Raw genomic sequence first — 121,896 nt, 5'->3', positions numbered from 1 at the left:
TGAAAGAACAATTAGTTAAGGGTTTGTGGTTGGTTGTGTGTCCACCAAAGTGACTGGGGCATCAGCCCACTATTTCTCACTGCTTCTCATTGGCTCATCAATAGAACACATTCTTGCCAGGCCTCCCTGTCTTCAAAGCCCAGCCCAATTCTCACTTCTTCCATGAAACCTCCTTGTCCTACTCAACTTCCTGTGGCTGGTTAGGACAACTGAATAATTGATTACTTAATTGATTGATTCATTCATTCAACAAATATTTACTGAGCGCCTACTAAGTGCCAAGCATTACTCTAAGTGCTGGGAATATAACACTAAACAAAGCAATGTCTGTTCTCATCAGCTTACATATGAGAGGGGAAGGCAGGCAATGAATGGATGAACAAATGAATAAATGTTACAGTGTCAGTGAGCAACTGCTGGCAATTCTTCCCTCTAACAGCCCCAAGTCTCACGCTGGAGAGGCGCTTGGAGGTGACTCTTCACTATAAGGCCCTGTCTGACCCACCCTCTTTAATTTACAGAAGAGGAAACCAGGAGCAAGAGGGGAAGTGCCTTGCCCACAGTTCCATGGTTATCTTTCCCTACAGCGTAACCCAGTGCAGACACCTCTTCAATCACAGGCTCACTGAGGCTGTGTCTAGGGAAGGGCCACTCCACCTCCTCTATCTTCCCTGAACTCACTTGTCTGGCCAGCTGCCCTAGGTCCTGCCTCCCTGCAGCTACCTCCACAGCAGCAATGCACTGGGGCAGAGGCAGGAAGACCCCTCAGGAAGGATGTGGGACTTGTGATCGGTCACCAGATATGGGAGGCCAGCTGGGTGACCTCTTGGGACCACCTGACCCTGTGATGCCATCAGCTTGGCATCGGACCTCGGGGTGGGGTGGGCTCACAGGAAACCAGGCCTGTTCTATTCCTCGTCTGTGTTAGGTAGTTTCCAAAGATGGTCCTCAGAAATTCCTTCCTTCCTGCATGTGCGTGCTTCTCTTTAAGAATCTGGGCTGGCCTTGTGACCTCATTGACTAATAGAATTCAGTGGAAGTGATGTTCCAGGACTTCCAAGATCAATGCTTAGGAAGATGAAAGCTTTTACTTCCTTTTTCTTGGAACACTTGGTAGTGAAATAGTCTTACTTGGAACCTGGCTACCATGCCAAGAGGAAGCCTAGCCCCTTCATGTTTGGAAGAGGGGATTGAATGGAATTGCTGCAGTATGGAAGATATTCTATATAAACATATACATATATATATATACACACACACACATATATACACCTATATTCATTGCTTTTCCAAAACTCCCTGCATGTCTAATCCTGTACAAGGAACTAGGCTATGCACCAAGCGCTTAGAACAGTAGGTGTTCAGCAAATACTGATTGACTGACTCTACATGAATGATCTCATTTAGCCGCAACAAAAAATTCCATGAAGTAGGCGTTATGCCCATTTTACAGATTAAGAAACTGAGGCTTAGAGAGATTAACTTGACTGCAGTCCCCACCACTAGGAAGGGACTGAGCCAGGACTGTCACAGCAGGTGTGCAATATTGAAGACTTCCCTGCAGAACTAGAGGGGCAGAGGCATGCCTTGGCTCCCCTTGAACACAGGGTCAGGTGGTCCCAAGAGGTCACCCGGCTGGCCTCCCATATCTGGTGACCGATCACCTGTCCCACTCCCAAACTCATACCAGGCTACTTTAGGGACTGCCCAGGATCAATAATTGGGACTTCTTGACTTAAAGAGCTCCAGGACAAGGTAGTACAAATGGCCTTTCCATATTCCAGGATTGCGGGACACACACAGTGGGGAGGGTTCTCCTTCTACTTGACCGTGGGCTCTTGGTTCTCTGAAATAATAGGAGAGACCATTTGCACACTTTGTTACAAAACTCTTGCATACCAGACTGGGCAGCACAGCAAGGCCCTATCTCTGTAAACCATAAAATAACTACCTGGGCATGGTGGTGGGTGCCTGTAGTCCCAGCTACTTGGGAGGCTGAGGTGGGAGGATCACTTGAGCCATGATCAGGCCACTGCACTCCAGCCTGGGCGATAGAGCGAGACCATGTCTTTAAAAGAAAAAAAAGAAAAACAACTGCATGTAGTGAAAGGCACGGTTGGCCAGGTAATTCCTCCCTCTAACAGCCCCAAGTCTCAGGCTGGAGAGGTGCTTGGAAACGACTCTTCACTATAAGATCCTGTCTGACCCACGCTCTTTAATTTACAGAAGAGGAAGCCAAGAGCAAGAGGGGAAATGCCTTGCCCACAGTTCCATGGTTATCTTTCCCTACAGCGTAACCCAGTGCAGACACCTCTTCAATCACAGGCTCACTGAAGCCGTGTCTAGGGAAGGGCCACTCCACCTCCTCTATCTTCCCTGAACTCACTTGTCTGGCCAGCTGCCCTGGGTCCTGCCTCCCTGCAGCTGCCTCCACAGCAGCAATGCACTGGGGCAGAGGGAGGAAGACCCCTCAAGAAGGTTGTGGGACAGGTGATCGGTCACCAGATATGGGAGGCCAGCCAGGTGACCTCTTGGGACTACCTGACCCTGTAATGCCATCAGCTTGGCATCAGACCTCAGGGGTGGGGCGGGCTCACAGGAAACTGGGCCTCTACCCTTCCTCTCCAGCTTAGCAGTCAAAAATAACTTGCAGTTTCCGGAAGAATGTGCATCCTGCAAGAAGCCCTGGAATCCGCTGCCCGGCACAGAATGTCGTTCAGGGTTGACCCCCTCTCTCTCAGGCTTTGCTTGGCTTTCCTTTCACCACCTGTTACCTCATTTCATTCAGAATTCCTGTTGGTTTCTGCGCTGGAATCCCTGATTTTCCTCAAGTGTGGAAAACACAGCACTGATGAGATACCGGTTGCTTTTCAGCGGTAAACTGCCAGACTTGTAAGAAATCGTGACTGTTGTGTATTTATTTTTATAGTTCTCTTCTGTTTTGGTGAGAAATACTGGGCTTCTAGTTAGTATAGCAATAAACTGTTTCCCTTATATTTAGCTCTACTTAGTTACTTTTTTTTTTTTTAATACATATAACTCTTGTTTGTTTATTTTAGAGACAGAGTCTTGCTCTGTCGCCCAGGCTGGAGTACAATGGTGTGATCCCGGCTCACTGCAGCCTTGAACTAACTCCTAGGCTCAAGCGATTCTCCTACGTCAGCCTCCTGAGTAGCTGGGACTACAGGTGTGCACCACTACACCTGGCTAATTAAAAAAAATGGGCACTTGATGTTGGTGCCTGCTTGGGTCTCTTCCAAGCGTACTTTCCTTTCCTTTCTTTCCTGCTCTAAAGCCTTTTAAATAAACTTCCACTCCTGCTCTGAATTTTTTTTTTTTTTTGAGAGATGAGGTCTTGCTATGTTGCCCAGGTTGCTCTCAAATTTCTGACCTCAAGAGATCCTCCAGCCTGGGCTTCCCAAACTGTTGGGATTACAGGCATGAGCCACTGTACCTGGCCTACATTTAACTTTAAAAAGTTGAGTTGAAGAAAAAAATAACTGAGTCATATTTCAGGTGACATGTAGGTACGTCCAAAATCATGAAGGGGATGTAAATGACTCAGAGTGGGAAATTCTCAGTTGATGCGCCAGGACCGAGGACTCTGTCCCTGGGGTGGGGGTTGCTAGCAGCCGCAGGTCTTTGGGGAAGCCCGTGTAGGGTCTAAGACCACCGAGCTGGCGACAGAGTGCTGGCCCCTCCGCTCCTGGTGCTGCGCGGCCTTCCCTGCTCCTGGGGCAGGCTTCCCTATTTCTGCAAGGCAGAGGGTCCGCCCGCCCTTCCTGCGGAGACACTCACTTTTTAATTTTAATTTTAATTTTTATTTTTATTTGACTTTGAGTTCTGGGATACATGTACAGAACGTGCAGGCTCGTTACATAGGTATACATGTGCCATGGTGGTTTGCTGCACCTATCAACCCGTCATCTAGGTTTTAAACCCCGCATGCATTAGGTATTTGTCCTAATGCTCCCCCACCCCTTGCCCCCCACCCACCCATAGGACCCGGTGTGTGATGTTCCCCTCCCTGTGTCCATGTGTTTTCATTGTTCAACTCCCACCTCTGGACACTCGCTTTTTCACCCTCCTGACAGCTTTGCTGCTTAGATCTGGACACAGAGTGCAGCGGGAAACTGTTTCAGCTCTCACACATACCTATCAAGCATTTATTGAGCTGCTGTGAACACAGACACTCCTGCTCTCTCCAGGAACCGCTCCCGTCTCAGGGCGCCTTGGGTCCGTGGCGCCACCTGCTGTTCCCGCGGCGCCAGCGCAGCCTGCGAGGGCGTCCCAGCTCTTTCCACCGGAGCGCGAGGGAGACTCCGGGGCCACCCGCGGCACGCAGAGCTTCTGGCAGCCAGCGGCAAGGCCGAACTGGGATGCAAACCAAATGCACGTGGGTGATTGTCAGAAAAAGCCTCCCACAAATGGGAGGGATTTCGGAGGGAACCGAAAGAAAGTTGGTAAGCACCCACAGCCCCGAGCTTGGCTTTTTTTTTTTTCTAACAAAAAAGCTTGGAAGGGCACTTTCAGGCAACCAGGGGCGACTGGGTCTGCTGCTACCCGCGCTGCTTCCTCGAATGTGGAGAGAGCAGCTGGGGAGGTGGGGGAGTGCATCAGAAGCTCAGTAAAATGCAACGGGGACTTTGCACCCTCTTTTTGCTGCTTCAAGTGGACAGAAGGTGATCAGATGTCAGAGTGGGGAGGGCGACTTCCTCCATCTCTACCCCCGCCCTCAGATCACATGAGGGAAATTGCTCCCTAAAGCTCTCTTTCTTAACACTGTCTGGCGATGACTTCAGAACTTCTCAGCATCTAGAACGACAACCTTAGCACATCAGTCTGCCTGGGCCTGCCACCTCCCGAGGCCCAGAAGTGACACCCAAGGACGCAGGGCATCTCCACCTAGCTGTTCTCAGCTTTGATGTGCCCGAATTAAAGGGGTAGGGTGGGCCGAGAGCGGTGGCTCACGCCTGTAATCCCAGCACTTTGGGAGGCCTAGGAGGGCGGATCATGAAGTCAGGAGTTCGAGACCAGCCTGGCCAACATGGTGAAACCCTGTCTCTACTAAAAATACAAAAGTTAGCTGGGCATGGTGGTGTGCGCCTGTAGTCCCAGCTACCTGGGAGGCTGAGGCAGGAGAATTGCTTGAACCCAGGAGGCGGATGTTGTGGTGAGCGGAGTTCCGCCACTGCACTCCAGCCTGGGTGATAGAAGGAGAATCGACCTCAAAAAAAAAAAAAGGGGGGGGGGGCAGGTGTTAAAATACGGTGGCTCAGGTTCCATCCACCTCTATTAGATTCTGGCTCAGTGGGTTTGGGGTGGGACTCTTGGCATGGATATTTTTAACAGGAACCCCAGGTGTTCCTGGTGCTCCACAGGTTGAGAACTCCTGCCCTGGCTTCCAAGGCACGCGCTTTGTCCAACATTCTTCCAAGTGCAGTACAAAATAAAGAGTCACTGTGAACTCGCAGCGCTCTTGGGCTAGATTATGTGCTCCTTGCTTTACAAGAATTCTCATTTAATGCTCCCGGGAATGCATTTGATGGACATCATTTTCATGTGCATTTTGAAGAACGGGGAAGCCTGGGTAACATGGCGAAACCCTGTCTCTACCAAAAATACAAAAACTAGCCAGACATGAGGCATGCATGTAGTCCCAGTTACTCAGGAGGCCGAGGTGGGAAGATCGCTGGAGTGGGGGAGGTCAAGGCTGCAGTGACCCGAGATTGAGCCACTGCACTCTCCAGCCTGGGCGACAGAGCAAGACCCTGTCTTGAAAAAAAAAAAAAAAAAAAAGGAAAGGGGAGACAAAGGCTTAGAGAACTTACTTGACTTTTCCAATGCCAGTAAATGGCAGGGACAGGATTTGAATTCAGTTCAGTCTGATTTCAAGGCACATATTCCCCTTTTTTTCTCTTTCCCAGTATAACAAGTCTCTTTACTCAACTGAAATAGACATCAATGACGTATTTGGGCATAATGATATTTTTTCTTCTTTTTTTTCTAATTTGACTTTAAGTTCTGGGATACATGTGCAGAACGTGAAGGTTTGTTACACAGGTATACATGTGCCATGGTGGTTTACTGCACCTATCAACCTGTCATCTAGGTTTTAAGCCCCACGTGCATTAAGTATTTGTCCCAATACTCTCCCTTCTCTTACCCCCCACCCCCTGACAGGCCCCAGTGTGTGATGTTCCCCTCCCTGTGTCCATGTGTTCTCATTGTTCATCTCCCACTTATGAGTGAGAACATGCAGTGTTTGGTTTTCTGTTCCTGTGTTAGTTTGCTGAGAGTGATGGTTTCCAACTATATCCATGTCCCTACAAAGGACATGATCTCACTCTTTTTTATGGCTGCATAGTATTACATGGTGTATATATACCACGTTTTCTTTATCCAGTCTATCATTGATGGGTATTTGGGTTGGTTCCAAGTTTTTGCTATTGTAAATAATGCTGCAATAAACATACGTGTGCATGTGTCTCTTTGACAGAATGATTTATAATCCTTTGGGTATATACCCGGTAATGGGATTGCTGGGTCAAATGGTATTTCTGGTTCTAGATCCTTGAGGAATCGCCACACTGTCTTCCACAATGGTTGAGCTAATTTACACTCTCACCAACAGTGTAAAAGCGTTCCTATTTCTCCACATCCTCTCCGGCATCTGTTGTTTCCTGACTTTTTAATGATCCACCATTCTAACTGGCGTGAGATGGTATCTCATTGTGGTTTTGATTTGCATTTCTGTAAATGACCAGTGATGATGAGCTTTTTTTCATAGATCTGTTGGCCACATAAATGTCTTCTTTTGAGAAGTGTCTGTTCATATCCTTCGTCCAATTTTTAATGGGGTTGTTTTTTTCTTGTAAATTTAAGTTCCTTGTAGATTATGGATATTAGACCTTTGTCAGGTGGATAGATTGAAAAAATTTTCTCCCATGCTATAGGTTGCCTGTTCATTCTGATGATAGTTTCTTTTGCTGTGCAGAAGCTCTTTAGTTTAATTAGCTCCCATTTGTCAATTTTGGCTTTTGTTGCAATTCCTTTTAGTGTTTTAGTCATGAAGTCTTTGTCCATGCCTATGTCCTGAATGGTATTGCCTAGGTTTTCTTCTAGGGTTTTTATGGTTTTAGGTTTTACATTTAAGTCTTTAATCCGTCTTGAGTTAATTTTTGTATAAGGTGTAAGGAAGGGGTCCAGTTTCAGTTTTCTGCATATGGCTAGCCAGCTTTCCCAGCACCATTTATTAAATAGGGAATCCTTTCCCCATTGCTTGTTTTTGTTAGGTTTGTCAAAGATTAGATGGTTGTAGATGCGTGGTGTTATTTCTGAGGCCTGTGTTCTGTTCCATTGGTCTATGTATCTGTTTTGGTATCAGTAGCCTTGTAGTATAGTTTGAAGTCAGGTAGGATGAGGGCATAATGATTTTTAAATTGATTTCTTAAATAGGCAACACAGGGCTGGGCATGGTGGCTCATGCCTGTAATCCTAGCACTTTGGGAGGTGGAGGCGGGTGGATCACAAGGTCAGGAGATCGAGACCATCCTGGCCAATGTGGTGAAACCCTGTCTCGACTAAAAATACAAAAAAAATTAGCTTGGTGTGGTGGCCGGGTGCCTATAATCCCAGCTACTCAGTAGGCTGAGGCACAAGAATTGCTTGAACACGGGAGGTGGAGGTTGCAGTGAGCTGAAATTGCGCCACTGCACTCCGGCCTGGTGACAGAGTGAGACACCATCTCAAAAAAAAAATTACATAAGTATTAAAATACTTTCATAACAATGTGAATACACTTAACGTTACCAAACTGTACAGTCGAAAGTTGTAAAGATTATATATTTTATGTTTTTTTTTTATACCACAGTTTTTAAAAAGGCATTCAGTGGAAGGGCGCCCACAGATGGGAGGGATTTTGGAGGGAACCGAAAGAAAGTTGGTAAGCACCCACAGCCCCAAGCCTGACCTTTTTTTTCTCTCTAACATGAAAGTTTGCAAGGGCACTCGCCATGTGCCCTGCTTATTCAATTAATCACTTAATTGGTCATGCTGTCATCTTTTTCTGCATAATAACTCCCTGAAGTAGGTGCCATTATTATTCCCTATTTTGAGATGAAGAAAATAAGGCACAGAGAGGCTGAGCAACTCGTCAGGGTCACACAGCTCCTGACTGGCAGATTGTGAGTCTGGGAGGTTTGGTTCCAGGCGTTGCCCTCCTTTCCACTCTCTGCTGCCTCTGTGGCCTTTTCTCTTTGTCTTGGAGTCAGGGAGGGAAAGCTGGGCCATGTTTACTTTAATTCAACATAAAACAATAACAAGGCCACCAGGGGCAACTAGGTCTGCTCCTACCTGCACTGCTCTCTCTGTCTCTGTCCCCCATCTTCCTAGTGGACTCCCCTAGGGGTAACCACTGCTGTTTGTTTTTTATGGATCTTTCCACTTTTTTTTTGTATGTGTGTTGGGGTTTCAATCTGTTGCCCAGGCTGGCGTGCAGTGGAACGATCAAGGGTCACTTCAGCCTCAAACTCCTGGGCTGAAGTGATTCTCCTGCCTCAGACTCCTTAGTTGCTAGGACTATCTTTCCACATTTTATTTTATTTATTTTTGTTTTTATTTTTGAGATGGAGTCTCAGTCTGTCACCCAGGCTGGAGTGAAGTAGCGTGATCTCCGCTCACTACAACCTCCACCTCCTGGGTTCACACAATTCTCCTGCCTCAGCCTCCCTAGTAGCTAGGATTACAGATGTACGCCACCATGCCCAGCTAATTTTTATATTTTTAGTACAGATGGGCTTTTGACATGTTGGCCAAACTGATCTTGAACTCCTGACCTCAGGTGATGATCTGCCTGCCTCAGCTTCCCAAAGTGCTGGGATTACAGGTGTGAGCCACCATGCCCAGCTGTAGCTTGTTATTTTCATAGGACGAAATCTTTCTATATGAGAACATTGAGAGCCCCCACATTCTATTGTTTTTATCTGCTCAAGCAGCTTATTTTACAATTTCTTTCACTAGTTCCCTAATGATGGGCATTTATTTTATTAATTTTTAGAGATGAGGTCTCCCTATGTTGCCCAGGCTGGAGTGCAGTGGCTATTCACAGGTGCAATCATAGTGCACTATAGCCTTGAACTCCTTGGCTCAAGGGATCCTGCTACCCCAGCATCCAGAGTAGCTGAGACTACCCGGCTTCCTGATGGGCAGTTTGTTTCCAGTCTCTTGAAGACACATTGTTAACTATGACCCAGATGAGCAGGCTCAAATTATCCAGGGTTTAAACTGCAACTACAGAGTAAAGAGTGTCTAGACTCACCCTTGAAAACAGCCAGGCCCCACATTTGAGACCAGCCACCTTCTCTCAGTAAATGCGAGGCTGTTTCTCCTCCGACCTTGGAATGGATCACTGTTGAGGCACCATGTGAAGTCGCAGGTGTGCATTTAGAGGCCTGATGGTACAAATCATGTCTTTACACACTGCAGTCATTCGCATTGTAGTCAGCTCCTGCTGCAAGAGGCTTTTGGAACAAAGGGCCTAGTGGATTCACAGCCTCCATCTCATGTCCTCTGTGGTCTCGTTGTGTCCATAATGAGTGGACTCACTCAAGGTGTTAAACTTTTTTGGGGGAGTGTAGGAGCAGATGAACATACAGATGAGCTTTGACAGTTCCTGTGGGGTGCTGGTGGCTGCCTTATGCTGAGCTGCGTGGTGGTGATCGCTCCCCATGGGTGCTCCGATGGGCCTTCTGCGATCACTTTCTCCACCCTCCCTCATCAGACTGTGAGCTCCCTAAAGCCCAACGTGGAGATCATGGGTCCTTGCAGTTCTCACAGCGTTGGACATGAGCCCTCGGTGCAGACAATGACTGGGCACTCGCCATGTGCCCTGCTTATTCAGTTAATCACTTAATTGATCATGCTGCCATCTTTTTCTGCATAATACCTCCTCGAAGTAGGTGCCATTATTATTCCCTATTTTGAGATGAAGAAAATAAGGCACAGAGAGGCTGAGCAACTCATCAAGGTCACACAGCTCCTGACTGGACAGACTGTGAGTCCAGTAGGTTTGGCTCCAGGCGCTGCCCTCCTTTCCACTCTCTGCTGCCTCTGTGACCTTTTCTCTTTGTCTTGGGAAGTCAGGGAGGGAAAGCTGGGCCATGTTTACTTTAATTCAACATAAAACAATGACATTTGATTTAGCAGAAGTGTATTGTGTTTGAGTTCCGGCTCTGCTAATAATTAGCTGTTACAACCTTGGGACAGTTACTTAATGTTTTTGTTTATCATCCATAAAACGAGAACGATGACACTGATTTCACAGGGCTGTTGTGCAGCTGGGTGAACCGGCATGCATAAGGAACTCGGCTCACTGCAGCCTTGACTTCCAAGAGGTCGCCAGTTCCATTTGCCACAAATGGGCCAGGTCCTCAGAGTATGGGGCCCCGAACCGCAGCACAGACCTCACCCAAGAGCTTGTTAGAAATGCACAGTGCTGGCTGGGCGCGGTGGCTCACCCCTGTAATGGGAGGCCGAGGCGGGCGGACCTCCTGAGCTCAGGAGTTCGGGACCACCCTGGGCAACATGGTGAAACCCCGTTTCTACTGACATACAAAAAATTAGCTGGGCGTGGTGATACGCGCCTGTAGTCCCAGCTACTCGGGAGGCTGAAGCACGAGAATCGCTTGAGCCCCTGGAGGTGGAGGTTGCGGTAAGCTGAGATTGCACCACTGCACTCCAGCTTGGGCTACAGTGAAGACTTCGTCTCAAAGAACAAAAACAAACAAACAAAAAAGAAATGCACAGTGCCAGGCCCCATCCCACAGCCCCAAGCCTGACCTTTTTTTCTCTCTAACATAAAAGTTTGCAAGGGCACTCGCCATGTGCCCTGCTTATTCAATTGATCACTTAATGGATCATGCTGTCATCTTTTTCTGCATAATAACTCCCTGAAGTAGGTGCCATTATTATTATTATTATTATTTTTGAGACGGAGTCTCGCTCTGTCGCCCAGGCTGGAGTGCAGCGCAGTCTCGGCTCAGTGCAAGCTCCGCCTCCCGGGTTCACGCCATTCTCCTGCCTCAGCCTCTCCGAGTAGCTGGGACTACAGGCGCCCGCCACCACGCCCGGCTAATTTTTTGTATTTTTTAGTAGAGACGGGGTTTCACCGTGATCTCGATCTCCTGACCTCGTGATCCGCCCGCCTCTGCCCCCCAAAGTGCTGGGATTACAAGCGTGAGCCACCGCGCCCGGCCATTAGGTGCCATTATTATTCCCTATTTTGAGATGAAGAAAATAAGGCACAGAGAGGCTGAGAATCAGAATCTGCATTTTCATAAGGTGCCCAGGTGAGGCGTAAGCGTGCTACAGCCCTAGAAGCCCTTCTCTACAGCAGTGGATTCAATCACCTTCCACTAGGACCTCCTGCCCAGTTGTGCCCGTGGTGTGGGGTTGGGGCTGGGCAGCCCAATTTTACCAGCTGCTTCAGCCTATTCTGAGGTGTGGGAATCCAGCTACAAGAAAGAGCAGAGATAAAAGAAGGAAGCAGCTTCATCATTTTTGATGTGACAAGGAGGTCACGTTTTTGGCTGGAGTTCTCGGACTGTGTCATCTTTTTCTGGGTTCTCCTTCCGTCCTGACTCAACTTGGCATTTTGAGAAATGAAGCTTTAGCGACTCAGGAAGGGTGGCCAGAGACAACAGTGCCACCTTGTGGCAGCAGTCTGGCATTACAATCCTGGAAGATGGCTGTTTAAATGGAAAGAACTGTGATAATAGGGCAGTCATAGAGAAATCTCAGCGAGCCTTTATTATATGCCAGACGCCATGCCAAGTCTTCTTCACGCATTTGTTTATTTAAAATTCACAAAAGTAAGAAGTAGGTACTATTATTATCCCAGTGTTACAGGCCTGGAGGAATGGAGCTTGAGAGAGAGGGAGCTATGCTCTCTGGGTAGTGAGGGCTGGAGCTGGGGCCAGCTTGGGCAGTCGGGCTTTAAAGTCCATGATTCCAACCCTTTTTTTCTTTTTTTTTGAGACTAGGTCTCACTCTGTCGCCCAGGCTGGAGTGCAGTGGTGCAATCTCGGCTCACTGCAACCTCTGCCTCCCAGGTTCAAGCGATTCTCTTGCCTCAGCCTACCAAGTACCTGGGATTACAGGCACGTGCCACCATTCCCCGCTAATTTTTGTATTTTTAGTAGAGATGGGGGATTCACCATGTTGGCCAGGCTGGTCTCGAACTCCTGACCTCAAGTGATCAACCTGCCTCGGCCTCCCAAATTGTTGAGATTACAGGTGTGAGCCACCACGCCTGGCCTGATTCTAACCTTTGGATATATTTCCTTTGTAACAAAAGAAGGACCCCTTTCTGGTGGGGATCTCCAGATTTTAGACTCTTTAGACCTGTGCTATTTTATTGACTGGAGCCAAGCAGTGAAGCCCTGGGTGGGGAGCCGGGGACCTGGGCTCTGGTGTTAGCTCCCCTCTCTCCTACCCAGGGAGTCCTGGGCAGTCATTCAGGTTCTTTTTCTTAGTTTGTAGGTGGAGGATAATAATATTTCACCTGTTTGCCTTATAGCATCTTTGCAAGAATCTATGGAAAACACACAATTGGAATTAAAATTGTGTAGCAGTGGGAAAGACAAGGTAGTGTCTGATATTCTTAGCAAATAAAAGGGTAAAAAGATGTGATTTTCCCTGATACCTCAAACCAACTGCACTTGAATTAACATAGAAACAGAAAACCAAATACCCCGTGTTCTCACTTATAAGTGGGAGCAAAATATTGGGTACATAGGACACAAAGATGGAAACAATAGACACTGGGGACTCCTAGAGGGTAGAGGGAGGGAGCTGTAGGGGTTGGAAAACTACTTATTGGGTCCTATGCTTGTGACAGAATCAATCGTACCTTAAACTTTGGCATCATGCGATATACCCGTGTAACAAACCTGCATGTATATCCTCTGCATCTAAAACAAAAGCTGAAATTAAAAAAGAAAAGAAGAGACATGGCTGGGCAAGGTGGGTCATGCCCATAATCCCAGTACTTTGGGAGGCCAGGGCTGGTGGATCACCTGAGGTCAGGAGTTTGGGACCAGCCTGGCCAACATGGTGAAACCCCATCTCTACTAAAGATGCAAAAAATTAGCTGGGCATGGTGGTGGGCGCCTGTAATCTCAGCTACTCAGGAGGCTGAGGCAGGAGAATCACTGGAACCTGGGAGGTGGAGGTTGTAATGATCTGAGATCGTGCCACTGCACTCCAGCTTGAGGAACAAGAGTGAGACTCCGTCTCAAAAAAAAAAAAAAAAGAGACATGATTGTGCTAGGTTAACAATAAACCCTAAACTCTCAGCAGTTCAAAAGAACAGAGTGTCTTTCTCCCCCCATGCTGTGTGTCCACTGCAGGTCCACCAGGGGCTCTGCTTGTCTTAGTCACTCGGGGCCTCGGGTGACAGAGACTCCATCTCAACACGTGCTTCTGTGACCTGGTAGGCAGTAAAAAGAGGATGGAGACCACAGACTGACCTGTCTGCTTCTGCCTAAAAGTGACACATGTGATTTTCACTCATACTTCATGGGCCAAAGCAGATCGCATGGCCGTGCACGAGCTCAAGTGGGTGGAGAGGTGCAGCCCCACCATGTGCCCAGAAAGAGAGCTGAGCATTTGAGACCTTTCTTCTTTTCTGCTTTCCCCCTTCCCTTCTTCCTGCTTTCCTTCCCTTCTTATTTACTAAGTGCTTACTATTTAGATGATGTATCCTCACTGGGATTATCATTTGTTATTTAAAAAATTTAAATAATAAATTTAATTTGTTTGTTATTTATTATTTACTTTTTTTTTTTTGAGATGAGGTCTTGCTCTGTCACCCAAGCTGGAGTGCAGTGGCACGATCTCAGCTCACTGCAACCTCCGCCTCCCAGGTCCAAGCGATTCTCCAGCCTCAGCCTCCTGAGTAGCTGGGGTTACAGGCATGTGCCACTGTGCCAAGGTAATTTTTGTATTTTCAGTAGAGATGGGTTTTTTTTTTTTTTTTTTGAGACAGAGTCTCGCTCTGTCGCCCAGGCTGGAGTGCAGTGGCGCGATCCCACTCACTGCAAGCTCCACCTCCCGGGCTCACGCCATCCTCCTGCCTCAGCCTCCCGAGTAGCTGGGACTACAGGCGCCCGCCACCACGCCCGGCTAATTTTTTTTTGTATTTTTTGGTAGAGACGGGGTTTCACCGTGTTAGCCAGGATGGCCTCGATCTCCTGACCTCGTGATCCACCCGCCTCGGCCTCCCAAAGTGCTGGGATTACAGGCGTGAGCCACCGCGCCCGGCCGAGATGGAGTTTTGCCATGCTGGCCAAGCTGGTCTCAAACTCCTGAGCTCAGGTGATCCACCCACACTGGCCTCCCAAAGTCCTGGGATTACGGATGTGAGCCGCCGTGCCTGGCCTGTTTTTATTTTCTAAAGATGGGGTCTTGCTCTGTTGCCCAATCTAGAGTGTAGTGGCTATTCACAGATATTAGCATAGCTCACTGCATAGTTCACTGCAGAACTTGGGTTTACTGATGCACACCACTGCGCCCAGCCTCACTGGGATTATAAAATAAGACAAAACTCCAGTCCTCAAGGCTCACATAATCTCACGGCCAAGTCAGAAAAGCCGACCGAGATCAGCACAAGCTGATATGTGAACACAGATATGAGGCAGCTCCCCCAGCCTGGTGTGAAGCTAAGGAAGGCTTCCTGGAGGATGTCCCCAAGGAAGGCGGGAACAAGCCTGGTGAGAGGCAGGGGAACCTGAATAGCAGGGCTCATGCCTGTAATCTTAGCCACCAAGAAGGCGGAGGCAGGAGGATATCTGGAATCCAGGTGTTGAAGACCAGCCCAGGCAACATAGCAAGACCCTTAAAAAAAAAAAAGACGCAGGGAGATCATTTTCAGCAGAAAGAGCAGAAGATGAAAATGTCTGCAGGAGAGCTCTGTGGCCAGCAGTAAGATGTTCTGCAGGCCTGAGGAATGTTGGGGGTGGTGGTGTGAGGATGAGCAGGCATAGCAGGAAGTGGGGCCAGACCACTTAAGGCTTGAGGACCATTGGAGAGTGGATTTCCTGAGAAGGCCATGGGGGCCACAGAGAGGCTGGTTAAATTTATTTTATTTTTTCCAATTTAGCCTTGACTTGACACTCATAAATTTGTTTTTTCTGAGACAGGGTCTCACTATGTTGCCCAGGCTGAACTCCTGGGCTCAAGCCATCCTCCTGCCTCAGTCTCCTGGGGTACTACAGGTGTGAGTCACCATGCCCGCCTGCCATAGAAAGGTTTTAAGCAGGACATTAACACAGTGAGGTCCTCTCTCTGTAGGGTGGGTTGGAGGGGAAAGGATTGAGAACAGAGAGACAGCACTTTGAGAGGCTGAGGCAGGTGGATCACTTGAGGTCAGGAGTTCAAGAACAGCCTGGTCAACATGGTGAGATCCCGTCTCTACTAAAAATACAAAAATTAGCTGGGCTTGGTGGTGTGTGCCTATAATCCCAGCTATTCAGGAGGCTGAGGCAGGAGAATCACTTGAACCTGGGAGGCGGAGGTTGCAGTGAGCCTAGATGGCACCACTGCATTCCAGCCTGGGCAACAAGAGTGAAACTCCATCTCAAGAAAAAAAAAAAAGAAAAAAAGAAAGGAAAGATAGGATGCTGATATGCTGATGCCATAGCTAGAGGGAGATGACAGAGCCTCAAACGCAGGCAATGTTTCGGGACACAGAGAGAATAAAATTGATCAGAGAGGTGATATGCAGAGGCAGCCTATAGGACTTGGTTTTTATGGAAAGTGGGAGTAACACTGAACCTTAAAAATGTCTGGGTTTCCACTTTGGGAGGCCAAGGCGGGCGGATCACAAGGTCAGGAGATCGAGACCACGGTGAAACCCTGTCTCTACTAAAAATACAAAAAATTAGCCGGGCGTGGTGGCGGGCGCCTGTAGTCCCAGCTACTCGGAGAGGCTGAGGCAGGAGAATGGCGTGAACCCGGGAGGCGGAGGTTGCAGTGAGCCGAGATCGCGCCACTGCACTCCAGCCTGGGTGACAGAGCGAGACTCCGTCTCAAAAAAAGAAAAAAAAAAAAAAAGGTCTGGGTTTCAAATGGCATGGAACGGCTGAGGTGTATTATTCATTCAGGATACTTATTAATGTCTATCATGGGTTCTTTCTGGGTGCTTGGAATACACAAGTGTTAAAAAAGACCAAAAAAAAAAAAAAGAAGATATTTCCCTGCCCTCATGAGGTTGATATTCCAGTGGGGGACAGGCAATAAATACCAAATCTAAATACGTACATTATACAGTATATTAAAAAGTAGACCACATTAGGGGAAACGCAGGGAAAGGATGGTCGGGAGAGTTGGGAAGGGAGGGGTGTCAATATTTTAAGTAGGGCAGTTAGAAAAGATCTCATTAAGGATGGGCTGAGTGGCTCACACCTGTAATTCCAGCACTTTGGGAGGTCAAGGAAGGAGGATTGCTTGAGCCCAGGAGTTCAAAACCAGCCTAGGCAACATAGTGAGATATCATCTCTACAAATAAAAAAATTAGCCGGGTGTGGTGGTGCACATCTGTGGTCCTAGATTTTCGGGAGGCTGAGGAGGGAGGATCATTTGAGCCCAGGAGTTTGAGGCTGCAGTGAGCTATGATTGCGCCACTGCACTCCAGCCTGGGCAACAGAGTTCAGAAAAAAAGAACAAAAAGAAAGGACCTCATTGAGAGGTGACATTTGACAAGAGTCTTGAAGGAGGCAGGAGTAATGGAGAGGGTGCGTTCTCTGCTCCAGAGGCTAGACTGAGGGAGGAGGCTGGCGGTGTGCACACCAGTTCCCAGGAGAGATGTTTCCCTTAGGTGGCCTTCCATGACATCCACCACACACTTACACTTCCATCTCATTTTCCAGGACTCACATACACGACCATCTCTGTCTCCAGGGAAGACTGGGCCATGCAGGGAGGGGAGATGGATGCCAAGCCAGGCGTCTGCTGCCTCAGAAGGTGACAGTTGAGCTGGGTGTTGGTGAATGAATGCACAGGCTTATTTCAGTGAGTAGAGATGATGAGGGGCATTCCAGGCAGAGGAAATGGAACGTAAAGGCAGAAAGCAGTGGAAAAGAATGTTTGGGAAAACACACGCTGGATGGAGTGACTGGAAGAGTGTGTGTGTGTGTGTCTATGTGTGTGTATGTGTGCCTGTGTGTGTATGTGTGTGTGTGGGTAAGGGTGAAGCAGACACAGAGGTCACAGACTCAGATTCTCTCAGAGTTGAGGCAGGAAGTGAATGAAGCCAACAGAGGTTAAGCAACAGGGAACAGTGGAGTCTGTGGCATCTTGGTGTGCTCAGCTCCCATCTGAAGTGGGTAGCTGTGATTTTGCTTCAAGTCGTATAAGAATATAGGACCAAGGGGGCTGGAAGTCTCTAATTTCTTTTGAGCAGCCAGGAATCTAGATTTTTATATAAAATCCTCCAGTTTTAACTAATTAAACATTTTAAGCATGCTAAGTGAACATGTCGGTAGCTTGGACATGGCCCACAGACAGCTGGTTTGTGTGGGGTAATATAGAACATAAGGGGGTGGACCCACAGTTCATTGCTGGAATCAAGCTAAATAAAAGGGCAAATATCTCAAAGGGCAACAGGGGCAAGTTGAAAAGAAGGAGGCTAGTTAGCCAGTTAAGACTGATCACTTTGTCTCAGGGTTTCGTTCTAAGCTTTGTTGTTTTAGAAGTTATGCCAGGTGCAGTGGCTCAGGCCGGGGGTAGTGGCTCACACCTGTAATCCCAGCACTTTGGAAGGCTGAGGCAAGCCTATCACTTGAGGTCAGCAGTTCAAGACCAGCCTGGCCAACATGGTGAAACCCTGTCTCTACTATAAATACAAAAATTAGCCAAGTTTAGTGGCACGTGCCTGTAGTCCCAGCTACTCGGGAAGCAGAGGTTAGAGAATCGCCTGAACCCAGGAGGCAGAGGTTGCAGTGAGCTGAGATCGCACCATTGAATGCCAGCCTGGGTGACAGAATGAGACTCTGTCTCAAAACAAACAAACAAACAAACAAAACAGAAATTCTGCCTTTCTTTTCTCAATACTGACATGAGCAGACTCAATAGGACAGGCTCACACTAACTATCAGTCAGGATGGGCTAGGCTCTGCTCCAGTAACAAATAATCTCCAAACCTCAGCGGCTTCACACAACAAAGCTGTATTTCTTGCTTATTCTATATGTCTAGCACAGGTCAGCAGAGGGACTCATTTCATCGTTGTGCCCTGGGATCCAGGCTGATAGAGTCTCCATTTCAACCATTACAGAGGAAGGAAAAGAACTATAGCAAATCCCTCACTGTCTCTTCAAGCTTCTCCCTGGAAGAGACCCATGTTATTCCACTCCCTTTTCATTGACAAAAGCAGGTCACATGGAAAGCAAGTCACATGGACTCAACTAATTTCAAAGGAATGGAAATGCAATCCTAGCAGTTTCTTGGGAGGAGAGAAGAACTGGAATATTTGGGGTTAGCCCTAATTACGACGTTGCCAGTCATGCTTTCAGGAGGTGGGTGGAGAAACCATGAGACACATAACAGATCCAGCTCAGACTCCTGTGCTCCTTGATGGGCACATTTCCTCCTGGTCAGCAGACCTTTCTGGGAGGCGCAGCCAGGTGGACCATCCTCATGGCCGGTGGCATCGCTTGAGCCTCCAGCTGTACTCTAAGGTAAATGCCTAGGTAAGTTCCCTACACCCTCTGCTCCCTGACCCTGGACAGTGTCCAAGATCACACAGACTCCTGTGTTTCTGCCCCATCTTCCTGAGTTGCCCTACACACATTCCCTTTGGGCAAAGACTGTTCTGTCAGTTGTCTATGTCTTTCTTTAAAAAAAAATTGAGGGCCGGGCGCGGTGGCTCACGCTTGTAATCCCAGCACTTTGGGAGGCCGAGGCGGGCGGATCACGAGGTCAGGAGATCGAGACCACGGTGAAACCCCGTCTCTACTAAAAATACAAAAAATTAGCGGGGCCTGGTGGCGGCGCCTGTAGTCCCAGTTACTCGGAGAGGCTGAGGGAGGAGAATGGCGTGAACCCGGGAGGCGGAGCTTGTAGTGAGCCGAGATGACGCCACTGCACTCCAGCCTGGGCTACAGAGCGAGACTCTGTCTCAAAAGAAAAAAAAAAAATAAAAAAAAATAAAAAATAAAAAATAAAAAAAAAATTGAGAAAGGGTCTTGCTCTGTCACCCAGGCTTGAGTGCAGTGGCGCAAACATGGCTCACTGCAGCCTGGACCCTCCTGGGATTAAATGGGCCTCCTGCCTCAACCTCCCAAGAAGCTGGGACTACACAGGTGCACAGCACCATGCCCAGCTAATTTTTTGATTTTTTTTTTTTTTTTGTAAAGACAGGGTCTCACCTTGTTGCCCAGGCTAGTCTGGAACTCCTGGGCTCAAGCAATCCTCCCAAAGTGCTGGGATTATAGGCATAAGCCACCGTGCCCAGCCTGTTTATATCTTTCTAGAACCATTCATAACCAGACAACACTATGGTTGTTTTGATTGGATTTGGGATGTTCTAGAGACTCGTCAATTTTTTATATATAAGCACTTTTTTTTTGTTTGTTTGTTTGTTTTTTTGAGACAGAGTCTCTCTCTGTCGCCCAGGCTGGAGTGCAGTGGCGCCATCTCGGCCCACTGCAAGCTCCGCCTCCCGGGTTCATGCCATTCTCCTGCCTCAGCCTCTCGAGTAGCTGGGACTACAGGCACCCGCCACCATGCACAGCTAATGTTTTGTATTTTTAGTCGAGACAGGGTTTCACCATGTTAGCCAGGATGGTCTCGATCTCCTGACCTCGTAATCCACCTGCCTCGGCCTCCCAAAGTGCTGGGATTACAGCCGTGAGCCACCGTGCCCAGGCCATAAGCACTTCTTGGTTATGAGTAATATCCTCTTTTTTCTTTTTCTTTACTTTACTTTTTTTTTTTTTTTTAATCCAGTGACTTGTAAATCAGAATGAGTAATGTCTTCAGGTGTTTAAACCTGATTCTTGCTTTTTGCCTTTTTTCCCCCTCATTTTACTTTCAAACTTTGACTTTTCCTTTGTAATCCCCTGCAGCCTGATTCTTCCAACCATGGCCCTCATATTGAATTCACCATCCTCTCTCATCCTGCATTTAAGCCCTGTGACGGGCTAGCTTGCATCTTCCCAAAATCTGTATGTGGAAGTCCTAACCCCAGTACCTCAAAATGGGACTGTGTTTGGACACGGGGCCTTTAAGGAGGTGATTAAGGCAAACGAGGTCATAGGGGTGAGCCCTAATGCGATGTGACTGCTGTTCCCATAAGAAGAGATTAGGACGCCGACAAGCACAGAGGAAAGGCCACATGAGGACGCGGGGAGAAGGCGGCATCTATAAGCCAAGGAGAGAGGCCTCAGAAGAAACCGGTCCTGCTGATTTTGGCCTTCCAGCCCCCAGAACTGGAGGAAAATAAATTTCTGTTGCTTAAGTCACCCAGTCTGTAGTAATTTGTTGTGGCTGTCCCAGCAAACCAATATAAGCCTTCCTCCCTTCCAAAAAACGACCTTAATCCAGATTAAGTATATACAGCGAAGGCTCCTATTGAAAAAATGGGATCTAGGTGGACAAGTGTTACTGCAATGCTGAGGCATGGGAGGAGCATACGCCTTCCCAGTGATCGCCTTGGAGTGCAGTGATGAGTTCTAATGGTGTTTTGCAAAGTGTGGTATGTACGCTGGTGGTATAGAAAATGAGGTTAACAGTTACACGGATGAGCATGATGTATACAGTAGGCCCTCTCTATATTTGTGAGTTCCACATCTGTGCCTTCAACCAACCAGGAATTGCATTGTACAGATCTTATTTAAATTAATTAATTAATTAATTTTTGAGACAGGATCTTGCTCTGTCACCCAGGCTGGAGTGCAGTAGCATGATTTTGGCTCACTGCAACCTCCACCTCTTGGACTCAGGTAGATCCTCTCACCTCAGCTTCCTGAGTAGCTGGGACTACAGGTGGGAGTCAACACACCTGGCTAATTTTTTGTAACTTCTTCTGGTAGAGATGGGTTTTCACCATGTTGCCCAGGCTGGTCCGTCTCGAACTCTTGGACTCAAGCAATCTGCCCTCCTTGGCCTCCCAAAGTGCTAGGATTACAGGTGTGAGCCACCATGCCCAGCCTGTACAGATTTTATATCTTGTCATTACTGTAAAAAATACAGTATAATAGTTATTTATATAGCATTTACATTATATTAGGTATTATGAGTAATCTAGAGATGATTTAAAATATATAGAAGGATGTGCATAGGTCATGTGCAAATACTACACCATTTTATACAGGGACTTGTGCATCTGCAGATTTTAGTGTCTGCAGGGGGTCAGGAGTGCCCTGGAGCCAATACCCTCTGAGGAATGACTATGTATATTTTAAATTAGAAAAAATATATTATTAACATATCAAACCCATTCTTTTCATGGTTATTTTTTTTTAATGAAGAGCTAAGTTAAAAAACAGGTAACTGATTTAAAGTTGATTGAAAAATTAGTTGGGTGGGCCAGGCGTGGTGGCTCATGCCTGTAATCCTAGCACTTTGGGAGGCCGAGGCAGGCAGATCACCTGGGGTCAGGAGTTCGAGACCAGCCTGGCCAACATGGTGAAACCCCGTCTTTGCTAAAAATACAAAAAAATTAGCCAAGCATGGTGGCATGTACCTGTAATCCCAGCTACCTGAGAGGCTGAGGCAGGATAATCACTGGAACCTGGGAGACAGAGGCTGCAGTGGGCTGAGATTGTACCACTGCGCTCCAGCCTGGGTGACAGAGCGAGACTCCATCTCAAAAAAAAAAAAAATTAGTTGGGTGATAAGTGAATATAGCAAAATATTCTTACAAATGATGAAGGTATATTCAAATGACTGACATCTGGGAAATGCTGAGCTAGGGCCTGATTGTGTTTCTGGGAGGATGAGTGTGTGCTGGCAGGGGCCCTTCCACGTGTGCCCTCTTAACCTGCCACATGCCTGGTTATGGGTCTGAATGAACATTAATTTCTTTTTTTTCTTTCTTTTTTTTTATTAATTTTTTTTGCACACAAAAACAATAAACATTTTCTAAAAATACATACAAACAAAAAGATGCGTATCAAACATATTAGGAAGGTTGCACATGGGAAGACGGGGAATAGAAATGGGGAGTGGGAATTAAAATAAATGAGAGAGGGACTTTATATGGATCAGTGATAATAACTCAATCCTCTATTTGACGAAGAAGGAGAAGGAAGAGGAAGAAAAAGAAAGTGGGATAAAGGATCAGAAAGGGAGGAAAATAGAAAAAATTAGAGTATGACTCCAGGGTAGACCTGTTTTGTTGTCACTGAGTTGGTTGGTTGGTTTGTCTGTTGTATTTTTCATATGTTTCGCCATGTTGGCCAGACTGGTCTCGAACTCCTAGCCCGAAGTGATCAACCCGCCTCGGCCCCCCAGAGTGCCGGGACCACAGGCGTAAGCCACCACGTCCAGCCCCCACATTGCTTCTGGCCTCCGTGGTAGACCTCCCAGCTGGGGCAGTCGGGCAGAGGCGCTCCCCACATCCCAGACGGGGCAGCCGGGCAGAGGCGCTCCTCACTTCCCAGACGGGGCGGCCGGGCAGAGACGCTCCTCACTTCCGAGACTGGGCGGCCAGGCAGAGGCGCTCCTCACTTCTTCCCAGATGGGGCGGCCGGGCAGAGGTGCTCCTCATTTCTTCCCAGACAGGGCGGCCGGGCAGAGGCGCTCCTCACTTCCCAGACAGGGCGACCGGGTAGACGCGTTGCTCATTTCTTCCGGGACGGGGCGGCCGGGCAGAGACGCTCCTCACTTCTTCCCAGACGGGGCGGCCGGGCAGAGGCACTCCTCACTTCCCAGACGATGGGTGGCCGGGCAGAGGCGCTCCTCACTTCCCAGACGATGGGTGGCCGGGCAGAGGCGCTCCTCACTTCCCAGACGATGGGTGGCCGGGCAGAGGCGCTCCTCACTTCCCAGACGATGGGTGGCCGGGCAGAGGCGCTCCTCACTTCCCAGACGATGGGTGGCCGGGCAGAGGTGCTCCTCACTTCTTCCCAGACGGGGTGACCGGGCAGAGGCGCTCCTCACTTCTTCCCAGACGGGGCGGCTGGGCAGAGTCGCTCCTCACCTCCGAGACGGGGCGGCCGGGCAGAGGCGCTCCTCACTTCTACCCAGACAGGGCGGCCAGGCAGAGGCGCTCCTCACCTCCCAGACGATAGGTGGCCGGGCAGAGGCGCTCCTCACTTCCCAGACGGGGCGGCGGCCGGGCAGGGGCTGCAATCCCAGCACCCTGGTAGGCCAAGGCAGGCGGCTGAGAGGCGGAGGCTGCCGCGAGCCAAGACCACGCCACCGCACTCCAGCCCGGGCCACACCGAGCACCGAATGAGCGAGACTCCGTCTGCAGTCCCAGCGCCTCGGGAGGCCGAGGCGGGCAGAGCACTCGGGGTCAGGAGCTGGCGAGCAGCGTGGCCAACATGGCGAAACTGCGCCTGCTGCCAATGGAGAAAAAGCAGGCTGGCGAGCGCCGGCAGTCCCAGGCCTTCCGCGGTGCGGGGCAGCAGCGAGCCGAGTAGATTACATGCAGCCTGGGCCACAGAGGGAGAAAGAAAAGGGAAGGAAGGAAGGAAGGAAGGAAGGAAGGAAGGAAGGAGAACATTAATTTCAAAATGATTTGATACAGTGTGATTGTACCTGCTCCAAACTTCTAATTCCAATATAGATTGAACTGCACAGTCATTCATATTACAGAGGGAAAGAGGAAACAGGGCCAGGGGAAAAGGACATGGACTGTAAGAATGAGAATTACTATTTAATAAGGCAGCTCTTTGTGCAGGCACACACATGCAGAGAGAGAAAGCTGTCCTGGTAAGATCATTGGGAAATTAGAGGAGAGAAAATGCAGGAGAATGGGGCCAGATGCCAAGCCCTTAGGATCCCTTGGCCCTTAACAATCAGCAAAGGGCTTAGATACTTGTCCTCTTGATAACTCTGAACTACATCTTGTAATTACCAACTTCAGTCAAGAAACACTAAACAGTTTATCCTTCAGAAGCTCCCTTCAAAATCCTCTTTGGCCTGGCTCCTGCCCTCATCATGCCATTAAACTGCCCTCTCAAAAGCCACCAGGGCTCTCGGTGATTGTCTCAAGTTTGCAGAAAAGGAGACCAGGGATAGCCAAAGAGAAGCTATATCCTTAACTACGGCTGCTCAGCTGGTTGGGGGTAAAGCTGAGGGGCTCTTGTTTCCTTAGTCTAGGGATTGTTGCTACATAGAATTTATTATTATTACTATTATTATTTTAATCAAAAAATGACACATTGTGTAGATTTTTGGTATACATTATGAAACTTTGATATATGTATACTTTGTGGAATAATTAAATCAAACTAATTAATGCATCCATCACCCCACACACTTATTTTTATGAGAACATTTAAAATTTACTCTTTTAGCAATTTTCAAGTATAGAATACATTATTATTTACTATAGTCACCATGCTGCACAATAGATCTCCAGAATTTATTCCTCCTGTCTAAATGAAATTTTAGGTCCTTTAACCAACATCTCTTCATTGTTTCCTCCTCATCTCCAGCCCCTTATAACCACCAATCTAGTCTCTGCTTCTAAGAGTTCAATTTTTTTTTTATTCCACATCCTAAGTGAGATAATGCAGTATTTGCCTTTCTGTGCCTGGCTTATTTCACCTAGCATAATGTTCTCTAGGTTCATCTACATTGTCACAAATGACAAGATAGCCTTCTTTTATAAGGATGTATAGTATTCCATTGCATATATATGCCACATTTTCTTTATCCATTCATTCACTGATGGATGCTTACATAGATTTTATATTTTGGCTATTGTAATAATGCTGCAATGAACAAAGAAGTGCAGATATCTCTTTGATATACTGATTTCATTTTCTTTGGATTTATAACTAATAGCGGGATTGCTGGATCATATAGTTGTTCTATTTTTAATTTTTCTAGGAGCCTCCATACTGTTTTCCACTGTACTAGTTTACATTTCCACCAACAGTGTGCAGGGGTTCTCATATCTCCACATCCTCACCTATACTTGTTACCTTTTATCTTTTTGATAACAGCCACTCTGACAGGAGATGAAACATGGCTTTACCAGTACAATCCTGAAGACAAATCACAATCAAAGCAATGGCTACTAAGAGGTGGAAGTGGCCCAGTCAAAACAAAAGCAGCCTGGTCAAGAACAAAGGTCATGGCAACAGTTTTTTGGATGCTTGACACATTTTCCTTCTTGTCTTTCTAGGGGCAAAGAATGATAACATATGCTTATTATGAGAGTGCTTTGAGGAAGTTAGCTAGCAGAAAGATGCTTGACAAAGCCTCACCAGAGAGTCCTTCACCATGACGATGCCCCTGCTCATTCCTCTCATCCAACAAGGGCAGTTTTGTGACAGTTTCAGTTGGAAATCATCAGGCATCCACCTTACAGTCCTGATTTGGCTCCTTTTGATTTTTTTGTTTCCCAATCTTAAAAATATATCTTTAAAGAGCACACATTGTTTTCAGTTAATAATGTAAAAAAGACTGCATTGACATGGTTCAATTCCTAGGACTCTTAGTTCTTTAGGGATGGACTAAAATTTAGCTGGTATCATTGCATACAAAAGTGTCTTGAACTTGATAGAGCTGATGTTGAGAAATTACAGTTTAATTTTTAAGATTTACATTATTTTACATTTTAATTGACAAATAATAATAGTACATATTCATGGAGTATGTAGTGATGTTTCCATACATGTAATATATAGTGATCAGATCAGGGTAGTTAGCATACCCATCACTCAAATATATATCATTCCTTTGTGTTGGGAATGTTCAATATCTTCCTTCTAGCTATTTGGGAAAAAAAATCTCTCTCTCTCTCTAACTATAGTCATTCTACAGTGGTATAGAACACTGGAATCTATTCCTGCTGTCCAGCTGGAATTTTGTGTCCTCTAACAGATCTCTCCCTATCCTCCCTTTCTTCTACGCTTCTCAGACTCTAGTATCCTCTGTTCTACTTTTTACTTTTATGAGATCAACATTTTTGTTTTTTAGCTTCCACATATGAGTGAGAACATGTGGTGTTTAATTAACTTTCTGTTCCTGGCTTATTTCACTTAACGTAAAATCCTCCAGTTCCATCTATTTGCTGCAAATGACAGTATTTCATTCATTTTTATAGCTGAATAGCATTTCACTGTGTATATTATATGTACTGCATTACCTTTATCCATTCATCTGTTGTTGGACACCTATGTTGATTCCATATCTTGGCTGTTATGAATGGTGTTGTAATAAACATGAGGGTGTAAATGTCTGTACGATATAATGATTTCCTTTTCTTTGGATAAATTCCCAGTAGTGGGATTGCTGGATTATATAATAGCTCTAATTGCAGTTTTTTTGAGGAGCCTCCATACTGTTTTCCATAATGACTGTAGTAGTTTACATTCCCACCAGCAGTGTATGAATTCTCTTTTCTCTACATTCATACCAGCATTTGTTATTTTTTGTCTTTATGATAATAGCCATCCTAACTGGGGTGAGATGATACCTCATTGTGGCTTAGATTGGGATTTCCCTGATGGTTAGTGATGTTGAGCATTTCTAAGTATATTTGTTGGCCATTTGTACATTTTTCTTTGAGAGACATCTATGCAGATCATTTGTCCATTTTTTTTGTTATTTTGCTTTTGAGATGTTTGAGTTCCTTGTATATTCTGGATATTAATATGCTGTCAGATGAGTAGTTTGCTAACATTTTCTCCTATTCTGTTGTCTTTTCACTCTGTTGATTGTTTCCTTTGCTATGCAGAAACTTTTTTTGTTTAATGTAATCTCATTTGTATATTTTGCTTTTGTTGCCTGTGCTTTGAGTCTTATCTGTAAAATATTTTCTTAGACCAATGTCCTAAAGCATTTCCCCTATGTCTTTTTTTTTCTAGTAGTTTTATCATTTTGGGTCTTACATTTAGGTCTTTGAACCATTTTAAGTTTTTTTTTTATATGGTGAGAAGTGGGGATCTAGTTTCATTTTTCTGCATATGGATATCCAGTTTTCCCAGCAGCATTTATTGAAGAGACTGTCCTTTTCCCAATGGGTATTTTAGACAGCTTTGTCAAAAATCAGCTGGCTGTAGATACATGGATTAATTTCTGAGTTCTCTATTCTGTTGCAATGGTCTATGTGTCTGTTTTTATGCCAGTACCGTGCTGTTTTGGTTGCTACAGCCTTGTACTATATTTTGAGGTCTGATAATATATCTCCAGCCTTGTTCTTTTTGTTCAGGATTGTTTTGGCTATTTTGTGTCTTTTGTGGTTCTATGCATTTTCAGATTAAAAAAAATTTCTGTGAAGAATGTTATTGGTATTTTGATAGGGATTGCATTAAATCTGTAGATTGCTTTGGATAGTGTTGTCATTTTAACAATAATAATTTTTCAATCCATGAACATGGGATATTTTTTCATTTGTTTGTATCCTCTTCAATTTCATCAGTGTTTTGTGATTTTCCTTGTAAAGGTCTTTTACCTGTTGGTTAAATTGATTCCTAGGTATTCTAAATTTTTTGTAGCTGTTATAAATGAGATTGCCTTCTTTATTTCTTTTTCAGCTATTCTGTTGTTTATGTATATAAATGCTGCTGATTTTTAAATATTAATTTTATATCTGCAACTTTACTGAATTTGTTTATCAGTTCTGGACTTTAGTGGTAGGGTCTAGGTTTTTCATATATAAGATCATGTTATATGCAAACAGGGACAATTTGATATCCTTTTTTCCAGTTTGGATGTCCTTTTTTTCTTTCTCTTGCCTAATTGTTCTGGGTGGGACTTTCAGTGCCAAGTTGAATAAGAATAGTGGGAGCGAGCATCCTTGTCTTTTTCCAGTTCTTAGAAGGAAAGCTTTCAGCCTTTTACCATTCAGTACTGGAATTGTCATAATGAACTTTATTATTTGTGGTACTTTCCTTCTATAACTAATTTATTATGAATTTATTATTATAAAGAGATATTGGCTGGGTGTGGCGGCTCACGCCTGTAATCCCAGCACTTTGGGAGGCTGAGGTGGGTGGATCACGAGGTCAGGAATTCGAGACCAGCCTGGCCAACATGATGAAATCCCGTCTCTACTAAAAATACAAAAATTAGCCAGGCATGGTGGCATGCACCTGTAACCCCAGCTACTCAGGAGGCCGAGGCAGGAGAATTTTTTGAACCCAGGAGGAGGAGGTTGCAGTGAGCCAAGATTGCATCATTGCACTCCAGCCTGGGTGACAGAGCAAGACTCCATCTGCAAAAATAAATAAATAAATAAATAAATAAATAAAAACAAACAAACAAAAAACAAATTAAAGAGATACTGAATTTTGTCATGAGCTTTTTCTGCATATATTGAGATGATTATATGGCTTTGCCTTTCATTCTATTGGTGTGCTGTACGATGTTTATTGATTTGCATATGTTGAACCATGCTTGCTTTCCTAGGATAAATCCAAGTTGGTCATGGTGTATTATCTTTTGGATGTATTGTTGGATTTGGTTTGATAGTATTTTGTTGAGGATTTTTGTGTTTATATTTATCAGGGATGTTGGTCTGTAGTTTTGTTGTTGTTGTTGTTGTTATGTCCTTTTCTAGTTTTGGTATCAGAGTTATATTGTCCTTGTAGAATGAGTTAAGAAAAATTCTTCTACAATTTTTTGGACTAGTTTAAAAATATTTGCTATTAATTCTTTTTTAAAGACTTGGCAGAACTCAGTAGTGAAATCACTACTTTTTATTCCTGATTCAATATCAATACTTGCTATTGGTCTGTTCAGGCTTTCTGTTTCTTCTTGGTTCAATCTTGGTAGGTCATATGTGTCCAGGAATTCATCCAATTCCTCTTGGTTTTTGAATTTATTAGTGTACCATTCATAGTAGTCTCTTGATACTTTGTATTTCTGTGGTATATGTTGTGATGTCTCCCTTTTCATTTCTAATTTTATTTATTTGAGTGTTCTCTCTTTTTTTCTTAGTCTCCTAATGGTTTGTTGCTTTTATCTTTTCAAAAAAACAGTTTTTTGTTTAATTGATCTTTTATATTTTTTTAGTCTCAATTTTGTTTATTTCCTCTCTTATCTTTATTATTTTCTTTCTTCTAATTTTGGTTTGGTTTGTTCTTGCTTTTTTAGCTCCTTGACGTACATGATTAGACTGTTTTTGTTCTTGTTTCTTTGTTTGTTTTCGAGACAAGGTCTTGCTCTGTTGCCCTATGTTGCCCAGGATAGTCTCAAGCTCCTGGGCTCAAGCAATCCTTTCACTCAGCCTCCCAAAGAGCTTGGGTTATAGGCATGAGCCACTGCAGCTGGGCATTAAGTTATTTGAAATTTTTTCAGTTTTTTGATGTAGGCATTTATTGCTATAAACTTGCCTTATAATACTGCTTTTGATGTATTACGAAATTATGGCCGGGAGCGGTGGCTCACGCTTGTAATCCCAGCACTTTGGGAGGCCAAGGCGGGCGGATCACGAGGTCAGGAGATCGAGACCACGGTGAAACCCCATCTCTACTAAAAATACAAAAAATTAGCCAGGCGTGGTGGTGGGCGCCTGTAGTCCCAGCTACTCGGAGAGGCTGAGGCAGGAGAATGGTGTGAACCCAGGAGGCGGAGCTTGCAGTGAGCCAAGATTGTGCCACTGCACTCCAGCCTGGGCGACAGAGCGAGACTCTGTCTCAAAAAAAAAAAAAGAAAAAAAAAAGAAATTATGAATCCCACAGATTTTTTTGTTGTGTTTCTATTTTTGCTTCAGGGAATTTTAAAATTTCATTCTTAATTTATTTTTTCACCCATTGGTCATTCAGAACCATGTTATTTAATATTCATGTATATCTATAGTTTCAAATGTTCCTTTTATTATTGATGTCTAGTTTTATTCCATTGTGGTCAGGTAAAATACTTGATATAATTTTGATTTTTTTTTTTTTGAGACAGAGTCTTGCTTTGTCACCCAGGCTAGAGTGCAGTGGCATGATCTTGGCTCAGCGCAACCTCTCCCTCCTGGGTTCAAGCGATTATCCTACCTCAGCCTCCTGAGCGGCTGGGACTGCCAGCACATGCCAAAACGCCTGGGCTAATTTTTTGTATTTTTAGCAGAGACGGGGTTTCACCATGTTAGCCAGGATGGTCTTGATCTCCTGATCTCATGATCTGCCTGCCTTTGCCTCTGAGAGTGCTGGGATTACAGGCATGAGCCACTGTGCCTGGTCTTGATATTTAAAAAAAAAAAAAAATTGAGACTGCTTTGTGTCCTAATATATGGTTAATCCCAGAGAATGTTCCATATGCTGATAAAAAGAATGTTTATCTATAGCTGTTGGGAGAAATGTTCTTTAAATGTCTGTTATGTCCATTTGGTCTATTGTACAGTTTAAATGTTATGTTTCCTTGTTGTTTTTCTGTGTAGATGATCTGTCTAGTGCTGAGAAAGGGGTGCTAAAGTCTCCAACTATTATTGTATTGGAATTTATCTCCCCCTTTAGATCTAATAATATTTGCTTTGTATGTGTAGGTGCTCTGCTGTTGGGTGCAGATATATCTACAATTTTTATATTCTGTAGCTGAATTGATCCCTTTATTATTATAGAATGTCTTTCCTTGTCTTTTTAAATAGCTTTTAATTTGAAGTCTGTTTTGTCTGATGTAAGCACAGCTACTTCTGCTCACTTTGGTTTCCATTTGCACAGAATATCTTTTTCCATCCCTTCATTTTTGGTCTCTGTGTGTGTCTTTATGAGTTGAGTTTCTTGTAGGCAGCATATATTTAGGTCTCATTTTAAAATCTACTCAACCAGTCTGTATCTTATAAATGGAGAATTTTATTTGTTTATATTTAGGGTTACTATTGATAGGTGAAGAGTTACTCCTATAATTTTATTGATTGTTTTTTGATAATCTTGTATATCCTTTGTTCCTTACTTCCTCTCTTATTGTTTATATTTTTGGTTGGGTAATTTTCTGTAATGATAAAGTTTGATTCTTTTTTCTTTTTCTTTTCTGTATTAGGTTTGCCAGTGAGTTTTGTATGTTCTCATGTTTTCGTGTTGGTGGTTATCATCTTTTCACTTACAGATTTAATATTCCCTTGAACTTTTATTTCTAAGGCCAGTCTAGTGGTGATGAATTCCCTTAGTTTTCGCTTGTCTCTGATATATTTTATTTCTCATTTTTTAAAGGAGAGCTTTTCTGGGTATAATATTCTTGAATTGCAGGTATTTTTGTTTTAGTACTTTGAATATATCATCCCATTCTCGCCTGGCTTGTAAGGTTTCAGCTGAGAAATTCACACTGTTAGTCTAATTAGGATTCCCTTATATATGACTTGACTTTTCTCTTGCTGCTTTTAGAATTCTTTCTTCATCTTTGATTTTTGACATTTTGACTATAATGTGCCTCAGAAAGGTCTTGCTTCAGTTGAAAGTATTTAGGATTCTTTTAGCTTCTGGACCTGGATATCCATCTCTCTCCCAAGACCTGGGAAGATTTCTGCTATTATTTCTTATCTTTCCTTCCTTCCTTCCTTCCTTCCTTCCTTCCTTCCTTCCTTCCTTCCTTCCTTCTTCCTTCCTTCTTTCTTTCCTTCCTCCCCTCCCTCCTTCCCTCCTTCTTTCTTTTTCTTTCTTTCTTTCTTTCTTTCTTTCTTTCTTTCTTTTCTTCTTTCTTTCTTTCTTCTTTCTTTCCTGCCTTCCTGCCTTCCTTCCTTCTTTTCCTCCTTCCCTCTTTCCCTCTTTATCACTTCTTTCTTTCTCTCTCTTCTTTCTTTCTTTTTTCTTTCTCTTTCCTTCCTTCATTCCCTCCTTCTTTCTTTCTTTCTCTCTTTCTTTCTTTCATTCTTTCTTTCTTTCCTTCTTTCTTCCCTCCCTCCCTTCTTTCTTTCTTTCCTTCTTACCTTCTTTCCTTCTCTCTCTTTCTTTCTTTCTTTCCTTTCTTTTCTTTCTTTTTTCTTTCCTCCTTTCTGATTCTTGCTCTGCCACCCACACTGGAGTGCAGGGGGATGATCTTGGCTTACTGCAAGCTTTGCCTCCTGGACTCAAATGATCCTCTCACTTCAGCCCCCAAATAGATGGGACTACAGGCATGTGCTGCCACTTCTGGCTAGTTTTTGCAATTTTGAAGAGACAGAATTTTGCCATGTTGCCCAGGCTGGTTTCAAACTCCAGGCCTCAATCAATCCACTTGCCTTGACCTCCCAAAGTGCTGGGATTACAGGTGTGAGCCACCACACCTGGCCCTACTATTTCATTAAACATGTTTTCCTCACTTTTTCCTTCTTCTCCTGGAATGCCAGTAATATTAATACTAATATTTATTCACTTAATGATGTCTCTTAAATATTGTAGGCTTTCTTCATTCTTTAAAAATTTTTTTTGATCTGCTTATGTTATGTCAAAAGACCTATCTTCAAGTTTGTAAATTCCTTCTTCTGCTTGGTCCAGTGTGTTGTTTAAGCTTTCAATTGTATTTTTTATTTCATTCATTGAATTCTTCAGCTCAAGGTTTTGTTTGGTTATTTTTTATGATATCTATCTCTGTTGAATTTCTCATTAAAATCACGAATTGTTTTTCTTATTTCATTGAATTGTCTGTCTGTATCTGTTTGTATCTCACTGAATTTTCTTAAGATTATTATTTTGAATTCTTTTTCTGGAATTTTATATATTTTCTTATGATTGTATTCTGTTACTGAGTTATTGTTTCCCTTTGGAGGTGCCATGTTTCCTTGCTTTTTCATGTTTGATGTGTCCCTATGTTGATTTCTACGCATCTGTTAGAAAAGCCACCTGTTCCAATTTTATGGAGTAGGTTTTGTAGGGAAATACTTATTTGTATGAATGGGTCTTGAGGTGTCAGTTTGGTGGGGTGCATTGGTCTTTATTCTAGTTGGATGCAGTAGTGTAGTCTTTGTGTAGTTTCCTCAGCTGTAAGTCATACTAGTGGCATTTGGAGTTTCTCAGTGGCCTATACTGAGAGTTTGTGGTGACAGTGGTGTGACTTTGCCAAGGTGGGCTCACAGGGGTTTCTCAGGTTGGGGTTGTGTGCACATGGTGGGCTGGCCAGCTTGGAGCCTGGCTTCCTGGGATTAGGCCCATGGGGCTGTTATTCTGGCCAGGAATATGGGCATACAGTTGTTCAGTCGACCTGGGGGTATGCCTGCCAGAAGGGGCCTGCAGGGCTGTTTCTTAGGTCTGGAATGCAGTTGGATGGCTGCTTAGCTGGCCTGGGTGTGTGTCTGCTGAGGGAGGCCCATAGGACTATTTCTCAGGTCCAGGACATAGGCACACAGCTGCTCAGCTGGCCTGGGAGCATTTCTGTGGAGAGTGGCTCATGGGGCTGTTTTGTAGGCCTGGGATATGGGTATGGGGCTCCTTATTTGGGCTGAGGGCATGTCTGCCTGGTCATGGTCCATGGGGCTATTTCTCAGGTCTGGGTTGTGGGCTCTTGGAGGTTTGGTAGGCCTGGGGGTGTGCCCACCAGAGGTGGCCTGTGGGACTGTTTCTTAGGCCCTTATTGGGGGCCCAGGGCATATCTGTGGGGTTTAATGGTGCTGTAGAGCTGTTTCTCAGGTCCTGGACATGGATGTATAACCATTCCACTGGCCTGGGGGCATGTAAGCTGCTCAGAGACCCAAGGGCCTCTTCTGCTTGGGGGAGGGTCTGCAGCAGTTTGGCTGGCTCAGAGGCAGGTTTGCCCTGGGCAGGACTGGCAGTCTATTCCTCTGGCTGGAAGTGTGGTGTTGGGAGTTGCTTTCCTTGCTGTGCAAAACCAGAGTCACAGCCGGTTTTGGGCCAAAGTTCCATGCAACTGAGGTTGTGGTGTTCAGCCATGTGAGCGGGCTTGGCATAACGAAGATGGAGCCCTAGTGCTGGAGACGTGCAGTCTACTGGCCCCCACAGCAGGGTGCATTTCAGAGGAGGCTCTGGTCTAGGTGCTGTGCTGCAGAAGCTTGGCTCACAGGGGATCAGTGAAGGGTGGGGAGTGTACACTTTGTGCTCCTAATCTGGGGCAATGTGCTATGTGAACTCCTGGAAGCTCTCCAAACTGGGCTCATTGCTTTCAAGGACTGTGGGATTCTCCTGTGGTAAGAGCTGTAGATATTTGTGGTGGCAATGGAAGCTGCTGGGCATATTCTGTTTACTTTTTCCCTGGAACAGGAAGGTTTTCTGACTCTAGGCAGATCTGATCCATGTTGGGGACATGGGGCTTCAGAGGCCAGGTGCCTCCACACTGCCCTTCTGGACTTCCAGCCACCACAGGTGTATCTCCACTCCCCTCAGCACGTATTCTTAAATAATTTTGTGTCTGGCTTCTTTCTTTCAGCATAATGTTTCTGAGATTCATCTAAATCATGTGTACAATAGTTTCCCATTTTATGCACTTTGCTTTTCACTGTTTCAATTACCTGTAGTCAACCATGGTTTAAAAATACTAAATAAAAAATTTCAGAACTAAACTATCCATAAGTTATTATTATTATATTATTTATCTGTAGAGACAGGCTCTCACCATGTCACCCAGGCTGGTCTTGAACTCCTGGGCTCAGGTGATTCTCATGCCCTACCCTCCCAATGTGCTGGAATTACAGGCATGAACCACCAGCCAACAATTCATAAGTTGTAAATTGCTCTCCATTCTGAGTAGCATGATGAAATATTGGACTATCTTGGTCCATTCTGCCCAGGATGTATCAGGCTGATGCAAAAATAATTGTGTTTTTTACCACTAAAAGTAATGGCAAAAACCACAATTAACTTTTGCACCAACTTAATAGATCACCCTTTTGTCTAGTGCAGCAGTCCCCAACCTTTTTGGCACCAGGGACTGGTTTCATGGCAGACAATTTTTCCATGGACAGTGTAGGGGGTTGCTTTGGTGATGAAACTGTTCCACCTTAGATCATCAGGCATTAGATTTTCATAAGGTGCACACAACCTGGATCCCTCGCATGCTCAGTTTACAACAGGGCTTGCGCTCCTATGAGAATCTAATGCTGCCGCTGATCTGACAGGAGGCAAAGCTCACATGGTAATATTCGCTAGCCCTCTGCTCATCTTCTGCTGTAAGGCCTTGTTTCTAACAGGCCCCAGACAGGTGCTGGTCTGTGGCTCTGGGGCTGGGGACTCCTGGTCCAGTGTACAGTACAATAAGATATTTTGTGATATATATATGTATATCACATTCACATAACTTTTATTACAGTGTATTGTTAAAGTTGTTCAATTTTATTATTAATTACTGTTGTTAATCTCTTACTGAGGCTAATTTATGAATTAAACTTTATCATAGGTATGCATGTATAGAAAAAACCATACGCTACATAAGGCGGCACTATTTGTGCTTTCAGCCATCCACTGGAGGTATTGGAACTTATCTTTAAGGATAAGAGGGGACTACTGTATATAATTTGTTTTTGCTGATGAGTTTCCATTGTCTAGATATACCACAATTTGTTTATTAATTTATCTGTTGGTGAACATTTGAGTTGTTTTCAGTTTTGGGCTAATATAGGTAAAGATGCCATGAATGTTTCCTGTTCACAATCTTATGTGGACATATACTTTGATTTCTCTTAAGTATACATCTAAGAGTGGAATTGCTAGTTCATAGTAGAATAAAGAAAACGCCAAACTCTTTTACAAAGTGATTTTAAATTTCACAGTCCATTAGCAATGTATGAGGCTCTACTTGCTCCATATCCTTACCAATGCTTGATATTGTCAGTCTTTTTAGTATTAATCATTCTGCTGGTTGTGTTATGGTATCTTCTCATTTGATTTTAACTTGTATTTTCCTGATGACTAATGATGTTGAGTATTTTTCATGTACTTAATGGCAATTTATACAAATCTTTTTTGGTAAAGGGTTTACATTTTTTGATCATTTTTAAATTTTTTGTCTCTTATTATTGAGTTGTAAGAGTTTTTACTACAGCTGGACACAACCCCCTTTTCAAGTATAGGTATTGTGAATGTTTTCCATCACTCTGTGGCTTTCTTTTTCATTTTCTTACTGATATCATTAGAAAAGTGAGAGTTGGCTGGGCATGGTGGCTCACATGGTGGCATGTGCCTATAGTCTCAGCTACTCAAAAGGCTGAGGTGGGAGGATTGCTTGAGCCCAGGAGTTTGAGGCTGCAGTGAGCTATGATTGTGTCACTGCACTGCACTCTACCCTGGGTGAGAGAGTGAAACTGTGTCCTCTTCAACCACCCCATGCCCCCCAAAAAGCAGGAGTGTTTTTTGATGAAGTCTTGACACCTAATTTATCAAAAATTTTTAAATGGTTTGTGTCCTATCTAAAAGATTTTTTCTACTTCAAGATCTTCAATATTTTCTTTGATAAACGTTATAGTGCTAACTTTTACATGTAGGTCTATAATCAATTTCAAGTTAATTTTTTTGTGAATCGCGTGAGGTAAGGATCAACACCCATTTTTGACCCCTATATGATATGCGGTTGTTCCAGCACCATTTATTGTAAAGAAATTACCTTGGCACCTTTGTTAAAAGTCAGTTGACATGTATGAGAGTGTACATCTGAACTTTCTATTTCATCTTTTTAACTTTTATGATTCTCCTGATGCCATTGTGGTACCACATTGATTACTGTAGCTCCACAGTAAATTGGAGTCCTGAAACCTTTCAATTGTATCCTTTAAAACATTTGTTTTGGTTATTTTATGTCTTTCCCATTGACATGTAAATTCTGGAATATTACACATAGTTATAGTTCATATTTTTAATTTTCTTAAAAAGTTACTTGTTATAATATGGCCCAGCAATTCCACTCTTAGGTGATATTTCTCTATAAAAAGTTGTCTGGACCCTTTTCTTACAAAAATTATACAAAAATTAACTCAAAATGAATCAAAGACCTAAGTGTAAGAACCAAAACTCTAAAAACGCTTGAAAAAAACATAAGAGAAAAGCTTCATGATGTTAAATTTAGTAATAATTTCTCAGATATGACCCTAAATGCAGAGGTACCACCACCAGCTAATATATAGACAAGTGACACCACATCAAAACTTCTGTGCATTGAAGGATGCAATCAACAAAGTGAAAAGGCAACCTACAAATAGGAGAAAATATTTGCAAATCGTATATCTGATATCCAGAATGTAAAAAAAAACTTCTACAGCTCAACAGAAAACCAAATGAACCAATTAAAAAATGGGCAAAGTACCTGAATGATATCTCTCCAAAGATGATATACAAATGGCTAATAAGCATATGAAAATATATTCAATATCACTAAACATCAGAGAAATATAAATCTAAATCACGATGTGATATTACCTCACACCCATTAGGATAGCTGTTATTTTAAAAAACAGAAATAACAAGCATTGGAAGGGATAGGGAGAAATGGGGACTTTTGTGCACCATTGGTGGTAGTGTAAAATGGTACAACTGCTATTGAAAACAGTATGAGGGTTTCTCAAAAATTTAAAAATAGGACCACCATGACCCACTAAATCCCACTTCTGGGGAGATTTTCAAAAGAATTGAAAGCATGTCTTGAATAAATATTTGCATATCCATGGTCATAGCAGTAGTATTCACAATAGCACAGAGGTGGAAGCAAAGCAAACGTCCATTAATGGATGAATGAATAAAGAAAATGTGGTATATACATACAATGCAATATTATTCAGCCTTAAAAAGGAATAAAGTTCTGACATATGCTGCAACATGGATAACCCTTGAGAATATTATGCCAAGTGAAATAAGCCAGTCATAAAAAGACAAATAATGTATTGTTCCACTTAAACAAGTAATCTAAAATAGTTTTTTTTTGAGAAATTGCCATACTATTTTTACAGAGTAGCTGTACCATTTTATATTCCCACCAGTAATACAAAAGCATTTCGATTTTTTCACATCCTCACCAACACTATTATTTTTGATAACTGTCATCCCAATAGATGTGAAGCAGTATGTCATTATGATTTTGATTTGCATTTTCCTAATGATTAGTGATGTTGAACATCTTTTCATGTGCTCATTGGTCATTTGTGTATTTCCTTTGGAGAAATATCTGTTGATGTTCTTTGCACTACCCCCCTTTTTTTTTTGCAGGAGACTGGAATTTTATTAATACTCAAATCAGTCTCCCTGAGCATTTGGGGAGCAGAGTTTTTAAGGATAACTTGGTAGGTGGGGGGAGGCCAGTGAGCCAGGAGTGCTGATTGGTTGGGGATGAAATCATAGGGAGTTGAAGCTGTCTTTTTGTGTTGAGTCAGTTCCTGGGTAGGGGCCACAAGATCAGATGAATGAGTTTATTGATTTGGGTGGTGTCAACTGATCCATTAAGTGCAGGGTCTGCAAAATATCTCAAGCACCGATGTTAGGAGCAGTTTAGGGAGGGTCAGAATCTTATAGCCCCCAGCTGCATGACTCCTAGACCATAATTTCTAATTTTATGGCTAATGTTAGTCCTACAAAGGCAATGAAGTCTCCAGGCAAGAAGGAGGTCTGCTTTGGGAAAGGGCTGTTACCATCTTGTTTAAACTATAATCTATAAACTAAGTTTCTCCCAAAGTTAGTTCAGCCCACGCCTAAGAATGAATCAGGACAGCTTGGAGGTTAGAAGTAAGATGGAGTCAGTTAAGTTAGATCTCTTTCACTGTCTCAGTCAAAACTTTGCAAAGCCTGTTTCAATCCCTCCTTTTGGAGGGATTTAATCTTAAGGTGTAGGCTATGAATATGGGAAAAGGCTGTTGATCTCTCTGGCTTCTTCCTGCTGACAGGGGACATAGTGGGAGTGGGAGTGAATCCCAAGGTGAGAAGAGTGGAACCGCTTTGCAACTGTCTGAGTGTACTCATGCAGGCCTGGTTGATCTTCCAAGGCTTGCATCTTTGCCTGCTTTTTAATCGAGTTCTTTTTTGGGGGGTTGTGGAGTTATAGGAGTTTGTTTTGTGTTCTTTTATGATATAGTCAGTATGGTGGGGCCACAAGAGGAGACGGGAGAGGCTCAGGATAAATCAAAGGTTATTATATTTACAACACCTAGATACAGGAGGATTGGCATAGTACACCGTGCAGGGCCACATGGGAAAGACACCAGGGTGATCAGGAGGCAGAAGACAGGCCAAGGGAAAACCATTAGGCCAGAGCCTTTGTTGGGGTTCTCATGGGAAAGACAAAGGTGGGAAGTGTGAACAGTTTAGGATTGGCTAATTTAAACACTTTCAGTGGGCTTTGGGCTCTAGGAGTGGTCCTGGTTGTCTGACACCTGGCCCTGGGATGATTAAGTCAGAGGAATATTGCCTCTTGGGATATACAAGCCTGACAGGGAGGCGTGGCTCTAGAATGGTTAGTTTGTGTGTCAAAGGCATCCTGGAACCATTGCTATCTTGAAGAATTGACTAGCTAGAAAATCTCTCTCCAGCTAGAAGGGTGTTTTTTAAAGATGTCAAAACATCATAATATATAGAAAATTAAAAAATACATACATATATACATATACAATACAGAGTTATTTATATGTTCTAGACATTAACACCAGATAGATATACGATTTGCAAATGTTTTCTCTCATTTTGTGGGTTGCTTTTTCACACTGTTGATAGTGTCTTTTATGCACAAAAGTTTTTACTTTTGATGAGGTCTAATTTATCTATTTTTTTCTTTTGTGGCCTGTGCTTTGGTCTCATATCCAAGAAATTATTGGCAAATCCAGTCAAAAAGCTTTCTCCTTGTGTTTTCTTCTGGTTTTCTAATTTTAAGGTTTATATTTAGGTCTTTGATCCATTTTAAGTTAATTTTTGCATATGGTTTTAGATAAGGGTCCAACCTAATTCCTTTGCATGTGGATGTCCAGTTTTTCCAGTACCATTTGTTGAAAAGACTGTCCTTTCTCCATTGTGTGGTAATATGGCTTGGCTGTGTCCCCCGACCCAAATCTCATCTTGTAGTTCCCATAATCCCCACCTGGTGGGAGGTAATTGAATCATGAGGATGGTTACCCCCATGTTGTTCTGCTGATAGTGAGTCAGTTCTCAGGAGATCTGAGTAGTGCAAACATAGTTCACTGTGATTCGACCTCCTGGGCTTAAGTAATTTTCCCACCTCAGCCTCCTGAGTAGCTGGGATGACAGGCACACTGATGTGTGCCTGGCTAATTTTTTTTATTTATTTTTTTATAGCGATGAGGTCTCACCATGTTGCTTAGTCTGGCCTCAACCTCTTAGGTTTAAGCAATCCTCCCCCGCTTGGCCTCCCAAAGTGTTGGGATTACAGGTATGAGCCACCACACCTGGCCTCCAGCTTTAGTATCTTTAATGTTTGCATCATATATCTTTTTTCTATATTTTTATACTTATTTGTGTTTTAAAATTTAAAGTGAGTTTTTCGTATTCAGTATATAGTTGGGTCATGCTTTAAAAAATCTAATTTGGTATCTGCCTTTTAATTAAAATATTTAGATCATTTACATTTAATATAATAAATGAAAAAGTTGGATTTAAGTCTGCCATCTTGATTTTTTTATTTAAATTTTTTTCGTTTTTCTTTTTATTTCTTAGATCTACCTAATTGTCTAACATTTGTTTTCTATTTCCTTCATCTGCTCTTTACTCTTTATCCATCTCCGTTTTTTTGGCTTTTGATATGGTTTGGATGCTGTCCCCTCTAAATCTCATGTTGAATTTTAATCCCCAGTTTTGGAGGTTGGGCCTGGTGAGAGATGTTTCAGTCATGGGGGTGGACACCTCATGGTTTGGTGCTATCTTTGCAATAGTGAGTGAGTTTTTACAAGATATGGTTCCTTAAAAGTGTGTAGCACCTCCCTCCACTCCAGCTCTTTCTTGTTCCTGCTCTGGCCATGTGATATGCCTGCTCCTGCTTCACCTTTCACCATAAGTAAAAGCTTCCTGAGGCCTCACCAGAAACTGAGCAGATGCCCAGCACCATGCTTCCTGTACAGCCTACAGAACTATGAGCCAATTAAATCTCTTTTCTTTATAAATTACCCAGTCTTAGGTGTTTCTTTATAGTAATGCAAGAATAGCCAACACAGCCTTCTTTTGGAGTGTTTTTCTATTCCATTTTATCTGCTAATGTCTTATTAACTAAATACCTTTAAACAGCTTTCTTGTAGTTACTCCAGGGCTTACAATGTATATCAATAGCAGGGCACCGTGGCTCACATCTGTAATCCCAGCACTTTGAGAGGCTGAGGTGGGTAGATCACTTGAGGCCAGGAGTTTGAGACCAGCCTGGCCAACATGGCGAAACACTGTTTCCACTAAAAATAAAAACAATTAGCTCAGCATGGTGACATGTGCCTACTTGGGAGGTTGAGGCAGGAGAATCGCTTGAACCCATAAGGCAGAGGCTACAGTGAGCGGAGATCGCACCACTGTACTCCAGCCTAGGCAACAGAGTGAGACTCTGTCTCAAAATAAATAAATAAAATATACATCAACATCACAGACTACCTTCAAATATTATATCATTTAATGCACAATATAAGAGTCTTACAATAATATACTTCTATCTCTCCCTCTCATACTTTGTGCACATACTTTGTCTTATATGTTACATATCCCCAAATATATTGTTATAATTTTTGCTTCAGTCAATTGTCTGTAATAAAACTTACAAGTGAAAAGAAAGTCTTTTATATTTACCCAAATATTTACCATTTCTAGCACTTTTTATTCTTTTTATAATATGCAAGCTTTTATTTCAATAATTTTCCACTGCTTGAAGCACTTCCTTTAATATGTATATTTTTTGACTTTTAAAAATTTTGTTTTAAGTTCCAGGATACATGTGCAGGAGGTGCAGATTTGTTACACAGGTAAACATGTGCCATGGCAGTTTGCTGCACCTATCAACCCATCACCTACCACATGTATTAAGCCTCACATGCATTAGCTATTTATCCTGATGCTCCCTCTCCCCTGACTCTCACCAGACCCCAGTGTGTGTTGTTCCCCTCCCTGTGTCCATGTGTTCTCAATGTTCAGCTGTCACTTATAAGTGAGAATATATGGTGTGTGGTTTTCTGTTCCTGTGTAAGTTTCCTGAGGAGAATGGCTTCCAGTTCCATCCATGTCCCTGCAAAGGACATGATCGCATTCCTTTTTATGGCTGCATAGTATTCCATGGTGTATATGTACCACATTCTCTTTATCCAGTCTTTCATTGATGGGTGTTTAGGATTATTTCATGTTTTTGCTATTGTGAATAGTGCTGCAAGGAACATACATGTGCATGTGTCTTTATAATAGAATGATTTATATATATATTTTAAATTATACTTTAACTTCTAGGGTACATGTGTACAACATGCAGGTTTGTTACATAGGTATACATGTGCTGTGTTGGTTTGCTGCACCCATCAACTCGTCATTTACCCTAGGCATTTCTCCGAATGCTATCCCGTCCCCAGCCTCCCACCCCCTGACAGGCCCCGGTGTGTGATGTTCCCCACTCTGTGTCCATGTTTTCTCATTGTTCAATTCCCACCTATGAATGAGAACATGCGGTGTTTGGTTTTCTGTCCTTGTGATAGTTTGCTGAGAATGATGGTTTCCAGCTTCATCCATGTCCCTGCAAAGGACAAGAACTCATCCTTTTTTATGGCTGCATAGTATTCCATGGTGTATATGTGCCACATTTTATTTTTACTTATTTATTTTTTATTTATTAATTTTTTTATTATACTTTAAGTTGTAGGTTACATGTGCACAACGTGCAGGTTTGTTACAAATGTATACAGGTGCCATGTTGGTGTGCTGCACCAGTTAACTTGTCATTTATATTAGGTGTATCTCTTAATGCTATCCCTCCCCCTTCCCCCTACCCCATGACAGGCCCCGGTGTGTGATAATCCACACCCTGTGTCCAAGTGCTCTCATCATTCAATTCCCACCTATGAGTGAGAACATGCAGTGTTTGGTTTTCTGTCCTTGCAATAGTTCGCTCAGAATGATGGTTTCCAGCTTCATCCATGTCCCTACAAAGGACATGAACTCATCCTTTTTTATGGCTGTATAGTATTCCATCGTGTATATGTGCCATATTTTCTTAATCCAGTCTATCATTGTTGGACATTTGGGTTGGTTCCAAGTCTTTGCTACTGTGAATAGTGCCACAATAAACATATGTGTGCATGGGTTTTTATAGCAGCATGACTTATAATCCTTTGGGTATATACCAAGCAATGGGAGGCTGGGTCAAATGGTATTTCTAGTTCTAGATCCTTGAGGAATCGCCACACTGTCTTCCACAATGGTTGAACTGGTTTACGGTCCCACCAACAGTGTAAAAGTGTTCCTATTTCTCCACATCCTCTCCAGCACCTGTTGTTTCCTGACTTTTTAATGATTGCCATTCTAACTGGTGTGAGATGGTATCTCATTGTGGTTTTGATTTGCATTTCTCTAATGACCAGTGATGATGAGCATTTTTTCAGGTGTCTGTTGGCTGCAGAAATGTCTTCTTTTGAGAAGTTTCTGTTCATATCCTTTGCCCACTTTTTGATGGAGTTGTTTGTTTTTTTCTTGTAAATGTGTTCAAGTTCTTTGTAGATTCTGGATATTAGCCCTTTGTCAGACGGGTAGATGGCAAAATTTTTCTCCCATTCTGTAGGTTGCCTGTTCACTCTGATGGTAGTTTCTTTTGCTGTGCAGAAGCTCTTTAGTTTAATTAGATCACATTTGTCAACTTTGGCTTTTGTTGCCACTGCTTTTGATGTTTTAGTCATGAAGTCTTTGCCCATGCCTGTCCTGAATGGTATTGCCTAGGTTTTCTTCTAGGGTTTTTATGGTTTTAGGTCTTACATTTAAGTTTTTAATCCATTTTGAGTTAATTTTTGTATAAGGTGTAAGGAAGGGATCCAGTTTCAGCTTTCTACATATGGCTAGCCAGTTTTCCCAGCACCATTTATTAAATAGGGAATCTTTTCCCCATTTCTTGTTTTTGTCAGGTTTGTCAAAGATCAGATGGTTGTAGATGTGTGGTGTTATTTCTGAGGACTCTGTTCTGTTCCACTGGTCTATATATCTGTTTTGGTACCAGTACCATGCTGTTTTGGTTACTGTAGCCTTGTAGTATAGTTTGAAGTCAGGTAGCATGATGCCTCCAGCTTTGTTCTTTTGGCTTAGAATTGTATTTGCTATGCAGGCTCTTTTTGGTTCCATATGAACTCTAAAGTAGTTTTTCCAATTCTGTGAAGAAAGTCATTGTTAGCTTGATGGGGATATCATTGAATCTATAAATTACCTTGGGCAGCATGGCCATTTTCATGATATTGATTCTTCCTATCCATGAGCATGGAATGTTCTTCCACTTGTTTGTGTCCTCTTTTATTTTGTTGAGCAGTGGTTTGTAGTTCTCCTTGAAGAGGTCCTTCACATCCCTTGTAAGTTGGATTCCTAGGTATTTGCAGTGGCTGGTACCGGTTTTTCCTTTCTATGTTTAGTGCTTCCTTCAGGAGCTCTTTTAGGGCAGGCCTGGTGGTGACAAAATCTCTCAGCATTTGCTTGTCTGTAAAGGATTTTATTTCTCCTTCACTTTTGAAGCTTAGATTGGCTGGATATGAAATTCTCAGTTGAAAATTCTTTTCTTTAAGAATGTTGAATATTGGCCCCCACTCTTTTCTGGCTTGTAGGGTTGTAGGGTTTCTGCTGAGAGATCAGCTGTTAGTCTGATGGGCTTCCCTTTATGGGTAACCTGACTTTTCTCTCTGGCTGCCCTTAACATTTTTTCCTTCATTTGAACCTTGGTGAATCTGACAGTTATGTGTCTTGGGGTTGCTCTTCTTGAGGAGTATCTTTGTGGTGTTTTCTGTATTTCCTAAATTTGAATGCTGGCCAGCCTTGCTAGGTTGGGGAATTTCTCCTGGATAATATCCTGAAGAATGTTTTCTAACTTGGTTCTGTTCTCCCTGTTGCTTTCGGTTACACAGTCAAACATAGATTTGGTCTTTTCACATAGTCTTGTAGGCTCTGTCCAATTCTTTTTATTCTTTTTTCTCTAATCTTGTCTTCTTGCTCTATTTCATTAATTTGATCTTCAATCAGTGGTATCCTTTTTTCCTCTTGATTGAATCGGCTATTGAAACTTGTGTATATGTCACGAAGTTCTCGTGCTATGGTTTTTAGCTCCATCAGGTCATTTAGCGTCTTCTCCACACTGTTTATTCTAGTTAGTCATTCATCAAACCTTTTTTTAAGGTTTCTAGCTTCCTTGTGATGGGCTAGAACATGCTCCTTTAGCTCGGAGAAGTTTGTTATTGCCGACCCTCTGAAGCCTACTTCTGTTAACTTGTCAAGTCATTCTCTGTCCAGTTTGTTCCATTGCTGGCGAGGAGCTGCAATCCTTGGGAGGAGAAAAGGCCCTCTGGTTTTTGGAATTTTCATCTTTTCTGCTCTGCTTCCTCCCCATCTTTTCGGTTTTATCTACCTTTGGTCTTTGATGTTGGTGACCTACAGATGGGGTTTTGGTGTGGATGTCCTTTTTGCTGATGTTAGTTTTCCTTCTAACAGGCCTCTCAGCTGCAGGTCTATTGGAATTTGCTGGAGTTCCACTCCAGACCCTGTTTGCCTGGGTATCACCAGTGGAGGCTGCAGAACAGCAAATATTGCAGAACAGCAAATATTGCTGCCTGATCCTTCCTCTGGAAACTTCGTCCTAGAAGGGCACCCACCTGTATGAGATGTCTCTTGGCCCCTACTGGGAGGTGTCTCCCAGCCAGTCTACACAGGGCTCATGGACTCACTTGAGGAGGCAGTCTGTCCATTCTCAGAGCTTGAACGCTGTGCTCTGAGAACCACTGCTCTCTTCAGAGCTGTCAGACGGAGGTTTAAGTCTGCAGAAGTTGTCTGCTGCCTTTTGTTCAGCTATACCCTGCCCACGGAGGTGGAGTCTATAGAGACAGTAGGCCTTGCTGAGGTGCGGTGGGCTCCACCCAGTTCAAGCTTTCCTCGCCACTTCGTTTACCTACTCAAGCCTCAGCAATGGTGGATGACCCTCCCACCGTCAGGCTGCAGCCTAGCAGGTGGATCTCAGACTGCTGCGCTAGCAGTGAATAAGGCTCTGTGGATGTGGGACCCACCGAGCTGGGCAAGGGAGGGAATCTCCTGGTCTGCTGGTTGCTAAGACCATGGGGAAAGCACAGTATGTGGGTGGGAGTGTACTGTTTTCCCACATACAGTATGTCATGGCTTCCCTTGGATAGGAAAGGGAAATCTCCCACCCCTTGCACGTCCCGGGTGAGGCATCATCTTGCCCTGCTTTGGCTCACTCTTCGTGGGCAGCACCCACTGTCCAACCAGTCCCAGTGAGATGAACCAGGTACCTCAGTTGGAAATGCAGAAATCACCTGTCTTCTGCATAGACCTTGCTGGGAGCTGCAGACCAGAGCTCTTCCTCTTCAGCCATCTTGGAAGTGACCCCTTTAATATTTTTTGTAGTGTAGGTATGCTAGTGATGAATTATCTTAGCTTTTGCTTTTCTGAAAATATTTTTATTTGCCTTCTTTTTTTTTTCTTTAGATGGAATCTTGCTCTGTCACCTAGGCTGGAATGCAGCGGCAAGATCTTCGTTCAGTACAACCTCTGCTTCCCAAGTTCAAGTGATTCTCCTGCCTCAGCCTCCTGAGTAGCTAGGATTACAGATGCCTGCCGCCACACTCAGCCAATTTTTGTATCTTTTAGTAGAGACGGGGGTTTCACCATGTTGGCCAGGCTGGTCTCGAATGCCTGACCTCAAGTGATCTGTCTGCCTTGGCCTCCAAAGTGCTGGGATTACAGGTGTGAGCCACCACGCTGGGCCTGCCTTCATTTTTGAGATATATTTTTACTGTATATAGAATCCTAAGTTGACAGTTATTTTTTTCTCTTAGGATTTTAAAGATGTTATCTCCTTTCTGGATTTCTGATGAGAGGTCTGAAATCATTTTCATCTTTGTTCCTCTGTACACAATGAGTCATTTTTTTCCTCTGGCTTTCAGGAATTTGATTAAGATGTGCCTTGATGTGCTTTGCTTTATATTTATTTTGTTTGAGGTTTGTTGAACTTCTTGCATCTGTCTTTCTGATTTTCATCAAATTTGTAAAAAAATAGTTGGCAATATTTCTTTCAAAGTTTTCTTATGCTTCTTTATATACCTCTTTCTCTGGGACTCCAATTATATGTATATTAAACTGTTTGATTTTGTTCCATAGGATATTAAGACTGTTCATTTTTATAGTTTTTATTTTGTTTTGTGCCTTATTTTGGCTAGTTGCTACTGTTACTTCTTCAATTACATATTTTCTTCTACAATATCTAATATACAGTTATTCCTATCCAGTGAAAGTTTCTCTTGAGCTGTTGTGTTTTTCATTTCTGATATTTTTATTTAAAACAATAACTTCCACTTTTCCTTTTGCTTGTGCTTTTCTTTTAACTAGTTAAGCATTTTGAACACATTTATAAAAGCTCTTTTAATGCCTTTGTTTGTTAATTACATAAGTTTTGTTACCTCTCGGTCTGTTTCCATTGATTAATTTTTTCTTAATTTTTAGTTTTACATTGAAAAATATTATTTATTTATTTTTGAGATAGTGTCGTGCTCTTTCATCCAGGCTGGAGTGCAGTGGCAATATCTTGGCTTACTGCAGCGTCAGCCTCCTGGGCTATCCATTCTATGCTAGCAAGACAATCTTGGTACCTCCTTTCACAGCCACAGCAATCATTCCAGGAGTAGATAGTGTCAATCATAGTCTTCAATAGCACTAATATACAGACATAGACAGAGATGCATGTTCTCTGGCTTGGCATGTTAAGCTGGGAGAATGTGAATCTGGGTTAATTAAAGATCATTTCCCTCTGCCTTATGGAGAAAGACTGACTGCTGTGGGAGAGAATGAAATCAACCATTGAGTGAAGAAGGGCAAATGGGTAGAGATAGAAGAATAAAATAGAAAAATAAAAATATTGGGAAATCCCTAGATCCATCTGTGCACAAAGCTAGCAAATCCCCACCTTTCCCTGTCCTTTGAACCAATTAATTTCCATTTTGCTTAGTTTAGTTTGAGCTAAGATTTTCTTACTTATATTTGAAAGAATTTGGTTTAAGACAGCCCCCTCTGTTTTTGTAATAAAGTGTAGCTCCAGGGAAGCTACTCACTGACCCCAGAAGCCTTCCCTGCTTTTGGTGCTTTATGCTGACTTTCCTACCAGGCATACCATGCTATGCTTATCAAAATGCAATTCAGAACATGTCTTGGTACCGTGGAAAGAACTCAAGCTCAGAGTCAGAAATATCTAGATTAAAGATTTTTTGCTGCCTATTAGCTGTGTGAACTGAAAGATTACTGCACATAACTCTATTTCCTTCCCAATAAAGACGAGAGGAAGAGGGGAGGAAGCAGGCAAGCCCACAGTACCAGTGAGAATTACGTCTAATCACATAGAAATGGAAACCTAAGAATTCTTTGATAACATAGAAGTTTGTTTCTTTGTCATGTAAATTAACTGGAGGTAACTGATCCAGGCTTCACAAAGTCATCAGGCAGCCACTCTTTCTAACTTTTTTCTTCACCATCCTAACATATGACTTCTATTCTCAAAGTTCTTCCCTGTGGAATTGATGTGTTTCATTCACCCAGGTCCACAGAGAAATGGTTAGGAAAGTGGACAGGTATTTTTCTGTGTTGGAAATTTTCTTTTCAGAAGGGAGTTTTCCTGTGCTCCTATGGTTCACACCAGGTAGCAGAATCTGCCTAAGCAGGAAGTTGGATGCTTTCTGAATTTCCAATAAATGGGAAGAGATTCAATAAAAGACTATGTGATAGTAGCAACCATGATGAGTTGTGAGTATTTTTATCAGCTGGGAAAGACAGTGCTTTGCTTAAAATGATTAAGCTTGGATGCATCTGTGGGGATGGCAAGGAAAGGATGAATATAGGGAAGCTAAATGATTTGAGGACTCTAGGAATATGGGCAAAAGAAAAACCTAATTTCACACAGATGCCTGGCATCTCAAAGGTCCCCTTCTCCCCATCTGCCATGATTCTCCCCATCTGCCATGATTCTCCCCATTCCTCTAGCATCCTTTTTTGACCTCTTCTTTCCTATAACTTCATCCTTCCTAGCCTCTTGTTTTTCACTCCTCTAGTCCCACCTCCCTTAATCTATCTTCGTAATAGAGCAAGAGACGTCTTCCCAAAACACAATTTTGTTACCTGCTTTTCTATTTTGGTGACTTGGAGGGTTTTTTTTGCATCATGGTGCTAGGTTTTTGTCACTAGGACCGGTTTTGTCAGGATCCATAGCCCCTAGGATCCTGGAATAATGTAATTTAAGAGGTTAGGACAAAGACTACTTGACAGCCTCTTAGGAGATTTTTATTGATACTGAACAAGTATCATGTCTTTGGAGTTAAGCCTGAACCACAGAGTCAGGGTGGTCTAAGCTGTGCTGCACTATCAACTCTGAAATCTCAGTGGGTTGATTCAACAAAAGTGTATTTTTTGCCTATGTTAAGTAGGCAATGTGTGCAAGCAAGGGGCTCTTCTCCACACAGACACTCAGGGACCAGAGTCTCCACCATCTTATAGAGGCACTTCCTTGAACATGTGGTCCTCTCAGCACCTGCAGCAGAAGAGAGCACTGGAGAGTGCCTGTCCTTGGAATTAGTTCTTCTTCCCTAATTAGGGTGTAAGTCTCTTGAGGGCAGGGACTGTGTCTTATATTCATCTATTTATTTATTCTGTCAGAAATCTGGGCAGAAGATGGTATTAAGGTATAGTTTGGCCAAGGACCCAGGAAAACCAAAATTCTACCCATTCTTTCTGACCAAGACCCTGGGAGAAAGGAACTAGGACAAATGGGAAACTAGCACTTGCTTCCAAATGCAGAGGAATCTGGTGCTGGACCCCATGGCATGGACTAACCCTTACACTTACTCTTCCACGATGTAGTTGAGTGTGGCCAGGCCCGGTGGCGTGTGCCTGTACTCCCAGCACTTTGGGAGGCCTAGGCTGGTGGATCACTTGAGGCCAGGTGTTTGAGACCAGCCTGGCCAGCATGGTGAAAAACCGTCTCTACTAAAAATACAAAAATTAGCTGGGTATGGGCCAGGCACGGTGGCTCACGTCTTTAATCCCAGCACTTTGGGAAACTGAAGTGGTTGGATCACTTGAGCTCAGGAGTTTGAGACCAGCCTGGGCAACATGGTGAAACCCCAGCTCTAGAAAAAAGTAAAATGTCCAACAACGATAGACTGGATTAAGAAAATGTGGCACATATACACCATGGAATACTATGCAGCCATAAAAAATGATGAGTTCGTGTCCTTTGTAGGGACATGGATGAAACTGGAAAACATCATTCTCAGTAAACTATCGCAAGGACAAAAAACCAAACACCGCATGTTCTCACTCATAAGTGGGAATTGAACAATGAGAACTCATGGACACAGGAAGCGGAACATCACGCTCCGGGGACTGTTGTGGGGTGGGGGGAGGGAGGAGGGACAGCATTAGGAGATACACCTAATGCTAAATGACGAGTTAATGGGTGCAGGAAATCAACATGGCACATGGATACATATGTAACAAACCTGCACATTGTGCACATGTACCCTAAAACCCTAAAGTATAATAAAAAAAAAAAAAAAAAAAATTACCTGGGTGTGCTAGTGCACGCCTGTAGTCCCAGCTATTTGGGAGGCAGAGGTGGGAGGCTCGCTTGAACTCGGGAAGTGGAGGTTGCAGTGAGCTGAGATCATGCCACTGCACTCCAGCCTGAGTGACAGAGCAAAATCCTGTCTCAAAAAAAAAAAAAAAAAAAAAAGGAAAGAAAAGAAAAGAAAATGTAGTTGAGTGCCGGTTCTGCTCTGCCTATGTGGTCAAGACCTGAAGAGGAAAGATTGATCCATTCCACCACTTCCAGAGCCAGAAGGCTGTAATCAGAGAGTGGAATTGTGAGAACGGAAGAACCAATTTCCAGCACCTGGCACCAGGCTGGCTTAGTGCTGTGCCAGGGCTGGTGCCATGTGGGAGAAGAGGCAGGAGGTAAGATACGCGGCTGAGTCTTTTCCATCAGGGACTCACTCTGTCTCCTTACTCTCTTATATGCACAGACCTCCTAACACGGTGCCTTCACCCTTCAGCCCAATAAGTGTTCACAAAACTGACCAGACCATGGAAATTCCTTCTCCTTGGGCAACTGAAGAAGAGGATAAAGAGAAAGAAAGAAGACTTGAATGTTTTCCTTTCAAGGTAATATATTACTTACTTAATATTAGAATTAACTAATTAAAAAACCTCTTAGCTTCTCCTGCGGGCAGACATTCTTCAAAGTTACCATATCAGGACTGGAGGCAAATAATAAATATCTAATGGTATAACAGGCCACAGTTTTTACTATCCTAGTGAAATCTGCACACTTTCAAAATTAAATCTGCTTGATTCCACCCACTAGAGTTTGCAGGTAACAACAATGACATAATGATGATGTCGACAGCTGTGGGTCTTGCTGATTCAGTGATTACTATTACCTGTCACAATACTAACTGCAATGTACTGCTCGTTTCTCGCAACAAACCAGAGGATGGGATGTTATTCCTCTCCATTTTGTAGATAAGCTGACTGGGGTTCAGAGAGGTGAAGCGGCTTACCTAAAGACATACAGCAAGTAACAGGCAAGGCCAGTTCTGTCTAGACTCATGGTCCCAGTTTCTTCTTTTGCCTCCTTGATGAAAGCATCACTTTGAGGAAAGGCAAGGTTTTCCTACGTTTACCTAAAAGAGGTTTGCATTTGAAACTTCTATAATAATAATTTTAATAATATTCATAAAAAACATACCATCCTAGTACTTAATAATACACATACTTATCATGTATCAGATGCTGTTCTAAGTACTTTACATATTTCCACTCATTGAATCCTCATAACAGCACTGTGAGACAGGTGCTATTATTATTCCCATTCTTCAGATGAAGCCACTGAGGCACAAGGTTAAGTAACTTGAAGTTTTATACTTAATAAATTAAGTCTGGTTTGAATTGTCCAAACTGTCTGACAGTTAAACATACTGACAATTATAACTATTCTGAGTATAAATAAATAAAACTATACAGTCATGCCTCATTTTATTATGCCTCAAGATATTGCATTTTTTTTTTTTTTTTTTTTTTTTTTATTATACTTTAGGGTTTTAGGGTACATGTGCACAATGTGCAGTTTTGTTACATATGTATCCATGTGCCATGTTGATTTCCTGCACCCATTAACTCGTCATTTAGCATTAGGTGTATCTCCTAATGCTGTCCCTCCCCCCTCCCCCCACCCCACAACAGTCCCCGGAGTGTGATGTTCCCCTTCCTGTGTCCATGAGTTCTCATTGTTCAATTCCCACTTATGAGTGAGAACATGCGGTGTTTGGTTTTTTGTCCTTGCGATAGTTTACTGAGAATGATGTTTTCCAGTTTCATCCATGTCCCTACAAAGGACACGAACTCATCATTTTTTATGGCTGCATAGTATTCCATGGTGTATATGTGCCACATTTTCTTAATCCAGTCTATCGTTGTTGGACATTTAGGTTGGTTCCAACTCTTTGCTATTGTGAATAGTGCCGCAATAAACATACGTGTGCATGTGTCTTTATAGCAGCATGATTTATAGTCCTTTGGGTATATACCCAGTAATGGGATGGCTGGGTCAAATGGTATTTCTAGTTCGAGATCCCTGAGGAATCGCCACACTGACTTCCACAATGGTTGAACTAGTTTACAGTCCCACCAACAGTGTAAAAGTGTTCCTATTTCTCCACATCCTCTCCAGCACCTGTTGTTTCCTGATTTTTTAATGATGGCCATTCTAACTGGTGTGAGATGGTATCTCACTGTGGTTTTGATTTGCATTTCTCTGATGGCCAGTGATGAGGAGCATTTCTTCATGTGTTTTTTGGCTGCATAAATGTCTTCTTTTGAGAAGTGTCTGTTCATGTCCTCTGCCCACTTTTTGATGGGGTTGTTTGTTTTTTTCTTGTAAATTTGTTTGAGTTCATTGTAGATTCTGGATATTAGCCCTTTGTCAGATGAGTAGGTTGCAAAAATTTTCTCCCATTGTGTAGGTTGCCTGTTCACTCTGATGATAGTTTCTTTTGCTGTGCAGAAGCTCTTTAGTTTAATGAGATCCCATTTGTCGATTTTGGCTTTTGTTGCCATTGCTTTTGGTGTTTTAGACATGAAGTCCTTGCCCACGCCTATGTCCTGAATGGTATTGCCTAGGTTTTCTTGTAGGATTTTAATGGTTTTAGGTCTAACATATAAGTCTTTAATCCATCTTGAATTAATTTTTGTATAAGGTGTAAGGAACCAGGATTAAGAAACTCAGTCAAAACCGCTCAACTACATGGAAACTGAACAACCTGCTCCTGAATGACTATTGGGTACATAATGAAATGAAGGCAGAAATAAAGATGTTCTTTGAAACCAACGAGAACAAAGACACAACATACCAGAATCTCTGGGACACGTTCAAAGCAGTGTGTAGAGGGAAATTTATAGCACTAAATGCCCACAAGAGAAAGCAGGAAAGATCCAAAATTGACAGCCTAACATCACAATTAAAAGAACTAGAAAAGCAAGAGCAAACACATTCAAAAGCTAGCAGAAGGCTAGAAATAACTAAAATCAGAGCAGAACTGAAGGAAATAGAGACACAAAAAACCCTTCAAAAAATTAATGAATCCAGGAGCTGGTTTTTTGAAAAGATCAACAAAATTGATGGACCGCTAGCAAGACTAATCAAGAAGAAAAGAGAGAAGAATCAAATAGATGCAATAAAAAACGAAAAAGGGGATATCACCACCGATCCCACAGAAATACAATCTACCATCAGAGAATACTACAAACACCTCTATGCAAATAAACTAGAAAATCTAGAAGAAATGGATAAATTCCTCGACAAATACACCCTCCCAAGACTAAACCAGGAAGAAGTTGAATCTCTGAATAGACCAATAACAGGTTCTGAAATTGTGGCAATAATCAATAGCTTACCAACCAAAAAGAGTCCAGGACCTGATGGATTCACAGCTGAATTCTACCAGAGGTACAAGGAGGAACTGGTACCATTCCTTCTGAAACTATTCCAATCGATAGAAAAAGAGGGAATCCTCCCTAACACATTTTACGAAGCCAGCATCGTCCTGATACCAAAACCTGGCAGAGACTTAACCAAAAAAGAGAATTTCAGACCAATATCCTTGATGAACATTGATGCAAAAATCCTCAATAAAATACTGGCAAACCGAATCCAGCAGCACATCAAAAAGCTTATCCACCATGATCAAGTGGGCTTCATCCCTGGGATGCAAGGCTGGTTCAACATACGCAAATCAATAAATGTAATCCAGCATATAAACAGAACCAAAGAAAAAAACCACATGATTATCTCAATAGATGCAGAAAAGGCCTTTGACAAAATTCAACAACCTTCATGCTAAAAACTCTCAATAAATTAGGTATTGATGGGACGTATCTCAAAATAATAAGAGCTATCTACGACAAACCCACAGCCAATATCATACTGAATGGGCAAAAACTGGAAGCATTCCCTCTGAAAACTGGCACAAGACAGGGATGCCCTCTCTCACCGCTCCTATTGCATTTTTTTTTACAGATTAAATGTTTGTGGCAACCCTGGGTTGAACAAGTCTATCAGTGCCATTTTCCCAACAGCATGTACTTGCTTTGTCTTTGTGTTACATTTGGGTCATTCTCATAATAATTCAAATGTTTCCATTATTATTATATCTGTTATGGTGATCTGTGATCAGTGATCCTTGATGTTACTATTGTAATGGTTTTAGGGCTCCATAAACTGCACCCAGATGAGATGAAGAACTTTGATAAGTGAGTGTGTTCCGACTGCTCCACCAATCAGCAATTCCCTTGTCTCTCTTCTCCTTGGGCCTCTTTATTCCCCAAGACACAACAATATTGAAATTAGGCCAATTAATAACACTACAATAGACTCTAAGTGTTCTAGTGAAAGGAGTAATCCCGCATCTCTCACTTTCAATTAAAAGCTAGAGATGATTGAGCTTAGTGAGGAAGGCATGTTGAAAGCCGAGATGGGCCAAAAGCTAGGTCTCTTGTGCCAAACCGTTAACCAAGTTGTGAATGCAGAAGAAAAGTTCTTGAAGGAAATTAAAAGTGCTGCTCCAGTGAATGAATGAATAATAAGAAAGTGAAACAGCCTTGGAATATGGGCAAAAGAAAAACCTAATTTCACACAGATGCCTGGCATCTCAAAGGTCCCCTTCTCCCCATCTGAAGACAGTTTTAGTAATCTGGATAGAAGATAAAACCAGCCATGACATTCCCTTAAGCCAAAGCCTAATCCAGTGTAAGGCCCTAACTCTCCTCGATTCTGTAAAGGTTGAGAGAGGTGAGGAAGCTGCAGAATAAAAGTTGGAAGCTAGCAAAGCCTGGTTCATGAGGTTTTAAAAAGATGCCGTCACCATAATATAAAAGTGCAAGGTAAAGCAGCAAGTGCTTGTGGAGAAGCTGCCGCAAGTTATCTAGAAGATCTAGCTAAGATCAGTGATGAAAGTGTCTACACTAAACAACAGATTTTCGATATAGATGAAATGGCCTTCAGAGAAAGGAAAAAGATCAGATGGAAGAAGGTACCATCTTTCATAGCTAGAAAGGAGGAGTCAATGCCTGGCTTCAAAGCTTCAAAGGACAGGCTGAATCTCTTATTAGGGGCAAGTACAGCTGATGACTTTAAGTTGAAGCCAGTGCTCATTTACCATTCCCCAAATCCTAGGGCCCTTAAGAAACATTTTAAATCACTTCTGCTTATGCTCTATAAATGGAACAACATAGCCTGGATGGCAGCACATCTCTTAATAGCATGGTTTACTGAATATTTTAAACCCATTTTTTGAGACCCGCTGCTTAGAAAAAAGTCTTTTCAAATTTTATTGCTCACTGCAAATAATAACAATAAATAAAAAATAAAAAGCCTGGGTGCAGTGGCTCATACCTGTAATCCCAGCACTTTGGGAGGCCAAGGTGGAAGGATCACTTGAGTCCAGGGATTCAAGACCAGTATGGGCAACATAGGGAGACCCTGTTTCTACAAAATAACAATAAAAAAATTACTGCTTATTGACCAATGCACCTGGTCACCCAAGAGCTCTGATGGAGGTGCGCAAGGAGATTAATGTAGTTTTCATGACTGACAACAAAATTCTGCAACTGACAAATCAAGGGGTAATTTTGACTTTAAAGGCTATAGCTGCCATAGACAGTGATTCCTCTGTTGGATCTGGGCAAAATGAATTGAAAGTCTTCTGGAAAAGATTCACCATTCTAGATGTCATTAAGAACACTTGTGATTCACAACATTAACAGGAGTTTGGAAGAAGTTGATTTCAACCCACATGGATGACTTTGAAGCGCTTAAGATTTCAGTGAAAGAAGTCACTCCAAATGTGCTATAAATAGCAAGATAATTAGAATTAGAATTGAAGCCTGAAGATGTAATTGAACTGCTGCAATCTCATAAAACTTGAATGCATAAGAAGTTGATTCTTATGGATGAACAAAGAAACTGGTTTCTTGAAATGGAAACTACTCCTTGTAATAATGCTGTGAAAATTGTTGAAATGACAACACTGTTTAGAATATTGCATACATTTAGTTGATAAAGCCATGACAGGATTTGACAGGACTGGATATGTTTTTTTTTTTTTTTTTTTTTTTGAGACAGCGTCTTGCTCTGTCACCAGGCTGAAGTGCAGTGGCGCAATCTCGGCTCACTGCAACCTCTGCCTTCCAGGTTCAAGCGATTCTCCTGCCTCAGCCTCCCGAGTAGCTGGGACTACAGGCGGGTGCCACCACACCCAGCTAATTTTTGTATTTTTTGTAGAGACGGGGTTTCACCATGTTGGCTAGGATGGTCTCAATCTCTTGACCTCATGATCTGCCTGCCTTGGCCTCCCAAAGTGCTAGGATTACAGGCATGAGCCACTGCACTTGGACAATTGAATACAATTTTTAAAGAAGTTCTACTGTGGATAAAATACTACCAAACAACAGCATATGGTACAGAGAAATATTTCATGAAAGGAAGAGTCAATCAATGAGGTAAACTTCACTGTTGTCTTATTTTAAGGAACTGCAACAGCCACCCCAGCCTTGAGCAACCATCACTCTGATCAATCAGCAGCCATCAATATTGAGACAAGACTCTCCACCAGCAAAAAGATTATGACTTGGCCCGGTGCGGTGGCTCATGCCTGTAATCCCAGCACTTTGGGAGGCTGAGGCGGGCAGATCACCTGAGGTCAGGAGTTCGAGACCAGGCTAACCAACACTGTGAAACCTGTCTCTACTAAAAATACAAAAAATTAGCCGGGCATGGTGGTAGGCACCTATAATCTCAGCTATTTGAAAGGCTGAAGCAGGAGAACTGCTTGAACCCGGGAGGTGGAGGTTGCAGTGAGCCAAGATCACATCATTGCACTCCAGCTGGGCAACAAGAGCAAAACTCCGTCTAAAATATATATATATATATATATATATATATATATATGACTCACTGACGGCCCACATGATCATTCACAATTTTTAGCCATAACGTATTTTTAAAATTAAGGTATATACATTGATTTTTTTAGACAAAATGGCATTGTACTCTTATTAGACTACAGCATAGGGTAAACATAACTCCTCTATGAACTGGGAAATGAAAAAATTTGTGACTCACTTTATTGCGACATTTGCTTTAGTGTGCCAGTCTGGAACTGAGTCTGCAATCTCCCGGGGTATGCCTGTATATAGTAATAATAACCACATACATGCCCTGAGGTGGTTGCAGGACAATGGGGCAGATTTCATGGTGGGCTTCCAGAATTCATTTTATGTTTGTGGTTTGCTTCACATGACTACACTTATGAATGGAATCTCCATGAGACAAGGGTCTTCGTTTCACACCCTGCTGAGTCTGAACTCTTAGAATGGTGCTCAGCGCACAAAGGGTGACTTGGTGGCTGAGTGCATCTTCCCTAGTTCATTTGTGTGTATATATATATGATAGTAGTTATATGGTGACATGGGAAAGAACATTGGGCAAGGAAGTAGAACTGGATTTGAGCTCTGCCCTGATTTACCTTACGATTTGGGTGAACTTGGCCAGTTACTTTAATCCTTATGAGCCCCAATTACCTCAACTGTGGAATGGAGCAGTTACTGTGCTCCCTCTCTGGGGTCTTGTAAGAATTTGATGCCAATGAGCTGTGAGAGAGCTATGTAAACTCTGAAGTGCATTACTTGATTAAAAGCTCTGGCTCATTTGGCTGCCTTAGTTGTAAGAAACAGAAGCTTGCAAAGAAACAGCAATGAGGTCTTACTATCAGGATGCACATAGCAAAAAAGGAAGCTAAGACTCTGACTTGTCCTGACAGCCATCAAAGAGTGGAAGTGAGGCACAGTTCAGGGACGGGAAGGTTCTGAGGCTTTTCTACTGACAGGATCATTTTGGACCCTCAGTTGGAGTTTGCAGACATACTATTTTAAGGTAATATAACATCTCCTAATATTTGCCTTTACATTTCCTACCTCTATTGACATCCTTTCTGCCTCCGTTTCCTGCTCCCCTGTGTATTTTTCTCCTCCTCAGGGCTCCTGCTTCTGCATAACTTCAACTTACTTATAGCCCTTAGGACTTAGGATCTGTCCAGCATGTATTCCAGATCAAATTCCTAAGAGATAATCTGACAGGCTCCATTGATTCCATTTTCTCTTTTTTACCTGAGGTTTTTCCACCAGGATGCCTCATGGGTCAGTGTCCACCCTGGTTCAATCACCTGTGGCTAGGAGATAGGTCTGTGGCTTCACTGTACACTGTCTTGGATCACTCACTCTTGGGAAACCAGCCACCATGTTATGAGGACACTCAAGTTCTCTGTGGATAGATCCATGTGATGAGGAAATGAGGTCTCCTGCCAACAGCCAGAACCAACTTCCCAGTCATGAGTGACATCTTAAAAGTAGATCCTCTAGCCCACAGTGAAGCCTTCAGTTGGTTTATCTCCAGCTGACACCCTGACTGCAACCTCATGAGAAACCCTGATCCAGAATTTCCCAGCTAAGCTGTGCCTGAATTCCAGACTCACAGAAACTGTGAGAGATAATAAAAATTGATTTAGGCCACTAAGTTTTACAGGAATTAGTTGTGTGGCAATAGATAACTAATACTGGGTGGGTGTTGAGAAAAATAGACATACCTTGCATGGTCCCAGGTGAAATGTTACAAGATCGTCAAGCAAAGGAAGATTAGTTTCCTAGACACAGAAGGAGGTGCTCCTCCTTTCTATGAAAAAGAGGCTCAGAAAGACAGGGGCTTAGGGTTTTTAGCGTCATCTGAGTCCACTCACATATCCTTATTTTATATCCAGGGTCCTACTCTTTCCTAATCAATGCCTTAACATATGAGACTTGGTGGTCTGACAATTCAACTTAAGTTGTGATTCAGTAACTCACAATTAGGTTTTGCATTCGGTTTTTGTTGAGATGGTATCTGCAGTTATAAGAAATAATAATTAAAGCTCTCTGGTTCTCTGACCATGACTTAAGGTGAGCATTAAAGCCTTGAATTTGTCCATTTTCTTAATCTCTTCAGTGCAGGTAGATATAGCTGTCCCACTATATGGTCCTTGAAGTCGTTGTCATACCTCTAACAGTCAAGTGTAGCAGCCACTTGGTCCCCAAGGCAATTGCTTCAGTAGGCAATCTATCATGATCAATTATGGGTGATAATTTGATTAATTATGATGCCACTGCCTACTATGGGTTGCTACTACTAACAACCATTTCTCAAACACTCCACAACTGCATTTAAGGCCAAGATCATGACAAAAGCAATCCCAGAATGCTATCTGAAGACCATTTTATGGGATCACTCCTGATATTAAATATTGGATCAGTCAGAGTCAAGTCAGGGAAAAAAGGTTGTATTAGTTTTCTCTAAATTAAATTATCTCTTTCAAAGGGACCTAATGGCAAGAAGGAAACACAAAGGTATCAAAATACAGTATCTGCAGAAAGATACAGTACCCTTAGTGCTTGCTATGGTTTAAATGTATGTGTCCTTCCAAAATTCATATGTTGAAACTTAACCCCCAAATTGATGATACTGAGGTGGGGCCCTTAGGGGATGATTAGGTCCTGAGGGTTCCACCCTTAGAGATGGGATTAGTGCCCTTATAAAAAGGCTTCAGGGAGAGGGTTCATCCCTTTTTTGCCTTTCTGTCCTTTCTGCCATGTGAAGGCATAGTGTTTGTTCCCTCCAGAAGACAAAGCTACAAGATGCCATCTTGGAAGCAGAGAGTGAGCCCTCACCAGACACCAAATCAGCCAGCACCTTGATCTTGGACTTCTCAGCCTCCAGAGCTGTGACAAATAAATTTGTATTATTTCTAAATTATGCAGTCTAAGATGTCTTGTTATAGCAGCCTGATTCCACTAAGACAGGGCTTGAGAAACAAAGTTACAAAGATGGGGTTTTTGGAACCTAGATTCTTGGAGGATGGGCCCCATGGAAGTGGGACTGAGAACTCAGAAGGGTATGCTGCCAGCTGGTGCTGTTCCATGTTGCTGCTGCAGTGGAGGGCCATCACCACAGTGATGCCAACAGGACAGGGCAAAACAGAAAAGAGCAAGTTATTTTTCCCTTCTCCAGCTTTCCAATCTCCCTCAAGTGTCCTCCACATCAGCGGCTCCTAACAGGAAGCTATCTGGCAAAGAAGGAATTCATTTGCAGAGTCTCAGCCCCACATCACAGAAGGAAGTATAGACTAGTAGGCATGTTGCTGAGAAGCAATTGTTTAATAAGCTTGCCTGCTGGAAGCATGGCATCTGAAATCCCTAATCAGGATGCTGATGTACTAGGGTAACCCTACCATAAGAGAATTTTACTTAAGACTGGGGTTTCCAAACACCACATGTTCTCACTCATAAGTGGAAGGGGAACAATGAAAACACATGGACACAGGGAGGGGAACATCACACACCCTGGCCTGTCGGGGGTGGGGGGCCAGGGAGGGATAGCATTAGGAGAATTACCTAATGTAGATGATGGGTTGCTGGGTGCAGCAAGCCACCATGGCACGTGTATACCTATGTAACAAACCTGCACGTTCTGCACACGTACCCCAGAACTTAAAGTATATAAAAAAAGACTGGGGTTTCCCTAAAACACTGCTTGGAACCCGAGGACAAGAGTATAGGAGAGACTCCAGGCTATTGTGTTTTCTTAATCCGCCCACCGATGGCTTTCTCCACCTTCTTCCTGCTCCCAATGCTGGCTCTGCAGACCGTGTAAGCTTAGCTAAGAGAAGGCTAACTCTGCACACACTTAGATCAATGCATACCCCAATTAGAGCCCTAAAGAGTATATGGCATGGGACCATCTTTGTACTGTTAAGTAGCCTTAGCAGTCTTTCTTTCCTTTTTTAGCACTTAAACTTCCTTATCTCATTAGCACAGTCTTCTGGAGTGAGAAGAACTAATTAGAGAACCTGGGTGACTTTGCCTCATACCTCCAACCTTTCCCAAACATCTGCTTTGCCTGCTAGAGAGAGCCAGAGCCTGCTGCTAGCCGGCTTTCTCTTTTGAGAAACCATCAAAAACATTTGCAAATAAATGTGATTGCCTTAAAATGCAGGAAAGAAGCACATTTTCCAATTACAAGCCTGGGTGATTGCTCTGGCTTGTTTAATTAATGGAGAGTGCATCTGTTTTCAGAGGCCCTTTTGAATGTGTTTTCTGGAGTTCCTTAATTAGTTACAAAAAGCTGCAGGTGTACTGGCAGGGGAGAACAGTAAAGCTGGGATGTATTCCAGAAGAGAGAATCTTTTTTAATGTAAATATTTAGTCATATGATGATGAGGTTCATTTTAAAGTTCTCTTTCCTATTTGGTCTGTGTGAAATGGTGTTGGAAGATATATTCGGGCTTCATTTGGATTGTTGACAAAATAAATTGAAACGGAAGAGACTAATTTTCATTATGACAGACACTTATATGCAGTTAGACCATTACCAGAATGACAAGTTATTCTCGTGTTGTCAGTGTGAGACTACTGCCTGGCTTTTCAGGCAAAAATGCTTGCAAAGATGATGAGTGGTTGCCTACTAATTCTGAGAACTGTTGCACAGCAGAACCCAGGGGCCAGTGAGGGAGGCTTTGTCCTCCTGGTAAGTAAAGATTATCTTGGATGTGTTGGAAAGGTTTACCCTTCTGTAACAATTTATGAAAAGCTGAGATGTTGCCTCTTACGGCAGTAATTACCACCTCTGGATCTGAGATATATTACCAATTGAAAGGTGCTCAAGGCTGAGTTTAGTCTGTGATGATAGAATGTGTGGGTGTTAGAGGATTAGGACTGTGCACTCTGATCAACTATAGAGGGCTGGGCAAACTGTGGCCCATGGGCTAAATTTGGCCCACAATCTGTTTTTTTAAATAAAGTTTTATTGAAACACTTTTACTCCTATTTGTTTACATACTGCCACCATGGCAGAGTTGAGTAATTGCAGCTGCCTAAAATATTTATCGTCTGTCTCCCTATAGAAAAAGTTTGCTGACCTCTGGATTGTAAGTACACTGTGGTCTATGGAACAAAGCCTGAGGAGAGGGGCTGTGGTTTCTATTGCTTTATTTCTAGATCTATAAGTCGGAGCTAAAATTTCCTACTCTTTATGTCTTAAAGTACTGTGTGTGACATATTAGTTGAACATTTTTTCGAATGAATTTTTTTTCACTAAGAAACATACCGTATAATTGAGAAAGTGGAAAATATGTCTTCATTTTTGCCTTGATGCTCTCTATGCTATGAACAAAGATTAAGTGATTCACTGAAACAAAACAACTTGAATTAGGCACTTGTGTTTTCTATCATGGCTCCACTTCTGCATCATCTGTAGCATTTATAAGATGAAAACTCAGTTTCACTCTAGGAGAGATGGACATGTAAGTCTCTCCTGGTGGCGGTTCACTGCTGCCTCTCACCCATGCATGTCCCGGGTCCAACTTCAGAAGCCTCAGTGCTTCACTCCAGTAACCACAAGAGGAGGCATCTCCATCCTGCAGATCTGAATTTTTTTTTTATGTTTAAATCGCACAACTTTGTTTTTAAGATTTCATAAATCAGGGTTATGTGGCCAGGATTAAAGTTTGAAGGCAAAATTAATTTTAGCAAAGCATCCTGTGAGCATTTAGGCACAGCTTGGTGAGCTGAATTAATGCCTCTCTTTTGTTTAACTCCAGCCGCATCATCATGGTGCCCACATAAATAACGCATTTAAGAAGCTGAGAGAGCGGGTCTTATAGAAGCTGCTATTATGTAGCTGGGTGACCTTGAAAAACTCACCTGCTTCCTCTGGGTTTCATCCACAAATGAAGGGCTTGGGATAGGTGGTCTCTAATCCCTGTCTGTTTAGAAAATTTAGTATGCAGAGACCGATTTCTATTATGTGGGTAGTGGAGCGATAGTCTCATTCAACATATTCTTTCTCTTCTAATTCTGCATACCCCCTTAAGTCTGGTCTTTGCCAGGGCCCCTTAGGTGACCAAACAAGGTGGGATTGGCTGGCAAGTAGGGTTGTGCAGTCAGGGCTCTTACAGGTGTGCAAACAACAGAAACTGACTCTTTCAAACTTCAGAAAAGTGATGCGCTGGAAGGGTAACGGAGAGCTCACAGAACTGGCAGGAAGGCTGGAGAGCAGTGACCGAGGGAGTGACCCTGGAATAGATACTGGCTGCAGGTGCTTCTACCTGAAATGAACCTCAGCTCAGAACTGCTGCTATTCATTTATGTGAATTAGAAAAAAGTGCCCGCTTTGTCCCTACAAGCTAGATGTATGAGCTTGGTAAGTCAAGTGTGGGCTGCTAGCCACACCCAGGCACCCTCAAGCAGTGATAATGGTAGTCCTGTTCTCCCTCACCACTGCTGGACTGTCATCTCCACTACTGCTGGCTTTGGTAGTCTCCATTGTGCCTGGATTTATGTGTCACCCCCTTTAGATTTAGGGTTCTGCACAAGAGCACTGGTTTGGCTTACTTTGAGCATGGACCAGATACAAGGAGTAGAGAAGGGGAAATACACATCCCCTTTGGCTACAATAGTGAGATTTTGGCTGCTGCCTCCCTGTGGTTTGGGTTCCACTCAATTGGAGAAATATTTTCATGCTAGGTAGCCTAACAAAAGACAACAGTATAACTGCAAAGTGTGCAAAGTACAGATGCACAGGTTGTTCACTGCAGAACCGTTTTGTTCAGTGAATCACTTACTCTTAGTTCACAGCATAGAGAGCATCAGGGAAAGAATGGAAAGATATTTTTCATTTTCGCAATTACACAGTGTGTTTCTTAGTGAAAAAATACAAAAATTCATTCAAAAAAATCTTCAACCAATATGTCCCACACAGCACTTTAAGAGATAAGGAGTAGGAAGTTTTAGCTTTAACTTACAGATCTGGAGACAGAGGCCTGGAAAAAGGACAAGTGAAGCCATGGCCCCTCTCCTCAAGCTTTGCCCTGTAGAGCACAGTGTCCTTATAATTCAGAGGTCGGTAAACTCAACCCTTCCCTTCCCTCCCCTCCCCTTCTTTTCTTTTCTTTTTGAGGCAGAGTCTTCCTCTGTTATCCAGGCTAAGGTGCAGTGGCACAATCGTAGATCATTGTTGCCTCAGCCTTCTGGCTCAGGAGATCCTCTCATCTCAGTCTCCTGAGTAGCTGGGACTACAGGTTTGCACCACCATGCCCAGCTAATCTTTAAATTTTTTTGTAGAGATAGAGCCTTGCTATGTTGCCCAGGCTGGTCTTGAATTCCTGGGCTCAAGTGATCTTCCTGTCTTGGCTTCCCAAAGTGCTGGGGTTACAAGTGTAAGTCACCACACCTGGCCTAGCAAACTTTTTCTATAAAAAGACAGATGGCAAATATTTTAAACGGTCACAACTACGCAATTCTGCCACCGTGGCGCCATTCACATTGTAGTCTAAATGCATAGTGTCCACCGGGGTTCTGCAGGGCACAGCAGTTGCAACTGTGTAGTAATCAAACTCATTCACCTTCTCTTTCTGGCATTCTGTGAATGCTGACTCAGTAGTCCCCAGTCCCTTTTCTCTTCAGAGAACATCACATCAAATTCAGAATTATACCAACATTATCAATACATTGAGCAGGAACAAAGATTTAATTGTTGGCTCCTTAATGTGACTTAGGTTGAAATATGCCAATTGTCATTCAAATGTTTTCACAAATACAAAATGGCAAGTTGATCATTTGCGTGTTTTCAGAGAGTTTGCTTCACTTACGTGATCTGTCTCTTTTTTCAACCTTTACAAAATTTAGTTTCTTCTGTTCAGAGGAATTTGCTCTGGAAACACCACGGGATGTCATGAAAGAAGTTAATATTTAAACTTGCAGCAGACATGTTTATATTGAATGCTCAATTTTGAATGCCAAAGGAAGGAGAGAGATTTTTAGTGATTTTCATCAACAAAAATGCCTTCAACAGTTGTTAAGGGTTTAAAATGAGAGTTTTAAAGGAGACAGTTTTTCCTCCAACTGTCCTACAAAAATCCTGTACTTCACTCTCCTTGGTTGAGCTGTTTATGTTCATTTTCCTGAGTTTAATAACAGAAAATTATTTTCCACTATTTTTTCTAGAAGCCTATGTTTTGACATAAAACCAAGAAGCATTTCCACTTCTTACATTTTAGTTTCCTCACTTCTCAAAGCAAAAGTAGTTCAATTAAATATCATCGGAGGGCTCCTTCGAGGCAGAGACCTTTGGAAATTGCTCTAACCCTTTAACATTTAGAAAAGCATATTTATAGAAGCAGAATGTCTTTGCAGTATGTGCTTGCTGTTCAGAGAGGGAAAAACTCCCTGCACTTTACTTTGAAGAATGAAGTAATTCCATTTCAAAGCTGGCCATTAGGAGTAATGGAGAGGCTGCCCAGATGGAGCCTCAAGTGTCATGGGTCCATCAGACTGGATTCATGTTTAGGTTTTAAATTAACTTCAAGCAGAGGGACCACTTCTGTTTTCACTGGGTTAGGGGAACAAACATCAGGGTAGAGATTTTGGGGGTAGGGGTAGATTTTTGAAATCACAAGAGGAAATTTCCTCCATGCTAATTGGGGGAGTGTGTACCCCATCCATCCTCTCATTCTCCTACTTATCCATCCTCCCTCTGTTCATCCAGCTCTTCAATTGTCCCAGAATTTATCCAGTAAAGTTTATTGAGCACTTACTGTGTATCAGCTCATATATGGGAATGGTGCAGAGAAACATGGAATGCCAGAAAAACAGATTCAGGGACAGCCAGGGATAAAAGGGAGGGAGGGGAAGTAAGTATGGCAGGGTGGAGCTAGGGAGGTGGGGACAGCAAGAGGAAGTGGGTCTGATGTATTTTTACATCAGCATTTTAAGCTTTTTCAGGTTCACCCTCCAATTACTTGATGTGGTTTCTCTGCTGTGTAGAATTTCCATGACCAACCGCATAGACACCAGGGCCTGCTTGGGGGTGGAGGTTGGGAGGAGGGTGAGGATTTAAAAAGCACCTATTTGAGCCAGGCGTGGTGGCTCACGCCTGTAATCCCAACACTTTGGGAGGTTGAGGCAGGCGGATCACTTGAGGTCAGGAGTTTGAGGCCAGCCTGGCCAACATGGTGAAACCCCGTCTCTAATAAAAATACAAAAATTAGCCTGGCATGGTGGTGCATGCCTGTAATCTCAGCTACTGGGGAGGCTGAGGCAGGAGAATCGCTTGAGCCCGGGAGGTGGAGGTTGCAGTGACCAAGATCGCCCCACTACACTCCAGCCTGGGTGACAGAGTGAAACTCCGTCTCAAAACAAACAAACAAAAAAACCCCACAAAAAACAAAAAACAACCCAAAAAACCCCCCAAAAACAACAACAATAAAACCACCTATTTGTTACTAAGCTCATTACCTGGGTGATGAAATAATCTGTACACTAAATCCCTATGACATGCAATTTACTCATGTAACAAATCTTCACCTGTACCCCTTGAACCTGAAATAAATGTTGGAAGGAAAATGAAAATATACAGATAAAACAACAATCATAACAACAAAAACCCTAAATATACATTGACACCAGGGACTATGCCGGGCCTTGGTATATAGTGGTGGAAAAAGAAAGACATGTTCTCTGGCCTTACGGAGTTTATAGCCTAGTGAGGAACAAATACAAACAAATCAGTGTCTATTTATAGTTGTGATACAGGCCACAGAGGAAATGTGTGAAAGTGCAGTGATGATTTATTGAACATTCATTGCAAGCCAGGTACTGTTCTAGGTGCTTAAATGTGTCATATCTCATTTATTCCTCAAAACAAACCTATTTTTATTTCCGTTTTTACAGATGAGGAAACTGAAATACAAAACCATGAGCATGGGCAGACTTTGTTGTGATCAGAGAAGGCATCCTGAGGAACACACATGTGAATAAGGGTTAGCTAGGCGAAGACAGGGGAGGAATGTTCCAGGCAGAGGTAATGAACAGCTCGTGTGAAAGTCCTGGGGCAGGAAAGAGCCATGGAGAAAGTCAAAGTCAGCCAGTGAGGGGCCTGGAAAGGAATGGATGATGACATCAGGATAGGGTGGGCAATGGAGGGCGTTGTAGGCTGGGCAGGGAAGAAGTAGGTGGTCATTATAAGAAGAATGGGGTGGCACTGAGGAGGTTCGGCAGGGATAGTGTGAAGCACAGCTCCAAGCGGAAGCACTGAAATAGAAATATAGTTCTTGACTGTCTGTCCACTTGTGGCTGACAAGCTGTCTCTGTGGTGACAGCTCCAACAATTCATATGTTTTGCAGATTATAGTTTCATCATTATTTAAAAATACTCAATGTGAAAAGTTTGGAATGAATTTGAAAAACATTTGCATTATTACAAGAAATTTCCACATGCCAAAGAGCTATTAGATCCTTTAAGTATAACTTCAACAATTTTGGAATTGTTAAAATATTAAAAATGTTTCATTGTTACCTGTGCATACAAATTTTCCCATGGATGATGATCACTGGGAATTTGGAGAGATCATCATTAACAAGTCTTTATCAGAAATTGCGTGGTCATTTCAAGCATAAAATATAATGCAAAAAAGTTACATTTACCAAAGCAAGCCCAAGCTTCTTAATTAAAACATTAAAAAGATTTTAAACGGAGAGCTTATAAATTTTTTGCTTTACGCAGAGATCCCTCAAGGGGAAGCCAGGCCCTCCTGTCCAGTGGGGCCTCAATAGGAGAACACACCACTGTGGGAGACAGTGTCCTTGCGGCTATTAGAATAACCACGCCTCCTTCCACAGGGCCCTCTCCAGGTTCCCAAAGCAGGCTGTCTGTTCTTGTTCCTAACGGTAGGGGTCATCATTTCCCTTTTGTAATTTTTTGGAGACCGAAGCCAGTGCCTTCACAGGCTTAACTATATTTTTCCTTTTTTTTGTTTATGGCATTAATCCTGAGGTTAGGGTCGGCCTGTGGTGAGCAATAATACGTTTACCCTTTGACTTCGTGCACTAAGATGTAATTGATCATTTGTGGTCTCATTTCCAGGAGCTGGGAGCCTTAGTTCAGTTTAAGATAAATGGAGACAGGAGGACCCTTGTTTTAGTGATGTGTTGAAGAGAGCAAAGCACAGATATGACTGACTTATTTTATGAACTCCAGTATCCCTCTCATCTTTATTTAAAAGCAAAAAAAATTTTTTTCTTTCACTAAATGATTTGTTATTTAACATTTTATAGCCAGAGTCAGATCCTGGTGAGGGTAATTTCCCTTAGAACGCACATTAGTGTCTAGTTGGTAAATAAACTTGAGGCATTTCTGCATTAGGCATAAAATAAAGATGAAAACGTTGACTTCTAAACCAAACCATAGCATAGAATTCTACATGGCACATGCTGCGTTGCTCCTTTGATTATAATTTTGTTGCCGCTTCCTTTACAAAACAATTATCCAATGCATTTTAACTCAAACATAAAGAGCCATTTCTGGTGAAATGACAGTAACTGAAACTATTTGTTGAAAGCCTACTCAACCGACAAATAACATCATCTCTTCTGTAATCTTAATCTTCACAATGTTCCTGAAAAGTAGGTATCACTAGATTTGATAGACAAAGAGACTGAGCCAAAGAGAAAAAAGGAAAGATAAAATGACAAAACTAATAAGGGGGTAGAACTAAAATTCAAACCCATGTCTCAGACACTCAAAAGGCCCCTGATCTTGCCATGATACCACTCTGGGCTCTGAATGCTTTTATGAATGCTTTGCCTTTCCCTCATTTTTTTTTCCTTTCCCTCTTTGTCATTTTCCTTTTTGGTTTGTTTTTCTTGTTTGCCAGTTTGAGGCTCTGGACATAAGATCTTTTCAATTCACACAAATAATGTGTGTCTGGACTTTAATTTGGCCTGAGACTTAAGGAACATCCCTAGAGTAGTCTAGTTAGTATCTTTCTCCTCCTAAGAAGGAAACAGTGTGTGCTCAGTATATTTTTAATCTTCTCAATGGATGCAGCAGCCAATTGAATTCTTCAGGGATTTAGTTTCTTCTGCCCATGGGGCATTCTCCCTTTATCCTTGAGCAACAAAACTGGTGATTGAAAGAGAACCTTGGTCCAGCAAGGCCTGGGGTAAGTAAAGAGCCCCAGATAAAGAAGTTTATCCCTTGAATGACTGGCCTACATCAGGCCCCTGGGGAGTTTCTAGTTAATGCCCTTGATTGGACCACCCTGAATCTCAGGAGTCTGTGATGGTGCTCTACAGATGTAATGACTGCATGGGGCTTTCTGCAGGGTTGTCTCATCCACGTATCCCAGGATGATTCTGGTCTGTGGCCAAGCAGATGCCATCTTCATGAATTCTTGCTTTTTTGCATAGTGGGGAGAGTGGGGCAGAGGACTCCCCATTCTTTCATAGTTAATGCTTTTCCCATCTCAGAGAACAGCCTGCCTAACTGTCTTCCCTCTGAGGCCAATTTCAGGTTCAGACATTGAGGCTCTGCATCCAACTGTGTCCTTGGGGGAACACAAATGCCAACTCTTCTTTCCTCTACCCCTTGCCACTAAAGTCCCAGGAGTGTCTCCATTTGTAATGAAACTCTAGGATATAAGAGTTCACAATCTTATATAGTATTATTTGATTATTTAAATTTGTTAAATATTTGTCTTTCTTTGCAGCTAATTTATGTAGTGCATGCTATAAGGTAAACCGGTTTCCCTACTTCCTTGGATAGAGGTCAGAAGAAACTCGTTGATGTTCCCTAGGGTATGAACCTGCTGAACACTTTAAAAATAATACAAAATTATAAGGTGCAATACAGAATTATAAGGTGCAATACAGAATAGGAAGTGTGCAAAGTGCCTTCCTGGACTCCATGAATAGACATTTAGCTAGGAGTAAACTGAGGCTCACAGAAGTTAGGGGATTTGTCTAGGTCACACAGCTGGGTCCTTAAATGAGAAAATAGGCTGGAACAGCCTGGAGAAGAGAATTTTCAAGAGAAAGAGAATCTGATTAAAGTTCATATAACTACTAAGGAAATGGAGGGAGTGAGCATGATCCTGTTGAATGATGCTTGGAAGATCTTTTCTTTTTTTTTTTTTTGAGACGGAGTCTCACTCTGTCACCCAGGCTGGAGTGCAGTGGCGCAGTCTCGGCTCACTGCAAGCTCCGCCTCCCGGGTTCACGCCATTCTCATGCCTCAGCCTCTCCGAGTAGCTGGGACTACAGGCGCCCGCCACCACGCCCGGCTAATTTTTTTGTATTTTTAGTAGAGATGGGGTTTCACCGTGGTCTCGATCTCCTGACCTCGTGATCCGCCCGCCTCGGCCTCCCAAAGTGCTGGGATTACAAGCGTGAGCCACCGCGCCTGGCCGATCTTTTCATATATATATATATATTGAAATGGAGTCTCGCTCTTGTTGCCCAGGCTGGAGTGCAGTGGCACAATCTTGGCTCACTTCAACCTCTATCTCCCAGGTTCAAATGATTCTCCTGACTCAGCCTCCCAAGTAGCTGGGGTTACAGGCACGTGCCACCACGCCTGGATATTTATTTATTTATTTATTTATTTTTGTATTTTTTGTAGAGACCAGATTTCACTATGTTCCCCAGGCTGGTCTTGAACTTCTGACCTCAGGTGATCTGCCCTCCTTGGTCTCCCAATGTGCTGGGATTACAGGTGTGAACCACCACGCCTGACCCTTTTCTCATCTTTTAACATGAACTTGGCCTTCAGATCCCAGCTCCAGTATCCTAAGCCTTCCTTCACACCCTTCCAGATGGAGCTAATCACTGCTCCTTGGTTTTCCGTGACACTGGATTCTTTTTTTTTTTTTTTTTTTGAGACGGAGTCTCGCTCTGTCATCCAGGCTGGAGTGCAGTGGCACAATCTTGGCTCACTGCAAGCTCTGCCTCCTGGGTTCACGCCATTCTCCTGCCTCAGCCTCTCCGAGTAGCTGGGACTACAGGCGCCCGCCACCACGCCCGGCTAATTTTTTTTTGCACTTTTAGTAGAGACGGGGTTTCACCGTGGTCTCGATCTCCTGACCTCGTGATCCACCTGCCTCGGCCTCCCAAAGTGCTGGGATTACAGGTGTGAGCCACCGCGTCCGGCCGACACTGGATTCTTAAGGATCATTCTTAGAGCATCCAACTCACTACCGTGTTATTGTCCTCTGTGTTAGTCAGGGTTCTCCAGAGAAACAGAAACAAGATGTGTGTATACAGAAAGGTTTACTTGAAAGAATTGACTCATGTGACTGTGGAAACTTGGTGAGCTTAAAATCTGATGGGTAGGCTGGAGACCCAGGGAAGAGTTTCAGTTTGAGTCCAAAGGCTGTCTGCTGGCAGAATTCCTTCTTATGTAGCGGAAGTCAGTCTTTGTTCTATTTAGGACTTCAACGGAGTGGATGAAGCCCACCCACATGGCTGTCTGCTTCACTCAGAGTCCCCTGATTTAAGTGTTAATCTTATCCCAAACACCATCGCAGGAATATCCAGAATAATGCTTCACCAAATATCTGGGTGCTGTGGTCCAGGCAAGTTGCCATATAAAATTAACCATCACATCCCCATTCCTGGGTCTGCCTTAACTGCTAGACTGTGGGGTCCTCTGGGGCAGGGACTATCTTTATCTTTCTTTCCAGCACTCAGAAAGAACATACAGCAGGTACTCAATACATTCATTTTGATTTGAAAAAAACAAACAAAATAAACAAACACCCCAAATTGCTTTCAAAAAAAGTATTCCTTTTATTCCTACTGCAATTCTCTGCATTCCCCTACTCTTTAACAAGAGGAGACAGAGGCTTAAGGAAATATACCCACCATCACAAACCAGATAAGTGGCAGAGTTCTAGGCTGTGTGCTTTTTGCACTATATAGCACAATGTCCTTTGATTTGATAAAAATGTCAGAGGAGGTGGTCTGTGGTCTGGGGTATTCTGAATCAATGTCTTACAGAAACTGTTATTCAAAATCTAGCCCAACTGTGCTCAGCAACAATGAGAATTTTATTAAGACCTATCATTTGCCTATTAAAATCAATCAACTATTTTCTGAACAGCTGCTAAATGCCTGTCCTTGACTGGAGACAGGTGATTGATGTATTTCTCTATCCCTCTATTCCTCCATTTCTAAATTCCTACATCTTCTCCTCCCTCTCTCTCTCTCCAGCCAATACTTACTGAACATCTGCTATGCACCAGGCCCCGGGGGAGGTGCTGGGGCCACAGTGATGGCTAAGACCTGGTCCTGCTCTCAAGATGCTCATAGTCAGGGTGGTGGTAGGGCGAAGCAGGTGTGTCATCCACTAGCCACAAGGGCTCAACTGCAGCACCCATCTCTAGAGGCAGGGAAGCCTGTGAGCATCATAATGGCTGTGATCCCAGCAGGGACTTGGGATCCAGTAGGAATGCCTGTGGGCAGTGAGAATGACCTCTGGGATTCTCAGGCATGTCACAGGCAGGAGAAATAGAATGAAGGAGATGTGCTATTCTTTGCCCTTTATTTGAGTCTGAGAAAGGCCACATATCTTTGCCAAGGGCAGCGTTGCCCTCTGACAGCCTGATCTTTTTAGCATTTTTATCATCATCATCATCATCATCATCATCATCATCAATTAATATATGAATATTTATTGTCAGATATTCAGAATCATTCGGTTGTAGCAGGCTATTTGGAGCTTCCCTTTCCTTCCATTTTTCTTCCCTTCTCAGCTCCTAACCCCAAAGCCACATGGAGACAGTTGCCTAATTACTCTCAATTGAGTTCTCTTTTCAGTGTTTCTTTTTCATGGACAGCTCCACCTGCAAAGCCTGGTGGGTGGAAGGTAGCTTTCATCCACATCAGCCTTACAAGGACCTCTGAACCTTCTCACATACTGTTCTATGTGCTTGGCACACTCTTCTTTTTACGTGGCTCTTCCTCATCCTTTTATGTCCTAACTCAGATGTCACCTCTTTGGAAAGACTATTCCTCTACCACTCCCAATCTGCCATAGCTCCTTTCCCATTTGCTTCTCACTGCCTCTTATTGTCTGGTTTATTTAATTGTATAAGGCCTCCCCCACTAGAATACAAGCTCTATGAGGGCAGTGACCTTGTCTGTCTTCTTCAATGTACTGAGAACAGTGCCTTGCATGTACGGAGTATTCCATTCAATATGTATTGAATAACTGCAAGAATACTTGAAGCCACATATCCTGTCACTGCATGGTGCAGCACCTCTGACCCCCTGTCCCTGCTAGAACAGCCTTATGACAAGTGAGTGACTCATTACTTCCCACTCCTCATTCAGGTGGTTCTGATTCAGGACCCTTTATGGACAGCAGAACTTTGAGTAGAGGTTTCCCAGCCATGCTGAGCCATCCATCCTGAACTCTTTGGCACCTTCCTGTGGGTTGGGTGGTGATGTACGCTTGCCGTCTCCTGCCCACATTCCCAACTAGACTATAAGCTTCTCAAGGCCTTGATATGCTATTTCATATCCCTGACAGCACTAGGTGTTCAGAAAATACCTGTGGGTTATCCGGTTGTGATTGTTTTAAAACCTGTAACTGTCCAGATTTGGATAGAGTCAAGCAGCTCTCTGATCATCCCCCATCTGTAAGTGACAAACTCCTAATAGTATAGTGGAGTGAATAGGAATTTGATCTTGGGAGTCAGTCAGTTTGGATATAAGTTCCAGCTCTGCTACTGTGACTTCAGGGCAAGTCACTTAACCTATCTGAGACTCAATTTCCTCATCTGTAAAATGGGCATAATAATAGTGCCCATTTTCAAGAGCTCATGAATGGAGGAAGGTGTCCTGTACCTGTCTGGAGAGCCAGAGGGGTGGGGAAGAATTACTTTCAAGCTGTTGCTGCATTAAAAATGCTTATTGAATACGGTGGACTCTTAAGAGCAGGAAGAATCTTGCTGCTGGTGGGTGGCAGAGGATGGTGTCAGAGATAGGAACAATATGAATATGATGAAAATCTCAATAAGGACTATAGAGGGTCGCTCTGCCTCACAGTGTCATACAGATTTGGGAGTCTCAATCACGGCCTTGGAACTCCAGGCAAAGGGTAGACTGTGCTAAGCTGCCTGCTCTGTTTAAGAGAGGGGACCTCTATAATAATCTTAGAAATGTTTCCACCAAGAATAATTAAAATAAAAACACATATGTAGACCCATAGTCACATAAATTGTCATGTAAACAGTGAAACTTTCAAATCTACCAGATCGTGAAATCTTTGAGGGGCAAGATTGATGAAGGTTCATCATGGGATCCCTGTTGCCTGCAAGGCACCAGACACAGCATAAGCACTTAGGAGATGTGCTTGGTTGAATAAATGAATCTGGAGGCTGGAGGTGGTGACTCACACCTCTAATACCAACACTTTGGGAGGCCAAGGCAGGAGGATCACTTGAAGCCAGTCTGGGCAACATAGTGAGACCCCATCTCTATAAAATAAAAAAATTAGCCGAGCATGGTGGCATGTGCCTATAGTCCTAACTACTTGGGAGGCTGTGGCAGAAGGATTGCTTGAGTCCAAGAGTTCAAGGCTGCAGTGAGCTATGATTGTGCCACTGCACACCAGCCTGGGAGACACAGTGAAAACTTGTCTCTGAAAAAAATAAATAATATAAAACAAACGTGGAACTTGATATTTGAGAAGTATGTAATTCTTATGTTCCTATCTTCTCATATTTGAGAAGTATGTACTTCCTATATAATTCCTATAGTAGCAGTTACTCATGGTGGGAGGATTCAACTTTGTAGAAGGATTATCTGAGGCATGGGCCAGGTAGCAGATGGGCTGGGTGTCAGAGCAGGGTGCATAGCTAGAAGTGTGCTTTTACCCATACACAGAGGCTAGAGGGAAGCAAGGTGGTTGGGAGAAGCTGCTTTAGAAATCTGGAATTGGGAAAGACCTGCAGAAATCAGTGGTACCAGCTCTTCCCCCTAGCACATGGAAATCTGACACTGCTTATTTATTTATTTATTTATTTATTATTTTTTGAGACAAAGTCTTGCTCTGTCACCAGGCTGGAGTGCAGTGGTGTGATCTTGGCTCACTTGCAAGCTCTGCCTCCCTGGTTTAAGCAATTCTCCTGCCTCAGCCTCACTAGTAGCTGGGACTAGAGGCACATGTCAGCACGCCCAGTTAATTTTTTATTTTTAGTAGAGATGGGGTTTCACCATGTTGGCCAGGATGGTCTTGATCTCTTGACCTCATGATCTGCCTCCCAAAGTGCTGGGATTACAGGCTTGAGCCACCGCACCCAGCCATTTTTAAAAAAAAAATTTTATTTTTATTTATTATGGATGTATATTAGTAGTATATATTTAAGGGGGTATGTGTGATTCTTGATACAAACATACAATGAATAATAAATCATAACAATTGGGATATTCATCATCTCAAGCATTTTTTTGTGTTAGGAATATCCCAATTCCACTCTTTTAGTTATTTTGAAATTTACAGTAAGTTATTGTTTACTATAGCCCCCCATTCTGCTACAGAACACTCTTCTAACTGTATTTTTGTTGAAGAGGACACTATAAAATTGAAAGATATTCCATGTTCATGGATTGAAGAATCAGTATCGTTAAAATGTCCACATTACCTAAGGTGATCTATAGATTTCCCAGTTCTTTTTAAAGATCTCCAAGGATAGGGGGCCACCATTTTTTCACTGGTGACTCTTATGACTGACTACTGTCTCTCTTGATGTATTGGGAGCAAACATCTCATTTTTGGGCCCCTAGGAAAATGTAAAGGAGAGCTCAGCATCCTCAAATGCTTCATTGACCTCATTTACTGCAATATCTTTGAAGTGTTTTGACCAGAGCTGACTAAGACACCCAATGTAGGCCTTACAAATGAAGAAGGTTGAACAGGACAGGCAAATCACAGTATTCTGAAAGCTCCATCACCAACTATTAATGTTCTGACCCAGCTGGGGTTGTCAGCTCCAGGTGGCCAGGATGAAATAACCAAATGTTCCAAGGGTCAGTGGAATGTGGCCACGAGGTGCTCAACACAGCCAGCCACACTGAGTTTGGAAGTTGAGCTTTTATTTTGACATTTGGGAGGCCACAAGGTAGCTAGGGATTAGGAAAAGGGCTCCAGCACTGGGTATGCAGTATGAATAGTCAGGTCCTCTGGGAAAACTAGGTAAGTGATTGGATTAAACTGAGAATAGTGATTAAAGGAGGGCTCTAATACAAATAGCAATAATTGCGAACAGTCATTAAGTTTTAATGACAAAAATAGCTTTTTGAAAAAAGCACTTGTAATATGCAAGGTATTCTGCTAAGCCCTTTACACATATTATGTCTGTTAATATTCTCACCAAACTATGAGTTGAATATGATTATTATGCCTATTTTACAGATAAGGAAACTGAGGTACATAGCAGTTTAATAACTTGCCAGGCCCTGTGTTAAAGACTTACTACCAGTGGTTATTAACTCTTAGTGATTTTGTCTCCCAGGGGAGATTTGACATTTTTGTTTCTCACAAAAATGCAGACATTTTTGGTTCTCACATGGCGTGTGGGGGGTGTTCTATTTACATCTAATAAGTGGAGGCTCAGAATTCTGCTAAATATTCTACAGTGGATAGGACAGTCTGCTACCTGTGACCCCAACAAAAAATCAGCTCAAAATGTCAACAATGCCCAGTTTGAGAAACCTTGCTTTATACAAGTTGTCAAATTTAATTCATTTTTAAAAATTAATTTTAATTTTAAGTTCCTGGGTATATGTGCAGGATGTGCAGGTTTGTTACATAGGTAAATGTGTGCTATGGTGGTTTGCTGCACCTATCTACCCATCACCTAGGTATTAAGTCCAGCATGCATTAGCTATTTTTCCTAATGCTCTCCCTCCCCTCACCTCACCCCCCAACAGGACCCAGTGTATTCTCATTGTTCAGCTCCCACTTATAAATGAGAACATGTGGTGTTTGGTTTTTTGTTCCTGTGTTAGTTTGCTGAGAATAATGGCTTCCAGCTTCATCCATGTCCCTGGAAAGGACATAATCTCCTTCCTTTTTATGGCTGCATAGTATTCCATAGTGTATATGCACCACATTTTCTTTATCTAGTCTATAATTGATGGACATTTGGGTTGATTCCATGTCTTTGCTATTGTGAATAGTGCTGCAATGAATATATGTGTGCATGTATCTTTGTAATAGAATGATTTACATTCATTTGGGTTTTTCTCCTGTAATGGGATAGTTAGGTCAAATATATATATTTAATTCTTACAATAACCTTGATGAGTACATTGAGGTTCACAGGGGTGAAGTCACCTACCCAAGGCCACACAGCTAGTGGCAGGGCTGTGGTTTGAAGCTATGTACATCTAATTCCCAAGCCAGTGCTTATACCTACTCAGATGGATGCCTCCAAATAAATTGGTACCCAATTTCAGGGATGGAGGAGACTTGGGCTTGGGAGATTGGATGCTGAAGCACTGTTATGAAGATGTGGACATTACCAGGGGTAAGCCACAATTCGGGGCATATCATGGGAGAACAATGGTGAGCTTGGGGAATTGTGTTTTTGCTTGACATCAAGTGGAGGGCATGTCAGCAATAAGCATATTCTGATGGGAGAAGGACATCACATAATGAACTTGGAATGTATGTTGGCTGCACATTTTTTCAATCATTGATTCAGTGTTTTTTGGGCACCAACTCTGTGCTTGGTGCTGTGATATAATGGGCAAAGGAGCCAGGCCAACTTTGTGCCCCTATGGAACATGTATTCAAGTGGAGGGGATGGACAATATGTCAACCAACAAATACAGAATAAATATACAGCATGATTATCACCTTGAAGAAAATAAATAGGGTGTCGTAATATGGGTAATGGGTTGGTGGATATTTTATATAGGGAGTCGGGAAGGTCTTCCTGAGGTGGGACCATATAGGTCATATGAAGGCTGGGAAGAAGCCAGGAAAAACAATTTCAGGCAGCAGGAACAGCAAGGACAGAGATGTCTGGTAGGAATAGACCCAATGTGTTCTAGCAATAGACAGAAGGATAATATACAGGGCTATTCAAAGTGCCAGTCTATGAGAAGGTAAGGAGCTTGCACCAGGGTGTACATTAATGCACTGCTTTCTTCATTGAGAAAGTCTAATGTCTTAGTCCATTTGTGTTGCTATAAAGGCATGTTTACTTGCCCCATAGTTCTTCAGGCTGTACAAGAAGTGTGGCAGCCTTCTGGTGAGGGCTTCAGGCTGCTTGCAATCATGGCAGAAGGGGAAGGGGAGGAGCTGGTGTGCGCAGGTATCATACGGTGAGGGAGGAGGTAAGGTGGTTGGAGGGAGGTGCCAATTTCTTTTAAACAACCAGCTCTTGAGGGAGCTCTCATGGAAACTAGGGCAGCACAAAGTCGTTCATGAGGGATCTGCCCCCATGACCCAAACACCTCCCATTAGGCCCCACCTCCAACGCTGGGGATCATATTTCAACATTAGATTCGTAGGGGTCAAACAAACCATATTCAAACTTATAACACCTGACTATGAAAAAATGTCAGTGGAACTAATCAGTGTGCTTAGTGATGTAGTTAATTGACATTCTTGCCCAAGTGCCTTGTCTCATCATAGACTGGTTAATTTTGTGGATGGTAGGTGGTCCAGGGCCACCCACTGAGTAATACTGAAGGGGCAGGGGCTGTTCATGTTCTACTCATAACTCCCCAGTCTATATGGGTAGTCAGCGTTTACTGTGTCTTTCTGCCTCAGAGTGTTCTCCAGCCCCAGGTGAGTGCTCTGCCAGAGCTCTGGGAAGCTGTGTCCCCAGAATGACCCTCAACAATGTGGTCTGGGACAAGGTGACAAAAACTCCCCAGCTTCCCCACCTTGTGCTGGCACAGCTCTCAGGCATGTCCACATAGGGCTCTCCAGCAGAACTGAGCCCCAGTTGTCTACAGAGGTAACCCACTCATTAATGCGCCCTGCCTCAGCTTTCCTCTGTTCTCTGTTGCACTTTTCCCACTCCCTCATGATGCTTTCTGGGATCACCTCCCAAATTATCTACTTGAAACCCATTCCTTGTCTCCAGGTTTGCTTCTGGGTGAACCACACTAGAGACTATGGCTGGAATGTAACAGAGGGCACCTGGTGTTGTGGACATCAGAGACCTGCACTGGGCCAGGTCATGCAGACCCTATAGACCATGAGAAGAAACTTGGACTTGATTCGAAGTGTGTGGGAGCCACTGAAGGGTTTTAAGCGGGTGGGGAGAGGGGGAGGGGGGATACTACATGATCCAATTTATAATTTAAAACGCTTTTCTGGTTTCAGTTCATAGAACAGGTTAAACAGGAGCAAAAGTAGAAGCAGGCAATAAGTTGGGAAGTTTTTTGAAGCAGCCCAGGGCAGGGCTGATGGAAGCTAGGGATGGAGAAATGGAGGTGCCTGCAAAGATCTGAGATATATTTTGGGGGACAAACCAATAGGACTTGCTGGTAGATGGATGGTTGGGGACAGTGAGAGGGAGGGGTCAAAGATGATGCCTTGATTTCTGGATCTCTGGTGGGGATTAAAGGAGCCAGGAGGTATTCTGGCATGAAAGGCATTCACAAAGTGAATAATTAGGGAGAGTGTCTCTGCTTTGATAGCCCCCCCAAATTTAACTAAGCCACACTGGCTTATTTATGCAGTGAGTAAGTATGAACTGTATATATCTGAGTAGAATCTCTGAGATGATCCCTGTAAAATCACCACCACAGCCACAAAGAGAAGCTATCCCCTTTACTTCACCAAGCTTAGGGGCATTAAACTTAACAGGCTAAAAAATGAAGTGTAAGACCAGCCCAGTGACTGGGACAGCTGCTGACAAACTCACACAAAGGGGATGCCCTCAAAGTGAAACGAGGGACACTGAAGACACAGGATGGAGACCTGGGACCAAGGCCCTGAGCTGCAATAGCCAGGAGCTTCTAAACCACCATCCTCAAACCATAGAAGGAAAGTGTGCATTTCCCAAGATCTGGCTGCAAAGGGAGAAAGTGAGTAAGAGACCCTGGGCCATGTTTTATTCAGAGTGTGACTTTTTCCGGGCAGGGTGTCTGGAACAAAACACAAACCAATAATACTGATTTTTAACAAACAGACCAAGACCACTTAAACACACCAAATGATGGTTTCTGTAGGAAGCAATCTCCTTGGATAACCTAGAGTTATGGGTTTTCACAGAGAGATATCCAAAGTTAGCATGGGCTGCCTTAAATTGCAGTGAGCATCTCACCAGTGGATGGGACAAGTACTTTGTAGCATTGCAAGAGGGGATATTGGTGGGAATGGTCTGATTCCAGTACTGAAATTGAGCTGTTTTAGCGTTTCCAGTTGATGATACAGGTCAAGCAGCTTCCATGCAAGCTACGGCATTTGGGTTTAACCACAATTCTGATATCTGGATTTATTTATTTATTTATTTAGAGAAGGAGTTTTGCTCTTGTTGCCCAGGCTGGAGTGCAGTGGTGTGATCTCTACCCACCGCAACCTCTGCCTCCCGGGTTCAAGCGATTCTCCTGCCTCAGCCTTCTGAGTAGCTGAGACTACAGGTGCCTGCCCCATGCCTGGCTAATTTTTTTGTATTTTTAGTTGAGATGGGGTTTCGCCATGTTGGCTAGGCTGGTCTCAAACTCCTGACTTCAGGGGATTGACCTGCTTCGGCCTACCAAAGTGCTGGGATTACAAGCTTGAGCCACTGCGCCCGGCCTGATATCTGAATTTATATTTTGCTTTGTTTACCACTCTGTCTCTCTCTGTTTGTTCTCACCAAAACCAAATTCTGTTTTAATCAAAAAGCCTGACTGCCAATGAGCACTGTCTAAAGCAGTGCATGGAGGGTGAGCATATGCTTTAGACTTAGATCAATAGGGTTCAAATCTCGGCTCTGCCCCTTACTAGCTGTGTGGTCTTGGGCAAATTAGGTAGGTACTGTGTATTTGAGCTTCTAATCGTAAGTGGGGGTAATACCTGATAGGACTGCATGAAGACTAACTTTTTTGGTATTTCTTGCAATATTTCAAACGTTTTCATTATATATATATATATAATATATATATATAATGATCTATAATAAGTGATCTTTGATAAAACTATTGTAATTGGTTTTGGACACCGTGAACCCCACCCATATAGAAGGCAAACTTAATCAATAAAAGTTGTGTGTGTTCTGACTCCCATTAACCAGCCATTCTCTGGTCTCTCCCCTCCTCCTCAGCTCTTCCTATTTCCTGAGACAAAACAATATTGAAATTAGGCCAATTAATAACCTTACAACGGCCTCTAAGTGTTCAAATGAAAAAAAGAGTTGCATATCTGTCACTTTAAAGCAAAAGCTAGTAATGATTAAGCTTAGAAGGCATGTCAAAAGCCAAGACAGGCCAGAAGCTAGGCCTCTTGAGCCAAAGAGTTAGCCGAATTGTGAATGCAAAGGCAAGGTTCTTGAAGGAAATTAAAAGTTCTACTCTACTGAGCACATGAATGATAAGAAAGTGAAACAGACTTATTGCTGATTTAAAGAAAATTTTAGTGGTCTTGATGGAATATCAAACAGCCGCAACATTCCGTTAAGCCGAAGCCTAATCCAGAGCAAGGCTCTAACTCTCTTCAGCTCTACCAAGACTGAGAGAGATGAGGAGGCTACAGAAGAAAAGTTTGAAGCTAGCAGAAGTTAGTTCTTTAGGTTTGAGGAAAGAAGCCATCTCCATAACACAAAAGTGCAAGATGAAGCAGCAAGTGCTGTTGGAGAAACTGCAGCAAGTTACCCAGAAATTCTAGCTAAGATCATTGATGAAGGTTGCCACACTAAACAACTGGTTTTCAGTGTAGATGAAACAGCCTTCTATTGGAAGAAGATGACATATAGGACACTCATAGCTAAAGAGGAGAAGTCAATGCCTGGCTTCAAAGCTTCAAAGGACACGCTGACTTTCTTGTTAGGGGCTAATGCAGCTGATAACTTTAAGTTGAAGCCAAAGCTCATTTATCATTAAAAAAATCCTAGGCCTCTTAAGAATTAATACTAAATCTACTCTGCCTTTGCTGTACACATGGAACAACAAAACCTGGATGACAGCACATCTGTTTACAGCCAGGTTTACTGAATATTTTAAGCCCACTGTTGAGATCTACTGCTAAAAACATTCCTTTCAAAATATTACTGCTCAATGACAGTGCACTTGGTCACCCAAAAGCTCTGGTAGAGAGGCACAAAGAGATTAATGTTGTTTTCATGCCTGCTAACATAGCATCTACTTTGTAGCCCATGGACCAAAGACTTCCAAGTCTTATTATTTAAGAAATACATTTTATAAGACTATTGTTGTCATAGATAGTGATTCCTCTGATGTGTCTGGGAAAAGTCAATTGAAAACCTTTGCCCTGTCATCCAGGCTAGAGTGCAGTGGCACCATCCTGGCTTACTGCAGCCTCCGCCTCCCGGGTTCAAGCAATTCTCCAACCTCAGCCTCCTGAGTAGCTGGAATTACAGGTGTGCACCACCACACCTGGCTAATTTTTGTATTTTTAGTAGAGACGGGGTTTCACCATGTTGGCCAGGCTGGTCTCAAACTCCCGACCTCAAGTGATCCACCTTCCTCGGCCTCCCAAAGTGCTGGGATTGCAGGCATGAGCCACCACACCCAGCCAGGATTCATCATTCTAAATGTCATTAAGAACACATGTGATTCACTGGAGGAGGTCAAATATCAACTTTAGGAGGAGCTTAGAAAAAGTTGATTTCATCTCACATTGATAATTTTTGAGGGGTTCAAGACTTCAGTGGAGGAAGTCACTACAGATGTGACGAAAATAGCAAGAGAACTAGAGTTGGAAGTGGAGCCTGAAGATGTGACTGAATTGCTACAATCTCACAATAAAACTTTAGAGGATAAAAAGTTGCTTCTTATGGATGACCAAAGAAAGTGGTTTCTTGAAATGGAATCCACTCCTGGTGAGGGTACTGTCAACGTTGTTGAGATGACAACAAAGCATTTAGAATGTTCCATAAACTTAGTAGATAAAGCAGCTGGCAGGATTTGAGAGGACTGACTCAGATTTTGAAAGAAGTTCTACTGTGGGCAAAATGCTGTCAAGCAGCATCACATGCTACAGAGAAATCTTTCATGAAAGGAAGAGTCAATTTATGTGACAAACATCATTGTTGTCTTATTTAGAAAAATTGCCACAGTCATCTCGACTTGCAGCAACCACCACCCAGATCAATCAGCAGCCATCAACATTGAGGCAAGACCTTCCACCAGTGAAAGGATTACGACTCGCTGAAGGCGCACGTGATTGTTAGCAATTTTTAGCAATAAAGCATTTTAAAATTAAGGTGTGTACTTTTTTTTTAGGCATAATGGAATTGCACTCTTAATAGACTATAGTATAGTGTAAACGTAACTTTTATATGCACTGGGAAACCAAAGAGTCTCGTGTGACTTGCTCTATTGCAATATTTGCTTTATTGCAGTGGCCTGGAAATGAACCCACAATATCTCTGAGGTATGCCTGTACTTTGTTGTAGCCCAAACTGTCTAAAATACCTGGGCTGCTAGTTGCTGTCTCTCTGGCTCTCCCTGTGCTGGGTAACAATGTCTTCTGTGACCATGCTGGGCTTTCATTTCAGTGGGCTGTCTTCATTGCAGGGCTGTGTGCTTATGGAAGGCTGAGATTATTCAGTATTCTTCTCTGCCCCTCCTGTGCTTGGCAACAGACTTTGGCCCAGATCAGTTGCCCAGGAAATGGTTATTATTTTGAAAATTAAATAAGATAATGAATGCAGGAGTGCTTTGTAAAATATGAAGCATCACTACGTTATTACCATCCGTGTCATCTAAATGCTGCTGTTGCTGTCTTCCCTGGTGGGAGGAGTGCTTTTAGTTATAAGAGGGGATCTGGCATGGTGGGCGACAGAGAGTAGCAAACTCAAACCCTCCAGGGGGCCAGGGAGGTAAAACAAAAGAATAAAGCAGGGCTTGTGTAAAACAATAAGAAGTGGTGGGGATTGCGGCAAACTGTAATAGAGCGCCTGTATTCAGCTCCAGCCAATTACGTCTAGGCAGAATTGTGGGCTCTAAGCTAACAGATCTTCTGATTATTTTTAAGAGAAGCTAAAAATCCAGATTGTATTTGGTGCAATAGACATTCTTACATATTGGCATTTAATTAAAATTAAAAAAACAACAACCACCACCCACTATGTAGGTCAAATGACACAGAGCCAGTGGCCATTCAGGCCTATGGTCTTGAGTTTATAATCTTTGGAGTTAACAGAACGTGCCTTGTAGCCAGACAAAAGCAGGTCTAAATCCCAGCTTATTTTCTTACCTGCTTTGCTACATCAGGAGGATAATTTGAGCTCTCTGATCTTCAGTTGCCTGTTTTCCAAGATGAAGACAATAATAGAATATACTGCACAGGGTTGTAGTGTAATGTATTTAGTATAGGACCTGATATACCATAAGCACTCCATAAGGATCCACAGTAATCGCTCAATAATGCTGTACAGTAAGCACTCAATAAGCACTCAGAATATCACTGTTGCTGCTGATTATTGTAATTATTACCTCCCACCAGGCAGCTTGGAACATGGGTTTGTGGCCAGGAACAGTCCTGTGGAGCTGGGGGAGAGAAGTTGGTGATTGTGGTTAAGTTAACTTAAAATTCCCTGAAGGTTTTAGTGCTGAGAATGAATGCCATTGGTAATGCCCATCTTTGAGGCTCAGGGAGAATAACATGAGAAGGGATCCCTGCGCAGGTGAATGAATGACCTGCCCTATCTGGAAGATCCAGGCAGCTGCTGAATAAGTATGCAAGCCATTCATTAATTCATTCATTCACTCATTCATTATTTCCCGAGTCCCTGATGGACGCTACGTTGTAAGTAAAGTGCTAGGGTGCCAACAGGAGCAACAATAGTTCCTTCCCTAAAGAGCTGTCATCTAGGCAAAGAGTGGGGGTAAGAGAACGACAGGAAAGCAGTATGGTCACCATATGCCTGCGCCATTCACCAGCTGTGTGATGTTGGGCAAGCTACTTGACCTTTCTTTAGATCATGTTTTCTTATCTATAGAATGGGGATCATTGAAGCACCAGCCCATGGGTTTGTCATGAGGAATTCCTAGGTTAAAACAAGTAAAAGTGCTCAGAGGGCCAGGGACAGTGTCCTAGAGGGACCAACAATTGAGCTGATGTCTTGGCTGTGTTCCCCAGAAGCAGACTCTGAGATGAGGACTTGAATGCAAGTGATTTGTCAAGGAAGTGCTCCTAGAGGAACTGGTAAGGGAAGGGGAGGTAGGTCCAGCAAGGAAAGGCTGCCAAGCAAGAGTGCAATTTTAGACAAAGTGCTGTGGAGGGTGGCTCCTGCTTGATCCTGAAGGGGATGTCTGGAGTGTAAATTACCTCAAAGTTGTCTTGAAAGCAAGGGTGTTATGTTTAGCCTAAAGCTTCCTCCTTACGTATTCTAAGTTCAGTCCAAAGATTTCTCCATACACAGTGAACTGTAACCTAACTGAATGTGTAAACAGATTGTAACCTATTCTTGTGCCAGTCTCCGAGTTTTGGCCAATCAAAGGGGTCCAACTGTTCAAACTGTGTTCAAATGAGGCAATCACTGGGCTACGACCAATCCAGCTGTTTCTGTACCTCACTTCCGTTTTCTGAGCACCACTTTCCTTTTTCTGTCCATAAATCTTCTTCTGCCACATGGCTACACTGGGGCCTCTCTGAACCTGTTCTGGTTTGGGGGATGCCTGATTCATGATTCCTTCTTTGTTCAATTAAACTCAATTAAATTTAATTTGCTTAAGTTTTTATTTGTGGGGGGAAAGTAAGCTCCCAGGAGGTCACAGCTCTCTGCCTGAGCACAGAAAACAGCCCCAGTAGCCCAAGGGCAGTTCTTGAAAAAGGAGGTGCACGCACAGGCCATTGTAGTCAAAAGAACATCCAATCTGGGGGTGCAGACATGAAAAAACGGATCTGTGGGAATTTGGATGGTGCTCCAATAGTGTCAGCTTCAGCTGAAAGGAAGCAAGCATGGTTCTGAGCAGTAAAAGGTATTTGCTGGAAGTTGGTGCAATGATTCCAAAGGTGTGGAAAGACCACTGAAATGTCAGACTTAAGGTATCAGTTTGATTCCAGCACAGCCACGTACTTCTTTGAGCAATACTAATAATAATCATAGCAGCCAGAGGTTATTGAGTACATACTGCTATGAACTGAATTCCATCACTCTCAAATTCATATGTTGAAGTCCTAACACCCAATGTGACTATATCTGGAGATGGGGTCTTTAGGAGGTAATGAAGTTTAAATGAGATCATAAGGTTGGGGCCCTGATCTGATAGGATTTGTGTTATTATAGTAACAGACACTAGAGAGCTCATTCTCTCTCTCCACCATGTTAGGACACAATGAGAAGCAGCTATGTGCAAGCTGGAAAGAGAGACATCACAGGAACTGAACCTTGCTGTAACTTTGATCTTGGAGTTTCCAATCTCTGCAACTATGAGAAAATAAATTTCTGTCGTTTAAGCCACCCAGTCTATAGTATTTTGTTATGGCAGCCTGAGCTGACTAAGACACATACTATGCCAGGCACTGTTTAAATCACTACATACATCATCTCACTTAATCCTTACAATCAGCCTAGGAGGCAAATTCTATTAACATCCCCATTTACAGCTTGAGGCTATAATAATATTAGCTACTATTTATTGAACATTTGCAATGTGCCAGGCACCATGCTTAATACTTTACATTTCCTTCCTTCCTTCCTTCCTTCCTTCCTTCCTTCCTTCCTTCCTTCCTTCCTTCATTCCTTCCTTCCTTTCTCCCTCCCTCCCTCCCTCCTGCCGTTCCCTTCCTTCCTTCCTTCCTTCCTTTCTTCCTTCCTTCCTTCCTTCTTTTTCTTTCTCTCTTTCTTTTTCTTTCTTTCTCTCTTGCTTTCTTTTTCTATCTTTCTCTCTTTCTTTCTTTCTCTCTCTCCTTCCTTCCTTTCCTTTCCTTCCTTCCTTCTTTCCTTCCTTCCTTCCTTCCTTTCTCTTTCTTTCTTTCTTTCTTTCTTTCTTTCTTTCTTTCTTCCTTTCTTTCTTCTTTCTTTCTTTCTCTTTCTTTCTCTCTTTCTTTCTTTCTTCTTTCTTTCTTTCTTTCCTTCTTTCTTTCTTTCTTTCTTTCTTTCTTTCTTTCTTTCTTTCTTTCTTTCTTCTTTCTTTCTCTCTTTCTCTCTTTCTTTCTCTCTTTCTCTCTTTCCTTTCTCTCTCTCTTTCTCTCTCTCGCTCTCCTGACAGATTCTTACTATGTTGCCCAGGCTGCCCTTGAATTCTTAACCTCAGGACTACAGATGTGTACCTCTGCACGTAGCTTACACTTGTTTTCAAATTGAATTCTCTGAACACACCTAGAAGGAGAAGAGGACACTAAAGTTCATAAAATTAGGTAATTTATTCAAGAACACAGGGCTGTAACACAGTGGTAGAGCTAGAATTAAAACCTAAGGTATTCTAAATCCCTGCTCTGTAAATTTGCAAGACAGGTTGTACAGCTAGTAAAGGGTGTGGCCACTTGGATTTTAGAGCCATGGAAGTCGTCTGCTTCTCAAAGTCTTCTCCTTACCTATAAAGGGGATGGTGTCTCCCTCCATCCTTTCTTCTCAAGGGAATCAGGAGAATGCCTCGTTATTGAGAATGGTTATGTCTGGTGATTCAGGACTGCCTTGCCAAGCCACACAGCAGACCTCTCTAAAGAGCATCATTATATCTGTCCTTCATGCTTGTAGAATCTCAAGGAGAAACCCTGTTTCCTAATACACTCTTTCTTGCTGTCTCTTACTGTTTCAGAAGAAAATAATTTCCTCCCCAATGTTCAAACTAGATGAGCATGTGAAGCCCTGAACAGAAGATTATTAAAGGAGCCCACAGTCCGCCTTCCAGTCTGCAATCTAATTAGCTTAAAGAGGTCCCTTAGAGTCAGCCCCAGAGAAATCTTCTACAGCCTAGAAAGCCGTCTAATGAGAGAAGACAGCCCATCGAGGAAGAGGGAAAAGCCTATGTTTGTGTGTCTGTGGGAGGGAGGAGGGACTCTGGTTCCTGTGTGTACTTCCATAATCACTTCCATAGGTACCTCCAACCAGAAAACTAAAAAATGTAATCACAGAGCTCTCAGTAAACACAGCCTGGGTGGCTGTCGCCCTGTAGCCTGGCACAGAGGACACTTCCTAGGGTTTTTCAGAGAGAGGAAGATTGGTTTTATTTAGAGCTACTGCAAGCCTCAGGTAGCCAGCCTCTTCTCACCACTATAATAGACCAGAGAGGAAAAAAAAGACTAAAAATAGCCTGCGATTGTGTCAGGGAGGTCTCTCCCATTCGGAGAGTCACAGGTGGCTGGTTAGAGGGGATGGAGGTAGCAGGTAATGCCAATCAAGTAACCAGGGAGTCACTGCTTCAAGAACAGTAGGAAACAGGGCCTGCCCTTGGGGACTTAACAACTTTGCCATTCATATTCAGTCACCACCCATTCATGAATTCAGCAAACACGGATTGAGTGCCACTATGAGGCAGGCATTGTACTAGGTGCTGGGATACAGAAGTGAAAACGCCAGATGATTTCCCACTCCCATGAAGCTTCTATTATGGGGCCAGAGACAGACAGCATACATGAAAAAAACTAACAGGATAATTATAGAAAGTGAGAAGTGTGTTATGAAGTGAAATAAAAGAGGGGCAGCTCTACAGGGCCCCTCCAACTCCAAGTTCCCAGTGGGATCAGTGGAGGCTTTCACTGTGATGCATCTCAGCTTAACTCTTCCCTCTGCTTGGTTCTGCTTCCTTCACTCCCCCATAGGTGCTAATCCTAAGGGCAGTCCCTAGAGAGTTCCTGCAAATAGCTCCCTAACTCAGAGTATGGGTTTCAGAGAATCCAACCTAAGGCAGTGAGTGATGGAAGGAGAACCACTTCATACAGTGTTGATAGTGAAGGCCTGTCAGAAAGAGTGATGTTGGGGCCTGAATGATGGGGAGGACCAAGCTTTGAGAATATACTTGGAGAAAGTGTCTCAGGAATAGGGGATGACTGTGAGATGGGAACAAGCTTGGTGTATTAAAGGAATAGAAAGACGGCCCGTGCAGTTCAAGCACAGTGACGCTTGAGGAAAGAGGAGTGAAAGGATAGAGGACAGCAGGGCCAGGTCTTGCAGGGACCCACAGGCTGCAGTGAGGAGTTTGCATTTTATTCTAAGGGAGTGAGAAGTCATTGGAGAGGGTCAAGCACAGGAATGAAAGGATCCAATTTACATTTTAAAAAGATCACTCTGGCTACTGTGAATTCAATTTCATCAGGAAGACAAGACTAACTGACTTGGAAAATTAGAGAATAACCCCAAAGCTATATAATTCTGTACCTATAAAGGGCACTGAATAAGGCTCATTGGCATGGGTATATCTCATATTCATTGAATATATACTTAGCAAATGTAATAGTTGAACACCTGTTATATGCCAGATACTGTGCTAAGCTCTGGGATACAGCAAATAAATGAGATAAATAATACCCTGAGCCCTCATGGAGCTTGAATTCATAGTGGGAGGACTGTAATGATAAAGTGCTCAGTTGGGTTGCATAGACTTAAAGCAAGTCATTGGAAATGAAATAAAAGGGAAGGGCTTTCTGAAGAAGATGGGACTTGGAACAGGTGGGGAAATATGTAGGAAGCAGCCATTGTAGATAAAAAAAAACTCCAAGAAAAATACCAGGGTAGCAGTGGTGAGCATGGTCAAACAGTGTCAATAATTACCATCTATTGAGTACCTGCTATGTGACAGATATCATGCCAAGAATTTTGCATCTTAAAAGATGCAAAATTGTGTAATCTTCAGAGATATCACATAAGGCAAGCATTATTTTTCTCTCATTTTATAGATGATGAAACCGAGGCTCACAGAAATATCTTATTCAATATCACATGTCTAGAAAGAGGGGGATCTGGATTTCCTCCCATGCCTGTCTGACTCAGAAACTGAATCCTATGCCCTGAATCCCTGCACTACAGTGACGTTCCAATAGGTGGGGTGCACCATGGAGAGCATCTTGATTGGCCAGAAGTGGTCCCTAGCTGTCTAACCAAGTCTTCTACCATTTCCCAGGACAAGTTCTGTGCCAAGACTTGCATGTCTGCTGTTGTGTGGACACAGCTCTTGGTTCTTCACTTTTCTGCCTATGACTTTCTTCGCTATATCTTTCCTATGTCTCATTTGGCAGACATTGCTAAATGGTCACCAATATCAGGTTCTGGTTTTTATGACACATGGTTTAATATATTTCTTAACATCCTTTACAGTTATATGTGGCAGATGACTGAATTCTGGCCAATGGAGCATGAGTGGAAGCTCGTGTATGGCACTTCCAGGTCTGGTCCTTAAAAATCTCCTACTTATGCTTCTTTCCCCTGCTGTCCATCTTGGAAGACATTCACTGAAGATGTCAGAGCCACTCTTAATCTGTGTCTTTGAGTAACTGTGTGGGGAAGGGACCACTCACCAACCTGGACCTACCTTGGGCTATTGTGTGAGAAAGATAAAATCTATTGTTTCGAACCATTACATGACTGGGTCTGTTTGTTACTGCAGCCCAGCCTACACTAACTCACACATCTACTTCCTGTCATGACTCCTGAGGACCCAACTGTCCTTTAAAATATCATTTCAGCCTTTGTTTAGGATTTCTGGAAGGGAAAATGGTAATTTGGACCATTGCAAAAAATTTAGCTAAACCAAGGAGTCTATAGACAAAAATCAAAGAGTGAGTGGATAAAAACTTCATGTTTTCTGTAGTTATAGTGATAATATGATAAGTGACAGAATTTTTAAAAAGGGAGAAATAGAGAGAAAGAATCATTCCACCCACTCCGGAAGGCATTGCGGTGTGCGGCAGCAATGGCAGAGGTGAAGGGATCTTATGGTAGCTCCTCATGGGTTTTTGTCTTGAAGGTTTCCTTCTCTGCCTTAAGTTTGTGTTCAACCAGGAGTAAAAGCAGAGATGGTGGGGGCAAGAAAGAGAAGATGAGAGGGCATCGCCCTGTGCGATGTCAGATTGGGGCAGGTGTGTGGGGAACAGCTGTCTTGCAATTAGCTCAGGAGTATGAGCCTCCCTAAGGGCTGTATGAGTTCTGGACACTTCAGGAGTCCTCAGCCAGTGACATGGTTGATATGGATCAATTCATAAACAATTTGGAGGTGCAACTTAATTCAGAAGGTGGCTCAATGCAGGTATTCAAGCCCACCACTGGCCCTGCTCAGAGATCCCGCTGAGATAGAAGCAGAAATAATGTGACTTCTCCAACACTCCTGGATGCCAACCCCATGGAGAACCCAGCATTGTTTAATGACTTCAAGTTTGAGCCCCAGAAGAACTTTTGGTGAGTGAATTTCAGCCCGTCCCCAGTGGAACAAGTTGACTTCTCCTCTCACAAGCCCAAGGCTCCTCTCCACCCTATTAGCATGCTGCAAGCTCCAGGACATCCTCCCAAGCCACAGTCTTCTCCCCAGACCCTTGTGGTGTTCACTTCAACATCAGCAAACATTCCTACTATTCTGACCACAGGATTTGTCCTGACTCCCTCTCAGGACACTGGTGGCTAGCAGATCTTACATGTCATTCACAGCATCCCCTCAGTCTGTCTTCCAAGTAAGATGGGTGACCTGAATGCCATCCCAGTGGTGGTTCAATCTCTGCCCATGGTGTATACTACTTTGCCTGCAAATGAGGGCCCTGCACCCATGAGAGTCCCACTCATTGGAGGAGATGGTACAAATGCTGGATCAGTGAAAGTTGACCCCACTTCCATGTCTCTACTGGAGGTTCCAAGTGACAGTGAGGGGAGTGCAATTAAAAGTGGATCCCCAGGGGGTGGAGCCAAGATGGCCAAATAGGAACAGCTTCAGTCTACAGCTCCCAGGGTGAGCGACACAGAAGAGTGTGATTTCTGCATTTCCATTTGAGGTACCAGGTTCATCTCACTAGGAAGTGCTAAACAGTGGGTGCAGGACAGTCGGTGCAGCGCACTGTGCATGAGCTGAAGCAGGGCGAGGCATTGCCTCACTCGGGAAGCACAAGAGGTCAGGGAGTTCCCTTTCCTAGTCAAGGAAACGGGTAACAGACGGCACCTGGAAAATCGGGTCAGTCCCCCCAAATACTGTGCTTTTCCAACGGGCTCGGAAAACAGCACACCAGGAGATTGTGTCCCGCACCTGGCTCAGAGGGTCCTATGCCCACGGAGTCTCGCTGATTGCTAGCACAGCAGTCTGAGATCAAACTGCAAGGTGGCAGCGAGGCTGGGGGAGGGGCGCCTGCCATTGCCCAGGCTTGCTTAGGTAAACAAAGCAGCCAGGAAGCTTGAACTGGGTGGAGCCCACCACAGCTCAAGGAGGCCTGCCGGCCTCTGTAGGCTCCACCTCTGGGGGCAGGGTACAGACAAACAAAAAGTCAGCAGGAACCTCTGCAGACTTAAATGTCCCTGTCTGACAGCTTTGAAGAGAGCAGTGGTTCTCCCAGCACACAGCTGGAGATCTGAGAATGGGCAGACTGCCTCCTAAAGTGGGTCCCTGAACCCCGAGCAGCCTAACTGGGAGGCACTCCCCAGTAGGGACAGACTGACACCTCACTCGGCCAGGTACTCCTCTGAGACAAAACTTCCAGAGGAACTATCAGACAGCTGAATTTGTGGTCTCACAAAAATCCGCTGTTCTGCAGCCACCGCTGCTGACACCCAGCCAAACAGGGTCTGGAGTGGACCTCTAGCAAACTGCAACAGACCTGCAGCTGAGGGTCCTGTCTGGTAGAAGGAAAACTAACAAACAGAAAGGACATCCACACCAAAAACCTATCTGTACATCACCATCATCAAAGACCAAAAGTAGATAAAACCACAAAGATGGGGAAAAAACAGAGCAGAAAAACTGGAAACTCTAAAAAGCAGAGCACCTATCCTCCTCCAAAGGAATGTAGTTCCTCACCAGCAACGGAACAAAGCTGGAAGGAGAATGACTTTGATGAGTTGAGAGAAGGCTTCAGACGATCAAACTACTCTGAGCTACGGGAGGAAATTCAAAACAATAGCAAAGAAGTTAAAAACTTTGAAAAAAAATTAGATGAATAGATAACTGGAATAACCAACGCAGAGAAGGGCTTAAAGGAGCTGATGGAGCTGAAAGCCAAGTTTTGAGAACTACGCGAAGATTGCAGAAGGCTCGGTAGCCGATGCGATCAACTGGAAGAAAGGGTATCAGTGATGGAAGATGAAATGAATGAAATGAAGCGAGAAGGGGAGTTTAGAGAAAAAAGAATAAAAAGAAATGAACAAAGCCTCCAAGAAATATGGGACTATGTGAAAAGACCAAACCTACATCTGATTGGTGTACCTGAAAGTGACAGGGAGAATGGAACCAAGTTGGAAAACACTCTGCAAGATATTATCCAGGAGAACTTCCCCAATCTAGCAAGGCAGGCCAACATTCAGATTCAGGAAATACAGAGAATGCCACAAAGATACTCTTCGAGAAGGGCAACTCCAAGACACATAATTGTCAGATTCACCAAAGTTGAAATGAAGGAAAAAATGTTAAGGGCGGCCAGAGAGAAAGGTCAGGTTACCCACAAAGGGAAGTCCATCAGACTAACAGCTGATCTCTCAGCAGAAACTCTACAAGCCAGAAGAGAGTGGGGGCCGATATTCAACATTCTTAAAGAAAAGAACTTTCAACCCAGAATTTCATATCCAGCCAAACTAAGCTTCATAAGTGAAGGAGAAATAAAATCCTTTACAGACAAGCAAATGCTGAGAGATTTTGTCCCCGCCAGGCCTGCCCTAAAAGAGCTCCTGAAGGAAGCACTAAACATGGAAAGGAACAACCGGTACCAGCCACTGCAAAATCATGCCAAATTGTAAAGATCATCGAGGCTAGGAAGAAACTGCATCAACTAACGAGCAAAATAACCAGCTAACATCATAATGACAGGATCAAATTGACACATAACAATGTTAACTTTAAATGTAAATGGACTAAATGCTCCAATTAAAAGACACAGACTGGCAAATTGGATAAAGAGTCAGGACCCATCAGTGAGCTGTATTCAGGAAATCCATCTCACGTGCAGAGACACACATAGGCTCAAAATAAAAGGATGGAGGAAGATCTACCAAGCAAATGGAAAACAAAAAAAGGCAGGGGTTGCAATCCTAGTCTCTGATAAAACAGACTTTAAACCAACAAAGATCAAAAGAGACAAAGAAGGCCATTACGTAATGGTAAAGGGATCAATTCAACAAGAAGAGCTAATTATCCTAAATATATATGCACCCAATACAGGAGCACCCAGATTCATAAAGCAAGTCCTGAGTGACCTACAAAGAGACTTAGACTCCCACACAATAATAATGGGAGACTTTAACACCCCACTGTCAACATTAGACAGATCAACGGGACAGAATGTTAACAGGGATACCCAGGAATTGAACTCAGCCCTGCACCAAGCTGACCTAATAGACATCTACAGAACTCTCCACCCAAAATCAACAGAATATATATTTTTTTCAGCATCGCACCACACCTATTCCAAAATTGACCACATAGTTGGAAGTAAAGCTCTCCTCAGCAAATGTAAAAGAACAGAAATTATAACAAACTGTCTCTCAGACCACAGTGCAATCAAACTAGAACTCAGGATTAAGAAACTCACTCAAAACCGCTCAACTGCATGGAAACTGAACAACCTGCTCCTGAATGACTACTGGGTGCATAAGGAAATGAAGGCAGAAATAAAGATATTCTTTGAAACCAATGAGAACAAAGACACAACATACCAGAATCTCTGGGACACATTCAAAGCAGTGTGTAGAGGGAAATTTATAGCACTAAATGCCCACAAGAGAAAGCAGGAAAGATCCAAAATTGACACCCTAACATCACAATGAAAAGAACTAGAAAAGAAAGAGCAAACACATTCAAAAGCTAGGAGAAGGCTAGAAATAACTAAAATCAGAGCAGAACTGAAGGAAATAGAGACACAAAAAACCCTTCAAAAAATTAATGAATCCAGGATCTGGTTTTTTGAAAAAATCAACAAAATTGATAGACCACTAGCAAGATTAATAAAGAAGAAAAGAGAGAAGAATCAAATAGATGCAATAAAAAATGAAAAAGGGCATATCACCACCAATCCCACAGAAATACAATCCACCATCAGAGAATACTACAAACACCTTTACACAAATAAACCAGAAAATCTAGAAGAAATGGATAAATTCCTCGACAAATACACCCTCCCATGACTAAACCAGGAAGAAGTTGAATCTCTGAATAGACCAATAACAGGCTCTGAAATTGTGGCAAGAATCAATAGCTTACCAACCAAAAAGAGTCCAGGACCTGATGGATTCACAGCCGAATTCTACCAGAGGTACAAGGAGGAATTGGTACCATTCCTTCTGAAAGTATTCCAATTGATAGAAAAAGAGGGAATCCTCCCTAACTCATTTTATGAGGCCAGCATCATCCTGATACCAAAGTCTGGCAGAGACACAACCAAAAAAGAGAATTTCAGACCAATATCCTTGATGAACATTGATGCAAAAATCCTCAATAAAATACTGGCAAACCGAATCCAGCGGCACATCAAAAAGCTTGTACAGCATGATCAAGTGGGCTTCATCCCTGGGATGCAAGGCTGGTTCAACATATGCAAATCAATAAATGTAATCCAGCATATAAACAGAGCCAAAGACAAAAACCACATGATTATCTCAATAGATGCAGAAAAGGCCTTTGACAAAATTCAACAACCCTTCATGCTAAAAACTCTCAATAAATTAGGTATTGATGGGACGTATCTCAAAATAATAAGAGCTATCTATGACAAACCCACAGCCAATATCATACTGAATGGGCAAAAACTGGAAGCATTCCCTTTGAAAACTGGCACAAGACAGGGATGCCCTCTCTCAACACTCCTATTCAACATAGTGTTGGAAGTTCTAGTCAGGGCAATCAGGCAGGAGAAGGAAATAAAGGGTATTCAATTATGAAAAGAGGAAGTCAAATTGTCCCTGTTTGCAGATGACATGATTGTATATCTAGAAAACCCCATTGTCTCAGCCCAAAATCTCCTTAAGCTGATTAGAAACTTCAGCAACGTCTCAGGATACAAAATCAATGTACAAAAATCACAAGCATTCTTGTACACCAATCACAGACAAACAGAGAGCCAAATTATGAGTGAACTCCCATTCACAATTGCTTCAAGGAGAATAAAATACCTAGGAATCCAACCTACAAGGGATGTGAAGGACCTCTTCAAGGAGAACTACAAACCACTGCTCAATGAAATAAAAGAGGATACAAACAAATGGAAGAACATTCCATGCTCATGGGTTGGAAGAGTCAATATTGTGAAAATGGCCATACTGCCCAAGGTAATTTATAGATTCAATGCCATCCCCATCAAGCTACCAATGACTTTCTTCACAGAATTTGAAAAAACAACTTTAAAGTTCATGTGGAACCAAAAAAGAGCCAGCATCGCCAAGTCAATCCTAAACCAAAAGAACAAAGCTGGAGGCATCACTCTACCTGACTTCAAACTATACTAGAAGCCTACAGTAACCAAAACAGCATGGTACTGGTACCACAACAGAGACATAGATCAATGGAACAGAACAGAGCCCTCAGAAATAATGCCACATATCTACAACTATCTGATCTTTGACAAACCTGACAAAAACAGGAAATGGGGAAAGGATTCCCTATTTAATAAATGGTGCTGGGAAAACTGGCTAGCCATATGTAGAAAGCTGCAACTGGATCCCTTCCTTACACCTTATACAAAAATTAATTCAAGATGGATTAAAGACTTACATGTTAGACCCAAAACCATTAAAATCCTACAAGAAAACCTAGGCAATACTATTCAGGACATAGGCATGGGCAAGGACTTCATGTCTAAAACACCAAAAGCAATGGCAACAAAAGCCAAAATTGACAAATGGGATCTAATTAAACTAAAGAGCTTCTGCACAGCAAAAGAAACTACCATCAGAGTGAACAGGCAACCTACAAAATGGGAGAAAATTTTTGCAACCTACTCATCTGACAAAGGGCTAATATCCAGAATCTATAATGAACTCAAACAAATTTACAAGAAAAAAATAAACAACCCCATCAAAAAGTGGGCGAAGGACATGAACAGACACTTCTCAAAAGAGGAAATTTATGCAGCCAAAAAACACATGCAAAAATGCTCATCATCACTGGCCACGAGAGAAATGCAAATCAAAACCACAATGAGATACCATCTCACACCAGTTAGAATGGCCATCATTAAAAAGTCAGGAAACAACAGGTGCTGGAGAGGATGTGGAGAAATAGGAACACTTCTACACTGTTGGTGGGACTGTAAACTAGTTCAACCATTGTGGAAGTCAGTGTTGCGATTCCTCAGGGATCTAGAACTAGAAATACCATTTGGCCCAGCCATCCCATTACTGGGTATATACCCAAAGGACTATAAATCATGCTGCTATAAAGACACATGCACACGTATGTTTATTGTGGCATTATTCACAGTGGGAAAGACTTGGAACCAACCCAGATGTCCAACAACGACAGACTGGATTAAGAAGATGTGGCACCTATACACCATGGAATACTATGTAGCCATAAAAAATGATGAGTTCATGTCCTTTGTAGGGACATGGATGAAACTGGAAACCATCATTCTCAGTAAACTATCACAAGGACAAAAAACCAAACACCGCATGTTCTCACTCATAGGTGGGAATTGAACAATGAGAACTCATGGACACAGGAAGGGGAACATCACACTCCGGGGACTGCTGTGGGGTGGGGGGAGGGGGGAGGGACACATTAGGAGATATACCTAATGCTAAATGATGAGTTAATGGGTGTAGCAAACCAACATGGCACATGGATACTTATGTAACAAACCTGCACATTGTGCACATGTACCCTAAAACCTAAAGTATAATAATAAAGGTAAAATAAAATAAAATAAAATAAAATAAAATAAAATAAAATAAAATAAAATAAAAAGAGTGGATCCTCAGCCTCATAGAGTCTGCAGGGACTAAAGCAAGAACCAGCAGCAATGGGCCAAGTGCAGGGAGGAGTCGCTTGACTTGAGAAGAAGACTGATGCACCAGTGTGACTTTGCAGGATGCAGCAAAGTGTACTCCAAAAGCTGTCACCTGAAAGCTCACCATGGAATTCATATAGGAGAGAAGACTTATAAATGCACCTGGGATGGCTGCTCCTGGAAATTCGCTCACTCAGATGAGCTCACTAGCTCTTTCCTCGAGCACACAGGCATCAAGCCTTTCTGCTGCATGGACGGCAACTGCAGCTTTTCTGGTTCTGACCACCTGTCCCTACACCACTGTCGCCATGACACTGTGTGAGCTGCACAGGTCACACTAGAGAAGCTGCACTGGTATCTTTCCTGTTTGTGTGTTGAGGTTAGGACCACTTTTTTCTCTTTGACTTCAAGTTGCATCTGGAATGGAGTTGAAGCAGCCCACTGAGTCAAGTTGAGGAGACTGGAGGAAAACATAGCTGATCTCCCGTGGGGCTCTTCATATTTCACCTTCGCCTCTCCACTGTCCAGACCTGGTTTTTTCAACCTCCACATGGATTGAATTCCAGTGTGACTCCTATGGCTGCCCTCCCATTCCCCCTGCCCTGAAATAGGACATTTTTCCTGAAGTAACAAAACAGGAATCAAATTCAAGGCTGTGAACAAACATACGCTGCTTTTTTCTTTCCTATTTTTCTCTTGTTTTCTAGAACGCTTATCCATATGCTTCTAAAATAAGTACCTAAAGGTGGCTTGATAGTGTCCTAAATTACTTTTTTCGAGTTCCTAGATGGAAGGAGTGTAACAATGTAATTGACTGTTAAGATTTACAGGGATTCGATTCCTGAGTAGGAGGCACATTCCCAGTGAATAAGCTGAGTCCCATACCAACTCAAATGTTTGAATAAATCAAATCTTATTTCTTCTTAAAGTTTCGTATTCAAAAAAAAGAGGGAGAAATAGGGGTAGAGAAAGAAGAGATCTGAGAAATAAAAAGAAGAGGAACTAGAAATATGAGAGTACAGATAAGAAAGAAGAGAAAATAAAGGAAAGAGAGGAAACAAGATAGAAGATACAGAGAAGAAAAAGCATATGTAAAAAAGGACTGAAGGAGCAAAATTAAAATTGAGTCACTCCACAGTTCTGAGAAGATAAGGCTCTCCTAGCGTGACCTCCCAGGAACCCATCACACCCAGCCTCTGAGGTAAAAAGATGTTTCTTTCGTGGTCTAGGACCAGGTGTATTAGGCCTACTGCCCTGCTATCTTGCACACCTGCAAAGCATCTGGATATGGCATTGTGATCAGCGGCCTGGGATTAGGTCCCAATCAAACTGAAGAAAATTGTGCTTCCTCCTAGCAGGTATAAAAGAAGAGGGATAAAGGTTACATCAACAGGGGACAACCTCAGTTTCAGTAACTTTATATTTAGATTGCAGTGACTGGGAGTTAATTAGTCTTGGTTTTTTTTTCACTCTCCACTCCCCATCTTTTTCTTGACTAATTAGTTGGAAAATGGGTTCTAAAGAAAAGCAGAATGATCCTCGGGATTGGTAATGGGGTGGTGGTAATGGGGTAGTTAGGAAGAAAGCCCCCTCAAAGCGCTTTGGCTCTAACAGGCCTTTTAAGAAGTCAGTATGTTTGTCAGGACTACGGACAGCTCCAGGCCTGCCTGTGGGAAGGCCATTGAGGAAGCAGAGAAGGTGGCTTTAATAAAGGAGCCCTGGAAACTCCTGGATAGCGGGCGCCTGCCACCTTATTTAATTATGCAATGATCAGCAACCTTTACATTTTAATTCGGAGTTACCGTAATGAAGCCATCCTGCTTCTACTTGGGGCAGCCCTGCTCATTCTTCCATTGCTCCGGAAGGGTCTTCAGCACTAATTGGCTGTTTAGTAGCTGGATCTTGACAGTACGAGGTAGGTAGCGATCCCCTTGCTTTCCTTCTAATGCATTCTCTGGTCTCTCTGCCCTCCTCCTCTTTGATTTGCCTAATTAGTGCTAATAATTTAAAAGCTGCATGGCCCTCTTTTGATCCTGCTGTCGATGGCAGACAGAGCCATTCCATTAGCAGATATTAAATAGTGCTAATATGTGGTGACACACGGTTGGAACTGGTTCGCACACAGTTCCAGCCTGGGACCACAGGGCTGCCTTACACACACACACACACACACACACACTTCATTCACTTTATTCCTAGAGAAAAGTCATTGCAGGCAGTAGCAGCTTTAAAGCACTGTGTCTTAATAACTGTTTGAGGCCCCCTTTATCATGGGCTGGCATTGAAAAACCACACGATTTATTTCACATTTCAGGGTTTTAATGATTAATTCATGAATGTATCTGCAAGAATGCCAAGGTCTCCAAAATAATGAAAGCCTTTTTTTTCCCCTAAAGTTGTTTGTTTTCATTTCAAATCAATGCAATCGGTCTTGAGCATTCATTTCTCTCTCCCTTCACTCCCTTCACCCCGAAAAAAAAAATACCGCTCATTTCACTGGGGTCTTGATAACATTTTGACAAGTAATAGAATTCATTTACATTTATCAAAATAAATAGATAACTCTTCCATCTTCTCTCTGTTTAGCTGACACGGACAGGTCTTTCACCTCCAGCAGGCATCAATAAACTCGAGGTCATGTGCAATGATCCAGCCTGTGTGCTCCCAAATATTCTGAAACTTTTGTTGAAATGTAAAGAGGTGCTCAGACTGAGAGACTTTGGATGCTCTTTCAGAAGGACCCTTCCCAGGTCCTGGGAAAGCAGACATTGTAGCTGTCAGTCTGGCCTGGACTCATAAGTCATAAACCATATCTTACTTATTTAAAAGCAGTAGGATGCCATGGTTAATAATGTTGGTTCTATAATGGCATTAGTTAAGTATTAATCATAGCTTTATCATTTTCCCATCAAGTGTGTGACTTTAGGCAACTCAATCGTAATAGTAAGAGCTACATTATAGAGTTGTTATCAGGATTAAAAGAAGTAATACATGTAAAAGGCTCAGCACTGCAACTGATCATAGTAAGTGCTCAAAAAAAGTCAGGGATAATGATGATGATGGTGATTGAATAGCCTTGGTCATTGCACACTGGGCAAGAGCAAACAAACCCGTTGGACCTGGGCCTCTGCACAATGGTCTAGATGAGAGGGTTGGTGACTGTGAGAAATGACATTTAGAACCTGTGGGTTTACCAGTAACTTTCTCTTTGGGCTCCTATTTGCTTTATGCTTTTAAAATTGTCATTCATTTATTGGTAAACTAACAGCCACACTGCATAAAGTTCAAATGGCACAAAAGGGGATGCAGTGAAAATTCAGTTTCTTTCCCATTTTGTTCTTTCCTAGAGATGGTCCTTATTATATTGATCTTGTGTATCCTCCCAGCGATATTAAATACAGACGCAAGACACAAGGACCATATTCTGCTTACAGTTTTTTCTTAAAAAACTTGTGGTGTGTACACCGATCCCACAGAAATACAAGCTACCATCAGAGAACACTATAAACACCTCTACGCAAATAAACTAGAAAATATAGAAGAAATGGATAAATTCCTGGACACATACACCCTCCCAAAACTAAACCAGGAAGAAGTTGAATCTCTTAATAGACCAATAACAGGCTCTGAAACTAGGCAATAATTAATAGCCTACCAACCAAAAAAAGTCCAGGACCAGACAGATTCACAGCCAAATTCTATCAGAGGTACAAAGAGGAGCTGGTACCATTCCTTCTGGAACTATTTCGATCAATAGAAAAAGAGGGAATCCTCCCTAACTCATTTTATGAGGCCAGCATCATCCTCATACCAAAGCCTGGTAGAAACACAACAAAAAAAGAGAATTTTAGACCAATATCCCTGATGAACATTGATGTGAAAATCCTCAGTAAAATACTGGCAAACCGAATCCAGCAGCACATCAAAAAGCTTATCCACCATGATCAAGTCGGCTACATCCCTGGGATGCAGGGCTGGTTAAACATATGCACATCAATAAACGTAATCCAGAAACAAAGACAAAAACCGCATGATTATCTCAACAGATGCAGAAAAGGCCTTTGACAAAATTCAACAGCCCTTCATGGTAAAAACTCTCAATAAACTAGGTATTGATGGAATGTATCTTAAAATAATAACAGCTATTTATGACAAACCCATAGCCAATATCATATTGAGTGGGCAAAAACTGGAAGTCTTCCCTTTGAAAACAGACACAAGACAGGGATGCCCTCTCTCACCACTCCTAATTGACATAGTGTTGGAAGTTCTGGCCAGGGCAATAAGGCAAGAGAAAGAAATAAAGGGTATTCAATTAGGAAAAGAGGAAGTCAAATTGTCCCTGTTTGCAGATGACATGATTATATATTTAGAAAACCCCATCATCTCAGCCCCAAATCTCCTTAAGCTGATAAGCAACTTCTGCAAAGTCTAGGATAAAAAATCAGTGTGCAAAAATCACAAGCATTCCTCTACACCAATAACAGACAAACAGAGAGCCAAATCATGAGTGAACTCTCATTCACAATTGCTACAAAGAGAATAAAATACCTAGGAATCCAACTTACAAGGGATGAGAAGGACCTCTTCAAGGAGAACGACAAACCACTGCTCAAAGAAATAAAAGAGGAGACAAACAAATGGAAGAATATTCTATGCTAATGGATAGGAAGAATCAATATTATGAAAATGGCCATACTGCCCAAAGTAATTTATAGATTCAGTGCCATCCCCATCAAGCTACCAATGACTTTCTTCACAGAATTGGACAAAACTACTTTAAAGTTCATATGGAACCCAAAAAGAGCCAACATAGCCAAGACAATCCTAAGCCAGAAGAACAAAGCTGGAGGCATCACGCTACCTGACTTCAAACTATACTACAAGGCTACAGTAACCAAAACAGCATGGCACTGGTACCAAAACAGAGATATAGACCAATGGAACAGAACAGAGGCTTCAGAAATAACAACACACATCTACAACCGTCTGATCTTTGACAAACCTGACAAAAATAGGAAATGGGGAAAGGATTCCCTATTTAATGAATGGTGCTGGGAAAACTGGCTAGCTATATGTAGAAAGCTGAAACTGGATCCCATCCTTACACCTTATACAAAAATTAATTCAAGATAGATTAAAGACTTAAATGTTAGACCCCAAACCATAAAAACCCTAGAAGAAAACGTAGGCAATACCATTAAGGACATAGGCATGGGCAAAGACTTCATGACTAAAATACCAAAAGCAATGGCAACAGAAGCCAAAATAGACAAATGGGATCTAATTAAACTAAAGAGCTTCTGCACAGCAAAAGAAACTATCATCAGAGTGAACAGGCAACCTACAAAATGGGAGAAAATTTTTGCAATCTACTCATCTGACAAAGGGCTAATATACAGAATCTACAAAGAACTCAAACAACTTTACAAGAAAAAAAAACTCCATCAAAAAGTGGGCAAAGGATATGAACAGATACTTCTCAAAAGAAGACATCTATGCAGCTGACAGACACATGAAAAAATGCTCGTCATCACTGGCCATCAGAGAAATGCAAATCAAAACCATAATGAGATACAATCTCACACCAGTTAGAACGGCAATCATTAAAAAGTCAGGAAACAACAGATGCTGGAGAGGATGTGGAGAAATAGGAAGGCTTTTACACTGTTGGTGGGAGTGTAAATTAGTTCAACCATTGTGGAAGACAGTGTGGTGATCCCTAGAACTAGAATTACCATTTGACCCAGCAACCCTATTACTGGGTATATATCCAAAGGATTATAAATCATGCTACTATAAAGACACATGCACACGTATGTTTATCGTGGCACTATTCAGAATAGCAAAGACTTGGAACCAACCCAAATGTCCATAAATAATAGACTGGATTAAGAAAATGTGGCTCATATACACCATGGAATACTATGCAGTCATAAAACGGATGAGTTCACGTCCTTTGTAGGGACATGGATGAAACTGGAAGCCATCATTCTCAGCAAACTATCACAAGGACAGAAAACCAAACACTGCATGTTCTCACTCATAGGTGGGAATTGAACAATGAGATCACTTGGACACAGGGTGGGGAACATCATACACCAGGGCCTATCAGAGGGGTGGGGGCCTGGGGGAGGGATAGCATTAGGAGAAATACCTAATGCAAATGATGAGTTGACGGGTGCAGCTAACCAACATGGCACAAGTATACCTATGTATCAAACCTGCACATTGTGCACATGTACCCTAGAACTTAAAGTATAATAAAAAAAATTGTTGTGTGTTCTTTTCTTTGATCCTTGCATGAAACAATAAAGCCTAAGACCATGGCACATCACTCCATTTAGTTTTAGTCATTCCCCATTGATGGACGTTTAGATTGTTTCTAGTCTTTCCGCAACATGACAGTCTAGAAATGGGCTAAGGAATAGAGATTTGTTGGTTTCTTTTGCAGGAGAGACAATGAAAGGAATGTGTATCATACCCTTGCTTTTTTCCTCTCTACAACATTCATTCCTTGTACTTTTAAAAACAGAACCCTGTTTTTCCTTTGGAGAACTACCCTTCACTCACTTTCTGGCTGACCCCACTCCTGGTTTCAAGGATGAGATGTGACTAAAGCCCAACCAATCAGAAGCACTATTTTTACATTTATCAAAATAAATAGATAAGTCTTCCATCTTCTCTCTGTTTAGCTGACATGGACAGGCCTTTCACCTGTCCAGTGATTGGTTCACAGAAGATCATGTGACCAAGCTCAGGGAAAGACACTCAGACCTGAGACTTCTGCAGAAACTGTTGGGACCAGGGCTCCATCTTCCCAATGAAAATGTGGAGCTTGTGGGTGGGCTGGAAGGGAAGAGGTACTAGAAACAGGAGGACCAGGTATGAAGGGAATGTACTACAACGGTGGCTGAAATGTGGCTGTACTGCAAAGGTGGCTGTACTGTAATGGTGGCTTCAGAACTGTTGAAGAGGAGTTAACAAGAAATTTGTTTTACAGAAAAAATCAGAGCAGTTGGCAAAACTCTGCAGAGAGAGCCAGAAGAAGTGGGAGGAAGGGATTCAGCATGACTCTGAAGGTTTTGGGTTTGGAGAACTGAAGAATGAAGCTGCTTGAATGAAAGGGGGTATTGAGAGATGAAACTTGCTGGGTGGGTACACTGGCTGTTTGCCTGTCCTTTTCCCATCTGATCTTTGTCACAGGGAGAGGAGAAGCTGGAGAATATTCCTCCTCCTCTCTCTGTTTCTAGTAGAATGGCTTGAGGTGTCTACCTCTCATCCCTGATTCCATTTGTAGCCAGACAGCCTCTCTTTACTTGGTTTTAGTTCCAACAGGCAGCTTCTGCCATGATTTTAGGGTCTGCTGGACAGCTGCAGCTCTCAGGCTCTGGTAATTCCAACATTTTTTGCTGTCCCTCCATCCTTAGTGTTGGTGTCATTTTCCTTCTGTGATTGATCTCTGGGTTGCCTCAATGTCTTCTGCTTGACTTCTTGGACCTTCCATCATTGGAGTAGTCAATTGCTTGTATTAAGTTTTTCCATTTGGAACACCTAGTAGGGTTTCTGTTTTTGCTGAATGAATCCTAATTGATAGATTAAAGAAGCGGAAGGAGGGAGAAGACATGGGCAGAATGTCGGTTGGTGCACAGAAAAGGAGGAAAGGCATGAAAAAACACAGGTCTGGGACTTACTTGCAAGATGGGAGATGCTCAAGGAGAATGAGTTTAGAGAGGGAGGAAGGCAAGGACAGGACCTAGGGATAGTCCCAGATAACTCATGCCTCATGATGCTAAGGCATTAGCCAAGGGGGCTTAGAAGTGATAGCTTTCAGAGATGTAAGAGAACCAAATGTAGTCTTACTGTAACTAGGGAAGAATTTTAAGGAAGGTCATGAGAGAGGAGGAGGGTGAGAGTCATGGTCAGAAAGATCACTCGATTGATACGTAGGGGTCAAAAAGAATGAGGGCATTAAACACAGTCTGGTTCTAGACTAAGTTAACCATAATGCTATACCATTTAAAGCAAGAAGTTAGGAAGGGAAATATGTAGAGAAATGAGAAATTCAAGGTTGATATTGGGGAGAGGACTAATACTTTTGTTATGGGATAGCTACATTATGAAAACTTTTTGCTATAAACTATGTGGAAGAATGTGACTTGGCTCATGGTGCTGCCAAATTCACTTAGTCATGAACTCTGGCTTTGAAAAAATATGAAGAAGTCTTTATGACCTCTGGTTCATTGTCTGCTACAGAAGCTTAACTGTAGAGATTGACACCTGTCTTAGTCTGTTCAAGCTGCTGTAACAAAATACCTCAGACTGGGTGTTTTACAAAGAATGAACGTTTGTTTGTCACAGTTCTGGAGGCTGGGAAGTTCAAGATTAAGATGCAGTGGATTCAGAGTCTGGTAAGGGGTCACTCTCTGCTTCCAAGATGGTGCCTTGTTGCCATGCCTTTGCATAGTGGGAGATGAAAACTGTGTCCTCACATGCAAGGACGGCTAAAAGGGGCATACTTGGTCCCTCGAGGCATTTAATAAAGGCAATAATCTGGTGGGACCTTCATAGCCTAATTACCTCCTAAAGGCCCCACTTCTTAATACTATTGCATTGAGGATTAAATTCCAACAAGAATTTTGGAGAAACGCAAACATTCAAACAATAGCAATACAAAAGGAAAGCTACCATAAGTCATAGGCCCATGGACTCTTGGAGATGGAAAGGGTCATTTTAAAAAGGGTCAAATGGAGGCCCAGAGAGACTAAGCATTTGAGACCACATGGGCTGCACTGAAGAAAAGTCATTTTTAACATACTCCAAAGTCATGGAACCAGAAGAGCTATCTCTCTCTCTTTTGCACATAATCTTGACTTCTTCAGAACTGGGATTCACCTTTCTAATGCAGGACAGTGGGAAGCCCAGTACAAGACTCAATAAGTGTTGGGTGATTTAATACACAAATGGTGAGGAAGAGGTGATGAGTCTGACAGCCTGTGGACTTCAGAGTTGGAGGATTCCATGGAAAGACATCTCAGGGAAAAAAGTGACACCATTTCCTGAATTGAGATCTTCCATAGCATTAAACAAGCCTGGACAGCATAGATAGACCCTGTCTCTAATATATATATATATATATATATGGATATATATATAAATTTTTTAAAAATATTATGGTTGTGCATGCCTGTAGTCCCAGCTACTTGGGAGGCTGAAGTGGGAAGATCACTTGAGCCTTGGAAGTTGAGGCTGCAGTGAGCTGAGATGGCACCACTGCATTCCAGCCTTAGTGACAAAGCAAGACTCTGTCTCAAAAATAAATAAATAAGCTTTTCTGGGGTAGCCACAGCATGCATAGTGGGAGCAAATGGTGTTGATGGATAGTGAGGCTAGATGATGAATCAGTTGGAAAGATTTTGAGCTCAAGAAACAGAAAACTCAACTTTGTTTGGTTGAAGTAATAAGGATGTTTATTGACTCATAGAACTAGAAATTTAGGTGCAAGGTAAGCTTTATAGTTGACCAAATTTTGTAGCTCTGTGTGCATTTCTCAGTAGTTCTCTTGGCTCTGTTTCCTGTGTGGAGCGGTTTCACACTCAGATGAGTATGGAGAGGCTGTAGTTCTCCTCACATCTCACATCTACTCATAATGACATCAAAGGACAAGAGAGAGGACTTTTGGAAGCTCTCCCAGAAGATAGAGGACGAACTCTTTCAGCTCTTGTCCTTGCTTTCTCTTAGTCTGTTTCCTAAACAGCACCCTAAGGGATCCTGTTGAAACATAAGCCAAATCATGACACCGTTCTGCTCAAAACCCTCTGGCAGCCTCTGTATAAAAGCTGGAGTCCTTTCCAGACCTACAGTGCCCAGCAGGATCGGCCTCAGTGTCACTTCTTTGACTTCCTCTTCTGCTCTTGTCCCTCTTGTCCACTCTACTCCAGCACACTGACCTCCCTGCTGCTCCTCAAACATGCTAAGCCCATCCTGCTCCAGGATCCTTTGCCTGAAATGATCTCCCTGCAGATTTCATTATGACAAATCCCTCACCTTCCCCGGATAGTCTTCCCTGAGGACCCTATTTAAAAATGCAGCCCTTGGACTTTCATGCTTTCCATCTCTGCTTTGCTTCACCTTGTTTCACTGATCATCGTCAAATACTATACATATTTTATGGTTTATTTTGTTTATTTTTTTGTCTGTTTTCACAGAGTCATGACTTCTTTCTTTTCCCTGCCCCATAATTTCTATATTCCCAGCATTTAATAGCAGTGCCTGGAACATAGTAGGTGCACAATAAATATATGCCAAATAAATAAACAAAGGTCTTTCCCAAGCTTCTCCTTTTCTTTCATTGGCTCAGTTTGGTCACATGACCTTCCTGAGTCAATCATTGCAAGGATTTTGGGATTACTTCCAAAGCAATCAGGCTCATCTCTAGAGCTGGGGGTGGGGTTAGTTTCCTGTGAAACACATGGCTTCATGCAGACCTGGACAAAATCTGGATTCTTTTAGGAAGAAGAAGGAGGGTGAAATGTGTTGGTTCGGCCACCCACAGTGTCACCCACAGATGGTGCTATCCCTTTCTGAAGGCCTCACCGTGGCCTCCTGTGCATGTCCCAACTCCCCCTCAGAGTGCTTTTTACTCTCTGAGTGAAAAGATGAGCATAATGGTGAGGACCTTCCCTCTGGGATGTATGGCTGTTGGGAACAGATGGGGGGATGACAAGGGGAAAAGAAGAAAAGTTGCAATGAAAAAACACCTTTGAGAAGCAGCAATAAAGTCTGCAAAATGAGAAAATCACATGCAAACCCCAGATTGCAACTTCAGAGGTGCTAATGGCCATCCCAAGGAAGCACTTTTCTTGAATGACAATCTAATTTTACCATTATTGCAGACAGACCCACTTAAACATAGGAGCTCCTCTGCATAGGCTTCTGCGTGTTAATGTCTGTGAATGATAAAGATCTGAGATGTCCATTCATAGCATGGTACCCTGTGAGGACCTCTGGTGTGTAGGACCCTGAGCCTGCCTTAGGAACCACCATCAAAGCTGGGGCTCATCCTAACAGTTCAAGCACCATCAGCAGCTAGAGTCTGTGAGGACATTCACTTTTGCTCAGTAATGGCCATAGGAAGAGAGGATCTAAAAGAAGCTAAACTTATATCATGAATGGCTCCATTCAGCAGCAGAGAAGGTTCAGCATATTCATTCTTTGATTTCATAGTAGATTATTTAATACCTGCTATGCAGTAGACACGATTCTAGGCACTGAGGATACACTCTTGCCTCTCTACAAAAGCAGCCAGGGTACTCGTGTAAAAATGAAAACCCAAATCCTGTTCCCTGCTTAGAAGTTTCCTTATAAGGATTCTATGTCTCCTTATCACACTGAGAAGAATCCCCAAATCCCATAGGCGGCTCCTGCCCACCTTGTCTCCTTGTCTCCTGCCCACCTGCCTGGCCTGGGAGGTTCCTGTGCTCCAGTGTTACCCTGGCCGCCCTCTTTCTGCTGCTCTTTTACTTCATGCTAGTTCCTGCCACAGTTCTTTTGCACCTTTTGGTTCTGTCTCTTGGAGCACGCCTCCCTTACATCTACTCATGGCCAACCTCTCCTTATGCAGCTCTTGCTTGCACAGTGCTATGCTATTAAAGATGCCTTGCTTGACTAATGCTGTACCATACACCAGGGGTGGCATTAAACATTTCTAACAACAGGGTTGGTACAATCACTGGGTAATCCAAACAGATGCTAGCCATTTACAACTGGGACAGCATATGTGCATACCAACTGAATGCCACCCAATCACACACAACTTCCCAGTCAGTAAATCAGCCAGTTACATTCATTTCTGTCACACTACCTGCCAGTCTCTGACATTATCTTGGTGGGGTTGTTTTACTCTCCCTTTTCCCCTCACTTTCTATTTCTTTTTCTTTCTTTTTTTTTTTCTTGAGATGGAGTCTTGCTCTGTCACCCAGGCTGGAGTGCAGTGGTGCGATCTTGGCTCACTGCAAGCTCCGCCTCCCGGGTTCATACCATTCTCCTACCTCAGCCTCCCACTTTCTATTTCTTAATTGCATACACCCATTAAAGCAAGAGTTTGTCTGTTTTGTTCTTTGTGCATTACAACACTGGCAGTGGCTAGTTCTGAGTCGGGCATAAAGTAGGTTCTCCATAAATATTTGTTGAATGAAAGACCAAAACATCCCAGCCCTCAGGCAGCTTACATTCTGTGAGATAGGATTAGTGGTGGCAGTTTCAGAGGTGCACATCTGGACAACTAAATGGCCTTAGAATTCTGAATTCTGAAGTCAGAAATTAACTCTGAATTGGAGTGAATAATCATGACCCTGTGAGTGCCTGGGAGAGGGCAGATCTGCATAGCTTCTGGAGTGACAAATCTGGAGCAATGTCTTCAGGATAGATGATCTACAGAAAAGGCTATAGTTCTTGAGGACTTGTGCCACATCAGTTTGACACTGAACTGCAACAGCACTTACTGTCTTCCTGCAATGTTGGTTCTTTTGTAGAGTCTGAAATGAATATGGGTCTTGATAGCTTAAATACCATCTTTAATAATCCTACCTAGAATGTCTTATTTAATTCTTTTTTAAAAAAATATGGAACATTTCATAAATTTGTGTGTCATCCTTGCACAGGGGCTAATTTTCTCGGTATTGTACCAATTTTAGTGTATATGCTGCCAAATGATGCCCTTGTGAGACAGGTAGGTGAAATTAGCTTCATTTTGCAGACTAAGAAACTGAGAGCTGAGCACAGTGGTGTGTACCTGTAGTCCCAGCTATTCAGGAGGCTGAGGAAGGAGCATCACTTGAGCTTACGAGTTCAAGGCCAGCCTGGGCAACATAGTGAGCCCCCATCTTTAAAAAAAAAAACCCAAGACACTGAAACCCAATGAGATTAGATGACTTGCCTAAGGACACAGAATGAGGAAGAGGCAGAGGCAGAGGCAGAGGCAGAGGCAAAGCCCAAGCATTGTAGCATTATATTTCCACTGCACCCAAATGTGAGCTTTTTTTTTTTTTTTGAGATGGAGTTTCGCTCTTGTTGTCTAGGCTGGAGTGCAATGGCGCGATCTCAGCTCACTGCAACCTCTGCCTCCTGGGTTCAAGTGATTCTCCTGCCTCAGCCTCTGGAGTAGCTGGGATTATAGGCATGCACCACTCTGCTGGGCTAATTTTTGTATTTTTAGTAGAGACGGGGTTTCACTATGTTGGTCAGGCTGGTCTCGAACTCTTGACCTCAGGTGATCGACCCACCTCAACCTCCCAAAGTGCTGGGATTGCAGGTGTGAGCCACCGAGCCCAGCCACATTAGGGCTTTTAGGGTGTCCATCACCCAGCTGATCCATTTCTGGTCTTCTCTAGGGAGATGTTTATTTTGTTTTCAAGTGAGGCTCGAGTGAGAGTGGTTTGTGAGCCAACCACAGCTCTATCTTGACTGGATATACCATTTTATGCCATTTTGAAAATCCTCCCATAGTTTTAAAATTGACATTATATTGAGATAATTGTAGCTCCACATGCATTTGTAAGAAATAATAGAGTGATCTCATATGCCCTTTACCCAGTTTCTCCCAATGATAACATTTTGTAAAACTATAGTACAATAGGATATTGACTCTCTCACGTTTTTAAGAGAATTTAAAAAAATGTACTCAGGGAGTTCAGGGGCCAGGGCACACACCTCTGCCCCTGGGCTGTGGCAGCACTGCCCTGTGGGCCCAGAGTCAGGGGCTTGGGAGGCAATCTGACCTGCCTCTGTCACTGCTCCCTGTGGGGACTCCCTGGGGCTCAGCTTCCTCATCAGTGCGGCCAATGTGAGCTTCTTAATGGCAGGGGCCGTGTGTCTCTTGCCTTGTCTCTGGTCCCTCGTGTGGAGTAGACTCAAGTAGACTTTCTGCTTCCACAGACTCAGGAAGGAAAGTGGACAGAGCCATGGAGCCTCCATATGGTGGAGGTATGTCAAGGAAGAAGCGCTGCCAGGCTCTGGGTGACCTTGGGCAGATTTCATCCCTTCACAAGCCTTAGCCTTCTTAGCTGTAAAATGAAGGGCTGGATAATGTCCGTAAGAATCTTTCCAGTTTTAATGTAGGATTCTGTGATGTCAAAAATAAGAGAGATTGTATTATTGCAGATTGAAAAATAATTATCTTTTATGTGCCACATGTAACTTTCTATTTCTCAGGCTACCTGTTATGTAGCATCAACATTGCCTCATATATCAGACACTGCTGTAATAAGTATGCAATTTGTAGCTGCAATTTCCATTTTATGGCAATATCTGATTTACACGAGGTGTTTTTAAAGCATGTCACTTACAACGTACACACCTGCCAAGAGCCTGCTCTTTCATCATGACTTTTCAGCGAGGTCAGAGAAAGCACCCAAATTCAAGTAAACAAACAGCAGGCAAGCTTTCAACATTAAAGCTTCTTTTCCACCTTGAGGAAGGATGTTGTCTCTCAATAGATGATGGTGACAAACCTCCCATATTCAGACCTGCCTATGTGGATCAGGACTGAACCCCTTTCTAACAGGTGCTTTCAAACTCCAGTTGTAGAACAGGAGAGCGATTCATAAGCCTGTGTATGCACCAGGTGAGGGACTGTTTGTGGAAAATTAGTTAGCTAAGAATCAATTCACTGAATGACCAGTTCATTGAGTGTTCAATTCCATCGATCATTTTGATAGAAATTTGAAGATGAATATTCAAGTGGTGGAGGCAGAAGCAGGGTAATATGTAGGGGCATCTAGAAAACAAAGTATGAATTTGGTAAATTTTTCAAGTTTATTGGACTTTTGGAAAATTGGTTATTTTGCATGTTGACTGTTGATAGATTGATTTTTGGCAAATTTGTCTGTTTCTGGAGGGTCAGTTCAGCCTGTTGGAGATCTGAAAAGTTTACCTTTTAGTGTTACTGATGCAGATTTTAGGCCCACTTTGTCCATCCCTCTGCAGCCAATCATAACATCCCTGAGACAGCTTGATCCCAGGAAGAGAAAGAGGCATAGTAACACAAGTTGTGCATGATGGACCTAATCTTTGCCTAATCCTGGCACACCTTGAGTGAAAATGATTTTGAGGAATCTCTCTCCTTAATTCTGGCAGGAATTTAGTGGCCTTTGAAGCAGAGCCAAGCAGACACAAGCTTCATGGACGCTTGATCCTCTTGCAAGCCTCTGAAGCCTTTTCAGCCAGCCCTTAAACACCACTGCTCATATGGTTATGCTACCAGGATTTTTTTCCCAGCTTCTGACACTAGTGCAATAATGGTGAAAGCACTCAGTGACCAGGAAAAATAAGGGCAGTGAGGATGTCTTCAGATAAAGCATCTGCTGACGCAGCCTCTCTTGGACACCCTGAGGTCCAGTGAAACAACTCGACATGGTTGGCTGCCCACCAGGACAAAGACTGGCTGAGTAGAGGATGGATTTCTGCCCCAGTGATTTGGCCACTAGTTCAAAATCTTCCTAAAGGTCAGTCATATGGCTAGGATTTCTTCTTGAGCCTTGGCTGGACTGTGCAGCTTCTATCTGAGACAGACTGGCCTGTGAAGCTTATAGCACAGGCCTGCAATGCCCTACTAGTCATCACTATAGCCCCAGGGCCAGCACAGAGCTAGACTTGGTAAATAGGCTTAATAAAGATTTGTAGAATAAATACTAGCCTTGACCGACATGTGGCCCCCAAGGTGCCTGCCTTTCTCCTCCCACTCCTGGCTACTTTATTGTAATGGAGGACGTTCTTGGCCCAGTTACATGGTGTAAGAAATTACAAGGAATTTCTCATTCCTGTGATGTGGTCCATTTCCTGGTGGTGTGGCACTGCCCATCGTGCCCTTGAATATGCCACCTTCTTAGCTAGGAATCCCCTCTCCTTGTCTATTAGCTTGTCTGAACTTCTCCATCTTTGGTATCCAGCTCAAATATTACCTTGGGTGTAACACCTTCCCAGTTCCTCCAGCTCAGATTACTTTGAATTGTAATTGTTTCTGCATGTCAGTCACCTACTATATTGTAAAACTTTCAGGGACAGACACTTATCTTTGTTCTCATTTATTCATTTTCTTGTTTAGAAACAGTGTAACAAAATGGTTAAGGGCACAAACTATGGATTTATAGTTTAGGTTGGCTGTGTGACTTATTGATTATGTAATTTACAGTGAGTGACTTAAACTCTTTAAACTATTTTTCTTTCTTTCTTCTTTCTTTCTTTTTCTTCTTTCTTTCTTTCTTTCTTTCTTTCTTTCTTTCTCTTTCTCTCTCTCTCTTTCTTTCCTTCTTTCTTTCTTTCTTTCTTTCTTTCTTTCTTTCTTTCTTTCTTTCTTTCTTTCTTTCCTTTTTTTCTTTCTTTCCTCTTTATCTCTTTCTTTCTTTTCTTTTCTTTTTCTTTTTTTTGAGGTGGAATCTCACACTGTTGCCCAAGCTGGAGTGCAGTGGCAACTTCTTGGCTCACTGCAACCTCCATCTCCCGGGTTCAAGAGATTCTCCTGCCTCAGCCTCCTGAGTAGCTGGGATTAGAGGCACACACCACCACACCTGGCTAATTTTTGTATTTTTAGTAGAGATGGGATTTCATCGTGTTGGTCAGGCTGGTCTTGAACTTCTGACCTCAAGTGATCCATCTGCTTCGGCCTTCCAAAGTGCTGGGATTACAGGCATGAGCCCCCATGCCTGGCCTCTATTTTTCTTATATGTAAGGATGAATACTGTGGTAGTATTATGTTTTAGAGCCATTGGAAGAATTAGACAGATATAGCATTTATTGGGCACTTACTGTACACCAAGCATTATGCTGACAATAGTAATTAATATGATTATTTACTTATTCAACTTTTTTTTTTGGCACAAATACTGGGGCCTGATACTGTTCTACGTGCTGCCTCTAGGATCTAGCAAGATGTTTGGTATAGAGTTGGGCCTTGGCAAATGTTCACTGAATGAGTAAAGCTAGAACAAGTTGTGGACTTAGTTTGTAAATATTTATATTGGTCAACTAAGCTGGATTATGCTGTGTAACAAATATCTCATCCCCAACATCTCATGGGCTTACTTTAACAAAAATGTATTTATTGCTCCTCTTATATAGTTAGTGTGGGATAGCTGCAATGCGCTTGTCCTCAGAGGTCAGGTGGTTTCATCTCAACAGATGCTTTCATGATCTCTGTGGCAGAGGAAAAGGAATGGTGTGCACTGGGTCTTGAAGTGACACATATCATCTCTGCCTACGTCTTTTCGGCTAGAGAAAGTTACATGGCCTTGTCTAACTTTAAAGGGGAGAGAGAATTGCAATTGTAATCCTACTCTGTACGCAGAAGGAGAAAAACCACAATATTTGCAAATCTCCTTCATGGTTACCACAGGCTGGAAGCTGATGATATAATCTTCTAACACACACGCCAGTTTTGGCCTACAAAGACCCCCTTTTTCAAAGTCAGTGTCAGCAGCTATCCCCAGGCCTCTGGTTTGGAATTAAGTTTTCAGACTAGGTATTTTATTTTCTTCTCACTTCCCTACTCAATTATATTTTAAGCAGTTGAGTGATCCTGTCAACCTTAAGAAAATAGCAGGAAGAAACAAATTTATGTGAAACACCCCACATTCTAATTAAATTTTTCTGCTACCCCAAGGTTTGAGCTTGGATGCTGATTTGCACTTACAGAAAATCAAAATACAAGCCCAAATTCAAGAAAGCTTGCAAAATGCTTTCATGTTGTTCTCTTCAGCTGACATGTAAATGAAAAGAACACTTTTATTTCCCCCCACAGCAAACACCTTTTTTTTTGTTGCTTGATGGCTTGGAACAGGATTCTGTTAAAAGACAATTCAAAGCAGCTTCTAAATGCAGAAATCCAGTGAAGCAGGCCAAGCAGAAGATGTAGATGGAAGGTTAACTGGGGCAAATCTTAATCAGGCTAGAGAAATGTGGCCAGGACTGCAACTTGAGGCTCAACCCAATACTCCAAAAGATCTACCATCACAACCCTCCACTCTGTCTCATTTCCACCAAATAAAGTGAGGCTATGTTAGTTGTCTGTTTCAGTATAGCAAGTAACTCCAAAGCTCAGCTACTGCAAACAACAAATGGCTATTATTTCCCACAGTTTCTGAGGGTCAGGAATTCAGGAGTGGCTTCAGTCAAGCTGTTGGCAAGGGCTGAAGTTATCTGAAGGCTTGACTGGGGTTGGAGCATCCTTCCAAAGCCCATGGTTGTGATTGTTGGAGGGTGTCAGTCAGTTCCTTGCAGGGTTTCAGCCAGAGGCCTCAGTTCCATGCCATGCGGTCCTCTCCATAGAGTCATTCACAACATGGCTGCAGGCATCCCCAAGTGATCAAAAGTTAGGTCAAAAGAACAATCAAGACAAAGCCACAGTCTTTTATAACCTGATCTTGGAAATAAAATACTTCACTTCTGCTGTGTTCTGTGGGTCACACAGACTCTAGTACAGGTTGGAAGAGGAATACACAAGAATGTGAACATTGGGGGGTAAGGATTACTGGGGATCATCTTGGAGAATGGTTACTGTATGCAGGATATATCTATGTATACACACACATACACACACACACACACACACTTTTTTTTTTTTTTTAAATCAGGAAACAAGAAAACAAACAACATAGTACCTACTATGGCCAAGAACTGGGCCAGATGATCTGTATAGGTTCTCTCAGTCTTTACAATAACTGCAAAATGGCTGCTGTTATAATACCCATTTCACTGTTGAAGAAACTGCATTTAGGAGTGATTAAGTAGCTAAATGCTATCTGGGTGGGAAGTGGAAGAGCCAGGGCATTGCCACTGGGAAATCTGTCTCATGCAATACACTTTCTGGAGCTATCTGATTGCCAGGTAAGGGTAAGGAGAGCATCATGTAATCCTGAGAGTAGTCTTGGAAGTTAGCCCAATAGGGCCTCAACTCTAGATGCAGCCACTCACCAGCTGTGTGGACTTTGGTAAGTTACCTGATGTCTCCCAGCTTCTCCGTCCTCATCTGTAAGATGGAGATGAAATTAAAAGTGCTCACTGCACAAGGTTGTTGTGAAGATTCAATCGGGTGAAGATGTCGACTGCCTAGCTTAGTGCCTGGCATGGGGTGAGGGTTCAGTAAACGCTGGGTGTTACAGTTTTGAGCCCTAGGCACTGCCACAGGCTAAAACAAATCTCTTCTCCCTGCTGTACCTCAGTTTTCCTATCTGAGAAATGAAGGAGTTACATAATATGCCCAAGGTCACTTCTAATTCATAGTCCATGAAATTTTGTTTTAAACATACTTTTTATCTGAGTCTTGGAGCTGTGCTACGTAGTGGGAAACCAAAGTATCCTCTAATTATGTCATGCTGACAGGTTGAGGTTTTCTTCACTTTAGCTAGAATTTGAGGGAAGTGGGTTTTAGCTTTCTCCCTAATATTCTATATTTGAAATGTCAAAAGGAGGCTTTGAGGAATAGGAGAAAGCATGCTGGGAAAAGGGCTCTGGAGTCTAATCTTGATGTGGGCTCTGGCTGGCTGTGTGATCTCAGGGAAAGTTCTTGTCCTCTCTGTTCTTGTGCTTGCTCATTTTTTCAGATGAGGACAAAAACTTTTTCCCTGGTTCTTTAGAGGGATGCCTTATGGCCAAATGAACTTGAGACACACAATATAAATGGAGCAAATCCTTAGAGATGGAAATATCTAAGGAGGCATTGGGGCTGGGAGGCTCTGGAGGCATTGGGGCTGGGAGGCTCTGGAGGGTGGTTCCTCATGCCCTTCCCTTCATAATGAACATTCTGGGTCTTTTGCACACACAGAGGTGGAAGGGTTGTGGCAATTAATTTTCTAGAAAAAAAATCACCATTTGAAAATGCCAAGGACCTTTTAACACACCTTTTGCTAATGGATCTCTCAGAGGAAGAGGCAGTGAGAAAACAATCTTACATTGTCTTTAACCTCTGGGGGGAAGAAATGCTGGCTGTCTTGGATGAATTTCGTCGACTTGGTGAAGAGCAGAAACCAGGGCTCAGGACATAGTGGAGAATGAGAGGGAAGGAAAGTGAATCGTAAGCGTGTGCATTTTCCTTCTCTGTGTTCATTCCTCTAAGTTGGACAGTTCAGAACCAGCTCTAATATTGGCTGCTTTGAACTCTTGTCCTGCCTGGTTATCACATATCCTGTTTTGAACTGATGGCTGTGGTTGCCCTTGTTTCTCCAGCTACTCTGTCTGCATTTTGTTATCTGTACCAGCCCTTATGAGTGTAGAATTGTGACCTACCATGGATGAGTGGGTCTGATGCAGCCCCCGTTTTATGTTGTGAGCTGATTCAAAAACCTTCTGTTGTTATGTGGTGATTGCATTCCTGGACACCTCTGTCACCTCCCATACCCAGCCTCAGAGTACAATAGACCCATGGCTCTAACAACATCTTCATCCTATCCCCTATAGCTGTGTCTGAAACACTTTAAAAAAATTTATTCAGTTTTTTTATTTGTACAAATGCATGGCATACATGTACAATTTTGTTTCATGCATAGGTTGCATAGTGATAATATTAGGGCAGTTATTTATTTATTTAGGCAGAGTCTCACTCTGTCACCCAGGCTGGAGTGCAGTGGCGCGATTTCGGCTCACTGCAACCTCTGCCTCCTGGGTTCAAACTATTCTCCTGCCTCAGTCTCCTGAGTAATTGGGATTACAGGCATGTGCCACCATGCCCAGCTAATTATTTCTTTTTTTAAAATTTTGAGTAGGTTTGGGGTTTCACCATGTTGACCAGGCTGGTCTTGAGCTCATGACCTTAAGTGATCCACCTGCCTCAGCCTCCCAAAGTGCTGGGATTACAGGTGTGAGCCACCATGCTGGGCCACACTAGGATTTTTAGGGTGTCCATCACCCAACCGGTTCACTTCTGGTCTTCTGTAGGGAGATGTTTATTTTGTTTTCAAGTGAGGCTCAAGTGAGAGTGGTTTGTGAGCCAACCACAGCACTGTCTTGACTGGATATACCATTTTATGTCATTTTGAAAATCCTCTCACAGTTTTTAAATTGACATTATATTGAGATAATTGTGGGTCCACATGCATTTGTAAGAAATAATAGAGTGATCTCATATGCCCTTTATCCAGTTTCTCCCAATGCAGTATTTTGCAAAACTATAGTACAATAGGATATTGACTCTCATGTTTTTAAGAGAATTTTAAAAAATGCACTCAGGGAATTCAGGGGGCAGGGCACACACCTCTGCCATTGGGCTGTGCCAGCACTGGCCTGTGGGCCCGGAGTCAGGGGCATGGTTGGCAATCTGACCCGGCTCTGTCACTGCTCCTTGGGGGGGCTCCCTGGGGCTCAGCTTCCCCACCACTAAGATGAGGGGTGGGATGAGAAGATTAATGTGATTTCTTTTAGGTCTGCCATTTTATGATTTTACACTTCACTCATGACAGCCCCTGGGGTCAGCCTGCCCTGGTCTTTTTATTAGATACATTGTATCTTACTTTGAGCCTACAGACCCAGAGTTGGACGAGTCTGAACTGGACATCTGTTTCTGGGATCTTCTCAGCATCCACACTGCATTTCCTTAAGGGACTCTTCTCCTGCCCTCCTTGGCTCTTGTGATTTAGCTGGGGCAGATCCTGCTTCCTGGGCTCTAGGGTTGGCTCTACGATTGGCTTATTGTTCTAATTAGATATTTTCATTCTATTTGTGGACAGGTTCAGGTTAGGAGGCATGACCTAAGCCAGCCCATGAGAAGCCATCTAAGGAGTTTTATGAAAACAGTCAAGAAGGGAGAGGGGTTTTCCCCTCTGAGGACATTTCGGGGGTAGGGGTTAGGATGGAGACCTGGTGCTTTAGGCAGTCATTTGCCACCTCAATGAAAGAGCTTGCTCAGAACTAGATCAAAGCAGAGGAATGTGGGGCTGACAGATGAAGAGAGAGACACATGGACAAACAGTTCCAGAAATATCAATACATCTGCTGGAGGTCGTGTAGCTATTCCTAGTGGCCCTTGAAGTAAAGGAAGCCTCACTTTACCCATTAACTCAGGTGAGTAATGGTTATTTCCAGGCGAGAGGAGAGATCTGCTGACTTCATGCATTTAGTTCTGGGGGTGGCTCTGCAAGGAAGGCTAGATGGGAGGGGGAAAGTTTGCATGCACCTGCAGGCTTGGGATTCACAGTGAACTGGAGGGCTTTTCACTTTCTTTGAAGAACTCAAAGGCATTTACTGACATGATCTCATTCGTTTTCAGCTGCAATTGAGTGAAGTCACCTTGATGCAGAAGTGTTTTCTCTTCTCTTTCCTGTTAGGAAACTAAGTTACAGCTGAAGCTGGGGCCTTCTCCTACCCAACTCTCACGGCTTATTAAAACCTACATGAGCTCATCTGACACCTTCAAGCCCTGTTTGGTGGCCTCATCTCCTCTTCAGGTATTGTACAGAGTGACTCACAGGTAGCATCCCTGAGCCATTTGTCAGGGAGACAGTGATTTATTGAGATAGAGGCAATAATGTGCTAATTCTAGCAGCCAGTCCAGGCCTCATTAGCACCTGAGTTTCTTGGAGTTCAGCTTTAATCACACATGGGAAGAGTTTACCACCAAGGGATTCTCATACCTCCTGTTCCTTCTGCATGAGTCTTCTGAAAAGCCTTGGCACTTGTTGAGGTGGTGATGGTAACGTCAGGGCAGAGGGTTTCAACTGGGGGTGTGAATTATGTTCACCTGGAGAAGCTTAAATCTGTCTACTTATCCATCCATCCATCCATCCACCTATCCATTCGTTCATCATCTCATTATTTACTTAAATAGATAAGACAAGGCTGAGGTAAAAATGAAAACAAAGCTTTCTAGTCTGTAAAATAAGCATAATGATAACATCTACCACATAGAATTGTTATAATAATGAAATAAATTATTGTATATAAAGTGCCTAGAATAGGGCTTGGTTCATAGTAAGTTGTAATAGACATGGTAGCTATTCTTATTAATGTGAATCTTACATCCCAGCCCTCAATCA

General features: G+C 42.9%; 1 long non-coding RNA gene and 3 pseudogenes across 1 annotated transcript; 3 read left to right on the top strand and 1 right to left on the bottom strand.

Annotated features, from left to right (window-relative positions):
* Nucleotides 1–4,190: 4,190 nt before the first annotated feature.
* On the top strand, nt 4,191–57,998 carry LOC134731721 (uncharacterized). Its single transcript, XR_010114223.1, has 3 exons — nt 4,191–4,463; nt 49,632–49,804; nt 57,290–57,998. It is a non-coding gene; the product is annotated as an uncharacterized lncRNA (long non-coding RNA).
* A 20,111-nt stretch (nt 57,999–78,109) lies between these two features.
* LOC129492616 (tigger transposable element-derived protein 1-like) lies at nt 78,110–84,038 on the top strand (annotated as a pseudogene).
* Nucleotides 84,039–91,929: 7,891 nt separating this feature from the next.
* On the top strand, nt 91,930–99,200 carry LOC129492999 (Krueppel-like factor 8; annotated as a pseudogene).
* Nucleotides 99,201–111,495: 12,295 nt separating this feature from the next.
* On the bottom strand, nt 111,496–111,593 carry LOC129457873 (uncharacterized; annotated as a pseudogene).
* Between the last annotated feature and the right edge of the window lie 10,303 nt (nt 111,594–121,896).

The sequence above is a fragment of the Symphalangus syndactylus genome, chromosome 11 (assembly GCF_028878055.3).
Source record: "Symphalangus syndactylus isolate Jambi chromosome 11, NHGRI_mSymSyn1-v2.1_pri, whole genome shotgun sequence".
NCBI lineage: Eukaryota > Metazoa > Chordata > Mammalia > Primates > Hylobatidae > Symphalangus > Symphalangus syndactylus.
The sequence above is the reverse complement of the archived record's forward strand: the minus strand, read 5'-3'. Positions and strand labels throughout refer to the sequence as shown.